The sequence below is a fragment of the Parambassis ranga genome, chromosome 4 (assembly GCF_900634625.1).
Source record: "Parambassis ranga chromosome 4, fParRan2.1, whole genome shotgun sequence".
Classification (NCBI taxonomy): domain Eukaryota; kingdom Metazoa; phylum Chordata; class Actinopteri; family Ambassidae; genus Parambassis; species Parambassis ranga.
In genome coordinates this window covers 10,751,349-10,887,076 of record NC_041025.1, presented here as the reverse complement: position 1 = coordinate 10,887,076, position 135,728 = coordinate 10,751,349, and the positions used below count along the sequence as shown (strand labels likewise).

At 42.3% G+C, this 135,728-nt stretch overlaps 1 protein-coding gene across 1 annotated transcript; it reads right to left on the bottom strand.

The window, feature by feature from the left end:
- Positions 1 to 69,363: 69,363 nt before the first annotated feature.
- On the bottom strand, positions 69,364 to 132,545 carry trabd2b (TraB domain containing 2B). Its single transcript, XM_028404777.1, has 8 exons — positions 132,319 to 132,545; positions 132,073 to 132,209; positions 129,213 to 129,782; positions 92,083 to 92,229; positions 87,026 to 87,200; positions 72,632 to 72,728; positions 70,238 to 70,504; positions 69,364 to 69,925 (listed from the first exon to the last, which is right to left on the bottom strand). Exons 2-8 carry the CDS (start codon positions 132,184 to 132,186, stop codon positions 69,691 to 69,693), a joined length of 1,605 nt encoding a protein of 534 aa, XP_028260578.1. The 5' UTR covers positions 132,187 to 132,209; positions 132,319 to 132,545; the 3' UTR covers positions 69,364 to 69,690.
- Positions 132,546 to 135,728: the final 3,183 nt, after the last annotated feature.

Below are 135,728 nucleotides of genomic sequence, written 5' to 3'. Positions count from 1 at the left end.
GGTAAATATTTTATTCTTTTAGGGCAAGTCCCAGACTATTATTATTATTATTATTATTATTAATAATAATAAATAATTAATTAATATTATTATTTAGTGAGGTTAACAGTACATGGCACCTGAGGATTAATTCAATCGTGTTGCTGCCTTGTCAATAAAAAGGTGATCGATGCACCTTCTCACTTCTGCGCTGTGAAGGACACGAGGACAGACAGCTGTGTGTGTGTGCGTGTGGGGGGGTTTAAGAGAGATGTCAAACGTCAGGCTGGTGAGGCTTCAAGGTCATACTCGTTAATTCCATGTGTAAAAAGTCAAATATAATATAATATAATATAATATAATATAATATAATATAATATAATATAATATAATATAATATAGGATGATGGGCTGTTGCCTGTTTATGTGCAGGTTAAATGTAAATGGTTAAAACCTCAGCGTCTTCACTGTCTGGATGAAGTCCAGGCCTGACTGCACACACAATTATAAAAACTGCTACTGCTCAGTTGAAATAAACTCTGGAGTGTGGTAATAATGAAAACAAACTATTATCATTTATTTGAGGGGGACGCGTACCCGCACACACACTTGACCACAAACTTCTCGTTATTTTGCAGACACACGCCGAGGCTCTTCCTTAATTTTGTACACTTTTTCATATAGGACCTACATCATATACCACACCCACCCTCCTTCTCTTTTGTGTGTGTGTGTGTGTCCGTGCGCTTGCAGGCGGCAGACGAGCTCCCTCCTCGCCCCCGCAGAGGAATGTTGGCTCGGAGCGCGTCTCCCCGGCCTGGAGGAGAGGCGGGCCGCGGCACTATATATCTGCACCGCCGCTATAAATCAGAGCCTCCCCTCGCAGCTCCCAGTCTCCCTCCAGCCTCCGTGTTTTTGCAACAGGCAGAGGAATCCTTCGCTTAATTAATTTAGAATGTGTAAATAAAGTGAGGACAGTGAACTCCCCATCATCTCTGGAAAGAAAATATTAACTTTGGAAAATCTTCGCCTGCCGGCTCTGACACACTAAACGAACACCTGCTGCAGAAAATAAAGCAAAGACAGGCGTGCGCGCGCACGCACGCACACACACACACACACACACACACACACACACACACACACGCACACACACACACACTATTGGGGAATGGATATTTTTATGGAGAAAATTAGTCTCAAAGTGGTCACAAACGCATATTCCAGATTATAAATACAAACATGTGCAATTGTTTAGTAATAAATGTAGTTATCTGAATCTATTTGCACAAAAAACAACCAATCCTACTTCACACATTTCAGCATCGAACTTTGCAAATCAGAACATTTGAATTCATATCTTTGTTTTCGCCTTGCCCTGATTCCGCAGACCAGGCTAAATGCGCACAGGAGGTTTTCACGCTCTCAAAGCCACACATATTCACGGTGCGTTTGGGTGCAGATGGAAAACTGGGAAATCTGGCATTTTAGTAGATGTGGAAGAACGCAAGCAGAGAAAATGTAGATGTAACTGTCCACGACTGTGCCTGATTCAAACTGACAACAGAAACAACCTGGACACGCCGACCTGGTGGATATGAGTGAATGTTCCAGTTTTATCGGTGAGTCAAAAGTGTGTTTTGCAAGTTGAGCTAGCCAGCCGCTAGCTAGCTAGCTAGTTGGCTAGCTGCTAGCTAAGTTGACAAACAGTCAACTATGGGTGATAGGATAGCGGAAGTATTTTATTACTGCAAATACATAATATTGCAAATATCTGAATGAACCTAATCTGTCATATTAAATGTGCCTTGTGGCAAAAGTTCTATTTTCTGTAGGCTATGTGTTTGTGTTAAAACACCGGTAAGTACAAAGCTAACTCTTGCAGTTCACCTATCAGGCTTCCAACAAATCAAATTAAACAACAAACAAACAGATAAACCAAAACAAAAACAGAGAGCATGTCAGGGGATCATATCAGCCTCACCTGTAACTGTTTCTTGCTCTCTGTCACAGACGCCACCACTTCACACAGTGTGCTAGTCCATGTTTTTGAGATGGTCAGGCCTCCACTGGCAACACTTGGCGAGGGCAGATATTTGAGGAAACATGTGTGTTCTAGGAGTAAGTCGAAGATGGAAGGCTAACAAGTTTAGTTTAGTTTGTATACATTTACAGGCAAACTCTATTAGCCACTCTGAAAAGCGTCAAACAGTGATGGTGCCGTCTAAATATGTTATATGTTATAGGTTGCGGAGTGAGAGTAACACAATTTCGATTCTCTGTATGTCCAGCACATATAGCAGATTTGACAATAAAGCTGACTCTGACTTTGACTAAAATAGCAATAGGGCTATAGCCTAATCCAATATATTGACAGTATATGGAAAAAATCCATGTGTTTTGGTTGCATTGCTACCATTTGCTAACATTAATGTGTAAACCTAGCTAAATGATGGAGTCGGCTAAGGTTATTTTATTATTTTAATATGGTTTAAGAGTTGCTCTTTTGCCCACCCAGTATGAATGAAGGTAAATGAATAGATGAATGAATCACAATACAACACAGGACTGCAACGTCATAACCACGGGGAAAGGCATGCTAAATTACCATCAGATGCCAATGTGATGTGTAAGCCTATTACAGATTGTCGCAGTCCTTCCAATTACCAAATTCTCACGTCTCTCGTTATGTATATCCATATTTTACCGAAGGGCTCATCCTTTGGCAAATGGAGGAAACTTAGCACGTCAGGCTAAGGCAGGCATTGTGGCACACAGAAGAAAAACTGTTAAAAAAACTGATAAAAATCTGCTGGTACCAACAATAAAAACCACTTGCCTTTGTAATAAAACCACCTCAAATAATTGTAGGAGACACGAGCAGTAGTGTTTAATAACATATTCAATCATATATTTTAATATTGTCCAAAGAGCAGCCTCATTGTAGCTGCTGTTTTGGACACGTCTGTGCCATCATTACGCACAGAGTGCGCAGAGCGAGGTGACTGTCGCTCTCTGTCTTGTCCTGACACCTTACCTGGCCTCTCTGCATCACCTGCACACGTGGATCATGTGGATTACAAAATCTTTGAAATAAAGACAGTGACGGTTTTCGAATAATCTTCTTATAGATCCTGATCACAACGCCGAACGAGTTCATCCTAAAAAAAACATTGACTCCTTTGGCTGTGCTTAGGCATTAAAACACAACTTAATCGTTAAAAACAGGACAAGGTTGGCTGTCTGCTAGCCATTACGATGTCATTATACCATTGTATGATGTCAATTAATAATACATATGTGTCTTTTAGTCTGACTACGTTGGAAACTGTCGCTGTGTTCATCATATTGGTGCGCAAAGGTGGGGTTTCTGCTGCATCTGCTTTGCCGGAATTGCCACACAAGGGGGTATCACAGATAAGTCAAATCATCTTAGCATGTAGGCTACACCAAACTTACACAATAAGCTACACATTAAGATCATGTCACAACACATGGGGCATGCCCTTGAGCACATTGACATCCATAAACAATAAAAGTCACTCCAATAACTCAGAAACTTTAAGTGAGTCACTAGTTTTCCGTTAGAAACAACCAGTATGGTGTGTTTGAATTTCTCTCCTTTGTTTTTTGTTCTCATCTGTTTGACCTTTCTGTAAAAACATTTGCTTTGTGACCCCAACACATAAGCTCATAGTGTCATGTGGTGCTGATATGAAATCAGAACAATTCAAATAGGCATACAATAATTCACTTATAGCCTATATCTACATTAAATTACTCTAAATGGTAACCTATAGCTGCCTTCTCAGTCCTTTGGTTGGACACAGTCTCACTGTCCTATCATTCCTTCTCCTGTGCTTAGCTGTACAGTAAAGGGCACAGTGCAGCACTTTCCCTGCAGTGCTTTGATAGAGAGGCGCAGCTGTTCTCTCACACAGTGTCATGCGGGCACTTTTACTGGCTTCTTCCATTTGACCTTTGATGGCAGTGCCTTCTACTCACAGCGAGGATCCACTGTGTTTAATGGCAATGCTCCAACCCAATTATTAAACCCCATAATTATTGATTTAGTTTTCTTTTATGTCAGTTTCTTATATGTTATCTTTTAATTTTAGGCCAAACAGAAAAAGGTGTTAACTGACAGGTTGTTATTGATTAAATTAAATTAGTCAGTGAGGCTCCATGTGGATGATGGTGCCAGTTCTCAATAAACCTTTGGCCCTTTTCATTTAATTGGCCTAAATTGCAATAAACACACTGTATTAAAACATGAACAGCAACTATACACATGCAGCTTTTTTTAAGTAAGGCTAATGTTATCAAATTAAAAATAGATGTTGCACACATGCAATCAATTTGTCTGCTTCTTAAACTATCAGAGACATTTCTGTTTGCCTAATGGTTTTTAAGAGCTTAATGATACTTCAATCGTGGGCGTTTAGTTAAACAAAAATCAGCTCTGGTCTGGAAAAAAAAAAATACCTGCAGCCTCCATATGTCCCATAAGAAAGGTGAAAATGAAACTTTGTTTAAGCTGACATCTAATCTTCGGCAGCGTGAAAGTGTGTTTTCGAAAAGTAGAGGGAAAACCTCGCGATAAAATTGAAGTTTACTATCCAGAGTGAAATGCGATCACACTGAGGTCGTGGGGCCAAACTTTTTAAGACTAATGTTTATTTAGAGAAGTGCGCGCTGTCTATGGGACTCCCCGTTCTCCCAGAATGCTGCTCTAATGTCTTTACCAGGCCTGAGCAGACCACCAGCAGGAGAACATGTAGCTCTGTGCAGGCTGCAGCCTCCTGTGGCCTTTTCAAACAGGACCACATTCACTACAAGTTACTGTGTGCAAGCCCTTAAGCTTAATATTAGCAAAGATCGTCTTTTACAGGAGCCATTTAAATAAACATCTGAAATGGATTGAGTCTGGAGTTGCTGTTTTTTCCCTTAAAATCTAAATAATAACATTGGATTGGGTACACTAATTTATTTTAAATCTTATTCTTTCAAAAACATTTTTAAATGCACTTTATAGAAAATTAAAATATCTTGGATTAATTGGAAGAAGTTTGATTATAAAGTGCAAAAAAATGCGGCGCATTTCTCCCCTGTGCATGGAGAGCAGCGGCAGCAGCAGCGTGTTTTCTTACAGTTTGTAAAATTGAATTAGATATGGTGGGGAATCTGACCTCTCGCCAGACCGGCATATTTTTCACCCCTCAGGTTTTAGTGTTGCTCGGGTATTTTTGTTTTCTCAGCTGGAACTGCCATTAGACATTGTGTCCGTGCCGTCCATTTCTATCTTTTACCATCTCTCCACGCTGACCCGCCGCCCCAGAGTCCCCCAACAACACCTAACTTTCTCCTCCTCTCCGCAGCTCAGCCACCAACGTTGATCTGAGAAGCAGCAAGCTGGACAACACTGCAAGACAGGGAGCCCTACAGACCACGAGCATGCGCACTGTGTGAGCAGTATACACATGTATACACAAAGGAAATGTAGACACAAGACCGTCTGTCAGGTGACAGCGCTAATCACATGGCACACACATGCTCTGAGGGCCGTTTAAAGTATGTAAACTTTAATTTTTTAAAGTTAATTGTGAAATTATGACGCCCTAATTTAAGCATTTATATAATTATTCAAGTAAAGTGAGGATGGTTTTGAAGTAGTTGAATACCTTTTATTTACCACCAATATAAACAGAGACTCTTTGCCTTGAAACTGCACTGCTTTTCAAAGTACTTGGCAGGTAGGCTGTTCCGATTCTCCTGGAAAACTTTTCTGTGGAAGTTTTCTTTGGATTTAGGCTTTATATGTATCTTCTGTCTCTTTATTTAATCCCAGACTCTTATGTTGAGATCAGGGCTCATGCAGGTCAGAGTATCTGTTGCAGGACTTAGTTAGTTCTGATGCTTCTGACTGAACTTGGGATAATGATGTTGTTTGGTTAATAAAAAGCCAAGAAAATTTGATTTTTGTGTCACTGTCTTTTGAAGAACACTGCATTCAGAGAACGGTGCTGTTACTCAAAAACATAAGGTGTTTTATCAAACTAAAATCTGCAGCTTGCCATTGCTTAGCAATCCTTTTTTTTCCTGCAGACTTGTTTAGTGCTGGAGTGGGTCTATGAAGATATCCAGCTTTCAAAGATGGATGCCTTTTCTGTGTGAGCTATTGGCTAAAAGTGGCTGCACAATTGCACACAATATAGGCCCATATGATTCTTCATCACACAAGAGCCATAAGGAGCCATAACATCAGTTACAGAGTCAGCATACTCAGGGAGCTGCTACTTCACTGGAGAGCCAGAGAGCACAGAGTGTCAAGTGATGGACAGATGTGGATTTAGAATATTCTGAGTTTAAAAATATTTTGCCTAAATATTTGCTCTTATTTTATCTTGAGCTTGTACACAACAAGGTTTATATTTTAGGACATTTACAGTTTTCATTTACAAGAAAAGACAATGCAGGATGTTTCTATAATCTCAATTGGCAGGAAATGTGCTTGGTCAAAATGTGTTTGGTCTGAGTGTATACACGCACAAAAGACTGACAAGAAATACACACACACACATTTCCCCTCTGATGTAAAGTCAGTGTATCAGAAGGTTTAAATTTATAATCTCTTTTCATATCAGCTCATGTTAGACTTGCTCAGCTTTTAGTGGTTAAGTGTAACCATGCTTACATACAGGTAGACAAAACATAATATGAGTCTTATGAAGGGCAGACTCTGCATATTCCCTCTACAAAGCCACACCACACATGTTGACTCAAACACATTTCCTGATCCTTATTTATCAAACAGGCTCTGAAAAGCTCCAGAGCGTGCATTGCCCTTCATTGGATTTCCATTTTAATTTCACTTCAGTCCAAAAATAATGCAATAAAAAGGCTGCAGGACTGTTGTGTGTTTTTGCACAAAGTCTTGAATTCAATTAGTACCGGTGTATAATATATGGAGTGTATTTTTACATCAGTGTGTGAAAGTGTGTGGCTGTGTGTGATTGCAACAGAGTTCAGAGGAAAAACCCAGGTTCAAAGGCGAGCCAAATGAAAAGGCCGAAGATGATGAGGCCACTCTGAGTCCCCTCGCAGAGGAGAAATGTCACACATAAAGAGGGGAAACCAGAGAAACAACAGCCTCCACAGTGAGAGGCTGATGCAGGGGTGAAGTAGCTTGAGATTGCACTCTAAGCAGAGGTAAAGGGGCATCTGATCACATGTGTGTGCATATGTGTGTGTGTGTGTGTGTGCACATTTGGATGGGGGAAGGTTAATGTTGTTCATGACTAGCAGAGTCATTTCAGGGCTAGAGGCGCGGCTGGATGATGGATTGGAAGCTGAAGGGGCGAGCAGATGGGTAAGTAGAGAAAGTGAGGTTAAGTGGCAGTTAGATGTTGCAGATCTAAGTAGATCAAGAGAGGGGCAGCGAGGGAGTCTGTGTGAGAGAGAAACAGAGAGAGAGAGAGAGCAGCATTAGACCAACTAAGCACAAACTATATCCCAGAAAATACCACCAAGATGTAATTGTTTGAATCAAAATACATACTGTACTTTATATATTTGACATAGGGGCTTGATGGAGTGGCGACTTTTTTGCTTCACATTTCTACTGATAGTGTTCATTAATTTCTTAGTGAAAGTGCATGACCAAGGTGAGGGTAGTAAGCATGTCATGGTCAAATGTTCCTTCTAATTGGCTGTCTGCAGACATAACAATAGTTTGTCTCTAATGTCAACAGCAAAATGAAATATATAATTAGACTGCAGTCAATAAATCAGGTGCTATTCTTGTTTGGATGGGTTAGTGGTGAAGTCTGATATAAACATTGACTTTAACCCGATGCAGCCTAGATTGCAGAAGCTGTTCTATAATATTTAAGTCCTTTGAGCATCACAAATGAAGACTACATGTTAAGTGAATACAAGCATAAATTTACTTTACAAACTGGACGTAGTATCAATCCAATATTTCAAAATATATTGTTAATGCAGACACTTCTCATTAAAGCACACTCAGAATGACAACACTATGGTTAATAGTTAAATATTCACAAAAACATCTGCAGTCACATTGATACAGCAACAGTGAAATTACTGAAATGTTATGCCAGTAATTTTAACCATGTATGGCATCTTAATTTTCAGAAAAGAAAAGAGAGAGAGGCAGGCCACAGCCAGGCGCCAACAAGGTTTGGGGAGGAGGGAGGAGGGGAGGAGTTGTGAGTGTTCATGTCTGTTTGTCTTCTGAGATATCGTGGGCTGGCTGGTTGGGACAGGCAGACCGGGTGGCAGTCCTGTCATGAGCCTGTCAGTGTGCTGTCACAGACCATTGTGACAGCGCGGGATTGATGAGGAGCAGCAACAGGAAGACCAAGAGCTGCTGGGAAATAGGAACAGGAAGGAGAACAAATGAGAAGCGGAAGGTGAGGAGGAAAAGAACTTAGGTTGCAGATGCTGGTCAGATGTAAGTAAAAAACTGGAGACTGGAGACACTTTGCACAACACTGAATCCAACTGAAGACTTGCATCAAAGATGTGGCCAAGCCACACATGACACACAAAGGCTGGGTCTCTGCCACACTTTGACATAATCATACAAACAGTGGGTATTTGGACTGAAACTCTTTGGGCTATATGTAATATCAGGAAACGCCAGGCTAATAAGAGTCAAGCACCCTTTTAACATGTATAGTGGAGGAGTGGAGGGTTCTCTCTGACTAATAAACAACAACAAAATGAGGGCTTGGGCCAAATCCTTGAAAAAAAATATAAAACTGAAAAATAAAGCTCTTTTGAAATCATGTAAATTATTACTCATTAGTGAAAGGGACCTTTAAACTTTCCAACAGTGATTTTATGGCAAACATTATCCATGGCAACTACTCAGGACCTCAACAGTTCAAACACAGTAACTTTCTCCCACATCCAGGGTGCTACTGCAACTCTTGGTCCAGCTACGGGTCTCCTAAAATCCCCCCAAAGTCCACCCACTTACAAGAAGCACTTCTGATTTCACCCACCTGCTACACCCAAAATGTTTAAACAAACAGTGTTTGCAAATAAAGTCTGGTCTTAACCTCTTTGCACCAAATCTGTTCTCCCCTTTTTATTCGTCTCCAATTATTCTAATCCTTCCATCCACTCTGATGTTTCCTCTCCTTTTTTCCATCCAAACAGCCGCTGAGGGATGTAACGGCTGATGTACAAAGGGTAATGGTCCTCCTCTTCCTCCCTGCACCCCTGCTTTCCTCTCCGTTTGCTCGGTGGCTTGCCCTCCCCTAATTCAATTCTACATGCTTTTCTTGGCTTGACCAGTTCCCGTCTACATTCAACTATTTTTTCCTCTTTGCCTGCTGCATTTCTTCCTTGAAGTCACTTATTCCTCATTATTTGTCTCTCTGTTAAATTCAAGCATTCCAAGTCTCTTTTCTCTCCCAGCTTTTAATATTCCTTGTTCCCAGTTGCTGTGCTGCCTCTGATTTGCAACCTCTGGATGTTCTCCATCTTGCGCTCCTTCACTGGGCCGCCTGCCTCCCTCAGAGGGAACAGCTTACTGGGGCTGACACAGGTCACGCCAGGGTGAGGGATATCACTTCACACCTATCTTCTTCCATCCCCTTCTAATTCCCCCTGTTATCTTTTTTCTTTCCTTTACAAGCTCTTATTCTCCTCTCTAGACATCTCTCTCTTTCCTTCATCTTTTCTTCAAGGAGCATAGTGAATTTTCTAAATATTTTCAATATAAGACCAAAGAATGTCATGAAAATGTAATTTAACTATGACAGCAATATCATTAGAAACAAAGTATTTAATATAACATCTCTCTCATATTTGCATAAGCGGAGCATATTTAAAACCCTGCAAATGTGTATCTATCTTGTGCCAATGCAGGAAGAATTAGGTCATAAAATCTAAGTGTAGGAGTGTGAGAGATTGTCTCCATGAAGGAGGAGCTGATGAAGTGAACACACAGAGAATAAAAGCACCACAAAGAGGAAGTGATGATGAGGACAGACTAAAAAGAGAAAAGAAAGAGATTAAGAGGGGGGAAACAAGAGAAAGTTGGTGTGTGTTCTTCTGGGGGGCAACTGAGGGGATCGTCTTCCCCCTTGGCCCCTCCCTGGCCCCAGCTAGAAGCCTCCAGGGGTCCCTGGGTTCCTGAGGAAAAACATCTCAGCCCCCATCACCCCTGAACCCAGTGCTGGGCTGTTTACCTTGGCCTGGCTGCCTGACAGCTTTACTGATGTTACATACAGGCACACAGGGACCCTGAGTCAGAGAGGGAGCAGGAGTACAAGGAGAGGAGGAGGAGGAGGATAGATGAGGACTGGAGGAGTGAAAAGGATGGAGGGCAAGTGACGAGGACAGAGGGTGTAAGGCTAGGGCATGGGATGAGGCAAATGGGAGAAGAGTAGAGGAGGTGAGAGAGAATGAGGTGTGAGGGAGCGAGAGTGTTAGCTTACTCTGATCTTAATCACTACAATCAGATCCATTTGGGGAGATCTCGAGTGGAGAGAGCTGTTCAGAGGGCAACAGAGTGCACACTGAGTACACACAGAGAAGAAATATTGCCGGGAAAAAGTCTGCATTAAAAACACAGGCATTCATTTTCATCAGTTTTCTAAGTTGATCGCTGTGTATATAAAGAAATATTTTGTTTTTAGGGTGATTGCTCAGACTAGTATGTGAGATTTAAAAAGCAAATGTGGAATGGAGCCTCAATATTTTGACAGGAGGTAACGTTACGCATTACACCCTGCTTCAGAAATGTATAGGCGCTTTCCATACTGTTAAGGAGAGAATGGGTCAGCGAGGGGGCTCCTGACCCTAACTATACAAATGTTAGCATAAGTATATCTACTTCAAATAAATAAATATGATCGATTTGGGAAAAAAGTTTTGCATCATGGAAACTCCTTTGTCCAGTCAACAATAACAAGAAAAAGGGTTATGATTAATGGAGGCTGGTTGTGAAATAGAGAGCTGAAATTGGTAAAAATTCAGTAGACATATCCCAGATGGCCAATTTCTTCACAGTCACTGAAAACACAAACCAACAAGGAAAAACACTCCTTCTGATTTGCATTCTTTTTTTCCACATTTTTGGACAAAACTTCCCCTCATACCTGGCAGTTTGTCTATTTGTAGGCGATTGTTTGTCGATTTCTGAGCCACAGTGCTGGGCTGGGCTGGACCACAGGGGTTTCTGCTATGGGGTGGGAGGTCTATGTTTTGTAGCTCGGAGCTCTAAGTTTTGTTTGTCTGTCCCGAGCAGCTGGACAAGCTGTAATAATACAAACAGGCCTTTGAACAGGCTGCTGTGTTGTGCTGCTCTGGCTTGGGTTTCATCCCACACACTTGCTCTCACAGTCATGACGGGCAGACTGGCAATAGCACATACACATAAATTCATGCCAAAAACACATGTTCACACACTCATGAATGCTCAGTGTGCACAGGCCCTATCAAAGATGCATTGATGATTGTTGATCACAACTCACTAAACTCCCACTGATCCTCTGCCCGTCGAACAGTGATTGATCATCCTAGCCATCACTCTGCCTGACGGCCTGTTTGTCTGTCCCCTGTGTTTGTTTGTTTGTTAGTTTGTTTGTGTGGACAGGCGGGTGGCTTGCTTGTTGTTTGTTTATGGCTGATCATTTGTCACAATAAATCATTAGGGAGGAACACACACACATGCACTTCTGAGCCCTTTGTATTGCTTCCCTAGTCTTTAGGCTTACACAAACACTACAGACTCATTGCGCTGTCACCCTCACACACTGGAAGCTGCAGCTCCCTCAGAGAGGGAGAAAAAGGGGGACATAGTTGAGTTCCATCCCAGTCTATTGCACTGATGGATGACTTCCTCTGTCGTTATGTAATGGAGTTCAGAGGTTCACCTGCCCTGACTGGGCCACTGGCCTCTGTGCACACACCAGGATATGAGAGGATAGGGATCATGCTTGTGGGTTGCCTGGTCACTTCTCTGGGGATCTACATCACAACCATAAGAGGATGAAGAAAAACAGGTAGTTGTGGTTGTCTTGCTTGTACAGTTCTATAAAATAAATGTAATTCTAATAATAACATTTCTTCACCTGGTTCTAGTTATTGTTCTGAGTGAGTATGACCACTGCAGTTAAAGGTAGCACAGTTACTTTAAGACAAATTTAATGTTTGCATAAATCAAGATATCAGCCCCATTATTCTAAAATAACATGCTCACCAAGCCATGCCAACCTAAGAGAAGAATAGCAGGACAATTCATTTCAAGAAATGTAATTAATTATGTTGGCACCATAATGAACAATGTTATGAGTTATGCTGTATATAAGAACACCTGTCCATCCCAGTCATGGACGCAGTGCTAACACCAGCCACACTATCATACTAATACTAATAATGATATTCTTCTAATGCTACATTTTAAGAAAAATAAGCTACAAATGAATGACAGTTCAAACTTTATTTAAAAGTGATCTGAATCTGAAGGTGATAGTGTTAGTGGTGTCAGTAAGAGCAGAGGTGGGACTCAGGTTGTGATCTGCTGGATTATCCAGACATGGGTTATACAGAGTTGAACATCTGGTTACAAAGACAGCAGAGCTAGAGTTTCTCATCTCTGACAGCAGAACAGCATGCCAGGAGAGAGACAGACTACAAGACAGGCAAATTATTCATATGCCGAAAAGGATGTCTAAAGGTCTAAGACTTAGGGCTGCTGGTAATGCTGGTAATTGTCAATCCCACTTCGAGTAAACATTCAAACATCTCAGAAGAGAAAGAGCCATATTTATTTTCTGATTACTTCTACCATTTCAGCACAACAAAATCCTGTCAGTTCATCAGAAAGAGGACTGAAGTGCAAATGTTCATAAATTTCTACTTGTATACTTGGTGGAGAACAGGGCCATCAATAATTGGGTAATGAGGTAAACAGAGCCATACTACCACTGTACTACAACATCTAATCTCTTTGTAGATTTATGAAAACCTGGAATGTGTTAATAAACTGAAAATGTTGGTGAGAGGATTACAAAATAGTGAACATGAATTAAAAAGGAAAGAAGGAAAAAAAAAGGTTACAAAAAGAGAAAGTGTGTCTCTGCCCTCTGCTCCTGACCTCCAGACCTTGGGGTGAGTTTGTTTCTTAGTGACCTCAACATCTAAACCATCATCCTCTTCCTGCAGTAACACACAGAAGACCAACAAGTACAGCTTTGAGCACAGAAACCCTTGTCAAAACAGGAGTACTCTATCATGCTGTTCGTTTGTCTACCTCTGTTTGTACTTCCTTATTTTTTTTGTTAAATTTATGTTGTGTGGAGATCCCTGTGTTGGTTCATGCATGGCAGGCCTTTTTGTATGGGTGTACATTGGCAAGTACTCGCTCCACATGAACTGCTGCATATGACACATTCAGTGTTTTTTTTTCTGTCTCACTCAGCCCTTTTTGTTTTTGCATGGCATGCTGGGATTTGTTGTTTTGTTTGGATTGCTACTCCTTAGCCGCAGTCTTCATTATGATGAAGGGGAACACTATTTGTGGTGAAAGGCAAAGGTCAGAGCTGTGTTTGTAATAGTCACACATGACTGGTCAGTCAGCTGTGGTTATGAAGACTGATGAGTCAGTAAAACTACTGCAATAACGTATGTTTTTGGAAGAAGGTAGCTTGATGTCAGTTTCTACTTATGTGATAAAGTGTAATAATGTTTCCATAATAATGTGAACATTATCCAACACTTGACATAACTGTAGTGAGGTACAACACCACTCACTGATTTGCACTGGAGCCAGGTTTAAAGCTCTGGGTTGTAGTATACAATAGGGTTGCTAACATTACTATGTTTTTTTTTTGTTCCTGGGGCCAGGAACTCAGGAGTCCTGGTTGCTGCCTTGACATCTGAGCTAGAGCTAATGAGAGAAACACATTACATGCATCATTTTGTTAACCTGGTATGTAATGTAACTGAAACCTTTAAACTTACCAAGTATATGAATAATATGACACTCTCCTGCGAGAGATCACAGACCCCACACTGACCGGGGAAGCTGCGTGGGTCCCCTGGTGAGAAAAAAAGCAACGCCATCAGTGATGCCGGAAGAACCTTTGGTTGCTGAAGGTTAGCCTCCCTTGCTGCCAGCTAGCATCAACAGCCACAGGACTGAAGGAGAAGTGTAAGTTTGACATTTCTTTCCCTTATGTGAGCTCTTCATTAATGTTTTAGGCCATGCTTAATGGTCAGGTATTTTCAGTGTTTCATATTGCGATGCTGGTTTGTGGGATTATTTGATAACTATCAAATGTGAATGTTTTGAGAAAATGTTTGCCTAATAAGAAAACAATGCAAACATACATTTAGAATATATAATAGTTGTCTTTATCATCTGTAGCCTATTCCATCAGCGCTACTTTGTAAATGTGATGTGACATCTGTGGATATGATTTTATGGATGGCTGAATGTTTGTGGTTGAGATTGTTGCCCAGTTTATGTTCATACTCTCAAATCTGTAGTAGACTTGGCCTTAGCGATAGCTTGATCTGATGACAGCCACCCTCCATCACATTTATTTGTTAAAGATTGGATTAAAAAGTAGAAAGCAAAAGTGTCACAAACACACACTCCTTTTGTTGGCCTCTACTTGCCCCACTGACCGCCCTTGCTGTTTGCATAGTGTTTGTCACGTTTGGGGTTACCATGTCTAATGCTGTGTAATAACATATGTGTTTCACATTAGAACATGGGGGATCCCCTTCATTGAGCAGGCAAGAAATCGGGAGATAGGGAGAAATATATAATAAGAAATGGACAGAAAGACATGAGAGAATAAGGAAAAGAGTAATTTCTAATGGTATGTTGATCATAGGCCTGACAGATGGGAATAAAATATAAAAATGTGTATGACTGAAGAGTGAGTGCACAGGTGACTTGGTGGGAGGCTACACAAACCACTGAAAACAAGGTAAAGTAGAACATTTGATAAAGCCCTGAGGTCTAGCATGGGCCAGGCTGAGTGCAGACGGGCAGTAGGGAGCAGTGGGGATCAGGCTTTAGAGGGAATATCAGGAGCAACACATCTGCAAAAGCCATTAAGAAGTGTGTATGTATGCGGCGTGACGGTGTGTTTTCTCTGCCAGGCTTGGCTTGGGCCTGCGCGGCAAAACTGGGATCGGGTTTCGCCAGTGTGCAGTGGGGGGCCGTCTCCAGTTGACGCGTGATGATTTAGTCAGGTGTGAGCGTGCACTTTCCAATTTGGAGGGAAATAAATTAGAAGTGATTTTTTATGAGGCCTCTGTCCCAGGCTGTCTCAGGGCTCTCTCCACCTCCCGCTGTGCACTGTCAGCCCAACTGATGTGTTTATAAAGAGTGCTGCAGTGGCCCATAAACACACACATACACACGTGTGCATCCAGACATGAGTAATGCAGACAATAGGATGCTTAAAAAACCCACGTGTGTGACTGTGCATGCATGGGAATAGGGAACAATTTTTCAAGCTGTATGCTAAAAGTTTTACCATGGACATTAGCAGCCCCAGTCTGCATTAAAAGTGGACTGAGAAGAAGAAGAAGAGAGACACAGGTCTGTCAGTAGTTGAATGCAGTGCAGACCAGGTCCAGGTAGAGAGGTTTGAGAAACATATTCAGGCTCCACTGGGGTCTAGAATCAGGAAAGTCAAATCCCAACTCACCCCTGACCTCTGTTTGGTTCCCCTGCTACTGCTCCCACATATGGCTCCAGCTGCCAGATACTAAATGACTGCCTGACTTGTCTTGTCTCCCTGACTTGTCTTCATGTCTGTTTATTTCTGTCTCTTTGACTGTCTGTTTTTGCGTACTGGGTGACTGTCTGATCTGACTGAATGTTGGCCTGCCAGACTGTGAATAAGTGTGTGTCTCTGTCAGCTCTTTTACTTGCTGCCCAAGGGTTAAATAAACAGCCCACCCTACATTTGTGGAACTATTTAAATTGCAGGTTATAGCTAACTATATATATATATATAAACATTGTTAAAGGTACTGGCTTTGTTCTAAATGTATTGTGAATATATTACAAATGATTAATATACTAGGTTCAATAAGTCAAAAACAGCTGTTCAGTGCATAGTCAAAAATGTCATTCCATACATAATTGCAGAAAATCTGTATCTGTACAAAATAGACATTGTGGTTGCTAAAATATAGATGTGAGCAGCTGTTGAAATTACATTGGATGCACCCAGTACATCTGTTACAAGTGTCCACAGCACTGAACTACAGCATGGAGGAGGAGGGTGAAGAGATAGGCAGCAGGACTTCCATCCGTAAACTACACAAAATATAGCAGAAAGTCTAAAAATGAATCCTGTTACAGAAAAGACAACATCAATGCAACACACATGCACATTTATATAATTGTTGAAAATGTTTCATGTATTTTTGTCTGTTGTCTGGATACTTTGAAGTTATGTCTTGCTCCCTCTAGAGGGATGCCCAGTACAGACTTTAAAAGAAAGAATTTCAATACCGGTTTGTGGCTGACTTTGAGTGTGCTTTATCATATCTTCTCTGCCCATAAACAGTATCTAAGGCAGGCACTTTGGGTTTGGCATTTCTTTCACTGTAGCCTGAAGAACAAAATCTCTTTGGCGAACCACAGCGAAGAAAACACAGACTGCCTCAGCCAGTACCTCAATTGCAAAACATCCAGTTTTTGAATGTCAAATTGGGGGCTATTTTGCCATGAGAGTGTTTGCACATTAATAGGCTAAACTGCATGATGCTGCAGTCTAAAAAGTGTTGAAGTAGAAAGCATGATAGTCTCTCTAAGATTTAAAAATGACCCAGTTAATAACTTTATTATTCTTTTTTTATCGCAGATTAGTTTGCTATTTAGAAAAGCAGTGTATTTTAGCATTCGTTGTGTGTTAGAAGGCAACAGCACTGATATAGTTATTTTGTCTTGCATTGGTTTCACGTGCTAATTTTATAGAAATAATTGTCAGGCGATGCTTGTAAAAGTTACAGTACAATTAATATGCGTTTGGTTTTCTATGCTTCAAAAGGATTGGTTATGCCATTTATAATACATCTAAGCATTTGTGAAAAGTTATAGTAATGTCTGTTTATTTTAGTGAAATCTGTCTTAGTAGCTTTGACATTTACAATGGGACTTTGAACAGGATGTCAGAATAATGCAGCCATCATCTTTAGCACAGTCGGTCTGAATTTGCCTAGCTCTCTCCTACACACAGCTGATGAACGAAGGCAATTGGGAACTTTTTACTGAGGGGGTCAAAGTCTCCTTCCTTTACGAGTTGTTACAACATGAATGGGAGCACTGAGAAAGGGAGGGAGGGAGGGAGGACCGAGGTAGGGAGGCAGAGAGGGAAAGGAAGTGAATGGTGTAGTTTTTCTCAGCTATAGCGCCTCAGAGCGAGGTGAGAGGTGGGGCCCCGGGGGCACCGGCTGGGTGGTCAACATGATCACAACCTATGTGTGTTTATGTGTGTGTTAATGGCTGTGTGTGCATATAAGAAAATCAGAAAAATAGAGTCTATATAGTATTCAGTAGGAATAATGAAAAAACATTTAATATATAAATATATAAACCTTTTAAATGTTTGATTCTTTTTTCTATTCTTGTTTTTCAATCACTTTTTCCTCCAGAGTGCAGCTTCTATTTTTGTGTCATTGTTATTCTACACAAAGCTTACACATGCACATTCTCTGAGGTTTTGCATTTTATGGGCTGCAGAATGAGGTGTAGACCAAAATGACTGCCCTAATCGAGTAGCCGCACAAGGCCTAAGACAACACACTGAAGTTTGCCAATTTAATTCATTCCTCTTGACCATAAAAATAAGTCAGGCTTAATTGAAAGGGCATACAGCAATGATAGCTCAAGTGGTTTACTTGTACTACTTGTGGTATACATGCTCTGGGTAAAAGAAGATGCTGTTAAAGAAGGAGTTTGGCATTCTGGGAAATTAAATAAATAAATATTTATTTTAGAAGGTCAGACTCCTTCTTCTTCTGGCTCGAAATGAAATCTTTTTAAATGTGATTTGATTGCTCAAAAATTTTGCATAGCTGTGCAAATAAAGCGTGAGATACAGAGTGGAGGAACTGTACTGTGGAGGTCTGTTATGCACACAAACCTCTCAAACCTGTGTTTCCAGGGTCTGTGTTATTGTAAAAGAATACCAACTAATCAGAGCAAGTTTTTGGTTGTCCCAAATGAAATCTAAACACACACCTACTACTCTGCTAGTTTACTTGCTACTTAGAATTCGATTCAGCAATGTATTCCTCATTTAATTGAGAATTTAAATACCAATGCAGGCATAAGGACCTTTCCTTATGCCTGCATTGGTATTTAAATTTGTAAAGATTAGGGCTCTCCCGATACAATTTTTTCACTCCCGATATTATACCGATATTGCAGCCATGAATATCGACCGATACCGATATTGAGCCGATATTCACTAAACACTAACTCAACACATATCATACATACTTTAATTGCAAATTTTGTAGAGAGGAATGTTAGAAAAGGCTTTATAAATTGTCAGAAGCAGTAGGTATGAGAAAGACTCATTTATTACCAATTTAATAAAATACAAAAGTAAAAAAAATAAGGGGCAAGCTCACTATGGTGAGAACAACGGAGAGCAGGGACACAAAACCAACAACAATATTGTTCACTGTCCAACTGCACAAACTCAAGAGTCCACACAGCTCCAGTTTTACTAACTGTGCCCAAAACAATGTGGTCATTGCTCTTAGTCTTAAACAAATAGGTGCTCGAACAAACCTCGAGGTGCTCAAGTAAGCGTTTAAACCCGAGATTATTCACCACAGACAGGGGCTGGTCATCGAGCACAATAAATTGGGATCTTTCCTGTTAAAGCTAATGCCTTTTGCTGTCCCGCGGGAGTTTGTCACGCTTTTGAAATGTTTCGCCCAGCGTTGGTTGTTTGAGGGAGGGAGAGGTTATTTGTTTTTTTCGCCTCGGTGATCTGAAACTCTTCATATTGTTTTTTGTGGTGCTGCTTCAAATGTGCGATGAGGTTGGTCGAATTAAACTTCCTTGCCTCTGTGCCTCCTCGGGAAATGTGAGCATGACAAGTTTTGCACGTAGCTGCAATGTCTTTGTCCGACTGTAAGGAAAGATACTGCCACACAGCCGACATGTCTTCTCCTTGCTACAGTCACACACGTACACACACTTGTGATCACGTGATCTCTATATGCTGGAGCCGGGCGCTTTTCTTCTTCAGTGGGCGGCAGCAACGGGTGCACTACCGCCAACTACTGTGATGGAGTGTGAAGCGTCACCTACTTTTATCAGAGCATTGATATCGGAGATTTTAGATGCCTTCCGATAAAATCCGATATTTGTTTTTTGGCTGATATCAGACCGATATCCGATATCAATATCGGATCGGGACAGCCCTAGTAAAGATACAAATACAAACATGTAAATGCAACAAATTCGACTAACTATAGATCCAAGATGTCATGACAGAAGACATAAGATTCTGGTGTCTTTGACAGAATATGCAGAGAGGAAACTGAATGCAACTTTTATTTACTAATGAAGCAAACAAGCAAGTTGCCAAGTTGTTGCAATGGGCCCTTACCATGACTTTATTCTGCATTTGTTGTTACATTTGCACAGACACACTTACAAAGGTTTGACTATTCAAACTATTCCTTTACCATGCAACATCTCCTTCCCTAAACTGAAAACTAGCTTTATGTTTGCATCTATCTTTTATATATGTATCCAGTTTCTCAGTCATGCTCACCCTCCAAACAGTCAGTTGTCAGTCATGCTGTATTACAGAGTATTCCTGCAGTCTGTTCTCTTTGGTTACTGCTTCTGCTATATGCAGCAATGTGGGCAGTTTGTAGCCACATTCAAGAACAGCTAGCTGTCATCAGACACTGCTAAACCTAAACACTAGCAGCCACAGACCCTTTTCCCTCTTACTGTATTACTACACTCCTATTGGTTTCCCACACCAACATTAAACAAACACACATGTTGCAGCTCCTTCGGTATTGCTCTCAGAAATATTTTGTCATATCTTCCCACCCAGCTCTGTCTCTCATACTGTCCACACCCCTCTTTGATCTCCCAATCCTTTTGTTTTACGTACTGTTGCTGTGTCAAAAGCACACATGGGAAGTAGACCTACATAGGTTAAACATTAAGTCAGAAGTGCAGCATTGTAAATTTATTAGGCTTTGATCCAGAGGGTTCATGTGTGACACACTCTGTTAGGGAAGAGAGAAATTCAAACCTGGCAGGAGTAAGGGTACGGATCAACAAGATCAAGCGATGTGGGGTGAGAACATTCATTTCAGATGGCCCCGGCCGTGACAGAATTGGTCCTGCATGCTGTTTTCCACCAAGCTTTGGTGTCATGTTCGCAGGTTCCATGTGTTGTAAAGTCAGAGTGGTTTTGGCACGGATGGTGACGCCAGCTCCTGTTCTGAGGGCAAACCCCATCCTGCCCAACACATGGTGGGCCATGGAGCAACGTAGAGCCAGGAGTAGGAGTGAGAGTGTTGACAATGCTGAAGCTGGAAACCTGACCCAGGCCTAACATTGAACACTCGGTCTGCTAATTTATGCTCCCTTTCACAAACATCAACCACCTTTGTAGACGCCTGTCTTTCTCTCTGTCACTCTTTCTCTGGCTTTTTTCTCACACCCTCTTTAATTTTATTTGTGTGTGCCTTTTGGCTCAGGTTTCCAGTTTTGATAGAAAATTATGCGTTCAGTCAGAGAAAAACATTCCTGTTGCCTCAAGCGGGTTTTTTTGTTGCTTTTATTTAGATTCTAAATCCTTTTTTAGACTACCTCTCTTGTACATTTTCTTTTTCTTTCCATCCTTCCTTGGTCACTGTCTTGCTTCGCTCAGCAGATTGTGCCCTCATAAAACTGCACAAATACTGTGTAACCTTATTGAGTCATAAAATCCGAGTGCCATAATATTTGTACATGGAAGCAAACGGCTTCATGTGGTGGCCAAATGTGTGTACTCCTCAGGCTGGTAACGTACACTCAAATTTCAGGTTTATTAGCTTTAATATTTGGTCGTCGTCATGTAGTAGATTGAGAGAAAATGACACAGATAGAAGAACAGATGGATGTGAGATGTGAGATTCCACTGAGAGGAAAGGGAAAGATGACTCCAGAGTCATCATTTTAAATGCTCCTCCTTGCTGTCCACACAGAATTATTCTCCCTCGGAAGGAAAGGAGACAGGTGGCTGCATGAATATGACATCCACAGAAATTTATGTAGCACACACACACTGTCAGACAAACTTAGAGTGTAGTGAAAGGGCAGCAGAAAAAAAAGAGCCAAAAGATAACCCCTGAGGTGGAGGACACTGAAGAACACAGTGTATACCATCTAGCTGTTCTGTCACTGACCCTCAGCTCAGACCTCCCTGCTGACACCTGCACATCAATGGCTTTTGATATCTGGTGTAGGTGGTGGTGATTACTGTTGTGTTGGATGAAATGGCTAGGATTTATGTTTACTGGCACTGTAAACAGCTGATAAGGGCTACAAAGCTTGGCATCTTATTCTGCAGTAGCACTAGATTGTTGTTGTATCCGTATCAAAATCTGATAAGGTGTGAAATATGACACTTATTGTCTGTATTGTGTGGCTAGGTGTATTTGTGTGTTTGTTTGCACTGATTTTTGTTACTTTATTTTGCTGAGAGTTTTATGTTGTAAAAATATAATAATAGTAGAGAAGGCAATGTAAAGAATTTATGGTGAAAGCAAAGAGCTGGGGCATTAGTTGATGTTTAATCAAAGAGACTGTTTCTTATACTCATGACTGCGAGATAAGCAAACATTGATTTACATTTTATTTTTGTACAATTAATCGGTTAACTTGATCAATTGTATATATCACAAGCTAGAACACTAATTGTGTTCTATAATGTATAGATAGATAGTTGTGTTCTAAAACAACCCTGCTCTCCTGTAGTACACCTGCTCTAGCTGTACACTTTCTAAGCTACAAAGATAAAAAATGTTGTACCCATGTAGTATCTAAAAAGCTGATATAAACACTTGAAGCCCTACATTATCTGACTGTACTTTTATGCTTTAGCGCACAAGTGGATAAAACATTAGTCATTAATGTGCACCAGCCCTCTCAAGTCCATACCCATAACAAAGCTGACCCCTGACATACTCCATCAACCTGTCCCTGCTTTTCTATTCTCACAGTCTTGTGTAACGTAAGCTGTTTGAAATTAACATAAATTAAAACACACAAAATTATTTCAAATTGTTGCCAGCCATTTTAAGCTGTTTTTTCTTGAAGCTAAAATGTATTTAAAACAAGGTCAACAGCTTTCTGTCAATAAGTGCTGGAAAAAAATCTAAACCACTGATTTAGACATTAGTGCCTCTATGAATCACTTATGAATCAGAACTTTGACCTTGAGCAAATGTGTGCACAAGAGACCTCTGGATCAAGCTCAAGTTTGCGTTGTGGATGGCACTGAGGGAAAGACGGAACGGCACAACGGTTTAAGATAATCTCTGAGATAGCTCTCTCATCTTACTGCCTCCTCTTCTGCCTAATGAGACGTCTTCCCTCGTATGTCTGAGGCTCTCATTTGATTAGCTAATAGGGCAGCGTTATACTTGCACTTGTGGCTAATGATTCGATGTCATGCATAAACACTCAGAGGCAGCCTGAGGACAAGCTAGTCGGATGTTTGGTTGATTGAAATTCAGCTTATGCAGTGATGATCTGGTATGTTTAGAAGCATATGACGGCCTTGCAAGAGATTAAATAACACTATTATTGTACCACTTGCGATAAGGTTCTTGTGTTGAGCTACACTTTAATGAAAAAAATGACATTATATGTACACAGTTATGTGCCACTGACAAAGAAAAAACTAAGGCTGAAGCACTGGCACATGCAAGGATCCCCCTGATATAACACATATTTTATGCTGGATGGCCAAATCAGAGCATAATGAGTGTGTTGCCTGACATTGTTAATCATGGGAAAAGCCTGATTTGGGCAGCAGGTTAGGCAGTGCAGCAGATCTTCACCAAGGAGTCTGGGAGTCCATTAACAGCAGCTGCTGCTGTGAGCAGATGCAATGATTTTCTAATTGTAATTTGCACACTTGCCACATTCGTTCATCATTACTTTCATGCATTTCTGCTAAAGTTTGCAGGCATGTGCAAAGATTCAACATTATGCAGTCTTATCCTCCCTTATTCAGACCTTTGGGAAAGTAAAAAATATAAAAAACCCTTCAAAATATCAAGCAGCCTTGACCTCTGGATTTTTGTGCTTTCCTTTGTGGCATCACACACACCCACCAAAGTACAGTTACAGAACAAGAACAACAGCTTATGGTGGAAGTAGGTTGGCAGGGGGAAGAACAGAGTTTTATTGCTCTGACTAAAATAAAACACAAGGACTTTGTGGTCCACAGTGCAGTTGGAAAGACAAATATTATTTTTTTTACAAGCAGGAGAAGTCTGGGGACAGACTGTATAAAACGCCTTAATGACTGAATGGCTAAAGTATTAAGTCTTGTAATGTGGGCTGTGGGGTCCTGACCTGGATGGGGGCAGAGAGGAACAGAGTCCTTCTTAGAGCAGTGTGATTGGATAAAATCTGCTAACATACACACTCTCCGATTGACACATATCAACGAGCGAATACAGTGACACTAAGTCTAATGATTGTGGGGCATTGTTCCTTCCTAGTAAAAGGCAGCACCTTTAGAAAGTAACCCACAGCAGAGACGTTATCATCACTGTGCAATCGATTACTTACAATAAATGACACTTACTGACAATAATCTTCCAGCAGATTAAAAAAGCTATGTTATTCACATTTTTTATTCACTATTTGTTTAAAGTATTATATATTATTTTAAAATATGATAGGTATTAAATGGAGACACGAATCACAGCAGAGAATAATTATCTTTATATAGTAAGGTAAACAAAAGTGGAGCTTTGAAGCACAGCCACTGTGGGGCACCATTAGGTCCTCTGAACCCATTACACATACAGTCAAGCCTGAGATTTCCTCTACCACTCAAACACTTTGAACTCAGTATGCTAATGTTGACATACCAGACCGTCAGCTCTTCGTCATAAGGCTCATTATCCGTCTGCTACCCTGTAAGATCATAGCCATCATTGCTCCAACAAAGCTGCCACGTCCATTCACAGTACTGCTCAGAATTTCAGGAAGGGCTTAGATTCCAGACGGGGTTTTCTCACGCATCCACCCAGGGGGGGCAATGGTGGGGTGGAAGGATGGATAGGTGGATGGGTGGTAGCAAGGGGGCAGATGAGCCTGCAGGCATTTCAGATATGCCAGGACTGTGAAATGTAAGCAGATACACAAATAAAGGAATTCAAATGTATGTATGAAAACAATCTCTGTCCGTCCCTCTCTCATACACTGCCTCGAACGTTTGCACCTTTTGAAGCCACAGGCGTGAGAGACCCACAGGTGGTTGTGGCAGACACACACACACACGCTCACAAAAATGAGCAAATGCAAATTGCATTGTCATATACCCTCAGATTTTATCAATTAGTCCAGACTGTGTTAGATGAAACACATACAATTTAAGCAATAAACTGTCACATGTGTCTGACATTTGAAAGACTGTCCCTGTTACACTTTGCTTGCAAATGCACAGCACTTAAGTGTGTGTAGTTTGTGTCATTGTGCGTGTGTGCATGTGTGTGTTTGTGCATGTCCCTCTTCTTTTCCAGCTGCAGCTCTCATGCTGGGGCCTCCTCCTGGTAGCCATTATGGGTGTGTGTGTGTGTGTGTGTATACATGCGTGTCTGGGTGGTCTAGTCCCGTCTCCCTCCACCTAATAGTTTTATACTGTTCTGCCCTGGCGGTGCCCGAGGGCAGGGAAGGTTGGGAGGAGGGTTGGGGAGGGTAAGGCAGGGTGGAGGGTATTGCAGGGGGTTTTGAGCGGCCCTGTTGAAAAGAGCAGACGACAGGCCTAATAAAGCTTCACAGGGTCTAGGCCCATCGCTCTCAGCACTTCCTCCTCGCTGCCCTCTCTGCTCCCTCCTGCCCCCTTGGTCCGCCAACCCCTCCCCACGAACACATGTGGTCCAACCCTAATGGGACCCAGCTGGACTCCCACCTTCCCACTCTTGGACTCCAACTCCAGCTCTCCACTTTTCCTTTCAATCTTCAGCCCCAGATGGCACTTCTTTAGCCAGGAGATTCACTGCTGTGGGATATGTATACACTTTTCTTTTTGTTTTCCTCCTTCTTTCTTTCTTCATTTTAAAAAGTTCCATTCATACGATTTTCAATACTTGTCTTGTCACAGTGATTCGTTCACTTCCTGTGTGGGACAACTGAATGATAAGGCTTAACTTAAGATTCCCCAGGTGAAGTGGTATGACTAAATGAGGAACAGCAAGGATGAGAGATGGAGTCTTGTTATGCAGCTGACCCTCACTGCTGCCTGGCATCTCTCTGTTACACCTCCCTACTTCCACCACCACCACCACCAGTCTTTCACACGTCAGACTCCCCACGGCTGTCGTAATCAGTGGTTCTCTGTGGTGAGTTAGCGTGGAGAAACATTTGTTCCCCAGACCTACTCTGTTACATCTCTCTGCAGTTACTGAGTGGGTATGTACAGTAAACAGGGCGCACCAATTGCCGTCCCTGAGATTTTATGGTTCCAAAGCAGAGCAAACAAACAAACTCTAGAATTTTACGCAACAGCCTGTGAAACATACTTACAGTGCTAGAGGGGACAAGTGCTGCCAAACCCACTCTGCTGTGATTCAAGCAAGTACACATCGAAGCATGCTGACATGAAAGTGCATGTGGATGAATTTGCGCACACATGTGTAACAGCCAGTGTTCCTTGCAACACATGACATTACAATTACACACAGAGATTAATGTTTCTTGTCATGCATGATTTCATCTTTGTGGTTGTACTAAAGTGTGCCTGGCAGCCTTTGTGAGTTTTTATAGATTGTTTTTGACAGTAAATATTTAAAAGTTCAGAAAGAATGGAGCAGTGACAGCACTGGATGTAATGTTCCTGTGGCTGCATTTAAATCTTGACAGGATGGCAAACAATACATTTTTAAAATACTTCCTCTTTTGCAGCAGTGCGTGCAGTATGAGCGGGACCATTATTGCAATCACACTGGCGACAGCCCATAGTGCACAGTTGCCATAACATCTTATCATTCCCTGACCATAACTAGATGTTCACACTGATGAGTAACTTAGCTCCTGCTGTGTGGTCCCTGTGTGGCCCCACACAGATGGTGTCATAGCGGTCCCCCCCCCCATGTTGGAGATGAGAAGGAGTTGGGTGCGGCAACACTGTGTTTGTGCTCTTGAATTCATTATCTCTGACCAAATCCATCCCTGTGATGAGAGCAGAGTGGTAGCAGAACAGGACAGGGAAGTCTTTCTTCCTGTTCTCATACACAATTCTTCTATTTTCATTCTTCCCTACTAGTGATTCCACATTTTGTGATTTAATGAATGCTATGCAGTACTTGAAAACAACATGAGTGTAGGTTTATTACTCTATCAAATATAACTACCACCCATCTACTATAGCTTTGAAAACATAATAGAAGCAGATGCTTAAATGTTGCTTAAAAAAGGGATTTAAAAAACAGATTAATCTGTTGACAGGATTTTAAAAATGCAACATCTGCTCTAGGTATCCACAGCCCCTTCTTTTACATATTGATTGTCAGTAGTAGGAAGGTAAATAATTTCAAAATAGCTGTCCATTGAGGTCTGTTTGCACATTTGGATCATGTTATTTTGGAAATTTTGTTGTGAGGGTTTCAGAGCAGAAGAACACATTTCAAAATAAACAGTGTGGTTCATTGTTGGAAAATAACAGAGGTCTATGGAGCAGTAGAGCAAGCTGTATTGGTCTACTGCTATGCAGACAATACTTATTAGCATCAAATCATTGTGGTTTTTGGTCTTTTTATAGGATTTCCTGAAGTCAAGAAAAATATAGTATATCACCAGAGTAATCCTTCGAGTCTCAAGGATACACACAATATGTTTAGGTGAGAAAATACTGTATATAAACACACTGTAGCTGTGTTTGTTTATAGAAAAAAAAATCCATCGGGTGTCTTTAATCACAAAGGAAAAGGTTAGTTCAGTTTAGGAGTTTAGTTTTAGTATCATCGCTTCCACAATGTCCTCGTCGCTTAGTCTGTCCACTATTCACTCAGTCGCTTAGTCTGGATGGTCGTCTTTTCTGTGGTGGCTTTCCAGGGGGATTGAAACCATGACACTCACCCTTTACATTCAGATGTCTACATGTTGTATAGCAGACCAGGCCCCAGAGTATGAGTGGCAGACGCCCAGGCTAAACAGGAAGGGACAAGAGACCGCCACCTGGGATTTAGAACACAGACCCACCTCCACAGACCCCCTCAGTGCGGATCACAGTTGCCATTGATTATTTAAATGAATATCACAAACATCACCATAGCCTAAACACCTGTAAGCAACCACACATTGGCCATAGCTCTGTAGGTACACATCAGTACCCAGCTGTCAATTATTTTGTGTTCACACCTGCAGTATTGAATTGATGTGTTGGTAAGTGTGTGTCTGGGCCTGTGTGTTGCAGTACTTGAAGGCAGACGCTATACTGTCCATACATGTGAGCTGTTCAGACAGAAAAATAAATACTGCTGGAGAAGGAGAGGAAAGCGAGTATGTTTGAAGTCAGGGAGCTGCAGAGTGCAGCTGAGAGACAGATGAATCATCTTGTTTCAGAAACCTGAACTCACCCTTGTTAAGGAGCAGTAATATGTGTTTGTGTGTGGCAGCAATAACATAGTTCCAAGACTTGGCTCTTTGTGTACACACATAAGCCAGTGTAACCCTACACACTTCTCTGATGATGTCAGATTAGCATTAAGCGTGAGTTTGCGCCTGTGTTTATATGAGTGTGTGTATTTAGTGTGGTGAACAAGATGTCTGGTATTGTTTTTTGGGTAGTAAGAGAAATGTAAACAGCGGAAGGTAGTGGCTAAGGGAGAGTGGAAGAGCAGCCGTTCCATGTGTGGTTTGTGTGTATGCATGTGTGTGTGGCGGAGGGGTAATGACATCAGCGGCTGGGCAGGTAGTGGGTGAAGGAGCTCTGGTCAGTGTGAAAGTCAAGTCTGTCATACAGTCATCGTCCGACTGCACGCCATGCTCACAACAGAGCACTCAGCCACTGGCACAGGCCTGAGGACTGGCTGACGGTGGTCTGCCAAAAGCTGTCAGCCTCATGGCAGCTTAAATGTTTCAGTGCAGAAGCCTGGGTTGAGAAAAGGAACAGTCACAGCAAATGTTGGCATTGGATTTCTACATTAAAAGGTTTCCATCTAAACCTCATGGCCACAGTGAAAGTAAATGGTGTGTGCTTTTCTATGGTAAATTGAACATTTTAAGGTTAATTTGAATGAAGTTGATTGGAATTCTCTTTTAAGTAGATTTTAAATGACTCTAATTCAATTTTTAGCAACCTTACTCACTAAAGGAAATAAAAGAAAAACAGAAATTAAGTTAATTAGGGAATCACTGCATTGAGCAAAAGCTTTATCTCTAGACTAGCAGCCCAACGTCTGGCTGTGTGCCAGCCTAGTGTGAGTGCTGCCAGTTCAAGCAGTGAGACAGTGTGCAGAAATGCCCACCTGTTTCCTTTCCTTCAGTTTTTTTATGTTCATTTATACTAGGCGCTGCTGTGATGAGTGCTCATTTTGCACAGCTATCAATTTTTTGGAATATAACTGTCATTTAAATCACAGCCCAGACAGTCAGTCATTTGTCTTCACTGCCACATTTATTTCCCAGAAACTTTTGCAGCCTCAGTCTGCTTGTGTAGCATTTGTAGGGGGGACCTAGAGCATCAGCCTAGGAGGTGTTGCTCTGCAGCTGAACTAGTACCCTGACCTCCCTGACTGTAGGCAAGTGTAAAGAATATTCCCAACAGGCATCAATGAAGTATCACTTTTACAGTAGTGTTCCATTAAGTATTTTGCTAAGGACCACCAGTGAGGTCTAAATACAGAAGAAATAGTGAAACTTTTCTCAGGCCAGAGCTCATTGGTTCTCCTTCCCCCTCCATCAGAGGAGGTTTTTCTTGTATTTTCTGTAGTCTGTCTTTGATCCCTCTCTCTCTTCTTTTCCGGCAATTCATTTTACCGGCTCAGACAAAGACTGTCCCTCCAACAAACGCAGCCGCTGCCTTTCAGGGCCAAGCGTCAGGCTGTTGAGGGAAAGAGACAACAGGAGAAGAGCAGGGAAGCAGTGAGGACATAGAGTAGAGGAGATGAGAGAGTGGAAGAAGAGAGGAGAGGTGAAGAGAGGAGAAGAGAGGAACACGCAGTTTCACCCACCCTGGAGGTCCCTAGCAGCCCCCTTCTCTTAGTACCCTACCTCCAGAAGGCCTTATTCAGAGACTCACCTAATGAACACTCCTGCCCTCATTCAGCCCCACAATGGAGCCCTCCACAGCCATTGAGCCCGCTCACAATGTAGAACATCGCCCCAATTAAACCCCAGAGACAATGAGCTGGGGTAGGTGAAGGGGTGGAGGTGTGTGTGTAATATGTGTGCGTATGAGGGGTCGAGCTGGGGGGTCAGCAGGGTAATGAACAGGCCCAACGTAGCGGATCTCTTCTGAGGTCCACTGAAGTGCTGTTGCCTCTGATGTACTATTTGGATCAGTAAGAAGCAATTAGGTGCCCATTGCCGGCACGTCCCAAACATTTGTCCTACACCAAGGACATCCTCAGTGTGTGTGTGTGTGTTTGTGTATGTGTTTGAAAAACATATAGCAAAGAAAAAGCAGTGATGGAGTCAGTTCAGGAAATTATATGTGGACTGTGACTTCACCAGACTGGCTTTAAAACCAAATTTCCAAGAAATAGGCATTTTACATTTTTGAAAGAAAAAAGCAGAATTGCGAAGACAGAATGGATGTGAAAAAATGAAGGAAATGTTCATTGTCAATGAAGGATGAAAGTAGAAGAAAATGACAAATGTGATGCTATACAGAAACGGACTGATAGATATAAATGTGTGTTTAAGGATACAATGAGGAAAAGAAACAAAGCACAAAACCACACACATAAAAATGCATTAATGTGTCTTGTGCAGAGGGGTCAACTGGCTTCCATAATATTGTATGTCTAATTATTGACATTGATGCTCAAAATACAGAGTCTGCAGAGACGTGACATTTGACTGAAGGAGAGGCAAGCAGGAAAGCCAACAAAGGCCAGAACAAAGGCAAGATCTGGGCCATGAGAATGCAGCTCAGTGCAGAGCCCACTCATGAATATGGCAGCTATGGTGACAGCAGTAAAGGTGTTAGTGTGTGTGTATATGTGTGTGAGATGCATGCATAGGCACTGTATCTCACTGCATGCATGTTTGCTTGCTTATGTGCAAATACCATTTGTCCCACAAGTGATGCATATCCTCACACATATATTGTGTCACACTGACAAGGACATGTATCACTATATCAAGCACACTGCTGTTAAGGCATGTATGTGTCTCTATCTGCACGTGTCACTTCCCAGAGGGCCTGAAAAGTCAATCAACCAGTCTGTCAGGGGAGCAGGATGCATATTCTGCCCAGGGATCAATAGTCTTCACCCCCGGGACTGTCGCTTAGTCAGTGGGGGCATTGCAAAGCTCCTTAAATCCCTCGTACTGCTCTGACAGCTGCCTGCAGGGGACATGTTTTAATGTGTGTATATGTGGGTCTGTGTGCCTGTATGTTGGTGAACATGTCCATTGAGACGGTGTTACTGTCATCTCTTTTTCTTGTCAAAATGTTGTATTTTTGTCTTTTTTTTTATACCTACCACATTCAATTTCTTTTGAATTTTACATTACAATCTAATTCAAGCACCAAACTTCATTCTCTACCACGTAGTTTTTGTTTTGTATGGGCTAGCTTCACTTTTCTGAGGATTTCATCTGCCCCAATTTACTTTCCCAGTGACCTCCCAACCCTGACCTATCAGTGCAGCGTTCCTTTCTTTATTGCCGAAAGCCATATTGTTTTCAAATGAAAAAGGACATAAATAGTTGCTAATATTCTAGAGTTTCACTTGAGTGGAACTGGGAGTTGTAGTAAATCAAAGGGCAAGAAGAGGAGTCTCAGCATTGCGTCCATCTGTGCTGTGTGTTTGAGCTGCTTTTTCTGTGTTTGAGTGTGTTTTTCTTTGACATGTCTCTGCTGAGTATGGGAGGGCATTCTCTACTTTTTTTTTAAATAAAATCTCAATCTCTGTTGTCCTCCTCGCTGCTGTTGCCACAGACCTCCTCTGCTCTTCCTCTCTGGTTCCTGTGGCCTCCCAGGGCTTCCTCTAGCCATCAAGAAATAGGACTGCCGAGGGACTTGGGCAGTGGTGGTGGGGGTGGAGGTCTGGAGGAGCAGGGTGGGTATCATGTTCTCTCTCTCTTTTTCTCTTACTACAGATTTATGGGGGCTCAGTCCTTCTCTAAATATTTGCCTTTCCCCCTGTACTGTGGGAGATTGATGGCCTTTGATGTAGGGGTGGTGGTGGTGGGGTGGTGCAGAGGCTCAGGGTGTTGCGATGGAGGACGGGAGGAGTGTATGGATACCTGGTTTAAGGCCACTGAGGAGTTTAAGAGTACTGTGGAACAGTGCTGTTGTGATGTGAGTCATTACACGTTGAGTTTACGAACTGCTACACATTGTGAGAAGAATCTTTGCTCTCTATTTCACTGTGTTGGGCTGATGCAAACATGTTTTATACATCTTACAGTCTGGTACATAATGAAACCAATGATCCGTTGATTTTAATGTAAATGTTTTGGAGTGATAGACCAAGGTCTGCCAATTACCTGTGCCGTTGAGGATTATGTTGGAAAATCCTGAGTAGAGCTGCTAATAATAATCCTACCCAGAGTCAATCATAAGTTAGAAAAACATCTGTTATGAAGCTAACTCTCAGTCTCTCCAAATCTCCTTTGTAAATAATTGGTTTCAGATTCCCAAATCTATTTCCAGATCCAGCAAATGTTGCATCATGTGGAGTTAAATTTGTCGTCTGTTTGCTTTTTGAATACTACCCTTGCTTTCACTCCCCCAACACTAATTGCACGCTCCCCACAGCAAAGGCCAACTTATCCCAGACAATGATGTTTATGTGTATGTAATTTTCGTGACTGCACAGCATAACAGCCGCGTTCTCTCTCTGTCTTGTTGTCTAATCAATTCAAATAAATCTTATATAGACTCACAGCCAAAGTAGCAACTGCACTGTGAAAGGAAATAATTGCTTTGGTTATTAGAGCTGAAAGGAACATAAACAAGTAATTTCAGCTATCATGGCAGTAGTGGTGACACAGACCTTCTTTTTCCTGATTGCCTTCCCTGTGCTGCACATCCCTTACTGCCACAACACACACATACACAAATCCTCCACCCACTCCACCCTGCACATCTCTTCTACTTTTCCCAGTTAACAACTGAGCTTAGTGTCAGGGGGTAAGTAATGGGGCCCTACCTCTGCACCCTGCTGAGGGGAAGAGTTTCCACCTCACACACACATGCAATTACACCCTGATTTTCACACGCACACACACACACACACACACACACACACAAACAAGATCATACATTTAGGCACAGATGAATACAATAAACGCATTCACACAACACAGAAAATACAGCATACTGCACATAAACATGCTTTTTCCCACTCACACGCTCATACACACACTGTTTACCTCTGGTTCCTATTTACCTCTCTCCTCCCTAGGCAGCCATTGCTCCAAAGCAGCGCAGTGTTAGTGACACAGAAGGGAAGGGGGAGGAACACAGAGGTCATTCGGATGACTAATGGCAGAATTCACAGGAAACTCCAGGAACATTCTTCCTCAAATTATGCTATTAGCTGCTTTGGGGAGCAGAGAGAGAATGAGGGAGACAGTGATGGAGGGAGGGGGGGCAGCCATGGATAATATGTGTGTGTGTAGTAGTAGAAGGGGAAAGGCCTTAAAACAACACAGAGAGAAGAGAAAGGAACTTGTAACCATTTGGCCTCCCGTTCTTTAGTGGAATGCAGTCCAGTGGCATTTACACGTTTGCAGTGATTTATTGGCACTGGCGTCCCCCCTCTGTCTCTGTCAATACAGACCGCTTAGAGCCAGGAAAAGGCCCTAAGCCCAAGGAGACAGTGGGCTTGAGCTATTCTCCCACTCCCCCTGCACCTGTTCCCTTGGCGGGGGAAATGAGAGCCTGTAATTATGTGTGAAAGGGGCTCCGCTGGATAGCCGGTGTGATAGTGTCAATCCCCTAATGTTATGTATTGAACTACATGATCCTATGAGCACGAGGGGGAGAGCTGTTTGAGGATTTGTCTCAATAACATGTCACACAGAGGCATTTATATGTTGGTTTCTGTGTGTTGGGTGTGTGTATGTGTGTGTGCAGTATTTTTGACATCTTCATAGTTTGCTGATACCATCCTTAAATGAAAACTAATAACTTGGACTAGAATTCTGTCTAAATGACTGTCCTACCAAGCTACGTATAACAATAAAGATTTATTCATAAACCAAACAAAAAACATAAACACATCACTATTGAAGTCATAGCTTATATTATTATTACCCTGGTTTAGGTCAAACAAAATGTATCATGTTCACTGTAGGCTGAGTCAAATCTCCATTGATGCTGATTTCAGCTCTGTTCTTTAATGGTTGCGGTTTATAATCGGTATTTGCCGCATCACTACAAGCAATACTTTTTTTTGCCTTGCATTTTCCATCCATCCATCTTCTATTAACCCCCTTGTCCCGCAGTGCAGGGTCATGGGGGGCTGGAGCCTATCCCAGCTAGCTTTGGGTGAGAGGCGGGGTACACCCTGGACGGGTCACCAGTCCATCGCAGGGCAAAACACCTATGGGCAATTTAGAGTGACCAATTAACCTAGCACGTCTTTAGAATGTGGGAGGAAGCCAGAGCACCCCAAGAGAACCCACGCAGGCGAGAAGACACAGGGAGACCATGCAAACTCCACACAGAAAGGCCCCAGTCAGAATCAAACAGGAACCTTCTTGCTGCGAGGCAACAGAGCTAACCACTGCACCACCGTGCCGCCGCCTTTGCATTTTGAAAATCTAAAATAAACTGTAGTTAATATACTGTATTTACCTTATTAATGTGGTGAATGTGGAGCAGCTATAAATGAAGTTATTAACTTAGGTTCAGGAACAAGGCCATCTCTTTACCTGATTACCTATATATACAGGTGCATCTGCTCCTCCTCTTTTGTCTCAGTATGCAAAACCCCAATGACCCTCCACCCCTTTGCGTCTCTCCTACTATCCTTCTCTACAGAAACTCTGTCGACCCCTCATCCTCTCACCCCCCTTGACCCTTCCTCACATACTCAATTTTCTGAAAAAAAGCTGTTAAATCCAAGTGGCGTGGTCTTTGAGATTAGATTCATTGGCTCTTTGGGCACATGGTCGTCTGTGAACAGGTATTGTGATCTCATATGTTTAGAAAGTATTCCTGGTCCATCAGGCCTCCAACTGTATTAATTATCAAAATCTGATTCATTTTTAAGTTGTTAGTTTTGGGAAATTTGGTATTATTAAACAGAAACAGAAGAGGAGCAGACCAAACTTTGTGGTCATCTGGTACATGTCCCAACCACAGGGAATGTCTTAACATTTGGATAAAATGTATAATAGACATCAAAACAACAAAAAAAAAACCATCTTATTTTAATTGTGTTTTATGTTCAAGTGTAATTGTAGAAACAAATGGTATATTGCCGTCAGCAATGCTACTTTAGATAATTTAATAATAGGTAAATCTTTGTGAAATTTAATGCTGTAATGCTGGTTTTAATCCTGGGTCAGATTTCCCTGCCTTGAGTGTGCCTTAAGTTGAAAATGACTGCAGTGGGAATAGAAGTCAGTTATTAAATACCAATTTCTGTCCTCCAGGTAGCAACCTCTATATTCAGTGGGCAGAAGAAAGTTGTTTTAACTAAATATGTTTTGATGTCTTTGCCTGGGAAAATAAAACTTTCCTCAGCTGCAGTGAAGGAGGCAAATAGGAGGAAAGGATAGAAGTGCATTTAAGGCCTGTCATGGCAGCCAATGGAGTGGGAAAAGTCTGCTCTCTCACTCATCCATGAGAGAGACAGGGTTATTTCAGTTTTGCCAGGAAATGTGTCTGTATTTTGTGTGTGTGTATGTGTGTGTCTTGACAGCAGTCAGCATATACAGGAAACCACAGAAAGCTAACATTTATCTCCATAAAATGAGGGAAAGGTTTTGCTCCACCTGCCTGATACAGAGAAAATCACAAAGCACAGCGGTCAGACAAAATAACCAATGATGTCTACAGCTACCACTGACTTTGTACACTGACTGTGTATGTGTGTGTGAGAGAGAGAGAAAAAGCGGAGCGACACGGTGTGAGTCATAGCAAGGCTGCAGGTGATTGGTCAGGAAGTGGTCATGTTATTATCTCTAATTGAGGGGTAATTGTGGAGCTGAGTTTACCGTACTATGTGTGTGTGTGAATGTGTATGTGTATCTTGCTATGTGTCTGTGTTTGTGTTTAGGTGTATGTAGAGTGGAAAATTACATCTAGAGTTTAGGCTTACTGTGATTAAAAACACAACAGTGTAAACACTGGGCTTTAGTGGGCAGCAGTGGGAATGGATGTTGGTGTATCCTCTGTGATAGTGTGCTGCTGGTGTCAGCCTGTAGACTGCGGTGAGAACAGACTTTATACATAGGCAGCCAAGTCACTACAGCAGCCAACTGTAACAGGTCTTTTTGCTAGATTAAAATTATTAGACCATGGACAGATTAACTAACATAGAAGCCACCCAGACTGAGTTTGTCACATATGTGAGAAACTTGTGCATTGCAGTCATTCCAGCTTTTACCTGAATACTTGGAAGTAGAAGGTCTGTTCATCCAAATTGTAAATTTTTGACCAACTGTGCAGGTTTACAAAGGCCATGTCTTCATAGACCATCTACTTTAATAGATGCAGACTCTGTATAAAGCTGTTTTTGTCTGCATAGTTCTTCTCCTCCTAAAAGCCAGCAGTTAGATTGAAGATTTAAGTCTCTTATGCTTGTAGCCTCACAACATGGGTCATCACCAGAGATGAGTAAGTGTTTTCCATGTGATATTTCTGTTATTTTATGCTATGCTTGTCCAACGGGTGTATGATAAATTGGATAATTGTTCTGAAGAGGTGTACAGCTGCTACTTGTGTAGTCTAATGCAATATAGTTCAATATGAATGCAATGTTAAGCACATAGCATTCTTCACTTTGGCTTCCTCATGACAGCTTGTGGTTGTTCTTAGCTTCTCATGTGCTGGAAAAGTTTTTGAGCACAGACCACTTCATTCTGCTTTCCCTCTGGTCAAACTGTTTTGTTGCAGACCTACATTTTTTTATATTGACTCTTATTTTGTATCTGCGGACTCATCATCACAAACACTTTTTCTTTACTCAGCTTTGGCAGAAAGAGCTTTCCTCACTGTTTGATTTCCCACCTCTCTCTCTCTCTCCTTGCCTTCCACTGGTTTGAACCCTCCAACCCTCCCTGCTGCCTGTTCTCACCTACTCTGTGCAGGGATCTAATTGAGGGCAATCATTCAGATAAAAAGCCCCCTATGATGCAGCAGAGTTACATGTGTGTGTGTGTGCCCGTTTTTGTATGTGTGTAGTTGTGTGATGGAGGGAAATCCTCAGCTTCTACCCCGCTCCAACCCCACCACCTTCTCTGCTCTCTCACTCTCTCCACCACCATTAAAATGCCATGCCGCTCTCTCGACCCATCTGCCCTACTATCCCCCAACAAGCTTTTTGTGTGGCACAGAAGAGGCACTGAGGCTGAGAGAGAGAGAGAGATGAGAAAGAAGCAGGCGAGCTTCTGTTGTTGACTGGTACCATTGTGTTGGACCTCTGGGAGCACCTCTTTAACATCAGGAGATTCAGGGTGCATCCAGAAGCACTCTATTAGTCCACCCTAACCACCCACCCCCATATCACACTGCCGTACACTTATTCCCACACATATTCATGTTTTTTCCTACTTTATTTGGTGATTTGCTGCCTTTTAAGCTCACTCCTTTTCAATAGAAATAGTGAGTTCAGTGCTGCATTCTAGACTTTTGAGAAGTGGTAGAGAAATCTTCTCAAAGCATACATTTGTCATGTTAACCTCTAATTCTGCAGCTCCTGCCATAATTAAAAATGACAAGGGGACCTACTTTTCAACAGGGAATAGATGCATGATGACCTAAAAAAATCTCATCTTGAAACACTAAAAACTTGCTACATCACTCAATTAATGACTGTAAAGCATTAGCTGTAAATATTACAGCTAAAATTCCACCTATTCCTAAAAGTCTTTTCTTTGGTGGAGTAAGAATGCAAATGCAAAAGAACATTTGACAAACAGGTTTTATTAGAGTTTGATTTGACCTGAATTAAAGCTTAATCTTGTTAGTGACAGACACCCACAAATGTCTGCTGCAATGACACTCTGCATGATAAAATATGCGTGATTGTGAAACCCTCCACATGAAGAGCACCCCGCTATCCCCTCTCCCTGTGTGTCTCTCTCCATTCACCCTGTAAGAGCCAACGATGGTGTCATTGTAGTGTGACTGGTGGTGTGACCTTACACAGCGATGGGGTGGGGGAGTGAGATGGGGTTGGGGGAGGCTCCGAGGGTAATAGGTTGAGACGGGCTGTTGTCGAGTGATCCAACCCCACTTGGCACCACTCTGCTCCCTATAGTGTCCGTATCCCAGGGTTCAGGGTTTGTCGACTTCCTCTGACGCTCCTTCTCAATTCACTTTCAATCATATTCAAGAAGTTTTGCTAGCATGAGATCATTACAACATCTCTCCCATTAGTTCTGCTGTGCCTGAATTCCACCAACAGAGCAACACCATTATACATTTCTGACTACATTAATAAACATTTCTTTGGAATTATTGTTATGAACAAGTATCAAAATGTGATCATCACTTGGTAGAACAATTTTAGGGTTAAATTCCACTTTTGCAGTGTAACCACTGTATTCAGAACATCTTTGTAATAGTTAGCAGCAATTAAAATAATTAAAATATCTATGTTGTATTAATTTTGCTTACATTTATAAACTGGCAATCTGTTGGTGTAGTTTTCATTGTTTGTGAAATTTCCTGGGAATTTCAATTTATTCCACTGTGACTGTAACTTTATCTTTTTTTATTATCAGATTAGTGTGCCGTTTAATTATGATGGTTTAAATATGATAGCAAGCTGCATTCAGGTACCTGCACCACCTGATACTACCAGTAATCAAGTCTCGTCAAACAGCTGTAACTGTCTGTCTCATTTCTTTAGCTTCCTTCTTGAAGTTTAGGGTCTCACAGGTATTGTGGCATTCCTGAAAAAAAAGTCTGCTGCTTTTGCCATAACTAAAGTTCAGAGTTCATTGTGTGACCTTGGACCCAGAAACGTTAGTCTTCCTTTACCCCATGAGACCTCGTTTTCAGATACTGTAAAGTTATCCCCATGGCGACTATTATTTTTACTTTATTTTGTCTGTGCCTCTTGTAAGTCATGTGCAAGTGAGGAATGCTGGTAGTGAGGAAAAGGGAAAATAAAAGGGAGGATCTGAGCTAAAAAGCCACTTTGGGATCCTTATTCTACATTTACTCACACTACAGTTGGCAAATATAAGAGCCACTAAGTAGAGCCGAATGAACATTCTGCTTTGGATGTAATGTGATTTGGAGCTTTGGCTCATAGGGTTGTTCTGTGGGTGGCTACTGTACTTGGTGTAATGCGGTTTTATGAGTGTGTGTGGTGGTGTTTGGCACTGTGGGCTGTTGAGCAATCCAGCCAGAAGACCCCTCTCCAGTATCAATTAAATTCACCAGCTCACTCCACTTGCGGCTGTCACCCAGGCTTACCGGCTCTTTGCTGCAACCGGCACAGTAGCAGAGAAAACATTAACATAAGTAAGCCCTCTACTGACAACTCTCTCCCTCTCTTTTTCTCTCTCCTCATATATTGCCCTCTTTTTTTGCATTCTCTCTTTACCTTTTTGTCTTTTGCCATCTCTCTGCATCGTCTGTCTCTCTATTCTTTTCTCTCTCTCTGTCTCTCCAGTAGGGAAAACATCATTGTCATGGAGAGAGGGATGACAACAATGAAGCGACTGCAAATCATGCTGATTGTTAGTGCTGGACCCGGTGGATGGGTAGAGGGCTAATGTAATTGTCCAGGTCCTTGTCCTGTTGATACAGGCTCTTCAGAAGGCGGGGTGATTTAGCTAAAAGCTATCTGTAGGCCAAGTAATTAGACACACCATTCAGGGTGGCATTAGCACGGGGCTGCTGCCACTGTGTCCCTCTCACTGTGTGTGAATGCAAGCACACAACATTCGCACACACACAAACACGTCTCACTAAGGTATTATCAGGCCACTCTGGGTGTTATTCAAACCATTAGCAGGGAGCACGATGTTCTGGGCTGGGAACAAGTGTGTGTAAATTTCTGTGTGTTTATATGTGAGAGAAAAAAATCACGTGTGTGTTGCTCTCTCTGCTTGTTGTGTTTACCATCATGTATCATCGCCATCGCCTGCTTCTGCCAGATGACACAGGCAGTCTAAGATCGAGTTGAGGTAGTGCAACACACTTGACTCCCCTAAAGCATCCTGTGTTCCCCATCTCCCACTATGACTCCATGCTCTCCCATTAAATCAATTAAACCAATCCAACACTCAGCTCAAAACAGACGGGGCAGAGTAGAGCAGGCACTGTGCCCCCCTGTTCAACGTGTACTTCAGTGGCATTCTAACCTAAAACCCGTGCAAATTGGACTGAAGTGTGTTGGATTGTTTAGCTATACTCACTCCTGGATAATACCTTCTGTAGAGGCCCGTTTACATTTGAGACCTTGAGATGAATAACAATATGTCCATTCTGATTTTTTTATTTTTTTTGGTTGTATGGTCAATCCACAGTGTTAGAACCATGGATGACAAAATATCACCTAAAACTCAGTGTTGAACTGAGACTGTACAGTATATAATCTGAATACCCACCAACAAATAAATGACTTTTGTTATCTTTGCTTCCAGATTATTAAGGGTATTTGTACATTTGTATGTATTTGATGAAAACCACAAGGTGATTTAGGGTATTTTTGGTTTCATTGTAACAATTCTTCAACAATTAAGTCTTGGATTGTGCACAGCTACTTGGCTGAAGGCTTCCCTTCCTCTGATAATGGAAAGGTTAAGGACTCTAGAACTACTGATGAACTGTGCTCCCCTACAAAACACTGGAGCTGTTTGTATAATTATGTACAATAACAGTGTTGCAGTCATTTTAAGCAAGACAGAGATTACTGCACTTTTGGCTTTTGTCAGGGAAGTCACACTGGACCGTGTATGAAAAGATAGTACAAGAAGCTTTAAACAGAGAAGGAAAGTACAAATTCTTGGAATTGGAATATTTAGACTTCATGTGACTTTATACTTGGATTCCACTACATTTTAAAATGTTATATTGTAAATTTGGAAAATTCATGAATCTATATATAAATTTAAAATAGTAAAAGAAATTAAATTACAAAGACTTATTTTATTTCCACGCTTGAACTGCCACATTAAATACAATTTGGTCATTGTTTTGTTCCATGTAAAATAACTATATGTATCTTCTTCCACATTTTAAAGGGGAAAGTAATACTTTCTTCATTTTGTATTTATTTAGTTATTTAGCTGCTTTTGTTACTTTGTTTTGGATTCAGATTTTTGTTAAAATCAGCTGACACTTTTACCAAAAGTTTAAATGTGTGAGAAGTAATGCTTTTTTTCTTTCTGTTTTTACTATCTTATTACTTTTATGCAATGAAATCCATAGCCAAATCTAAAGAAATATTTTGCACTGATGTCACCGTGTTGAGACGTCAACTATAAAGACTTTGGCATATTTGGGTGTCTCAGGTGTCAAAAGACCATGAAACAGTGACAGTTTCTTTGTAATTCAAACTGCCATAAAAAAAAGACTGGTAGCATTGCTGTTGCATTAGCTTTACCCAGCAAGGATGGCTTGAGGGAGGTTTGTGTTTAAGTAACGCAAGTGGAAAGCACTAAAACACCCTCCTAAAAAAATCATTCCCTTTCTCTTTATTTTCCACCATTCACCCTTCACTCCCCACCGCTCCTCCTGCTCTGCTCCCTCTTTATAGGGACACCGGACTCCCCGACAGTTTGTTTTAAATTTGACCGTGCAGATGTTTCTGTGGGTGACTGACTTTTATAGTTAAGAAAAGATTATATCAGCTTTCCCTAAGATTGTGTTACTGTATTTAAAATGACTGCAGAGTAAAAAATGGGGGTTGCCGGGGAGTAGAGGGAGAGGATTTGTGAAGTGGGGAAGGGAGGGGACATGAAGGAGTTTGTAGGTCTCTAAATCCTGGGTCTCCTCGACCTCAACAGCACCAACTGGACAGGGAGTTGTTGGGGAGCAAGGAGGATGGAGGAAGAAGAGGGGGGAAATGGTGGAGATCAGTGGAAGGAGGTTAGAGTTCACAGCAGTCAGGTTTGGCTTACTGCATTAGACACAGATTCTTTCTAATTTCAAACAACAACACCAGCGTCAAATTTGAGGATATTGGTTTTTGATAGGCAGCTGGAGCAAAGCACACGGGCGGGGGGAGAAAGACAGAGGAGGGTTTTTTTCCATTATAGGCCACTGGTTATCCTGTTAAACATTTATATATTCCCTAACACTTTGTGCGATAGTTCAGCTAACTAGTAGAAATTAAACTACAAATTACCCAGGCATTATTAGAGAAACACACAAGATTTAGGAGATGAGGATTTCCAGCGTGTCTTGCTACAGTGAAGCCCAAAAAACAAAAAAAGACAGGACTCAATAATTAGGGACAGACCAAACAAGAGTTAAAGGATATAAAGTGGACCTGGATATCATTTATCTGTAAACCTTTACATCAGACATGCTTTTCCTTCCGTATCTATGTCAAGATGAGTTGATTAGGTAATTTATTCACATAGTAAAAAAGGGCAAAACCCATAAGCAGCAACTTCTAATGTTCCCTTACAAAAACATTCAGAATAACAACAGTAACTATAATTGAAAGATTAAAGCAGTGGAAGGCAGCCACTGAGTCTGGCTCACGCAGTAGGCCTTAGAAATTTTAATGAGAGATGAAGAAGTGATGTGCAGGTTTTCTTCACAGGTTCGGCTTGTTTGTTTAACAAGGAGCTCAGATTACATTCATTAAACCATGGGCTTCTGCTCCACTGTAAGACTGTAATGCATACGTTATCAGACTGCATGGCAGGAACCATTTTACACTTAACTCTGTGTCCTGTCTGACTGCCAGACGGATGCACTGCCTGGCTGACTCCCTGCATTTCGGTCAACTCATTATCGGATGAGCCCGGCTGATGACTGAAAGATCAAAAGCGGGACTTGAATCTTACTCAGAGCAAAAATAAAATGTTATATCTAGGCTTAATGAATGAGCAGCACACGATGAGTAACACAGGAAACAATACTTCTCCAATGACAATTCAGGAGTAGTACTGGCTGGGGTTAATTACAGTTAAAGTTAATTGTGCATCAGTTCCAGTTGTGGTTCTGGTGCATGTAGCAGCATCAAAATGACTCTGAACATTGGACCTATACTTACTTGCTGTATGAGAGGAAATTGGGCTTAGCGGTTGTAATTTTCTTGCTGCGGTGGGCCACCAGTGCTGCTAAGCAAATGCATAGGAAATGCTGAAGGACAGGCCAATGACTGCATAGACTGTGGTGGACTTGCTGGCTCCCCGACTGACCTGCTGTCTGACTAATCCATGCTGCTGAATCACCACTACCTCCCTTCTTGCTGCTTGTGAGGTATTATGATAAAAAGTGTGGATTACTTCACTGTGCTTGACATAAGATATGAACACAGGGGCTGTGTGACAGAGTCATAGGTGCAGCTGGAGGTATTTGATATGATACCTATGTCTAAAATACACAGGCTGTGTGAAATTAGAGCCAGCCACACTATCTGATTTTTTTGTGTAAATGAGATAATTTGCACATCATGCACATTTTTTTAAATAGAACTTCATTGTGCCTATATTGTGATTGTGATTGTGATTATTCATTTGGCTGTAGTGTAGCTTACGGTGGTTATTTAGCAACCTGGAATGCAACTTTATTGTCACTATACTAAGAACCGGGTTAACAGTGAAATGAAAGTACAAAGTCCATGACATTTAGGGCCATAAAACCTCTGTAGAATAAAACCAACCACAGTCAAGGTACTGGAGAGTGAGCAGGTGCTGACTGCAGATCATAGGTGTCACTTTTAATAAGATGATGGTTTTTGACAATAAAGGAAACAAGTCACTCTTTACTATTTCTTCTTACTCACCCCCATCCCCTGAGCCCCCAATAAGAACCATAAAAAGGTCAAGCTGTAGTTGCTTTTAATGTTAGTAGAACTTACCAGATGATTTCTTTCCTCGTGTTACTCAAAAACTGAACTCCTTTGTCTTATGCCTGTATCTAACCTGGCAGTATATAAAAGACAGGGTTGAATCAGGAGCAACAGTGTTCCTCCTCAGCCAGAACCACCAAAGTAACAATACCAAAAGTATTATGCAGGAGTTAGTTGTGCCACCATCTCTTCAGTTCTTCCTGTCTTTGGCTACTTCTGCAGGAAGCACAGATTGGTAGGCAATCTTTTGCAGTAATGTACATGTAGAACCCAACATGATTGTCTTGAAATAGATGAAAGGGCATGGCTGCCTTGAACTTTGAGTGGCTTCCATCTTTTTATCATCTCCTGTTCTGTTCGCCCCTCCAGGCTACTCACAGATGAAGAAGATGGCAGGGGAGACAAAGAGCCTGTACCTCCACCATCTTGCCTTCCCTTTGTAGCGCACTCTCCATCGCTGTTAGTCACACATGATTATGCCCTGTCAACGGCCAACCAAGTGTTGCTATTTGCCTGTAATAGCACGACAATCAGTGTCAATCTGTGCTAGGCTTCAAATGTTGTTCACACTGTGGGTGCTTTGACTATGTGTTTTACATATAGTTAGCATACACAGATTTTGCCATGTCTACCTTCTGTTGAGGCTGAGGCTTCAAGTGTATGTGAAGATGCGCTTTACAGTGTGTATACACTGTTAGTAACAATGCATTTTCTTTATTTAAATATCCACTTGTAACAATGCTGTAGCTGACATCTAAAGGATAAACTGTTGACTGTTTACACTTCTCATATCAGTCATGCTTCATTGGTGGGTATGCTGCTTTAAATTGTTTTCATGATCAACACTATAGATGAGATTGAGATGAGGGTTATGACAGAATGGACTGAAGAGGGAGAACACAAAAGATGCAGTGAAGAATCAATGTTCATCTCTCTCACATGTTTCATGCTTCACCTTTCATCTATGGAAATGTATGGAGTGTAATTGTAATGTGGACCTTGACCATTAAAATCTCTCAAGTGCGGCGGTAGATACAGGCTAGGCAGTAATAACTACGGGTTCACTGTGCTGATGACGGGGAGGGAATTAATTTACCATGGAGAAAAACAAATTAAGGCTCTACTCAGCCCAGCGCACTGTCACACAATAGCATATATAAATATTTTATCTTGGGCGATCCAGGTTAGCAAAGGTTTAGTACATCTCCATTTACACAAAGGCCCGCTTTCCACGCTGTGGCCCCCGCTCCCCTCTTAGCTCTCCTCCTGATGAGTGCCTACACTGCCCTCTCCTTCACCTCCCTGTCTTCCCTCCTTTCACTTTGCTCACCACCTTGCTCAAGCAAACTCCCACTGTCTCTTGTCTGCTCTTTTCCTCCATCTCGTCCAGTTGTTAAATACAAAAATGCAAATATTCATCCACGCACGGCTCCAATGTCTTAATCTCCTCTGACACAGATGTATCACTTGTTGACAGACAGTGTAGAGTATACCGTGAAAAACGAGATTCAGCTGACACAGTTGAAAATGCCACAATGATTTATAGAGCTGTGTATAAATCAAGCTTTGGGCTGCGCTGTATTAGAGAAGCAACTTACTTTCCTATTTAAAAATGGGGCTCTGATCCTGTTGGGTGTTTTGGATTGCTATAAATTTGCCCTGGCAAAAAATGTGGGGTTTGTTATTTTAGTTTCTATTTCACTTGCTTTCCAGCTGAACAATAAAAAATAAGAACGTGTCATACTATATTATAGGAAATAGAATAATATTGTAAAATGGCTTTCCACAGCATTGGACCTCACTTCACTTTTGCTCCTTGTAAAGGAATACCTTGATTTATAGGTCTCCTGAATGTGTTTTCTAGCCCACAGCTGGATATAGTACTTATCATATTAATAATAACTGTTTTGTTTATCTTTCAATGGCAGTTCGTTTCTTGTTATATCAGTAAATGCTGGCAGTCTCACCAGTCCAGGGTGTTTGTCTTGCATTTTGCCTTGTGCAGGGACATATGGATGAAGTGATGTTTGACAGTGTTAGCCTATCTTTGTACATAACAAATCTTTACACTCTGTGACCAGTGGTTGAGGGTTTTCATTTTATTGCTGCATTGAAGGACATATTGGAAAATGTTTTTTGCATTCAAAGCTTTATATATTTTTTTCACCTAATGTGGTCTTAATTAACCACAAAAGTAAAAAGCTGCTTTCACCTGTAATTACAATTGGATGATCTATTACAATCATTCACATCAGCCATTTTTATGCATTTATTTTTTAATACAGTGTGAATAATATTTTTAATGCAGGACATTGTAGCCTAATTGAGTAGGTCTGAGGTAAAGGATTTTAATATTTTCATCATGATACATATTTTTGAGTTTGTTTTGAGTTTTATGAGTGTGTGTATTGAGTTGTTGTTGTTGTTGTTGTGAACAAAATGAGGCTATTAGGAGCCACAGCAAGCCAGTAATGACTGTGGTGCAGAGGGAGTGCGTGAGGGCAGGCTGACATCCGGTGTGAAAAACAGCACGTGCCCCTGCTCTGTGTCCCGCCTTGCAGTGATGAGGCTCGTGCTCTAATGAGAGGGATTTAATGGATTTATAGTGGTGAAGGATTCCTGCGGGTCCGTAAGCTCTTGGCTTGGCCGACTAGAAACATCTGTAATAATTGGTGAGATGCCTCTACATTAACACGATTGAAAAGAGAGAGCTACTCTCGACTGTTTTCCCACGGCCATGATGAAAACAGGTAGCTCAGGCCAACACAGATGCTGCGCAGTGAGAGAAGGAATGGGAGAGTAGCATATTTTTTATTTTAAAGATTCATAATGAAGTACATTCTCTAAAGTTTTATAAGAAAGAAAAGTAGAATGTAAATGGTAGCATAAATATAAATCTGCTGTTTTTCTGGTTAATATTTATACTTAAGGTTTCATAGAAATAAGATTAGAAATTTATGTAATTGATATTATAGAATATGTGGCAAAGATGTAGAGACACAATAAGACAGTCAGGCCTCCTAATAAACACATTTGCTTTAGCCTTATCATTTCATCCAATTAAGCTTTGCATTTAGGAGCACAATTTAGGGATATGGTCGCCTATAATTCTTGCTTTACAATTTCTAAAATAATCTGCTTATACCAGCTGTCACAGAGTCAGGGTGTCCTCTTCTTTGGTAATCAATAAGCCTAGTCTCCTAATTTATTGTTAATATGTCCATTGATCAACTGTCCTCTGGGAGTGGATGGAGAAATGACCCTTGGGTCTTGTAAATACAATCTAAATGTCTCTAAATATGTCCTGATATGTTTAGATATTATTGTCCCAATTACATAATTTAGCTGCTATTTAAACTTATTTTTTATCAATGACAATAAAAAAGAACGGAACAATATTTGATTTGTGTGTCCACATATCAGCATTTAGATCAAATCTAATCTAAATATCCTGCCTCAAAAGCCTAATTTGATTTTTATCAAAATGAATCAAATCAAAATGAAAGCACTGCTCACAAAAGCATGTGCACTCACTGAGTTAACAAGTTAAATTCTCCTCTCCCTCCCAGCTCGCCACTCGCAGGAAAGAGGAGAATTTTAGAACAAAAGAAACATTTAGTGTCTGCTTGTTTATTCCTGTGCTCGCTCTGTATTTATTCTCTCCTGTCACTCATCTTTTTTTCCCCTTCTCTCTCTCTCCACCCCGCTCTCCCCTGCGGCTTTCTCTCACACACAGCCAGTGTGATGGCGCAGCAGCGGAGAGAGAAAGATCTGGGTGACCATCTGAAACCAATTATGGCGGCGCTGCAGCCACCCAGAAACTCAGTGACGGATGGGGATCTTGTATTTATAGCTGGGGTAATTGGCAACACTCAGACACGCACACACATAACACACACAACAACACGAGGAAGTACAAAGAAATGGACACTTTTAAATGTATACACAGTTAGTGTAGGTGCACATTGTGTTTACACTCAAGAATAGACATCACACACACACGCGGAGATCGACACACACGCACAGGCCTCACAGGCAGCAGAAAAGGTGCACACTCCCTCAGTACATGCAGCTCACCGTCAAACTGACGCATCCTTGTATGAATCAAAGACTGTTGTCATGGGAAGACAAATAAGGATGGCTGGAGAGTCATGTTTGTGTTTTCCACGGTCTAATCAGAGCTGATGTTTACAGCAGGTCCTGCAGTCAGGACAGAGGTTGTACATCTCAGCTATCTGTCTCAGCCTGTCAGCGCGTCAAACCTGCATGTGAAAACATATACAAAACACATCTGCCTCTTGTTAGGCGCCATAAATGGCTGCCATGTGGTCTGCTGATAAATAGTCCAGTCTATTTATTGGAGCACAACAAATTGGCTACAAACACTGACAAGGAATCGAAGAACTATAAATATTGCTACGTGATGAAATTTTTAAACGTGCTGCAGGTATTTTACGAGGGTCCCACTCCTTTTACTTTTTTATGTAGTTGAAGGCATTTCTTTTGACTGCTTTCTTCTTTCACACACCGCCTTGTTAAATAGGTGGGGGCGACAATGGCACTCTCACACTGAGCAGGTCCAGCGTTGACTGTGAATGGAAGGCTTGGCCGCACTAAGCCCTGCAGATCTTCCACTTGAGAATGATAAAGAGCCCTGTTACACCCGAACTCACAGAGAGACGCAACCAGAAATTCCTGAATGAATCGGCAACAGACAAGCCCTAAACCCCGTGTAATTACATATTTGGAGTTTATCAGGGTTTATGCGAAAATGCACAAGTTTCCCTTCCCTGGTGGTCCTTAAACACATCCATATGTCCAGCATGTTTCCATTTCTGCTCCTCCCTCTGCTCTCTCTGTCTGTCTCTCTGTCTCTCTCTGTCTCTCTCTCTCTGTCTCTCTCTCTCTGTTTCTCTCTCTCTCTCTCTCTCTCTCCTATTCTCGTCCCCTGTTCTTTACTTTCCACCTCCCATGAATAATGGCTGTGGTGTTCAGATGGATGATATGACCCACTGGAGTGGTGTTTTTCTATTGTTAAGTTGTTGTTGACTCTCTAGACTCACAGTGTGACAGATCCAGTTTGGTGTTTTGGAGTGCGTTGAGGCCATCAGCACTGGGCCAAAGCTCTTGGTGGAACTGTGTGCAAACATAGGAAGCCACAGCCTGTCCACATCGCACAGACTGGAACACACACACAATTCTGGGGAGGCCTTCTATCGTGTGTGGGCCACTTTTTTTCATTTCTTTTCCTCCCTGCCTGACTCTCTCACTCTCCTCTCTCTCTGCTTCTCCCTGCTTGAGAAAACTGATCTGTCTTAAAACACGTGCTAAATATTACCATATTTACATTTTCGTGTTTCAAGAAGGCAGCAAAGTAGGAGTGTGTGGTGTGGATGTTCTTTTTTTGCAGTGGAAAGGTCTCAGTCTGGGGTTAGGTACTGTTTGAAACTTTAAACCTTTTTCATGCTTATTTGTTTTATGATTCTGCAGGGCACTGTGTTTACACAGAGGGTGCAACATCTGGATTAGATAATTTGTTGAGAATTAACCAAGCACGAATGCTTATCAGCCTCATCTGATTACATTTGTTTGATGTTTGGTGCTTTTTTTCACCATTCATTATTTTTCATCCGGCTCACTGGTATTCAGTTTTTGCTGCACATTTTTGTAAATTTTCTCATACAAGCGGAGCTAAACACTGTGCATTACCCTCACTGCTAATCATATGCAGCCGCAGGCGCTCTGTGTGCAGTAACATCGCTCCTGTTACTGCAGTGTGGGCTGTTCCATAATAGGTTATCTTTTTATATATATATATATATATATATATATATATATATATATATATATATATATATATATATATATATATATATATATATATATCTGTATAGTGTTTGACTTTCCAGTGATGCAAGAAGCTAGTGAGGTGGACATGTCAGCAGCAAGTGCTGTCATGGATATGTTAGGTTACATTAACAGATTACATCCTCAGCCGTCCTTTACAGAGTAACGTACACCTTGAGGATCATTATAAATAGGACATAAAGCATCTGCAAAAGCAGCTTGTTTGCCTTCTGATAATAATCCTTCTGATCTGTCTCATTTTAGAATGGTATATCTATCCTTCATATATCCTTCATATGTGTCATGTCATGTCATGTTTTTTCTGCCAGCCGTGTTAGATATGATAAGTTTTCAATTCCTTTCCTAGATATAGAATATATATAAGTATATATATAAGTATAATAATATATATGTAGTTTTTTGTGGAACTTCTGATGTTGACTTTATCCTTTAGTTTTACTGACAGCTGCAAACATGCGTTCAGTATTGGTATATGAATCCCACTGTAAATATGTATCTGTCAATGATCTAGGTGATGTTTACACAGTTATATGATTGAGTTAAATATAATTGTGGAAAGACACATACTTTGCTCAGACAACCTAACTTGCATGGTGTATGATGTCCACCATTCCAGCTGCAACAGCTGCAGTTACTTACACTATTGGTATATTCACAGTGCACTGTGTGTTGCTACACTTGTGTGTGAGTGCATCTTATGGACTCAAAATGCCAAGAATAAGTAGAGTGTTATTTGAGATACAATGCAAGTTATATATTGGGCCACCTAGTCCTGATGTCACATCTACAGTAAATGTTCGCAAAGACATGAACTTACTGGGACACAGACAGATGTTCCACTTCCAGCAGATAAATATGAAGTCAGACTTGCAAACAAAACTGAAAAAAGTTTCTCAACAGTAAGCCAATGAACACATGATATAACATTTATTTCTGTCTCTAATTCACGCTACTGACTAAAACACCCCCCTCAGCCTCTGTTGGGCTTTATCTCCATTCTACAATCCATTACAAAGCAGCCCGCTGTCCCCTGGGGGATCTGCCCTGTTCCCTCTAATCTGGCCGAGCTGCTGTGATTCCATCACTCCTCCTGTTGAGCCACACAGAAAGATTAGTCAGCCTCTACATACAACAGATGTGTCCAACACTTGATTTGTGTGTGTTTTATTGACTCTGGCCATCTGTTAATACAGTTGCTGGTTTCTTCTCTTGTGTTTGTTGATGCACACAGACAGGGGAGCCGAGTGCCAGAAGAAACATTCAGCGAGAGGAGAGATTACAGATACAGAGAGTAAGACGGAGAGAGAGAGTGGAGTTGGATGTGGGAGAGTAATATTTCTTAAAAGGCGGCTGGTTTAAATATTAACCTGTGACCTGCTGTATTCTCGACCTGTTGTATTCTTCTTGTATATAGAACAGAACAGATTTATCCTTGCTTATGGTTAGCATCGATTCACGGATAGCTCATGAGCAGTACTAGTTGATGAATGAGTCTCAGATGGCGAGTGCTTTCACAAAAAGAGCTTAAATTCCTTCACTAGGAGGAAAGTGAAAGATAGCTTCAGATATCTGAAATTCCTCATGGTACCATTCCTCAGATTCTCTCTCAGTTCTGAAGGTGCACAAGGAGCAGTTGCTGTCAGCATTCCTTGGACTGTACATATGTGTGCATGTATATGCTTTGCATTGCAGGAATTTTTGCCCCCTGCAAAAGGATGATAATGTGTAACAGTTGCAGTCACTTGTGTTGGGCTGTTGTCTCAGGTTTTCGTGGACATTCCACCCGACTCCTTGTCTTCCTCCTTTCTGTGTCACTCCTCTTCAGAGTCTTTACTCCCATGGTGTCTTTTTCCCCCTCCTTCTGTCTCACATAACACTTGTACGAATACCTTGGAAGCCAGAGAGCTTATGAAAACTTTTGCCTCACATTAATTATCCTCTGTCTTACTAAAATGCCTAAAATGTGAGATAGATTACATCTTAAAGCTTAACCTGCTCACTCAGCATGAACTGCATCATTTAGTTTCCACAATCTCTAACAATATTTTCGCTCTGATCTGTTTCATCTGTCCTTTACTCACTGGCTGACTCCTTTCCCTGCATTCCTTATAGCCATCTCTGCTGAAGCTGCCTGTTGTGAATGGAAAGTTAAGATTAGTCTGCTTTTAGCTGCCTCACTCTGTACGACAGCAGTGATTCTTGCCACTCTCTCTCTGCCGTGTCATGATGATGTGATTCCTTGACTTAGGCGTCCCTCAGCCAGTTGAAACCCCAGAACTCTGTGTGAACCTGCAGAAAGGGAGGTGGCGTCCAGCCTGGGTAAACATGGAGTGAAGGGGAGCCAGGGATACAGCCTTTTGGTCCTAAATGTGGAGGAAAAACGTCCAATAACTTGGCCTGTGGGGAGTGAGCAGGGCCAAGGTGCTAACCCTTACACATGCTCTCTGGGAGCAGGTATAGGAGTTAGATGACAGCTGCTCTGGGGGGGTATATGGGTAACATAGACAGAATTTGGGTCTAAGTCTTGCAAACAGGAAATCATTTTCCCCTGTGCAAAGCAGCAAAATAAATTCAAGTTTAAGTCAATCTTCTGAGTAGATTTTCTTGAAAATGAAAGTGGAAAACAACCATAAAATTACCATCCTGACCTAAGAGGAAGTGAGCGAGGATTTAGTGCGTGTTATCATTTAATTAATTGCAGCTTTGAATTACATGTTCAACTGCATGAACTTAAAGCAAATTGACCTCAATTCTACAAGGGAGACATTTAAGCTTTACGTGGACATGCACTGCTACTTATATATCCGCTCTGCATCCTGTATGTTCAGCCCTCAGAAGGATGGATATCACCTTTTATGCTTTTTACCTTATTGACTTTCTATTCCCCTTCAGCTTTGACTGTCTAAGATTTAAGTACAGTTCATACGAGCAGCATGAGCTTCATGGGGGAAAAAAAATCACACACAGAGAGAACACTGTATTCACACAGTAGTTGTGTCTATGTGAGGCAGCCAGACTGGGTCAGATAGTCGTCAGAAATAGTTCTCATTGCATATTTTAACTTGTATGAAGTGCCACGTGGGTGGAATTTGCTACCTTATAATAACTTAGATGCTTTACTGCTTTTAAAAACGTCCTCATGTTTGTCTTAATGTCTTAGCACTAATTTATAATCACACTTTTACAACCAGGCTAATGAAAGTGGTGGTGGAATTTTGGAGATGAATGAAACGCAATGTAAATGTTTATGTATATGCACCCTCCTCCCCTCTTGTTACTAAGTGTGTAAAATCTCCCAGTTTGAGGGACCAGCCCTTAATTATGCATTGCTTTAAATGGGTGTGTTGTACAGAATATATAGAGACTATTTTTTGTACCAGGCTGTAAATGTGTTTATTTGTTTCATATATTTGGGCTTCATCCAAAACAAGGTGTGACCACAAACTCCACGGTGAAAGTCCAGTTGTAGATTTAATAATTAACAATTAAGTGTGTTGTATATAGTCTGTTGTATATAGTCTGTTGTATATGTAAGTGGACATGTTTGTACATGCAGTCAGGGAACCATGTAGTATCAATTTTACACTGCTTCAGCAATATCTTATTCATGCATTTGTGGAATGAGCCTCTAAATTCTACGTCAGAACTGGCTCATGACTTAATACATCTGTGTTTTATTTTCTGAGATCTTTAACTACACAGTGACACACATAAAATATGCTGAAGTCATCTCTTGCCGCAGTGGCAAACCTTCCTCTTTGTCATTGTGTTTTTGGGGAATAAAACCCATTAGCCCTGTGGCCACCTGCTCCCTGTCCCACCCCTGTGCTTCATCGCATCACCCGGGAAGCAGTTACAGCTTTAATTGGTACTTAATTAGTTAATTGACCCCAGCATTGTAAGAAATAGGGGTAACAGGGTTACAGGGGTTTTGGGGGTGCAGGTGAGTGTGGAGAGGATTGGCCCAAGGTGCTTCCTGTGTCACATCACCAGTGGAGGTAACCATCAACCCCTTTGAAGTGGGACACAAACACTGGAAACACTTTCATCGGGCCGATGTGTCATCACAGCCGGGTCCCATGTATATGTATGGGACTGTCTGAAAATATACAAAGTCCAATTTGCCTGGGACAGGCCAGCCTCAGGATAATGAGTCACATGTGATGTGTATCTGATATGCAGCCTGAGTCATCACCAGATGTTTCAACAGGATTACTTCCAGTTCTGGAGAAGAACGGTGGATTTTCAAAGAGAAACCAACAACTCTCCATCAAGAAAAACAAAAGACGTATATAAACACTGAGCAAAACATAAGAGTTTATACAAATTCTGTACTGGAATGCAGTGCCTCTGGAAGGCAGACCAAAGTGTTCCTTGTGTGTATAATTGGGGGTACACATGCCAAATGAGAGGAGTTTTGAGGTCAAGTACAGAAAAGGAAGTAACTTGGGCACCAGGCCTTCAGATAAAAGCTTACAGGTGGAAGAGTGTACAGTCTTACATGTGTAAGCAAGCTGTGCAGCCTGTTTGTTCTGGTGTCTGTTTGTATGTGGAAAATACAGCTCCCAGCACATAATGTGTTTGTTCATTGCTCTGGATAACATTCCTTGTCTGAGTCACTCTGCAATAACACATATGAACCTGTGTGAATTTGTGAAACCTCTTGCAAACCTCACAGCACACACACACGGAAACAGGTTTGAGGTTTGAAGCCTCTTGTATCACAGATCACATGCATATGCAGAAATAATATACAGTTTTGTGAGCTGCTCATACAACTACATTTTCCTTTGAGGTTAATTGTATTTTTGAGAAAAAGGTGGGAGGCCTGATCTGCGTGTGTGAATCTGTGTGTGAGTTCCTGCATTTGCCCCCGTTTGGCCATGTGTGCATCAGAGAGGGACGCCCAGCAGGCAGTGTTGTTGTAGGTGAGGGTGAGGAGCCCCCTGATGGGCAGCTGTGGCAGAGAGGCCAGCTTTGATCAAAGGCCCAAGAAGAGGAGGAGGAGGGAGGGGAGAGCAGTGGGCCTTCTAGGAGAGAGAGGAGCTGAAGCAGGGCTTCAGAATGAGGCAAACCTGGATGATGGTGTCCTTAAGCCCATGGTGGGACCCTTCAAGAGTAAAGAAAAAACACCTGCTTCTCTGCTACTGCACTGGGTTTAACACTGGAACTTTCTCTCTTTGGCAGAGGTGTTGTATTTGAAAACGTGTCATATTGATGAGAGATTGTGGTGCCAGAAGTCTTCTAAATTCTTTTTGAACTAATTTCCTTCTGTAACATTTGGAGAACCTCTGAGAAGATGCCAAATCTGACTCTGCATTAGATTTCCTTCTCTGATAAGATGAAAAAGTGGGTGCGGTGAGCTGCGGAGTGTTTTAAATAATTGAATAATGTATTTATTCAATAGGCTCTGGGCTGCGTATTGATTGTCGACAGATTGAGTTACCGGAGAATCTGTGGGAAGTCTCAGAAGGAGACGACCTAACCAAGGGCATGTGTGCAAGGAGCCGTGTGGCCAGACAAATGTATTCAGACAAAATGCATGTCGCTTAGGTCATTCAGGCTTTTGCCTTGAGGGAGACGCATTTAATGTAGGGCCTCTGTTCTTTAAAATAAGACACTGCCGCTCTGACCTCATTGCTTTTCTGGGCTTCCGTTTAAAAATATTGTAACACATTTTACACACAAAATATTTCACTAAAAACCAATGTGAATATTTAACTGTAACTATTGGTCTTTACTGTCTGTGCGTATTTATTGCATGTTTCAAAGCTCAGGAGCTGACAAAATTGTATTTAAAAATAAAATAAACTCATGAAAGTCTTCTTTGAAACACGAGGTCCTGCAGTCTTAAAGCTGGCCAGCTTTCTCTGCCAAGCACAACTACAAACATCCCTCCAAAGCTCGGCTTCGTCGACCTTGACGCACTCTGAGAGAAAATTAAATTTGACAAAATAAATTAATACCAGCGCGCCACTTCGACAGCCTGCATGTAACCCATCCTGTCGAATGTAAAACACTTGTATTTGCCCTTTTATATGTATTTAATAATTTAACTGCCTATTAAGACTAATAATAATAATAATAATAATGATAATAATAATCGGTGGTGGTTCTTGTTTTTTTTTAACAGACTCTTTGGGCTATATGTAAGTGTTTAAATTACATTAAATTTTAACAAAGGCAATTAATTCAAATAAATATAATATTAATGTAATCTTTTACAATGTTCTTATATGAGTGATGTCTGTAAATACAAAGCAGCCTCAGTGACCGTATGAAATGGGGAACATGTGTTCCAGCTTGAACTGCTTGATGCAGCTTCCACGCCGTTGTGCGCGCACTACAATGATGGAGAATTATTTTCTTAACCCCTTCATTCACCTGCATAATGGCGTTTCTCTGTGTTATAATGAATGACGTTTAAATAAGGATAAAGACGGATTAGGGAAGAATTTAAAAAAAAAAAAAAAAAAGAGAGAGAGAGAGAGAGAGAATCAGTCCGGCCTCTGCTGGACCTTGAAAATGGGTGTTAAATGTAGTCAGATCCGCCTTTGTTGGCAGGAGACAGGCTGAATGCGGGAGTGAAGTTATGATGAGTGGGGGCCGCTGCCTGAATCGGCTGTAATTTAGCTACCTTATACTCGTCCACTCGTGTCATTAGTGTATCAGAGTAATGACTGGATGGTTGCTAGACACTGACTTATATTAAACATGTCATTTAGAATGAAATGAGTCCAACTCAAACAAAACTAATCGAAGTTCCTTTGTAGTAGAATTAAATCTTCTTTAGGAACTTTTTTTTTATTTAATTATTTTTTTCAATTATTTTTAAATGAATGCGTGACTGCACGGTTTAAGATGTAAGAAATATATTTCCAGGATTCTTCTTCACTGATGCTAAAACGGACACGGGACTTCCGTTATAATTATGGCTGTGTTGATCTCCATAGAGAAAGCATGACTTGTCGGGCCACAAGCCCGAGCCTGCTGCTCCGCATGCAATGGGGGAGACGCTGGCCCTGCGCAGAGCTGTTTAGTGTGGTTTCCGAGGAGTACCGATGCCATATGCGCTGCCTGTCCTGCATGATGCATGTGCGCCTTGTGGGGTACACTAAAAAAGAAAAACAACAATTAGACATGAGTGTGTGTGTCCAAACAAACGAATCAAAGGCCCCGTTGTGTTTGTGGGAAGATGACTGGCGGGGGAGAGATATTCCCCCCGTCTCCCTTTCTATCTGGGCTGACCCCGCGTTTGAGTCCTGCAGAGCGAGGCCGAGACACACAGATGGGCTGTAGTCTCTCTTTCATTAGTCCCACTTCACTTCATATGGATTCAGTTTGGTCGTATTCATCTCAACTCAGCAATCTAAATATCATATAAAATCTATCTAACCTGTCTGTCCATCTGTCTGTCTGACTGTCTGTCCATCTGACTGTCTGTCCATCTGTCTATCTGTCTATCTGTCTATCTGTCTGTCTGTCTGTCTATCTAGATTAAAGCAGTTTTAAAGCAGTCATACAAACATCTCTGTCTCCGTCCCACAACAAACAGTCGGTCAGTCCACGCCTGTCCCAGACAAGCAAAAATACAGCGTTGTTTCCTGCAGACACGTGAGGATGTGGTTGCACTCCATCAAACATAATAACAGGACCCAAAACAACTGTCATGCTTAAGTCATATTATCCAAAAACAATATGACGTGTGGTGATTTACTCATCCCCACACTGGAAACGAATTTAAAGAATTTATAGCAAAATCATTTAGGCTATAATCGACGTACAATGACCACATTTTTATTGTAAATGTGTAAATATTAGCCTGTTTTTAAATGTTATAAGCAGCTGGACATTAAACATATCATTTTCTTCTTCTTCTGTGATTTAAATTAGAGTTCTATTTATTTTTATTAGTTTCAGGATAAAATCGGTTCCAGGCTCTCGGTTAGCTGTAACACGGTCATTGATTTGCAGTTATGCCGCAGTAATAAACACGCGTTTTCACAAACTTGCACTTTCAACGTGTGAAATCTCACCACAGCTTGTGTGGGCCTGCAGCGGTAAAAAAAAAAAAAAAACTTCTGTCCGTTTAGCAGCGCAATACCGACACCAAACTGAGCCACCACAGCCATGATGGTTTCAGTCCCTCCCAACCTCCCAGGCTGCACAGAGAAGGTATAGAGCTCCAGAAGTGCAGCGAGTCTGAATAGACCGGGGGCCAACAAAGCGGTGAAACCGTGGGGCCCCGGGCCGTGCAGAGTCTGTGTTTGCAAGTCCCCGGTGGTTAAGACGAGGCGCGGTGCACGCATGGAGCTGGGGATGGGGTTGGAGTTGGGGGGCTCTCTCACTGCATTAGGCAGTAATAGGTTTGGGATGACCTAAACGATTTGTTGACTGGGACAATAAATCTGTTGTGTGTTTCTTGGCATGCTGAGGGGAGGATTACAAGTTGTCACACAAAGGAATGCAAATTGCAAGCCAAACTCTCCGAGAGGCCTGTGGAGTAGCCAGCTATTTAGAGCATTTGTGCAGATCTGTGCTTCTCTCTCTCACTATTTTATGTTTCTCTATTAGTCCTAATAACTGTGAAGGGCCTGAGAGTAGCCACTGTATTCATCTCAAATCAATGGCTTTCCCGCACCAGGCCCTATAGACCTTCACATTTGCATTCTATCCTGTGAGATGACCAGCAGGACAATTGGCTTTAAGTCTCTTTCAGGCGGCCAAATGGAAATCTTGAATCCTAAATGACATTTTTCTCCTGGTCCCTTTCGAAAATCCACTCCACATGATTATTTTCTCCACAAAGTTTTTTGGCACTGGTTGAACCCTGAAGAGGGTTACATATATTGGTCTATAAATAGGTCGTGGCATTATTTTCTTAGGATAAAATCAGTTGGTTGCGGTGTAACCTATTAGATTATTCTAAAGTCCTGTTATTTAATATGCAGCGTGAAGTGGACAAAATGTTAGAATATCCTGACTCCCAGCGTTAAAACAGTCCTACATGAGTTCTTCATTGTTCAGTCTCTGTATGCAGGGCGCAGGTGTATCAATGACGGCTGCATTCCACTTAGGTGCAGCGTTTGCGCATGCTGGTTCACTTTCATCACTTACTGGTGCACTCAATGGAACCGAGTCACCTGTAATTCCACCTGTGCAATTCAAAATGTCTGCTAAAGGTTTATTTTGTTCAGAGGAATTGCAGAGCAGAGGGGGTGTCTTCATTCACACCTCCTCCTAGCGACTGCAAGGTGAAGTACAGGAGGAGCCGCTTCCTAAATTCTGATAATAGAAAAGCCAAGCAGCAGCACAGCTGCACTCGCAGATCAAACCACTGAGCAGCGACCTGTTTTCAGCGGGACAGTACCGGGGTCGCTGTTCAATGGTTTGATCTGCGAGTGATAACCCCTTTTTGTCGCAGTGTCCGCCACTAAACCGGACTGTGGTCGGTGTGCCAACTTTCTGTCAGACGGCAAATGCCTGAGGTCGGGAAGATGGAACCTCAGGACACGGATCAACACGGAGATAGCGGAATCATCGCTTTTAAATCTCAGCAGTAGTCAGTCTTACATACCGCTACTGGAGCAGAGAGAATTTACAGATGGCAGAGGCTGCCGGCTCAAATTACTGCCCAGTTTTAAACGATCATCCCGACGCAGATTAATCCCATAATTCGAAAGGGATTGCACTTTAAATGTTAGTCCCGTTCATGTCGTTATTGCACGACTTTTTTATTGCACTACTGCAAATGGCACAGCAAGCCAATCCAATAACACAATCCACATTTTAAAATCAGCAGACAGGCTGGAGTGCTAACAATATTATTATAAAAAATAATAAGAAGTAAAAAAACGATCTTTATCAGCATATAAAAACAACAGTGCAGTGATTCGTGGCAGGCTAATTATCATTCAGACTACTCATAGTTGCAGTGCTCAGATATCCACATTTGCATACATTAGTTTGTTTAAAATAATTAGTAAGCACTATAATCTGTAAAAATACAATTAAAAATAACTAAATAAAATACCTTCTCTCCATGTGTGCACGGCTTAATATAATAATCCATGTGAATAATGTTTATATTATTTCTTAAAGTGGTGAGCTTCAGACACTGATTTCTGTGAGCTGTGATGATTTGATGGTTGATAAATAACTGTGGGTCAGTTTCATGTTTTGACTAAAAGGAGGATTGTTTTAATTGGCAAACAATCTGGAAAATGTGCACACAGATTATTAATACACACCACACTAAAGAAACAATACTCCTCATAGGTCACAATGCACTGTTTGCATTAATTCATGCATGTGCCCACAGTTACCAAACTTCTCCCCTGCTCCTTTACACTGGTAAGCAGAGATAGTTTAATTAAAGAACAACATTATCTTAGGGCAGTAGCACTCCTTGCAGTGAGGAGTGCCCTGTTTTTCAGTGCTGTGTCAGGAAGCTGAGTACACCAGCCTGCTTCAGCCTACTGCTCTCCCAATAGCTTTTAATGGTGTGATTGTAAAACATCTTGTCACATGAGAGAGTTACAATGATGTTTTACTGCCCCCAGCTTTCAAAGATGAGCCATAATATTGCCCCCTGTAACTTTTAAGACACGCTAAGTGTGTACAAAGACTTGCATAACGCCAAGGTCCATTATTTTCAAATGCTCATTTTAAGATAGAGCATGTGTGTTTTGATGTGGATCATAAAATAGGTACTAAAACAAGGCCACAGATACAAACGTACATGCTGCACATATACGACTGAACACACTGACCAGCATGCATTTGTGCATCCTTGAGTCATCCTTGAATTTTACTTATGAAGTTGCCAAAATGTACGATTTGTACACCTTCTATCTGTTCCATTTTCTTGCTGTTGCTAATGAGTACTGGTGTTTGAATGCTGGCCAGGTGAAGTCCAGTCATCCACATGATATCTGAGGCCAGTGGTGAGGGCGGGCTGTTTAAACAATTTCTTTCCCCTAATCAACACGATCATAACCCCAGCAGAACAAAGGCCTGAATATCCATTTCCAAGGAAAAGGGTGAGTGCCCTCTCCATGCCCCCCTCACCCTCTTCGCCCCTCTGTCTACTGTACTCGTTACCCTGGTAACCCCATGGGCAGAATGCAGATCAGGGGGACCAACGAAGCGGCCCCTTGTCTCCCCTCACAATTCACCCTGATGATGACTAACACTTTTGTTCATAGAGAGGGCAGGTGGGAGTTACAATACGCTTCAAATCATTGCCCACCCGAGATCTCCCCTTTACTCTTCCTCTCTAACCCTTCCAGCCTCCATTTCCTGTCTTTCTTTGTCTATCATCTTGTCTGTTTCTTTAACTCTGTTTTTTTTATTTCACACAATCTGCTATTTTTATTTTTTCGTCCATCCTTTCACTCAGCGAGTCCCTCACAGCTCGCTCAAAGCAGACATTGCGGTGGTTTGCAAGAGGTCAGTGTTATCTAAACAGACCCATTGGGCTATTTGCTATAGCACCCTCCATCAGGCAGGAAGCTCTGAGGAATCAGCCCATCACTTCAATCAGCCACGACAGCATACAATGAATTTATAATGGCTGGAGCTGGATGAGCTATGAAATCAGATGAAAACAGAGAGAAAGAGAGAGAGAGGAAGAGAGAGGTTGGGGAGGACAAGAGAGCAAAAAGATGGAGTGTAAGAGAGGGCGAAGGGAAGAGCCAGAGGAGGGTTCAGTTTTGGTCTGTGTCAATGACCACTATGTGTGGGAGTGTGTTGTTTGTTTATGGTCTGAAACAAACAAGTGATTGTTGAGGAGTGAGGAGATGAACTGTGACTTTGTTTGACAGTAAACTGTAGTGTGTGTGTGAGAGGGAGGTTACCATTCATGTAGTAGTGTACAGTAGATGTATATGTTTGTAAGTATACAATACAAATCAGTAGAACCTACAAGCAGCAGCTCACGTGCATTTTTTCTTCAGGTGTGTGCACATAAACATATTTATTGGCCTGTGTGCAAAGAAGTAATCTTATCACTGTTCAGAGGGTAAGTACATGTGACAGTAGATATATACAAACTCTTGATCAGTATCTTGATAGATTGTGAGATAATGACTCTTCAGGCAATTGCATTGATATGTATGTTTTCTTGGATGGTGTGCAGACAGCTTGGCTAAGAGCCATCATATACAACTAATAGTCCAAGTGCTGACCATCTTCAGCTTGGACTGACTCCACTGCAGCCGGTCCCTCCCCACACACAGCACAGCCTCTGACCTTTGACCACATTAACTGGTGCAGTCAGACTCATCTCTCAGTCTTCTCTTATCACCTGGAATCAAACATTAAAAGAGGGAGGGAGACAGAGTTACTCATAAAGTCGGAAAAATATGGGCACAGAAAAGGGAGCGAGATAGATAAAGACAATGATAGGTACTGAGAAGAAATTAAAATAACTCAGAAGTGAAAAGCAAAAAGGGAAGTGGGCAGAAGAATGAGGACTAAAGCTGCATCAGACACCAAAAAGAGAAGAAACAAAGCACTGCCTTATGCACGTCGTTTCCTCTCTTTCCAAGTTTGGCGTCTAAAACAAGCAGGGCGGAGTTCAGTTGTAGGCAAACAGGCCGTTTTACGAGTACTATTCTGCAATTACCTGTTACCTTGACTGTCGTGGTTTTAAGAGCCGCTTGGCCTTGGAGTTACCTGGATACACCTGGAGGAGAGCGATAAAAGGAGCCCGGGGTGTTAGAGACACAGGGTGGGAATGAGCGCCTATCTGAGTAGCCACAGTCTGCACCCGAAACTCCATCTGTCTGTCTGTCTGGGAGATGACTGTTGGCGCCCACACACACCCTTCCTATCTGTCTGTCTGTCTGCCCGTATGTCTGTTGTGCTCCAACAAAGCCAACTTGTCTCTGTAGTTTCATCAGCTGGGCCTATATATGTTGCTCATCTACCACTGAATGCACACACAGCTGAAGATTTCAGGCAGGTGGTTTGCTGATAGTGATGGGTAGGAAAATATTTGATGTCCCCATCCTGGTCGTTTAACATTCTCACCCCATGCTCTGACCTTAAAGACTGTGCATGCATGCATACAGCGTGCATGACTTTCTGTGTGTGTGTGTATTTTTTGTGTATGGCTGAGTGTTTGTTCGCTTGGCTTTTAGCCCCAGTTAGCTGGTCAGACCCCCACAAGCCTATTCAGACACACATCCACACACAAAGACGCACCGTCCTATTAGCAGGACTTATCAGAGCCCATTTGACCTCCACCTTCTCCCTGACCTCTAGCTCCATCCCTTGGGAGAGCCAGTCAGCAAGGCGAAAGTGTGTGAGTGAATGGGGAAGAGGATGGGGGGCTGCTGCACCGTCTGAATGTGAGCAAACACTGATGGTCAAACACACGCAGCCTCCTCCACCCCTTGTGTTCTATCCTCCACTGCCTGCTTCCCTCTTCAGATACATGCATTGTGTTAGGGCACCTCACCTGTTTTAACTCTAAATATTAAAATTTCTGAATAATATAATGCAAATTTTAATTTAACTGCAAGTTAAAGAAAATCTATATATTCATCCAAATACTGAGACATTTCTAAACACCCCTAACAATATTTTAAAAATTCAGATTTAAAAAAATAAAATAAAAAAGAACTTTTAGTCTTAGCCCAGCAAACTAGTGTGCCGAAGGTTTAACTACACCATCTTCTCAACCTCATCCGACCCTGTCATTTCAAGAATTACTGGCAATCAACCTGTTCTGGCTTTTATGATTTTTGTATTTTGTCATACTGTTCTTCCTTACTTCCTCCATCACATCAGTGTTTTTCTATCGTGTACGTACTAAATTTGCCAAGTTCCCTCATGGAATACCTTTTTTTGGATCCACTGAGAGACCAAACCCTAATTGTCCCACATTACAGAGACTGCCAAATTTATCATCCATCTAAAATCTGCCACTGTCACTGGCCCTGCACAGTCATACACCATCCAAAAAAAGTCATTATATCAAGCTGTGGTTCTCCTCTTGTAAATTTAAGGCTTTTGGAGTTCAACTGGAAAATTCAGACATATTGCTCAAATTTCTATTGTGTAAACTTTAAACATAATACTTTCCTTTAAATCTCTTACCTCCTTTCAATCGAGGTACCAGTTTTTCCACTAGCCAGACTTCTGAGCTGTTTGATTGAGCCAAGTTGTGGGGCTGTGTAGTGTTACAGTCCACATTGGGTGAATTTAAATCAGGAGAAATATCTGCTGCTGCAAAGAAAAGGGTCTAAGTTAGAGCAGCATGAGTGCACTCTCTTATAAGATCCTTTTTTTCGCACTCTCCTTTCCTGTTGTTTCCTGCAGACAGTGTCTTCTGTTGAAAGGGAACAATAGGGTTCTTAATCAGCGGACCTTTCCCCCTCGCCTGTTCCTGGGTCAACTGATGGCCCACACTGCTTTGTAGCGAGTGAACAGCATAAAATATATGTTTATGAAAAGGAGAATTAATCACAGTGGGTATCTTTGGATAAAGTCATATTTGTTTTTTATACCCTTTCTCCAGCTCTGTCTAGGAGGGCTTTCATGTGGCTGTAATTACCATATTTCATTAGTGTGTGGAGTGTCACCGCTGGAGCATCAAAGCGGTTGGCTCTTCGTATGTGCGGCAACCACTGCCAGAGAAGTACACAACTATCTGTTTTTTTCCCAGAATAAATTCGCCCTCGCCTGTTTTTGAGTGCACTCTCTCCCTCAAGCTGCTGTCGATATCAAAGAGAACCCATTCCGCATGTGAAGTGCCCCTTGTGCAGAATAATAAAGCAGTGCATCATGGCAAAAAACTGTGAAACACAACACTCTCACCACCATCCCTTCAATGCATACACAAGGACAGGCACGCACATATACACATAGACGTACAAACACATGGTATTCCTCTCTCTTTTGTACCTACTTTACTCTCCTTGGTACACATTTCAACTCCTTCTACCTCTGCACTTAAAAACAAACTATTTTGTCTTACCCCGTGTTGCATTACAGGAGTAACAGTGCAACATTTTTGTTTCCTTCTAACACAAAAAGCATGACATTTTCATAGATTTAAATCTAAAAGTAAATAACCTTTATTATTTTAAACAAATATGGCAAACTTTACTTTTGGTTCATTGAGTGCTTATAGGGGCTAATTTTTATTTTTTTGCAGTTTTGCCATTGTTTACTTTTTAGGCCTGTCAGTCGTGATTCAGTGAAAGTCATATATCGATGTATCACTATTATTTTTAAAGAATAATAGATTCTAAATAACACTGAAAATATTTTGACTGCATTTTGACAGTCATTCAGTCATTCTTTAATTTACACAGTGATGATAAACAAACAAAACACCTTTTCCTATAAACAGATATCTTCACTAGATGCCGTCTTGCCTTGAAGACTTGCACCTGACCTGTGTTAAGGCACTACAAGGCCACAGGGCTCAATCCTACGGCTCAAAGCCACACATCTTCAAGGGGGCCCAGACAATAGGAGTGAATAATGTCTCAACCAGCACAAACACAGATGAACTGTGAGTTATAGCAGAGCCCTCCAAACAACACCGCTTTTCCTCCACTATCAGCAGGATTATCTAAAGGGAGAAGTGCTATCTGCCCTTTGGGTTTAAACACACTTTTGTTTCTCCAAAGCTTTATGGCATGCCCTCAGCTAGACAGACAATCAAAGCACCAGGCAGCTATTACCACACAGGACACATAAATACAGATGTGTTGTGTTAAAAAGATGACGTTTTATGAACTTCCTTCAGCAGTAACTGCACAGAACCACCATGTGTTGCTACAATAGACCAGATCAAGTGTAAGAACTATCATCTGTTGACTGGATGTGTGAAGACAAACTCCTGCAGTTGCTGTGATCGGTGTGTAATGCTGTAACTCAGCAATCACAGCACCTGAAATGCTTTTAACAGCTGCAGCTGATCGATGTTCTCCTTTGCTTCACTGACTTTCACACTTTATTAGGTATATTGATCAAAGATAAGGCTACAACACTTGTGTCTTCATTATGCAATTGTGCATTTTTCCTTAGCAGTTACTGCACAGCATGTGTGCATTGACACGGAAAAGGAGAACATAGTGCTTCTGTCAAACACCTTGGACAGATGAACAAATCATCCCTTATATTTTTTTTCTCTGTATTTTCAGTAAGTTGACACTGTACACCTTAATGTCTGCTTAGACAAACACCACAGTTTGATTCTTAATCTTTTTACCAGGGGTGATTTTTAACAGCTTCCTGGTCCCCTTTGAGTCAAGTCAATGGGTCTGAAGCCTGATCCACTGCAGGCTTCGTCAGGCCCTCTAAGCCTTAACCTTGGAGCCCCCCTCTTCCCACCTCCGTACAAGGTCCAGGCCAACAGGGAAGGAGATGGGGAGGGAGGGGAGGTGGGTCTGAGGGTGCCTGAGGTGTGTGGAGAAACCAGGGACCTGCCACATTATATGCTTTAACATGACTGGCAAATCCAGCACGGTTAAACAAACTTAACCTTCATTTGTGAAACGGTGCGAATCAAAGGGCAAAAAACGACTTGTGCAAGTAATTACCACCGGGGGAGAGCAACAGGGCCAAGGAAGGATGGAAGAGAGGTGGGAGGGGTGGTGGCGGTGGGGGTAGGGTTGTCGGTCTCAGAGAGAGCTATAGGCGTTAACAGGTTGAATGGAAGGAAATGGGAATCATTTAAGGTGAGGGGCATTTTTAATGAGTTTGCTCAGAAATTGATTTTCCACTGTAATCTTTTATTTATATGCGGCTGCCGGCGTGTCCCCGGCAGAGTGAGGGTCAGCCCTCAGAGCACCCTGTCAAGGCCCCCCACTCCCTCAAACAACACCCCAAAGCCCAGGGAAAATGGTATTCTAGCTAAGGCAAATATTGTCCTGTCTTGGCTTAAGGGGCGAAAAGGCTGTTTGTTCTAAAAAACCTGCTCCTCTCCTTTTTTCTGCTTCACTGTTCAAAAGATTACTGGGAAAAGCTTTTAGTACTTCAAGTGTAAAATCAAAATTGAAACAAATGTTCTCTGTAATTTTTGACAGTGCCTGTATTGTTGATTTAATATTCATTGGAAGCATTGAATTCATATTAAATTAAGTAGCATCATAGGCCACCAGCTTTAATGAAATTAAATTTAGCATCTTCTAAATATAAAGCTACGTATTTGGTTCATTTTACTCTATACTTAAGTTTTGATACTTTGTAAACAAAACAGAAAAAAAAACCTGTTATATGTAATATATTTATTTTCTTTACGTGCATACATTTATATGTTGTAGTGATAATAGCTTAGGCAAACACCCTAAGTGTACAGTAAGCAATCAAACCTTACAACATCTGTTATTTTGAAAATGCTTATTAATATGTAAACTAAATTTACAGAATTTATTTTTTCTTAATTAAGGAAGTAGTAAAGGTGGGACAAAATAAACTCATTTATTTTTAATTTCATAAGTAATTTGCTGTCATAACCCGGACAGGATATGATAAATAAATCTGTATTCCTATATTGTAGTTAAAAAAAACTGCATAAAATAAGATACATTTTATCATATTTGTATTTGGTTTTGGGTATGTTTTTTGCAACTCTGAATCATAATATAGTGTTCACAAGGTTAAAAAAAAGTCAACAATTTAGTCTAAATTTACAGCTGATGTCATGCATAAATGTGCTAATTCCTGACATAGTGTCCAAGAAGCAGTGGCTACTTGTCCCTGTATGTCTTCACTCTCAGGCTGGTTATGAGGCCTTTCAGCAGGTTTTTTTCTGCAGCTCTTCTTGCAGTTTATAGGAGGTGAAATTATTATGTGACTCTAGTGCCACTTAGTGGTAGAAAACTAGTAGTGTAAACTACAGCAATACAGTGCAGCCATTCAGAGCCGTGGATTTTTAGTACCACACAGCCATTTATATACGACATTTATTATCCTTGTAGCAGATGAATATTTTGTTTTGTCCTACTCAACCCCACTCAAGTATTTTTCAAATGAACAGTCAGAAAATAGTTAATATATGTGTGGCGAGGATTCATCTTTGACCTTCCTTGACTAGTCTCTATATATCTATATCTAATAATTGTGACTGCTGCTTTCAATTGGAGCTGATGGTTGTGTAGTTGTAACTTACAGGGACACCTAATGGAAAGAAGCATTGATAATCAAATATGTTCACTATTCTTTTTTTGACAGTGTGATAAGTGTAAAGTGTCACATAACTTTTATTAAAAATCTTTATCAGAGAGCAGTCAACAGAGATCCACCACCTCCCACTGACATAATAATAATAATAATAATTAATAATAATTGAAACCTTTATTAGTCCCACAATGGGGAAATTGCTCAAGGCAGCCCAGCAAAGAGTGCCATACACCAGTGAGTACACTGGAGGCTATGCAGGTAAAGTGTCTTGCCCAAGGACACACACCAGTGACTAGGGAGGAATTGGGATCAAACCACCAACCTTCCGGTTACGGGACAACCCTGCTATACCGCTGCGCCACTGCTGCCCATAATAACCATTAGATGTAATTTAATACAACAGTTTGAATAGTTTCAAATTTCATCATATCACAGTAACATAGCTTGATGGACTTTTATCTGTTTACTCTTAATGTAAGTGTGTGTGGCCTTTTTATTAGTAGCTAATGACTTATTATTATTATTATGTCTTATTCTTTGTATCCTTAACTTTCTGAATGCTTGTTTTTTGTCTATAGGCTTATGAATGGCATGACCAGAATTTTGAAATAAATCTAGCATTACTGACACAGAGCAGATTCCGGTGAACATTGAACAATAAGCATACCGCAGCCACTCCTTTGAATGTATATATATTATATATGTAATATATATATAATATATTTTCAGTGTGTTGTGTTCAGTGGGTCTCTCAGGTGCTGCACATTGCTCTAATTACAGTTACTCACTAGGGGCCATTTTAGAGAAATACTGTTGCAGATGCTACCCCTGTGTTGTAATCATGTTAACCGAAGTTAGGCTATGGTCCAACTCTAACTAACGGGCTGTAAGGAAATCAAACATTGTCATTTTTATCTGTAGTCTCTCACCTAGCAGTGACTGCCACCAATGCTTTTTCTAATCTCACAAAGCAAAGGCTTTGTAAAGGAATCTGCTACATAGAACTCTCAATGAGTCTGTTTCACCTGTTAACATTTCAAAGTTATTATGCTGTATTAATCCACGCATTCCCCTGCTCCCAGGTAGATGACCCCACAATGCTGGCTTCAATGTCCAACCTGTCTGTGAGCAGTCTGATGTACTTCCACATACTGAGGGTGGGTTCAATTTACTCTGGTTTTATTATTTTTAACCAGCAGAGGGCAGACTGTGACTGCCTGTTAAAAAGTTGCAAGCTTATGCCTTAAGTACCTGTGATTTGAAGTTAATATAATACGTGTATATACATGTCACTGCTCAGTTTTTTCTGACATTTTGATAAAGCAGCAAAATATATTTGATCTGTTGAACCAAAAATGTACATACAAACCAAACAGGCAGCATCTCTATCTCTCCCTGAAGTTTAGATCAAATAAGAAAAGAAAGAATTTGATGCACCTCATCATTTTTCAAAGTTTATTATTTGTCCATTTATCTTCAAAAAAGCAAGAAAATATACTCTTTTCTTCCAGAAATAATAAATATACAATATTTCTTTATGAACAAAATGCACAATTTACAAAGTGGCAACAGGGTGCTCCACCTCATGCAGTACTGTATGTATCTATGTAATTTATCACAGAATTACAACCATCATTAGTATGTTCTATTCTTAATATTAAGGTCAAACGTATTTTCCTATACAGTATTACAGTTTTCATTAGGTAGAAGTCTCCATCTCTTATAATTACAGTTCTTCATTGTCCTATGTGTTTGTTATTCTGTCATAATACAGTATGAGGTTTGGACTGCAGCCCAGTCTATTTAACATCTGTGTCATAGTTAACAGCTTATTCCACACTTTTTGAGACATGGTGCGTTTTTTCGAAGCTTGGTGTTTGGATCAGCTGGAGCCGACCTCTCTTTGTGTGTGGAGCACGACAGCGGGACTGTTCCGCCTAAGGAGATCTTATCCGGATTGAGTCTGGATGTGCTGATGGTCACTCCTTGTTTGTGTTTATCAGGTACATTCCACTGCTCTGGTATGGACGCAGTAGTGTCTTAAGTGTCAGGCTTTGAGATAATGCTGTCTTGTCGTCAGGAGGTGAACAGCACATGTGATAACAGCCAGGCTAAAATACATGACAGTGTGAGTGTGCTGTGAACTAAAGCCGGCTGGGCTGAGCTGGAGATAAAAGGAGCGGAGGAAGGTGAACTTGGGTGTCGCTCTGTCACGTAGCTCTCTATCCGTCTTTGTTGCTCTTGATGGGTCAGTGGAGGCTCCACTGTCACATAGCCATTGATTATCCTCATATTAGGCGATGGTGTAGTGCTGGAGGAGGAAGTACACAACCATTGAGTGTGTGAATGACAGTTAAAAACACTAAAAAATAATTTTACAGAAGAGCCCACCAACAAAATGCAATTTTTGTAATGGTGACACCATCCTGATAAATGTAGTGATTAATATAGTGTAATCTATGTACTAATGTACCCTAAATTAGAAACAATTACTGAGTTAAAGTGTACACACGGATGTCTTTACTATGTCCCAGTATTGTCTTGTTAAAGGTTAAATCTGTGTTGTGTGACTTCACATGTATAAAAATCAGTCACAGTGAGCTGGACATAATAGATATCTCACCCATCCCCGATGCGAACCCACAGGTCACTGAAGAGACGGGGCCTCCCGTGGCCTCGGTGAACCTTGCGAGGCCTTTTGTGCCGTCCAAACTCCTCTAGCTGGCTCAGGCTGTCGGGGAGCAACATGTGAGGCAGCTCTTCCTCCCCGAGGCCAGGCATGTTGCCTGGTTCTTCCAGCTCTAACTCCACCTGTGGACTGGTCATCCAGCTTGTGGGAGATACTGTGCTTGTGTCCATGCTTTCCTTGCTGGACTCTTCTGTTTTACTCCTGTAGCAGGCAGAGACAGGACAGAATGTGCAAAGGGTTAATACTCTTTTTTTTTTTTACAAGAGAAATCAAAGGTATGTTGGTAAGTTTCACTAAAATATTTTCCCTAAATGAAAAATTAGCTTTCCCTGCGTTTTTATGCTCTTTCCTGAGACTTCAAACTTGCTGCCAGCAAATGTTATTGTGGTTTCTGACCACTCAGTCACTTTCCACTTACAACCCCTTACTTCAATCAAGGACATGAACACCACAAGGGATGCTATTAACGCTGTCCTGAATGGCTGAAATACCCAGCAGACAGCATTAGAGGAAGCTGTAACTTGTGGCCATACTTTGTGCTTCGCAACTGACATCTGTCCAAAAAAGACCACCCAGAATCCCTGGCCTTTCCTTGAAAACCTTTGCCACGCTTCTCTTTATTCCACCCATTACTCATACTTTCTCCCTTCTTGTTCTTTTCATGTCAGGTTGGCTCACATGTAACTCTGTGTTTCAAGGTAGAACTTCAAGAACATGTTCCACACATCATTTAAACTGACTCAAGCTGCGCAAAAAATAGAAAAATACAATAGCAGAATTTCCTATGCTGATTTTAAACTTTGATATGACTAAATTATACAAGTTACAATAATAATACGACAGACTGTAAAATGGATTTTGGTCACAAGTACTCATAATTAGTCTTGTGTCTCCTTTCATCGTAAATTTGATGCTCTGCACTTCTGTTTTACAAGCTACAACTCTCCCCATCATCCAGGTCCTGATGGCTTGGTCAGTGTGATGATAGCTCCGGGCTTGCGGTCAAGCTACTGTGGAGCCAAAAAACCCAGCTCTGGTCTGCTCAGTCTGTCAGTCATATAATCGCTCTCAAAGACATTTTGCCAATCGGTTCAAAACACTCCAGGTCTGAGGCTAACAGCTGTCATAAACACCTCTCCTGCAGCCATGTTGTGGTGTGTTTTTTTTCCTCGCCTGTCACATCACCTTATATCAGGGAGTGTCTGCTTACATGCAAGTGTGTGGTCGTGTGTGCAGCATACACACATAGTGTTTTGTGACCACATTAAGTCAGTCCACTTGTCAGCTTTTTAAACCATGAACCACTGGCTGAAGCCCACAGCTCTGCAAACAGGGTGGAGGGAGATAGCAGGGCTACATTTACGGCTGTAATTTGCAGTAAGAAGTTTGTAAAAGCCCCAGCTGGATGGATCAGGATGTTTTTACTGTTATAAAAAGTTTCTTCTTGTTGTGCCTTGTTTTTCCATTTTCACTAAGATTCAAGTGGCTGTTGTTGTTATTTAATGGGCCCATGGATCAAGCCCCAGTGTGAGAGCGGGGCTGCACTGTGCCAAGGATTGCAGCGAGCACACACACAGATGCTAACAGTGATTGTACACGGTTTCCGTGAGGAAACACTGATGCCAAGTTTCTTGCACCTTGGCATTGTGCGTCATTCCACTCACCCTACATGCTTATGTGTATGTATGTGTTTGTGTGTTGTGGTTAGAACAGGCAGAACCACTGGCAGATTGCCTTTGGCAGCCACAGTGGAGAGAGGAGGGAGGAGGAAGGTGAGGGAGTTGATGAGGTATCAAAGGATTCCTGCATAGCTGAGGTTTATTTGTTACAGAACCCAATTTGGACCAAATCTGCAATTCACTTCAATAAATCTACTCTATCTCTGAGGGTAAATGCCTCAACTCAAGAGAGAATTAGACGGATGTGGACTGGCTAAGTTGTGCGGGGGCACAGATGTAAATACATGTGGACATGTTTCTGCATGCCTGCCAAAAACGATGAGTGCGCAGATGCTGTGTTTCACAATCCATATTACCATAACATTATCAGTGTGATGCTACATAATCACACTCTCCTTGTCTTTTTCCATTTATTATCTTGTCAGGTTAGCAGACTCTCAAGGTTTTATTTCAAAGTGCAGCTTGTGACTGATTACCTGCATAAAATGGGAGTCATGCAGTTTAATAGGATAGCATATAAACCCTCTGAAACAGATATGTTTTTGGTCAACTCCAGGCTCCATGATGTCAATCAGTCAGATAAGGTATAATCCAAGAAACCTTTGTACTAATTAAGCAGCTAAATTATGTGTCAGTCTTCTCTGCTTACTCTGTCACTGCCTCTTGATGATCCGATGGCGTGTGGACGATCTCGTAGCCCTCCTGCCTCAAGATGTCCAGCACACTGTGGTTCCCCAAGAAGTGACCTGACAGTTGACGAAAAGCAAAAGTTATGTTAAGCAATAGGACACTCAGTGAAATGCAGTTTGTCTTCATGCTGACTATAAAATATAGGCTGGAATATGCTTAATGCAAAAACAGAAATTCTGCAAGGAGGCTGTTTTCAGTAAATTGTGCTGCTTGTATAAGTACATGTGGGAGCTGAGGGAGGAATCTGCAGTTTTACAACTACACTGACTACACTTGTGTTTATTAACCATCAAACTAAATCGTAAGAAATTAATTGCGCTGTAAGAGTAGTAATAATTAATGTCTGTTACCCTGTAACCCTAACCCTATAATAATTTGTTATATAAGTTAGCAATCATACCCAACCAACTGAACAATGGCCTAGCCAGCCAGCTACTTAAGAGAGCCAGCCTTGGGATCCAGTGATCACAGTTGTCCAACTGGTCGCTAACGGTCTGCACAAACTGAGTTTCCTGAATTGAGCCAGGTCTGTGTGAGAACAAAGATGGAGCAGTCTCAAAACTCCTGCCACATACTCTGTTTGGATTGGATGTAATCCAGTTGGTTTTTACAACCCACTGGCTATGGCCTTGTTACAGATCATGTAGCTTATCGAGCAGATCGTCAGTTGGATGTTGGATTACTTCAAAGCTAAATTACAGTTAAAGCTGAAGTAAAGTAAAATGTGCATTAGAGTGCCTGTCTGCCTGGACAGGACTGCATGTTGGAGGCTCTAGAGGTCTGGCTGGATACCCTTGTCAGCCAGTGGTGCTGGTTAGTGTGCTAACTTTAATCTGTATCTCTGCAGCACTGTGCACTCTGGTATACCATTATAGTTCATTGCCTATATTCTGTTGATATTTTTTGTTAATTTGTAAATGTTATGAACTGCTGCGGTGAACTATAGCTGAACTATGTATTTGTTAAAAGTTCGATGAGCAGTTTCAGTGCAGACAGTAGAGGATGTGTGAGATAACAGCAGCTGTTGCTCTTTATCTACTGGGCTCACTTGTTGCTCTGTAATGACTTTATAATGTCGGCACTCAACCTCATGCCTACTTTCCATCCCTCTCTCACTTTCCTACACCTTGTATATGATTCCCTCAGTCTAACATCAAACATGCAGGCCCCGGCCTCTCACTGATGAAAGCTTTTTTTATATATATTTCTCCTATTAGATTATAATCCTGCACGTCACTCATCCCAGCTATAAACTGTAACGTAGCCTGACATCACCCTCACTAACACACAGGCCCAAACAGAGGAATTCATATTTGTGCTCATACATATCAAAATTCCTGCACACATGCAGGAATTCACACATTCATACACCTCGATTCTCTCCCTGTGGCTTATTAACAACACGTTGACAAAATTCAGGACTCTTACTTGCTTTTTATCAGAGCCCTCTGCTCCCACTCAGCCCCTCACCCCCTGCCAATTTTATCATTACAATGTTCCTGATCATTCCTGAAAGTCAAAGAAAGAGGCACGTGGTGTTACACTTTCTTGGCAGCTAAGTTCAAAGGCAGCACTGGGATAGGCTGCGGAGTGAGAGGAGGCTTCTAACAACAGTGTCGGCGAGATCAGATAGGATTACACAGAGGGCTGAGTGTGAGTTTTTGTCTGGGTGAAGGTGGGCGTGTATATTTGTGTGTGTGTGTGTGTTCACGCTCTTATTCTAGTTATACTCATACAGACTAAATATTCTCATAAGGTAATTAGTGAAGACATTTTGTCATGTTGTTCTGAAAAATGCTCAACATTTGAAAAGTGTACAAGTAATTCAATCATAACTTGAATATATAGGGCTGTAGTCTTTTGGATTGTTAGTCTTTCAGTCAGTCCAACATTTGGGTTTGGACTTATGTTAAGGGGTGGAACGGTTCACCAAATCCATGGTTCGGTTCGTATCACGGTTCTGCGGTCACGATTTTCAGTTCGGTTTGTTTTTTTCTACTTTGAACACTCTGGAAATACCAGATGAGCATAAAATACACAGTCTATTTATCCAACATTCAACATATTTAAGAATCAGTTCAGTGTTTCCCCATCATTATATTATTATGTCAAGTCAATTTCACTTCTTTTTAATTTCTACATAGCACCAGATCACAACAGAAGCCATTTAAGAAAACCTTTCCTATAGAGCAGGTCTACACCTTGTTCTTTTATTAAACAAACTAAACAGCTCATGTTATTTATCTTTCTTTTTCTCTGCGTTGTTGGGCGTTTACAATTTACCACTGCTGTCTGCGCAAAGAGGCACGATATGCGTACACACACAGAGACACAGACAAACACAGACACACAAACGGTATGCTAGTTGGATAACCTGAACTTTATGACTACGCTAGGCTAAGCTAACAGTACTGATGCCTGTGTTTTTGTTTTATTTTTTACATTGAAATATGCTATTTACATTCCGCTCTGTAAACCATGACGGGACCAGCGGCAGCTTTGAGCACGATTGGACGCAGAGTGCTGTGGGTCTCTCTGCTCTGCTGCAGCTGAACCTGCTGCGTGAAGCTACAGAGAGACTGACTGGCTGTGAGTGTGTTGATGCGGGGGAGGAGCTCACAGCCGCTGCTTGTCGAGGACAGTAGCCTGACTGCAGAATGATTTCACATCAGTCTCCAAATGTCACCAGAGAGAGTCACTAGTTGCTTTTCATTAAAGTTTGGAAAGCTGCGAAATGTAGCGAGAGAGACGCCAAGTTGGCAACACTCGTCTATATGCTGTGGTAAAAACGCCTCCCTGCATTACTTGATGCGCATGTCCAGAACCGAACAAAACACGCGCCCCGAACCGAAACACGTGTACCGAACGGTTCGGATTTTTTTCCTGAACCGTCCCACCCCTAATATATATACAACACAACTACTGCTTTTACTATTTACATTTTGCTTGTTATTTTATGGCATTAAATGAGAGGGTTAAGGAGTCAGGTGATCCTTCATCACGACAACAAAACAAGTAAAAACAACACAGCTGTGGTAAAAACAAGCCGCTCTAACGTCCTACACATACACCCATAGATGATACCATTTAACATCTCCATAAAAGTTCTAGGATCAAGTGAATCAAACTCGAATTTCCAGACAGTTCTGTGTCTCACTGTACACTATGCCATCCCCTCAACGAACCAAAAGAAAGGAGAAAAGGCAAAAAAGCTTTTTTTTTTTTTTTTTTTTACATTTTTCTGCTGTAACACTTGGTTAAAATATCTCAACAGCCATTGGGTGGATTATCAATACTACGGCTATATTTATATTATAAATCCAACCACACAAAAGACTGCTTACTATTGCGAGTAACTTTTCTTGCCTCTCCTCTTCTCTGACATTCTTCTGTCTTTCATCCCTTTCTCCTAACCAGATGTCAGCTCATTCAGTGACAGTGCGCTGACAGATTCAACCTCCCTCATATCTGTGTCAAGCAGCTATTTCATTAATTTCTCCAGAGAAGAGCGCGTCCTGTGTGTTCGCCTGGTGTGAGGTCAAGCTGACTGTTTCATGTGTTGGCTTCATTTCCTCTGCTCTGCCATCATTCATAATGCACACAGACAGAGCAGTGTGTGTACCACATGTGAGTGTGTGTTTGTTTGTTTGTATGATAAGATTGTAGTTTTCCTTCACAGCTGGCTGGCATCCACATGACACACCTGCTGTAAATCTGACCTTCTTCAAACATTCAATTTTCTGAGGAGTCGTTCAATGTGTACTACATTTGTTGTTACCAGGATCTCAAACGTGCACACACTCCATAAACAACCTACTGTATACACAAACAAACAGGCAAGCAATGCAAACACTTTTGTCTGGGACTTCAGGCTAAAAGAGACACACAAACAAGCTGCCATTCTCAGGGTGAAAACCACCACTTCTTAAATGTTGGTTACTTTCATGTTTGAACTTAAATTGCGGGATTGCACGGTTCTCCATGAGTTGGCACAATTTGTCAAACAAACAAAAATGTTTTTTCCGAGTTCCTCAGTATCTGGTATTTTGGAAAAAGTTTGTTCTCAGGCTTTTCATCTGACAACAGTGGCATATGTATTGTTTGTTTCTGAGTTGATTTGTGGTTCATCCATGTGTGTGGGTGAATGACCGGGTACAGAGATAATAGCTCTTTCCATACAGATGAAATGTGTGTGTAGGAGGCTGAACTGATGTGTTTGTTTGTGGAGTATCCAGACGGTAAACAGTGTGGTGCTTCTGAAGAAAGGAGCAGCCCCAACAAATGGCTCCATTAGCCAAGACGTAATGAGAGGTCAGCTGACTCCTAATCGCTCCCCTGCTGCATGCAGCGCTTGTAGGCTGACTGCCCAGGTAGTACACTGTAAAAAATGTTGCAGGCAGGACTGTGGCCTCAGTTTATGGGGCATTTGATGCTACCTCATATTAAAAGAAATAACTATTTCACACAGTGGATATTTTGATTTATAATAATATAACTTTTAAAATACTATTAAACAACTGCTTGTCAGACTTTTGTCCTTCTACATCTTACAAACAGCAGTGTGTAATTGAACTCACATTTTAGATGCATATGTGTTAACAGCTCAACCAAATGGTAAATTTTCCCTCTAAACATTTCAATATGTTCTATTTTAATAAATGTTTAAATGATCCAACAGCTCATTAGAAACTGAAAACAGATTTGTGTATCAGAACTTTTTTTCTTCCTTCCTCTCCCATTAATCATCTGATGACATCTCACATTTATCTGCTGTCTTAGTATATAAAGTAGTTCAAGCCAGCTCCACCTGCGAAGCTACAACAGCAACACGCTGCAATAATGCTTTACTATAAACAGTCTCATGTCATACACATGTAACATTAGTCAAAGCAACAAAATTTTGCTGCTAATTAAAATATATCTAATACTTCCTTCGCTGATACAGTGAATTAAATACATTTTTTTTCAAAAACTTCCTTCACATTCACAAAAAACTTTAGCAGAAACTTAGGAAAGAGAACCCCAATTTGATTCTTTTGTTTTCCTATGTCTTCTTATAGCTGCCTCGCCACCATCTGCACACTGTTTGATTACTTGCAGCTGCAAGCAGTTCCTCTTTTTCCATGATTAACATTTTTATGGTTATGTTTAGGCACTCAGATCTCTCGGTTAAGATCGTGGTCTTGGTTAAATATTGAAAAAGTCCAAAGTGACTTGAGCATGAGACAGGACATGTTTACTTTATTAACTTTTAACCAACCACAACCTTTCTCCCTAATCAAAGGGAGTTTCCTGCCCAAATCTATGTATGTACATGCATGCGAACCAGCCTCCTCCTCACATCTTCTTTCGCATGTAAAAGAGGAAGTTATCCCAGCAGAAATTGCATTTTCCTTTAAATTTATGTTGTGTGTAAAAACGTATTTTAAAGAAACCGCATGCTGTGCAAAATAGTGATCCAACAGCATACTCGTCTTGCGAGGTTTTTAGGTCTGCTGACTTTTTTGAGTCTTTAACTTTATTTTTTTCCTGTGTGAAACTAATGCATAAAACCTGCTTATCATTAATATAAGCTTCTGTCTTCATCATCATTTTCAACACAGTGTTTAATCTGCCAAGTGATCTGTGGCTCTGGCCAAGACTGAGACACAAACAACGTAACTTGTGGTAATGTGGCTTCAAACCACTTACAACCACTTTCACATATCACCAACCCCCCTTTCCCTGCCAGTCTGCTGTCATCACACTAATAAAGCAGATATGCTTTAGATATTTTCTTTGTTTAAAAAGCAGATTCAGTTTGAACCACAACTTTTTGCAGTGTGTATGACTCCACTTTCAGGGTGTTTCCCTCCTGTGGCTCCTCCTGAGAAGAGAGTTAATGATCCAGTTACTCTGTTTAATAAGGTTTCCATCCTGATTTCCACTTACAGTAGTATCTTAATGTACTCCACTTCTACCTCTGCCTGTCTTTGCTTACTGAAGCCTCCCCTTTGGCTTTGGCCTATCTCTTTATCTGTCTGGCTTTCCAGACGTAATCATGTCCTTTTAAAGAATCTTTGCTCGTCTGGGTGTTGCTGCCGGTCTATACTCTATTTGTTTGTCTTTGGTTGCTCTCATTCTCTCAAGTTTGTGAATGTTTTAGTCTGTCTCTCTTGTTGCCACCCATGCTCCATTGCAGCCATGTCAGCACATCTTTACTCATGGGCTCCATTCCCCCCCTTTCTTGATCCCAGGATCAAGCCTCGCCAAGCATCTCTCAATGCCTGGCTCCTCGATTCAAACCCAACATGCCTCTGGACATTGGTCAAAGTGCAAAGAGCAGATAGTATTAGAGCAGGAAGAGAAGAGAGAATGGAAACACAGTGAGCCGTTTGAGCAATTCAGATGGATCCAAGAATGAAGAAAACACAAAACACACAGGAAGAGAATTATGTTATTTTTCAGTTTTTGCACAAACAAATGTGTTTGCAATTACATTGTGTAAACACTGCTTAACTGATATGCACCAGTGGTATAAAAAAAATCCCTCATGGCTTACGAGCAGACCACCTCATATGAAAATTGCATAAGCCGCACAAAGAAGGACAGAAAACAAGAGAGAGCAGAGCAGAAATAGACAACGGGAGAGTGGTTTGAGGAACAAAACAGGAGGAACGGGTAGAGGATAGATGGAGAACTGGATCAGAGAGAATAGACGCTGACGTGCATCCCAACCAGAATGTGTTCTGGGTAGCGTTGCTACATGATGGTCCAAACAAACACAAGCTGTTGCCTCTGAGACATTCAAACAACAGATGAAAGAAAGATGAGGGAAGAGAGAGAATACAGGAGACAAAGCCCGAACAGAAAATCATTATTTTATAGTTGACTGACATGGGCGTTTTTGTCTTTAGTCTTGTTTGGAGTGTAAGTGCAGACAGAGATGATGGAGGGAAAATTCCATCTCATCTCCACATGTTCATGAATGTGTGTGTACGTAGGTGTTAAATGGGTGACAGATTAAGGGAAAAACATGTAAGGTGCTGGACCACCATGAATCAACATAACTGCTTCATTGCCCTTTTGCACATATTCTATAGGTCTCCTAGGGCTGCTGGAGTCATGAATATTTTACCTACTCTGGTGTTTTGTGCCATGTCTCAAATCATGATCAGTCCGTAGATGTGTTCACTGACATTTCTGGCAACATGCAGTGCACTTTTGGGAATCTTCACACATTTCACTGCCACATAGTGTATCCAAAGTGAGACACAACTTTTTTAACCTGTTCAGGCATGCTTTTGCACTATAGTATCATCATTCACATAAAATCCTCCAGCAGGCTTGTTTTTAAAGCTAATCTGTGCGTTTGGATACAGTGTCAACATTAGATTACAGCAGTTTAAAACTTTTAGTAGTGTAGCAACTGTTGCTAAGTTGGGATGGAGTTTAGCGAAGAGTCATTTGGCTTGAAATCTGCTACTTGCAAAAACAAACTACATCACGTATTAATTAATATGATTGTCATTACTGTCTGTTTTTGCATGCTCATGAATATTTTGCACCTGTTTGTGTTAAAAGGGAACGTCTCTTCCTGACCTATCCTGCATAAGACTACCACACTTTCCTTAAACAACACATGAGTAATGCAACAAAGATTTTAATAAGCCTAGCATCCCTGCGCCTTGCTGTGCACTTCCATTTACAGTTTAACAGCACAGGGATCCCTCTATAAATCACACAGCAGCCTTTGGATTAACAGAGCAGAGCTGGAGAAACAACTACCTGCGGCGCTTTGAGAATAGTTGAACCATTGCCTTAAAAACAGAGTGCTGCTTCCCCTTGACGTGTAAATCTGAAATGGTAAATTCCACTGTTTGACCCAGCTCTGAGTTTCTAGACTGAGACATAATGGCAGCGTGGAGTCTCTCACCCATTCTTCATTTTGTATAATGACTTCACTTCCTATGCATGCAGTAAGACCTCTTTATGTCTCCCTACACCACACTGAGGTGTGATGACTGACAGCTGTTGACAGGGCTGTTCATGCCCAGGTTCTGGTTGACGTTCTGGTCAGATACAGAGATCAAGAGAGAGCCTAGGGGATCGGATCCAGGGGCCGACCGCTGCATGCGGTGGGCCTGACACTGGGCCATGTTAGAAAGGCTGGAGGGAGGGCTCAGTGGTTCACTGTTAGAAGCTTTAAAGTGATTCCCCACGTTTAAATATTTAGACTGTGTGAGCTTGCTGCTGCAGTTTTTAAAGCTCTCCTGGTGGGCAGTAGAAGGGGAACAGGAGCGTAGGGAGGAAGTAGTGGCAAACACAAAGCCAGAGTAAAGCTAAAAACATTAGGTGAAAATTGCCCCTATTTACTTGTTTTGTTTCCAGGCAGCTGGTTTTTAATATTTCTCCATAGAAGAAGCCGTGGCACCCTCGGAGCCCTTTCTCATGGTGGTCTGTATCTCTTTCATCTCACCATAGACTCATTTCCTCTCATCCAGTCATCAGTTAAAATTGCTGTTTCACTTAGTCTTAGGCAGGCAGAAAATAATCCCAGATTTCCTTTTATTACAAATGCTTATGTGCGTGTCATGTTGTTTATGTATTTTAAATGAGTGTGAGTTGGTGTTTGTGTGAGTGCTGCTAGTGTACATTACACAGACATGCTGCCCAGCAGGAATTGACTGAAACATAAAAGTAAGTGTGCAGGTATGTAACTGCATATGTGAGTGTGTTATTGTCTGTAAGGACCATGTTTCAGATCAGCTGTTGCTGTGAACCCGAAGGCCGGCTGGTTTTCATTCTTACCTTTTAATCATGATCTGACTTACACCTGGGATGGGCAGCAGGTGAATGTAGTTAACTACTAAACGGGAAAACATGCAGCACCATGGGAAGAAGTGGCCCACAGAGTTTCTGCTGTGTGCATCTAGACGAGATGAAATGCTCAAAAGATCAAAGCATTTAAGACCGAAGCATCCGTGTGTTTATGAAATGTAGCATTAAACTTACTGGCTCTCAATAGGCAGTGAGATGTTCTTTCAGTTGCTAATGAACTGTGTAATCTTTGAACAAGCTAATGAGCTGTACTGATTTAATTATAGCAAGGAATCCAACCAGTGCAGCTAAGAGTTACCATAAGATGTTTTTCACGCAAACTCACAAAGTTACATTCCTGAAAATTTACAAGACGATATAACCTTACATGGGTACCACAACAGAGCCAATCCTGCCCCTACAGAAATGAAAGGCATTTATTAACTGTTTAAGTCATATGGGGCAGAATTTTTAATTTGTTTCTAATTTGATTTCAGCAGATGTTTAGAAACATTAAGGTAGTCTGAGGACACAGTGTTGGGTTATATTAGAGAAAATGTGACGTATGCACATAGAACATAAAGGAAATGAGTAAAAGGATTACACAACATGCCTACATTTCATTTGGTCTTTTGCTAGTAGCCTTTATAGCAGGAAGGGGTGGAGGTTGTTCCAGCCTTGAGGAACATGTAGTGGACACTTAGGACATGTTACAAAACAACTTCTGGGGAAAACTGCACTGTTTTTAAAAATACATTTAAATGTGTGCTCAGCCTAGACTGTCACAAGGAAGACACTAATAATATCTTTTTTTCCCTTCTCCTATTTTCATCCGATCAGCACAACACACACACATACGCTAGCTGCAAATACATGGCATCTCCATCAAGTCATTAAATGTTCTTGCACTATGTGAGGGAACATAGATAGACGGCAGCAAGAGGTGGTGCCAGATGAAAGCGGAGGAGTTTCAGACAGAGGGACTGGCAGACAAGACACAAAGAGACAGATTGAATGACTATAGGTTACAGACACTATACACTATACACACTAATAGACAGATGAGGAAAAAGGCTGAAAAAAAACAGATATGTGCTGAGAAGGGAAGAGCACAGAGACAAAGTGACATGCACGCCACGCAGGCTCTCTCCCTCAGTCATCACTTCAACACCACAACACCACAAGTGACTGCAAAACACATGGGTCCACTCTGCCTGCACAATGGGCTATTATAGGCCTGCACAGCAGAGCATATGCACAAAAATCAACTTTCTGCAAACAGAACCAAAGTGGCTCAGACTTCAAAACAAACAGAACGACATGTGTATTTTTGACAGTAACTACTCTTTTTGCCGATAAATATCTGCAGATCGTATGACTTTGTGTCGCAGACATACACAGAGACACGTGTAAGTGTGTATGTGTGTGAAGTAGTGTCTAGGCCGTGGCAGCGTCAGGAAATTCCAGGGGATGTTTTCAATAAGAACGGGCAGCGGCAGCCAGGGAACTGGCAAATGAAAACCTGCTGAAGCACACCACAGAGCTCCAACAACACACTGCCTACCCTCACAGCACTCCTCAGCACAAATGATAACTTTTCCTGTACTCGTGGGTATGTTTTTTTGTTTGCGTGTGACTGAAAAAGAGGGCGACATGGGATGCATTTTGATGAGTGAGTGATGTAAAAAAGCTCATTGAGGTTTGTGTCTGTTTACAATAGCAACAGAACAAGTGTCCAGTGTGTGTGTGTGACATGTTGGCGTACATGCTTTTCCTTTACTGCTATCATCTGGTGTTGCTGTGTCATTTTGTCCAAGGGGGAAACTGTGATGCATTCACTTGGCCTCAAGAAGAACGCTACGTCATGTTACAGTGGGTGCCTATGATTGGTCCCCATTACATAATACTGATAGTAATAGTGAACAGCAGTGACCACAGTTGTGTACAGGAACAGGATGAGAGACTATGAGGACACAGGGGGGAGTAAGACGGGGGAACATGATGGAAAAGCTTAGTAGAATTGCTTGATAAAGATCAGTTCAGTGAGTCTTTCTTCGGCCAAAAATAAATGACCTTTCTTCTCATTTTCAGCCTTAAAGGGACAGTTCTGCCAAACAATCAAATACATTTTCCTCCTATTTATGTATTCTAGATTCTAGATTGGCTGCCAATAAAATATACTGCTATAATAGGTTATCCAGGCTATCCAGTCCGGTAGCCCTACAATAAATTCATCAATATACAAAAATGCAGTTACCCAACTAAAGTGTGAATTACTGATCATAATATGTGTGACTTTGCACTGATGACCATCAATATCTTGAAATCTTGGCCCTACAGTCAGCTCCAGTGAGACAGTAAGACTCTTTTATACTGCCTTCGATAATTCAATTATGCTTGCTGGAGCTCTTTTCCTTCTGAAATTTGTATTAATAACCTGTTGGTAGGAGTGAAGAAAATAAAGAATGTCTGTTACAACATGTGCTTGCAGATGTGTGTGCAGGATGGATGAAAATGCTCTTGCAAGTGCAAAACCCTACATTAAGTACATATGTTACAGGAAAGTGTAGGTTTACAGTGAATGAAAGGGGGGGTGGTCTGGGAAATAAGGTGCTGAGCTGAGCAGAGATGGATTTCCTGCCTGAACCACTTTATACGCACGTCGTATAGTTTAATTACCCCGTGAAAAAAAACCTGGATCGACTATGACATCGGTAACTGTAGAAGGCCTTGACCTGAAAGCTGACCCGGTTCTGTCCCGACAGTCCTGTTTTCTCTCAGCTCTCTGGACATAGTTCATCCAAAGTTGCAAGAGGGAGTATTAATATTTAGCTGCTAAAAAACAGAAATGCAGTGATAAATACCAAAACAGCCACTTGACACAAATAGACACAAACAGAATGGTTTTAGTAACAAACACATCATGGGTCTGTCAGATACAGCGCCGGGATCCAAAACATCTCTAGTCCCACATTATGATTATTCCATTTCATAATCCACAAGCACAAGCTATGAAGCCCACTGCCTGCTGTTACACACTCACGTCATGTTAATGTGATTTTTGAGATCTGACCATAAAGATTGGATTTTATGTGATCACATTATTGTACGCCCACATTTGGCTTTCAAATGACTGTAATTCATCTCCCTGGGCTGTATTTAGTTAAAGAAATGTCTGGATAATCTTAACCCTCACACCACCTACCCTCTTTATTTTCCTTCATTACTCTAAATACTGAATACTCTGTGGTTCAGTTATAGATTAAAGCAGAACTTCCCTCACAGAGAAGCCCGCCCCCCCTTGCAAGAGGAAGGTCTGAAATTCCTGAAGAAAAACATGAGCACAGGCAGATTTCTGGGAGTCCAGGCCATCACTTAATACATTCTGGCATCACTGAATGATAAAATTTCATGGCTGGTTACAGCCAGTGGGAAACTGGGACCAACAGGGACAGTTACAGGACCGTAAAGACATGAGTCAAGGTCCTGAGCACAGAAACAAGACATGAGAAAGCTTGGTGATTAGTGCACAAGAGAGATTTTATTGAGGCTGATTTATTAAGCTTTTCGTCTTAGTTCTTATGAGTCCATGCCAGCGGCACCCACAACCGGAGGCGTTATATTGTTTCCATTTGTGCGTGCTACATCCGCCTGCTCATCAAAATTACTCTCAGTGCTTTCTTTTTATGATTTGGATTGTGATATTAAAGATACGTTAATTGGATTATATAAAAATAAAAATGATGACACAACCCTGCTTGAAAGTGTTCATCACATGTTCAATCAATCTGGACAGAAACAGATGTAAACCTGGTTAGCAGAGAGGTGAAGCTGTATTCCAATACTGTTTTCCATACATACATAGCTTTTATTACCTTTAGTGTACAAAATTGCTCCTGCTGTTATTGTTATTTGATCAGAGATATTCTGTAAAAGATTAACTGCAGGCAACAGTTCTAAAAATCTTTAACATATTGTAGTTACTCTGTATTTCTATTGTAACGTTTTTAGTTTTTGCAATCCCAATCCCACTAACCAGCGCATAATCAGCTGCTGCTGTAGTAAATCAGACACTAATTACATGCAGATTGTGAAGACAAAATTCAACGGACATGCAGCACGAATTTTCCCTTCTCTTTTTACGTACATAGACCTGACCCTCAGTGCTTTGCTGTACATTCCCCCTAAAATCTTTACTTGTGAGTTTAGATGTGGGTAAATGTGCTTGTTTTTGCATTCACATATATGTGGACCAGTACAGTATACATATGCAAGAATGACTCTTAAGTATATATACACACACACATGTGTGTGTGTGTGTGTGCACACAGCAGGCGGACCAATGGTTTCTATCACTTCACACTAGCTGTCAAGTTTGTCACACACAAGGCTGCAACCTGCAGGTGACCCGACACACATGTTCACCTCACGTCCACAGAGGTGGACACACTGTAAAGCTGCCTCACTGAAGGACCAACCTGGAAAACATGATGCTGCATTACAACTCAATTTAACAGTCTTATTAAGCCAAACGTGAAAAATCTGTTCTCTTATGCCGCCTAAGTGAATTTAAGGCCAAATCTTGTTTGAATTGAGGCAGTGAGGGGTGACTAATGTTGTGTTCTGCATGCCATCATTTTACTTCTTTCTGCTTGGAAATTTGCTGAAAAAAATGACTGATACACAGTTAAATGTTTATTATTATAAGATGAGCATACTGTTTTGTTAGAAAGTGAATGTAAATGCCATTCTTTTTGTACACCAGATATTTAAGTGTATTTCAACAGATTCATTCCTCTATCATACACAAGCATGTATTCTAACTCCAGCTAACTCCAACAGGGACCCTGTCCAAACAACACAACGAGCAATGAGAGCAGCAATGCTCAAAGGAAGAAGCCAGGCATTCTGCATTAATCATACACTGTGGCACACACACTTGCATGCACTCACACACACCCTAGAGGCAGTACCACCCTTTTTCAGATGCACAAACACAGACACACAGCCGTACAGTAAACAGACACCCACCCACCACCTGTTTTTGTGGGCAAACACGATTACATGTGCGCATATGTTGATACACACTCACACACACTTCCCTCAGGACACACTGCACCATTCAGGAAACATTAGCAGCATTAGCCAGGAATGCTAATTGAAACAAACAGCTCATGGTTTCTTCATTTCTGAGGTGGGAGCTGGCTGTAATTGAGACTTCTGTGCATGTGTGTGTATGTGTGTGTGTGCAAAGACAAAGCTTTAGCATGCCAGATATCTGGGAACCATTGTACACGATTATTGTCCTGCTTTTTCTCCAGTATAACTTTCAAAGATGAAAAAAGAGCAAATTTGCTCACCATAAACATACATTAGCACTGACACAATCAATGTTCCAGAACCAAGTAAACCTGATCTCTCTTACTCTGCACAATTAAATGTAAACACAATCTCAGCTCTGATAACAATGAATTTGGAACAATTTGGCATGTTGGATGCTCAGACATCATGTAAACAGCAGGTCAAATGCCAGCTGACGCCCTGTTTTCCTTACCTGCACCAAAAGCAAAAAAGAAGGTCTGGTTGGGATTCCTCTGCAGCAGGGCAGACACACGTCGAGCCATACGCTCGTTGCGTTTGTAGATGAGCTCCTGGCGGAAGTAGCTGTCGATCTGCTGGGCCGTCATACGGTCATGTGCCGGTAGAGAGCTGTTGATGAAGTGAGGAAGCTGAAAGAAAGAAAAAGCCTTTGAAACAGGTATGAATCATCTAAATCATACGTCAGACCTAAACACACAAAAAAAATAAAAATAAAAATTGAACTAAAGCTGAGGGTTGAATGCACATGTGAGAGTGACACCCGGCAGTGTCAGTCAGTGTTTCTGAGGTGACAGCTTGACAGAAAATCACCAATTTAACACTCTGCTCTGCAGGATGGCTTTTAAATGAAATGCATCAATAAATAAAGCAGAGGGAAGAAAAAGATGTCAGCACTGTGTGTTTGTGTGTGGTTGAGTGTGTATTTACATGAATATGTTAGGTGTTTATACACTGTATGAGTGTGCTTGACCATGTGCTTATATCTACTAAGTGTGAGTGTGTTTAATTGCTTTGTGAATTATGAGGAGACAGACAGACGGAGGCAGGCCATGGCTCTGTTCCACTTTTGGCTGCACCATTTAGTTCAGCAGGCTGTTCATCTGTGAAGATGAGCAAAGTCAGCAGTGGAGTAGCAGAAGTTTGGCATTAGGGTCCGAGCTGTCCAACAGATACAGCTGTAAACCTGCCTTTGGCACTTCTTTATCACTGGACGTGTGTTTGATTTTTTTTGTTTCTGGCTTTCTTTGTTTGATAAATTGGCAATGAAATATGAAAAGCATTTGGTCAGTTCCCTCGGAGGATGCATAGCACGCTGCTTTCTGCCACTAATGAAGACGTCTTTTCTTTAGGCCTCATTGTGGTGGAAATTCTTTTCCATGTGTTGTAATGGATTTTACCTCAGTCATTGTGTTCCATGTTATCTGAAGATCCACTGTGCAGATTACCATGGAATTTGAGTTCCATGGTAATCATCATTCTGCTCTCCCTGGGTTGTCATTAAGGACATAATTGTAAGTCTTTAGTACACTCTACTTTAAGGGGACAAAGACAGGGTATGTAACGGTCAGAGAATTTTGAAGTAGTCTGTAAATATGTAAAATGATGGATCAGTTTAATTTGGAATGAAGTCATTAGTAATGAACTTAGTAATGACCTTAACCTACATGTTTTGGTAGTATGAAATTATTAAATTGTAAGAAATTATAACTTGTGAGCCATTAATTAATTGTTAATTGTACAACACTGGTCACTGTGTCTGTCTTCCCCAGTCAGTAAGAGTGAATTGATGGAGTGGTTGAAGAAAAAAAACGTTGTGATTCCACACCCCGGGTGCTGAGTGCACATATGCAGATGTGTTTAATCTGGAATGGTATTTAAGTGTGACAAGTTGATACAACATCGGAACAGCTGCAAATGGAGCACAATCTTTAGTTTGTGTGTGTGGATTTATCGTAACACATGTGAACAAGGTGCTCTGCAGCATCCACCCAGAATCTGTATCTGACACATTTGCTCTCACTCCCTTGGCAGTCTGTTTCACATAACAGCTGAATGTTTCTTTTTCACACCTATACTGGACATTTATTTCTTTCATTTGTGATGTGTGTTATGCACATTCACAATGAAAAATCCATAAATCCATATTTTATACAAGATCAAGTCTGGTTGTATATTTGTTCTGCTGCCACTAAAACCCTCCCAAAGCATTTTTGCATGTCCTACAGAGCAATATCTCCAAGAAAGAGAATTCATTTCTCTTCAAAATAAAGGCATACTACTATGTACTTTAACTGTCACTATACATTTTTACTCATTATTATTAGCATGTTGGTGATGTCAGGCTTCAGTCAAATTGAAACTACTATATACATAGTCTTTTTGCACTGTGAAAGATTAACTATACATGGATGAATGTGGAAGGATTAAGTTGAACAGAGAGCAGGGTGAAGAGGGACTTCATCATAGTTCTGATGAGTGAGGATAGCGTGAGTGTTTCATGATGAGGAGAAAAAAAGAGGGTAAGGTCAAGGTGGGAGTGTAGTGGCAAATGCAGATAAGTTATCACAGGAAAGACCATTAGCTGCTCTCTATCCCAACCTGCAGAGGAAATGTAAAATGACAGCGAGATATTTCCTCCCTTCCCCACCACTGCTCTGCACTCACTTTCTCAGTCGATCTGTCCTGTGTCCTGCCAGCAATTTACTCCTTCCCTTTTTGCTGATTTCTGTTTTCCCTTTTGTTCTTTTCAATTAGTCCTTTCTTTCTTTCTTTCTTTCTTTCTTTCTTTCTTTCTTTCTTTCTTTCTTTCTTTCTTTCTTTCTTTCTTTCTTTCTTTCTTTCTTTCTTTCTCCCCCCCCCCTTTCTCTTTAAATTCATCAGGTACAAGTTCACCCTCTAAATAGATGCTATGACACAGTAGGCATACTCTTTTTATACTGACTCTGTTTGTTTCTCCATCTTAAAGCAGAGCAGTCCTGTTAAAATTGGCTGAGACTCTTTACCAAAGCAATATTAGTATTCACCTCCACCAATTAAATAGTTTGTCCACCAAACTATAAGTTAAATCTAAAAACATACAAAATCTGTTAAACAGCAAGTGAACATTTTTATCTAAGATTCATAGATGCACAGATTTCATTGTTCCATTCCAAAACACATATGAAATATAATAACATATTAATTTAATTAAAATAACCATCACTCCTTTATGATAACCGCACTTCCTCTTTTTACCATCAGTTCCTGTTTTTCTTCTGTCTCACATGGACTTGGTTTTCCCGATGGGCCCAGTTGAATGTTACATTAACCTCTTCAGCACTGTTCTCTTGGCTTGTGGTCTGGGGCCCATCATCGGCCCCTCGCTAATATGATGAGGACTGAGCTGGTAGAAAGCATCAGGGGTGTCGGAGGCGTCCGGATTAAGTCCGATCTATCAAAAAACACCTGCTCTTTTACAGCCCTGTGAGTTCACTTTCACACACATACTAAAACCTGCTATAGATCGCCAGGCTATAGAAGCGGGCTCTGGAGTCAGGTGTCTGATAACTGTGGCATGTGTTGTGGGAAATGTTAATATGTGTTATTATGACATGAGGAGTGGGGTCACACTTGTATGTTTGAAAGTGCTCATGCTGTAGATAACTGTCGCAGCAACTGCAGGTGAAACTGACTAACAAACTCTTCATCCCCCTTAGCGAGAGAAAGATGGATAAAGTGGAAGATAGATGGCGAAAAGAAGCATTGTGAGTTTGCAACGGTACGCTGTGCATAGTTTGTGTGTCTCCTCTGCAAATGATGTGGAATCTGTGCAGTGGAGCGATGACTTGAGGTTACATGGTGTGTTTGGTTTAATGGGACTTAAGGATCAGTGATGGAGGTTGACACAGCATAATGAACTTATGAGGAGGGCTTTTGAGTAAATCTGCTTCTGAGGGTAGGGATATAGTGAGACCTGATGCATGTGGTGCTTACTGTGTTCACTAAAGGGGGCAGAGGCTATGTTAGGAAGCACAACGTTGGAGGAGGTGAGATGGTTTATTTAGAGTCCAGAGCTATTAAAGTGTCAGACTATCAAGTAACCTGAAGTTGAGAAGGATTAATATGGCAATGTGCAGATTTGTGGAATCGATGTGCCATCCTAACAGCCTGAGGTGATGATAGCATAATGACACAGACATAGGGGCCAGAGCTTTACCAACTCAAATCAAGGGTCTGACAGATTTGGTAATTTTGAACACAGTTACAGATGTTTTTTGAAAAATATAAGTAGCTGGTATTTTGAGTGAATGTTTCTCTGCATCAGTCTGCACACAATTCACACAAAATGGCATCGATCCCTGTATTCTAATCTCTACAGAGAAAAAACACATTTTGCACTTTCAGCCCCTTAGAGTAAAAAAAAAACAGGAAGTACATTATTTTACACAGTCTCTGCGCCGGGTGATTTCTGACATTTAAATTCTTATAATATTCTCATAAAGACTACAGTCTGATCATAGCATGTCCTCTGAGTTCCCTGACACAATGTTTATGTGTGTAAACATGGTTTTATGACTGAAAGAGAACCTGAAAGCCTTCATCATCACTTGGCAGCGATAGCAGTTTTTTTTCATCCAGTCAGGAGAACAGTGAACATAAACATAGCGTACAGAGACTGACGTATGATTCATCTCCTTTGAATACACCTGAACGGAGTATTAAGGAGACGAGTGAGGGAAGGCGGACACATTATTTTATTTTAGTGAAGAAGTATGTACGTATGTTTGTATGCATTCTGTATTTAAGTATCAGGACACATCTAGTCTTGTGAAACAAACTATCTGGTGCTGCAGGATGTTACCTCAGGAAACAAATATGTGTTAATAGCCAGAAAAAAGTCTGATTAGTAATTGGACAGTGTTCTACATGTTCCAGCTGAGGCATCTGGTTGTCTGTAACCTAACATGTCATGCTGTGCAGGATAAATCAACACAGACTGCTGTCGCCCTCCTGAAATTGTGATTTAAACTGACATCATAACAAGTGGTCTTTGCACCTTATCATTTGTATTCCAAACTTATTGAAACCTTCCCAGAAGTCTGGAAACAAAATATCAGTGTGTGCAGATTATTTTCATCCAGCACCTGCAAGAAATTTGTGGATGCCTGGTGATGAATGTGAGGATGATTGCTCTTTTGTTCCTGACACCCTGTGAGCCATAATCAGGATGATATGAGTGGGATCACAAGCCTGACAGTAATTTAATATGTGACATCTTTGGGCTTCACAAATGTGGAAAAAAATGTTGTTGGGAGCATAAACACAGCAAGACCTTTCCAACACATTGCTGTTGGACTGTGCACAGCTCTGTAAGTGGTAAAATATGGGAGATAAACCCATACATTTTGTGTGTTTTGGCAAAGTGTAGTAATGGCTTTTTATATTGTGCTGTGCAGGTGGTTCATTTTATTTTCTCTTGTGTTTTTCTAAAGCTCATGTGACGCTAAGTTAACTCTGCCTTTGCTAACCAACCTGTGAGGTGTCATGGTTGAAGATGATGGAGCTGAGGTCACCGCAGTTGTAGTGTGTAATGAGGTCCTCTGTGGTGTAGGAGCCTTGCAGGCTGCCTGCTCGAACACCCTCATGCTGCAGCAGCGTTTGGTTCAAAGCAAACAGCACCTGCAGAGAGAGAGAGAGAGAGACAGGAAGGCTGCTGTTACTTTCTGCATCCACAAATTCACTTCTCTGTGCTCTGAGAGAGGAATTTACCACAAAGGGTGAGAAACTGTGCAAGCACAGTCAGTGTTCTTTAAAAAATCCAATGTGACCTTAATACACAATGAAGGCGTTATGTTAGAGACATTCTTTTGCAGCGTTTTCATTTCTTTCAGGATATTTTCATACACTTTCCATACTGCCTGACTACAGGTAAAAGCAGACCACAAAAGACATGGCAACACTCCACTGACTTTCTCCTGAAGGGAAAAGGCGAGAACAGAGGAAGAAAGAGAGAGAGTGAGAGACCCTTTAAAAATAACCCTTCTTTCTCTTTCACCAGTACCAGAGTGCCATAAATTTACAGCGCCCATTAAAATCAAAAGTAAACCCTCTTTAGAGAGAATTTATAGCGTGCAGCCGCCAGCCAGCCTCAGAACTCCGCAGCTGTCCTAAACACCAGGGGTTAACCTCCCTACTCCCGCCTTCTACAATCCCACGCTATTTCTGACTGGCCTGGCAACCGAGGCCGAGCTGTCAATCACTATTAAGCCCTTTTACAGGAACCAGAGGTGTGTGAAGGAGAAAGTGTCTTTTCTTTTTATATTGAACTGAAACATATTGACATAGTTCTATGTTGCATTCAGTAGTCTCAGCTGGTTTGATTAATACGCAGGTCTCAGTTCATCATATGTTCAGACTACACCAGACTGATCCGTGTCTATGATCATAATTACCAAGAAACCTGACTATAGTGCTTTGGAAAAATACTGCAGGGAGAACGTCAGCATCCAGGCTCGGATGATTTGTGGAGGAGCTTTAGGCCGATACAGCTGCACTACTGATTGAGGCCGATGTCAAAAGTCTGGGTCGTAATTCACACAATTAAGTTATGTTTTCGAAATCATAAATGCCCATATTGTGCACATTGGATGTTTAAACTCCAGGTAACCTTTACGCTGGGATAATCACAACCAAGCTCCATAAGCTCAACCTTGTGACTCTCTCTCTCTCTCTCTCTCTCTCTCTCTCTTTCTGAGGTCATTGTGTTTGCGGCCTCCTTTTTGCCTTAGTCTGCTTTTTTGTATTGCAAAAAGACAGCTGATGAACTAACAGCATATTTAACTCTCTCATTATCTCCCCTTTCTCATCCTTACTTTCCTCTCCTGCTATTTCTTTGCTTTCACTTCAGAAGAGACTTCATCCTCCTCTCATTTGTCTGCCAGGACCAGATCTCTACCCCTCCCTCCTGCTGCACTTTAGAGAGCTGAAGCTGATCTTATTTGTTGTTTTCATGTGGCCTGCAATATTTTCCCACTGTGCTCAAAACGGAGGGTTACTTGCGTAATCCCTGGTTCTTTGATAACAGAGTGAGGTGTTTCACTATGGGAAAACGCCTTGGGTGTGATCAACTACGGAAGCTCCAATGACATCACGTCTGTCTGTGACAGACCGGTCGAGCCGTACTCGGGGCCCCGCCCCCCTCTATTAACACGGCTGACCAACCCCTCCTACTCATTCTAAGCAGATTTCTTCCCGTGTCCTGCAAGGAGGGAAGTGTTGGTGAAACACCTCACTCTGTTATCAAAGAACCAGGGATTACGCAAGTAACCCTCCGTTCTTTTTCTAACTTCGTTCGGTGTTTCACTATGGGAGATATAGCCCACTCCCGAATTGCATCTGCTCCCTGACGCCGTGACCCTCGACGACTAAAGAGAGACTTTCACCGCAGATCAGTAACACCTGCCTCCAGCACAGCCTGAGACAGTGACTGATGCACAACATTAAGCCTATAAAACCGCACAAACGTGTGAGGGGTTGCCCAACTTGCCGCTGTGCAAATATCCTGAACCGACACTCCCCTGAATAGGGCCCATGATGAGGCCATGCTTCTGGTAGAGTGGGCTCGCACTCCCAAAGGAGGCTGAGAACCCTTACACCTGTAAGCAACCGAAATGGCCTCTACAATCCAGTGTGACAGCCTTTGGCGGGACAATGGCTTACCCTTATGAGGAGTGGCCCAGGAAACAAACAACTGATTGGTTCTCCTAAACCCAGCTGTTCTGTCAACATACACCCCCAGAGCCCGTACGGGGCACAGGGTGTGAAGTCGCTTGTCCTCCTCGGAAGAGAATGGAGGAGGATGAAAAGCCAATAATTCCAAAGTTGGACATCTGTAAGAAGACTCCATTACTTTAGGCACAAAAGCCGGGTTAGGCCGTAGGCAAACCTTAGCCCGCCCCGGGGCCAATTGCAGACAAGAGGGATGGACTGACAAAGCCTGTAAGTCACTCACCCTCTTTGCAGTGGTCAGTGCCAGAAGCAACGCAGTTTTAATTGAAAGAAATTTCAATCCCACCACCTCAATAGGCTCAAAAGGGTGGTTTGAAAGGGCATCCAGTACCAGCAACAAATCCCACAAAGGCACCAGTGGCCTGGACACTGGGAGTTTGCGGCGGGCCCCCTTCATAAAGCGACACACCAAAGGGTGTTGCCCTGCTGACTTATCACCAAACCCCACATGACAAGCCGAAATAGCTGCCAAATAAACCTTAATTGTGGAGAAAGCTTTTCCTTTATCCAACAAGTCCTGCAGAAAACATAGCACCTCCACCACTGAACACTGAAAGGGGACAGTGCCCCTATCCTGGCACCATTTTTCAAAAATCTGCCACTTGCCACTGTAAAGTGCGCGGGTGGAGGAGGCTCTAGCATTCTGAATAGTGTCAATGACCTCAGGAGGCAGACCTGCCGCATTCAAGTTCCACCTCTCACTGGCCAAGCCCACAGAGACACCTGTTCTGGATGAGGGTGATAAATCTCTCCCCGAGCCTGGGAAAGAAGATCCCTGCGTACGGGGAGTGGCCATGGCTCGTCTGCCAGAAGCTGAATTATCTCTGCTATCCAATGTTTGGACGGCCACCGCGGGGCCACCAAAATTAGAGACAGCCCCTGCTCCCGCACTCTGGCCAGCGTTGGAGAAATCAGGCTGAGAGGCGGAAAAGCATACAACAGAACATTCGGCCAGGGGTGGGCCAGAGCGTCCACACCTAGTGGCGCGCTTGCGTCTGACAGGGAGAAGAACAGCCGGCACTGAGTGTTTTCCTGAGAGGCGAAGAGATCTACGTCTGCCTGGCCGTATCTCTGCCAAATCTGTGCCACCACCTGCGGGTGGAGCCCCCATTCCCCGTACAGAGGGTTCCCCCTGGACAATAGGTCTGCTCCCCTGTTCAGAATCCTTGCTACATGGGTCGCTCTGAGGGACAGGAGCCGGGCACTGCTCCACATAATCAACCTCTGAGCCAACCTGTGCAGCTGCAGAGAGCGAGTGCCTCCCTGGCGGTTGATATAAGCCACCACAGTGGAGTTGTCTGTCTTCACCAACACATGATGACCATACAGGTGAGGCAGAAAATGTCTGAGTGCCAAAAACACTGCATGCATCTCTAGCATATTTATGTGGAGTCGCGCCATCCACCGAGACCACACACCGTTGGCCGTCATGCCCAACAGTGTCGCGCCCCACCCTGAAAGAGAAGCGTCCGTTGTCATGGTTACCCTGGACGAGACCGCCCCCAAAGGTACACCCGACGTCAGCATTGGCGGGTCTCTCCACGGCCGGAGAGCCGAAATGCACCGCGCCGTTATCTTGACTCTGCGGTTCAGATGGCGCTGAGAGCAGAGATGCAGAGATGCCACCCATCGCTGAAAATCTCTCATCATGAGCAGCCCCAACCGTACCACAGATATCACTGACGCCATGAGTCCGAGAAGACGGAGGCATAACCTGAATGCCACCACTTTCCCCAATCGAAAAAGAGCAAGACATTGTCTGAACGCCGTTTCCCTCGTCCCTGACAGCCTGACGCGACAAGAGAGGGAATTTATGTTGAGCCCCAAATACTCTGTACATTGAGACGGCTCCAAGCGACTCTTTACCTCGTTTATCAACACTGCAACAGAGTCTTTGATCACCTGCTCCCGTGAGTGAGAGCATATGAGATAGTCGTCTATGTATGAAAATATTCTGATGCCGCTGTTCCTTAATGGAAACAGCGCCGCTTCCACACACTTGCTGAATACCCTCGGAGCCAAAGAAAGGCCGAATGGGATTGTCTGAAACTCGTAGGCCGCCCCTTGATAAGCAAACCTGAGAAATTTTCTGTGTGGTGGATAAATGGCAATGTGAAAATATGCGTCCGCTAGATCGATCGTCACAAACCAGTCGTTTGGACGGATCGAGCGGCACAGAGCTTTGTGTGTTAGCATCCTGAACGTGTACTTTCGTAAGTGACTGTTCAAAACACGGAGGTCCAAAATGGGCCGCAGGGATGAACCTCCCTTCTTTGGAATGAGGAAATATCGGGAATAAAAACCCTGATGCATTTCCCCGTTTGGAACTCGTGCGATTGCGTGTTTGTTTAATAAAGACACAATCTCTCCTTCCAGGACCTGAGCTGACGCTCCGCCCGCCACAGAGGCTAACACGCCGTTGAATTTGGGTGGTTTCACAGCAAACTGTAGCCTGTAACCCCTGGCAACTGTTGACAACACCCAAGGGTGAACTGCGCATGCGTGCCACCGGTCCACCCGCCATGCCAGTGGACCCCTGTCGTCGCCCTTGGATGACGTCATCTCTCCGTGTCGGAGAGCGCTGCTCCCAGCCAGAGGAGTCTGAGCTCCCCCTACTGGGAACGGCGGGCCAAGGCAACGTTCCATTTTGATTATTTTTGTGTTTTTTATTTTGTGGGGGCATTCTGTCCTCGGCACCTTGCCTGGATACAGAAATGCATTCTTTATTTTTTCTTTTCCCCTTAAAAAAGAAACAAGGTGCTGAGAAGTGTTTGGTGGCACTACCAGAGACCTTGGAAACATGCAGCCTTGTGTGAGTGCTTGGTGACACTGTGCAGGCTGCGCCCAAGTCTTCTCTCCCTGGAACTGTGAGGAGAGAGACTGAGGGAGGGCTCCTGGAGAACAGGGAACAACCGGAGCCTCCAAACTTGGAACCAAAGGGCTGCCTCCCTCCCTCCTTCTTTTTGAGGGAGGGGGGGGGGATTGTGGGGACTGTGCTAGGTGGCACGCTTCTTCTTCCCTTCCCCGGGGTGGGAAGACGGTCTATTCCTAGCAGCCACTGCTGCAAAGGAATGTTTACCCCATGGCCTTGAGTTATCCCCCTTAGGCTGGTGGCCTGTCCGCTGAGCTGGCCGGGGCTGCTGTGCTCTAGGGCCGCTGTGTTTTGCTCTCACTGCCGTAGCTGCAAAGCCAGCACTGGGAGGCTGTGATGGACGTGGCTGGGGTTTACGTGGTAAGCAGAGGTCGAAGGCTTCTCCCTCCTGCTTCCTGCGAGTGCTCGTCTCCCTCATCTTCTCCAGAGCTGGGCCAAAGAGACCCTTGGTGGGGTCGTACGCTGCATCCATGATCTCAGCTTTCTGAGAATCACTCAAGCCAGACAAATTCAGCCATAGGGCTCTCTCACCTGTGACTGCTAGCCCCATGACACGGCCACATCCCTGCACTGCTCCCCTGGAGGAGCGTAGGAGAAGATCATTCACCACACAGATCTCATCCCAGAGGAGAGGGTTGGGAGCCTGTGAATCCAGCTGACGGCCCATCTCCTCCAGTATCTCAGCCTGATAAGCTGACAGCAGTGTGACAGCATTGAGGGAGCACACTGACTGAGCTGCATATTTGTACATCCTCTGGTAAATAGACGCGGTTAGGCGATCTGATTTACTAGGCAGAGAGATACTGGAAGAAGCTGAGACTGATCGGCGATTGGGATGGAGGTGGAATGCCACTGAAGGCTCCACCGCCGGGGGTTCGGCCAGCCCCAGCTCACCCATCCCATGGATCTCCAGCTTAGAACAGCCCCTGGTTGGGAGTTTGCTCCTGAAGGGACTGGGCCAGTAACGCTTCATCTCCTTCATACAGGCAGGCACTGCTGGTAAGAGCTGTTTGGGTGAGGGCTGGGCTGGCGGGAGCCTCTTACCATCGTACAGGTCCCGCTCCGTTCCCTCAGCACCCTGGGCTGCAGGCCATGGAATTCCCAGCTTGGCTGCAGCCCGTTTGCAGACTTCATATAAGTCGCTGTCCATTGGTGGAACAACCTCAGTAGCACTAGATGGTCTAGACTGTTGAGGTGGAAAAGAAGAGTCCTCCTCCTCTTCTTCCTCCATGTCCACCATGTCGAGGAGGTCAGAGTTAGCGTCACACTCTGCGTCCTCATCTCCCAGCTCCCCGTGATCAAAATCCTCGAACAGCGGGGGCATAACTGGGGATTCGGTGTCCATCAAGTCCGCCCAGCTCTTAGAAGCTCGCGCCTGATGGACGTCGGGCGTGGGAGTGGCTGCTGCCAGGCAGGGATCCTGACTGTTAGCTACAGCTACTCTTAATCTCCTTTCCAAAATTTTCTCCGGCAATGAAGCACAATGGGAGCAAGATTGCGGGTCAGCTAGCGCAGCCTGGGCGTGTTTAGGGCCCATGCACGCTATGCACATCGGGTGAGGGTCCCTGCCCGAGATGGTTGGCACCGCATGATGCGGGACACGGGCGGGAAGCAGCCTCTTTAGCCTTCGGCTCCGACCCTTTGGCGGGGGTGACGGCCGTAGACATTCTAGTGGAAAGGGAGATAGGCCACAAGTTATTGGACTAGACTCGTCACAACACGTTAGTCTGGAACCACACCAATGCTAGCAGCGAGGCTAAACCCTGCTATTAGCAGATGTAAGAGCTAGCTCGTCGTGACACGTTAGCTTCACTCGGGTAACCAGTACAGGTAACAACCTAATGCTACCCAACTAGCACCAATTAAGCTCGCCTTGACGCGTTAGCTTTAGCTACACAGAACAAGCTAGCTAGCAATTACACTAGTCAACCACGGGAACAGCTCGCCCTGACGCGGACACTGTTCCTACTGTGCAGCTATCCGAAATACTTCTCACGAAGTACTTACTCAGCACAATCCGGACTAGGTTGGAAACTGCGTTCGGCAACGTACTCCTTGACGGGACGCTTGTGAACTGTTAAGCAGCTAGCCCCTAGCCTGGAACGCGCTGAGGGAGCAAGTAGTTTCTCACGTGGAAGAAAGCGAGAATGAGTAGGAGGGGTTGGTCGGCCGTGTTAATAGAGGGGGGCGGGGCCCCGAGTACGGCTCGACCGGTCTGTCACAGACAGACGTGATGTCATTGGAGCTTCCGTAGTTGATCACGCCCCAAGGCGTTTTCCCATAGTGAAACACCGAACGAAGTTAGAAAAAGAACCACTCTGTCGCTGCCAGCACCACATAAACCAGGAATAGGTCTCAATCAAACTAATCCTCAATATGACATTTGTGCATTTCTCAGTACCAGACTCACACCAGGAGCCCCGCTGGTGGCTTAGTAATGACAATATAGCTCATTTTATTTTCTGTTTCCGTCTGACGTGATATTCTTCAGTCACTCGAAACTCTAGGTAATTTCGAGGTGTGATGCCAGGTGCCAGGCCCAGAGAGGCTTAAGCTGCCTGCTGGTTAACTAGCAGACTAGCTAACTTTGCTGCTGTGAAAGCTGATTTTCTGCCAGGAGTTGCCACTGCCCCAGGTCCCTGACCCACAGGGCTCTCTGCCATGTCTCAAGAGTTTTTTTCCAAGAGAAACACCAGAGCCAGCCCTGGGTAGACTCATTGGTCAGGAGCTGGCAGAGCACGCACACCTGCCAGGATTTTGTAAAGCAGCCAGCTTCCAGTAGTTTCATTTAACATGGCAAACTGCTTCAGTCACAACAGACAGGGTGAGTGCCTGGTTGGCTGTGTTGTTAAGGGAGTTGTTATTTCAATATTGTCCGTCTCCTGGGGAAAGAACATCCCTGCTGCTGTAACCATGGTGTCGGAGTTTGTCCTGGACTGAATGAGAGAGAACGTCAATCACTGCAGGGGAGGCAAAGAGGGGGAGAAGGGGGAGGAAAAATGCAAACATTCCCTGTGTGTGTGTGCTGAATGTAATATGCATACACGTGAATGTGAGTGTGTGTGTGTGTGTGTGTGTGCAGACACACGTGTTGACTGACAGAGTGGGTGTTCTCATGCTGAAGTAGTCTACTTATTCTGACAGACTGACTCTTTTACAGCCAGGCCCTTTTCAAAGTAACGAACATTGACTCTGTTCACCACATAGTTTACTACTGCAGGTCTCAGTTCACTCTCCTTTTTTTTCTCATACATCTAATACATGCGTGAGAAACTCCCATTGTAATTACATAAAAGCTTTATAAGAACAAAGCTGGAAGGAGCAGGGCACATGAATGGTCTTGGAACCTGCAATCTGAGTGCAACACTCCAAAAATTCATTAGTGAGCATTGGAATGAAAACAGAAAGAAGGGGTTGGGCAGGAATAGGAGCGACATAAAATATAGAATCAGAGAGATCTTTTAACTTTCGGAAAATGTCATTTATCAACACATGCATACGTCACAGCAATTGACCTTGAAGTGCATTAAATCCTGGCTGCTAGGTAGCAGTAGTGTTAGCTTGTTTGAAGGTTTTACAGGTCTGAAGTATGTAATGAGTAGGTGCCGATGACAAGATGCTGGAACTGAGAGAGCACACTCTCCCTACATCACTTCCCTATTAAACCTCCTTAAACCTGAATCAAAGAATGAGAGTGATGGATGGCGCTAAAGAGCTGCTGGGCAACAGAAGGAAGTGTCAAACCGTGGAGGCCAAACACTGGCAACAAAGGGAAAATCTGATACACAGGAATATGATTCATTTAAAGCTGCACAAGTCTCTATTAAATAAAAAACACATTTTGACAACAGCAATTATACACAGGTAAAAAACAAACTGTCACACAGTTCATCCTGTCTGGTTGACTAACATTTTTTTCTCCTTCATGTCACTTTCCCCAGGACACCCTTTAAATACTTAACCTATTACTGACTTTTCCCCACTTTCTCCTTGATAAAACAATGAAACACTATTTCTGCAAACCAATAGAGAATGAAAAAGAACAAAGGACGGGAGGAGAAAGAGCACAAAGACAGAGACAAGAGAACAAAAGCCAGAGACTTGAAAGTGTGAAAACAAATAACACAAATGAAGCCTTGTTCTCCGTGTGAAGCATGTGTTGTACATATGGAGGTAATTCTTCTCCATTAGTGGAGGGGAGAGTTATTATGGGTTTAATCTGTACAGCATAGAATGGGTACTGTATACAGTCAGGTGCACCACAGTCACCCAGCATCAGGACGTTTGAGTTTTTCTCCATCATCTACTATGTTTCTCTCAGTTTTATTAGGCCTGTTTTTGCCTGTACTCTCCAGGAAAGTGGCTTTCTGAAAAGTCAAAGACATCTTTATTTCTTATGCAGATGTGTTTCATCAAGTAAAAAAAAAAAATCTGGAAAATAATTGAACAGCAGAACATTTATTTCTTCTTTTCTATCTCAGTCCTGGCCACCAGTTTGGAAACCAAAACCTTATTTGACAGCTTTTAGGGAGTAAAAAAGAAACACCATCAAACATGCTGGGTATGGCCACAACTGTCTCTTGACTATCATATTGTCTTCAGCTTGTCCTCACAAAACATTATATAAAGTAAATATTTCCAATTAACTAAAGTACTTGCCAGGTGATTTGATGAAGCCTTTTTCTTGTATTGGCTATCAGCAGGTAATTCCATCAATTACATTGGTTCTTGCTGCTTTCTCTGTTGTGACTTTGTGGCTGGTTGGCCTAAATTTCTGTGTTTCAAACACATTGCTTGAAGCCTATGGTTTGTTGTGTGATCATGTGGTATCACTGTTAGCTTATTTTAGCAAATCCTTATTCAACTTTTAAGCCATTCTAAAACTTGAAGTCTTCATATTTAAGCTCCAGTTATCAGCTTGGACCAAGCTCTCATATGAGCTACCTTTGCAGCACCTTTAAATTCAGACAGAATGCCAAACAAAGTGGGAATTCAGCCTTTCTCTCTGACTTTATCTCTGGCCATTTAATCAACCCCTGATAAAGAAAACAGCCCAAACAGTTTCAGGGTGGTTCGTTCCATTCGACCGCTCCCATCTCCCTGAGAGCTGCTTGTGTTTCATTGCCTGAGAAAGAGAAGAGCTAGACCCCTGACCCAGGACACACACTGCTGGGTTCCTCTGGGCCGGACCGGCTTCCCCTGCGGGCTTCAGCTACAGACTACAAGAGGGGATTGGGTTCACCGCACCCTGGGGTGACTGAAGGGAAGGAGGTAGGGAGTTGAAATAACATCCAGGGCAACCCAAGAATAGGAAAAGTGCGCTATCTCATCCCTGTTACCCATAGAGTAGCCCCTCAAAAAGGGTGGATACCAGTGTGTGCAATTGTACGTCCCCCTTAATGGCCACAGTAGAGAACCATAAAAGAATCCATAAAAACCACCATTTGTGTGCATTTTCCTTTAACCTGCACTATCTCAGTATGACGTCATGCTTGAATGTGCACATAGCGGTGGTGAGGCTGTTTTTAAAGCCTGCTGTTGTCTGATCTTTTACTCTTCACAAGCTCTGAAAAGCACCTTGAATACATTAGGGTAGAAAGATGGTGTCACACAAGACCACATCAAAGTTGTCCAGACAGGCTCATGTGATAGCTTTAGTGTTGTCTCTACACACTCAAAGGTCTTTAAATGCAACATTAGAGCCTAAAATGGCTCAAATGTGACCTCTAACGTCAGAGCATTGCCAAAATAGTTTTACAACCCTTTGGCACCTTTCTGCGTGTATCGTTTGCTTACTTGAAGGTAAGCAGGACTTTCAACTCATCACATCTGGCATGAGCTGCAGCATTGCTTTCTTCCAAATCTTTATCCCATTTAATGCCTACCATACACACACAAACACTTGAAAACACATATACAACCACCCATAAGTACAGATGCTAATAATTACATGCAGCACTTTACTCCCAGAGCAATACCTGTATGTGAAATCACAACACAGCACCACTCCTTTTATTCTTCTTTTGTCTCTTTCTTTCTCTCCCCACTTCCACTCCTTCTTCTATCCTTCTCCTCTGTCTCACTAAGTCCCTCGCCGTGCCTGCTCTACCTCCTGTCTCAGCCTAGGAAATCCAGGGATTACCAGAAGGACAATCCCAGTGGCAGAGGCCTGCTGCTCCCAGCTTCCTAAGAAAGCCCTCCTTTCTTTCCCTTCCTTCTTCCTTCCGTCCTGTTTTATTTCCCCTCTGTGGCAGGAGGTGAGGATCTAATGGTGGCAGATACCCCTCCCTCTTAGTTTGGTTTGGTAAAAACCCACCCACTCTTTTTGATCACATCCTCCCACTCCCTCTCCATTGCTGTCTTCCTTATGGTCCCTTTTCTCCACTTGTTTATCTTCTTCTTCCCAATAAAACCAGACCTATAGGCACCAGTAAACACACACTTATACTATATACACCCCTGCAGCCCCAAGAGCCTCCTGTCTCCCCTCTTATAAGGGTACGGGGAGGGGTGTCGCCTGCACACTTGTCCACAAATAAACCCTGCTGTTTGACTTGGCAGGACTGCTGCTGCGCCAGTCATCCCAGCTTTCCTGCCTCCCTAGAAAACAGAGAAAATAATAAAAATGTATCACTTGATCTGGAGACAGCTGGTTCCTCGCCATGAATGCCCACTAGCAAGTAGTGCAAAGTGTGAAAGAGCGGTGGAAAATTACAGAGGGAAATTGTGCTAATTTTTGTTTTCTTTCAACATCAATGACTCACAGCTCCTGAACAGAAAGTCTGTGTGCAAGTATTGAAGACAACAGAGAAACACAAACCAACATCACAGGAGAGGTTAAGAAGAATCACAAATTCATGTGTAACTTCATTGGTTTTGCTGATGACTCAGTTTCAGTGCAAAATGTGATGATGCTCTCTGTGAGTCCTCACAAGTAAATGTAAACTGTAACTGGATTATTTGTCAGGGGCAAGGTAGTAATTCAATTCTGTGAGATTAAAATACATTTCAAACAAATTTAACATTGCTGGGCTTGGAGCCTTAGTGTTTAAAATGAAGTTATAGCTAATTATTGGTATTTTGCAGCCTATACTCTCATTTGAATCACTTTCAACATCACTGTAGGCAAGCACCTTCTGTATGTTCATAAGGTGCCCAACAAACCAGCAGTGCCTTTTATGAAGTCTACAAAACACCTTAGAAAGGTCAGATTTTATTCAAATATATGGAATTAATGTAATGAATTATTGTACGTGAGAGATTCTTTTCTTCACAAGTCTTAGCATAGTGAGCTACTTTGATTGAAAAGAATGTCCCTAAAAGCAAATGTAATGATCTCACCCACCATTCCATCCATCACGTTTTGATAAAACTAAGAAATAAAAGTAAACTTGCTAAGATGTACACTATCAGCTCACTCTAACCTTATCTGAAACTCAGTCCAACCCCAACATCACGGCCTCCACTAATCCTAACACATTTCACATTTTTTCCAAGGGAAAAACTCTCATTGAATTCCAGCGGATTTATCCAGCTCCCATTATGAAGTGTGATGCTATGCAAACCAGATGAGCTGGGTCTTCTCCACAGCATGAGAAAGGAGCAGGCAGAAACAGCGTGTGTGTTTAAAATATGTCCCCCCGGCCTCTAACCGAGTCCGACCACTCTCTCTTATCTCCTCTGGTCTGCTTTGGTTGGGATAATGGCTTTAGACAGAATAATTCCCAAAGAATGATTTGTCCTTTGCGAAGTCCACATTTGAGTGCTGGCTGAAACATGAGAGCAGCACATAATCGGCTGCATGAACATAAAACGCGTAATGGAGGAAACACTGCATCCAAACAGCAAGTGTCTGAACAGCTCATATAGGAACAGGTCCAGGTGACTGAATGCAGTCCAGGAGAGGAATCCTTGCAGTGTGTGTGTGCATGTGAGCCTTCAGTCATCCACATCGCTGTGATGATATTCAAATGATGTTATGCCAAGTTGTGTCAAACTCTCCTTTCTTTAAATAAATCACTGTTTCATTTCAGGTTCCTGCATGAACCTCAGCAGGCATCTATGATGGAATTGTTCTTGTTTGCACTATTTGACAGGCAGATTGGATTTCCCCTGAAGAATAGTGGTCACTTTAGGCTTTAATGCAGCAGACCACAGCTATAAAAAAAAAGATGTGTTTTCCTATATGATTGAGAGGGCTGTATGTGTGTGAGTTTGCATGTGTGTTTGAAGAGTGGGTCAGCAGATGAGCAGAAGGAAGAGAGAGGAAAATAAGCAAGAAAGATGAAATAAAGTTAAAAGACAGAGAAAACTGAGAAAAGAGACGCAGCAGGAGGCATCACGTAAAAAAATCTGTACAAGACAAAAAAAAAAAAAACAGACCAAGGCCAGATGTTTACAGTTAACCAGGAGAGGTACAGAGAAGAAGAGAGGAGGGAGCAGACCTATTGCCTATCTCCTCTTCCTTTTCACTGTCTCATAGATCTGGAGCACAGCTGGCCAGTCCTGTCCTCCACCTTCTCCTTCCTTCATCCTCCCAAAGCCCCTCCATCCTCAGAACTGTCCTCATCCCTCCAACCACAACTCACTTCCCTTCATCTCCCATCCATTCTCAAACCCTCAATCACCAGCCTTCCTCCACTTCCCCACCCAGGTTATGTGCTTGCAGTGACAAATCTCTAGATTATACAGTCCAGTCCTTCATCTCTTTCCCACTCATCTTTCTTTTTCTCTCTTTTCTTTCATTTGATGGCGGCTCTGCTTCCACCACTGTCACTGATCTCTGTTTATTTAGCTTTAATGTCCTTCCTCCTTCCTGTGCCCCACATTAAACACACTTGCTTTGTCTAAAGAAGCATGCACTTGTAACTCAATGCTTGGGTGCATATGTCCACACATGTGGACACTGTGTGTTTGTGTTTCTGTATGCGTCTGTCTTCACTGCAGAGTTTATCCAAACTGCACAGTGCCCTGTCTGTCTAATAGACTGGAGCAGCAGTATTAGAAGTAAGTGGATCAAACCTCTCTTCTCCTCCAGTCACGCCTCTATTAGACTCAATGCTGAAGCTAACGCGGTGTAATCCCACACAAGCTCACTATTTCACGGCAAATCAGCAGGAGAAATGTTCGATTTCATGCAAGTGCATTGAGCCTGTGGAAAAACAGAGGGAGACAGAGTAAGAGTAATGTAAACGTTTCAGGCCCAAAAGAGACACAGACTGTGACCTACCAAAGTATGTGTGTGTGAGTAAGTGCTAAATAAGAGTGAGGGTCAAACTGTGCAATCATTTCTAAACCTCCTGTCAGCACATCCATGAGGAATTCCAAATCATGTCCCCAGTGAGAGTAAGCTGGCGTAGATAAAGTGTGGATAGACACCCACAAACACCTTCCTAACTCTTGCCAACAGAGGTTTGCCAGTGCTTAACAATCATGGGATCAACAGAAAGATTTCTGATCTGTTTGACAGACAAAGAGCGTGTTTTCAGAGTTGGAAAATCTATTGGCTGCATCTTTTCTTACCCCGATCTGTCTGAAAATGCTTTTATTGTTTGTCTTTGTGTATGAATAAGTCTTTAAATTCCATAGAGAGACCTGCCCATAGCAAGTTCTTAGCCTCGGAAGAAGAGGAAAGCACCTTCTAGACTATCCAGGTTGTTTTTTTTTTCTATGGTTGGCTTGTAATCTGGCCTGCTACCCAGTCAGTGGAGAGGCTACATTCAGGAATCAGATGCGATTTTTCTTCAGAGGTGCAGAGTGTGTGAACCCTACTGACTACATCCTGGCAATGTGGCTTAATACTCAAATGTTCTCAAATGTCTTGGCTTTAAGGTTATGCTTCAAAACCACTACCTAACAAAAGTGTGACAAACAACAATCAATTCAGATATTAATATAGCAAACATACATGCACGAGCATTTTAATTGCTTTGTATGTGAACAAAAAGTTTTTATGTGCAAGATTCGCTGGTAATATCCTGGTACAGCTAAACATCTCTTAATACACTTTCACACTACATGACGCATACAAACACAAAACCCATCTAACCTCAAACAGGCTTTTAAATGGCAGCCTGCAGCTCTCGCAGAGGAGTGAAAACTCTGCTCGTAATGGGACCAAACTTAAGAAGAAACATAAAAAGGATTGAAGTAGGTGTGCAAAACTGAAAATGAGGTGGGAGCATAGAGGTTCCCGATGTACAGCAGCAGGGTGCAGATGAATACAACAGCTGTACTGTGTAATTTAGAACCAGGCTTACAGGGTTTGTAAGGTGCGTATATTGGTCATGTCTGCTTGGGTCCAATTGATAAGAAGATGAATATTATAACTGAATTAAGTAGGCTATCAAGCATTGCACAGAAATTATAGTTGTGTCACTACGAGCAGTGTATTTGATTAGTTAGCTTTCCCTCTGAAATAATTAAAAATGTCAGAAAGTAGTTTTAAGAGTTGGCCTCCTGGCAATCAGCCAGGAGGCTTCCAAAGTGCTACTCTTAATTACTTAAGTTAAGAAGTTTTAGCGTTTCCATACTGCCATTAATTAACAGGCTCTGTTCATACTGACAGCCAAATCAGACATCGGGCCTGTGCTGAAAATTGGACTGGAGAAGAATAAATCATTTTTACGAGGAGCCCATAAATGAGTCTGCCTGGATCATCAGAGCAACTGATCAGTGTTGGAGGAAAGAGAGTTGGCGAAAACATGCGTTTGTATAAGTGTTTATGTGTGTTTGTGTGAGAGACACAGAGAAAATAGAGACAGAGGAAAATGTATTTGTGTTTGGAAAGAGGCAGGGCTGAGAATGAAACCTGGAAGCCAACATGGAGACCAAACAAAACAGACAAACAAACAGAAAGAAAAAATTCACAGAACTGAGTGGGAGGCAGTGAAGACGGAGAGAGAGAGACCAATGATAGGATATGAGAATTGACTCCGCTGTGCTGCCAGTGGTTTGGAGGTGGAAGGCAGAGTCTGGACGGCATGTGGTGGAGGGGTTAGATTAATGCCGGTCATAGATTAGTAGCTCTTCCTTTAGCTGGCCTTGACTAGGAGAGGTGCTGGCTGTCACATCAGAGGCCGGGCATTTAACTGCCCTCATAAGACTCTCATTATTTCATAAATCTGCAGTTTAGGCACTCAGCTCTGTTGATTTGACCCTCTGCCAGGGCTTAGGGAATGTTTTTACAATCTCCTTAATTTATTTACAACCTTGATTCATTTCTATGCGTGTACGTGTCTGTGTAGGTGGGTGGGGTGTGGGAGCGAAAAACATGAGAGACTAGTAATAGAGGAAGGTGACTGAGCTCATCAGCCCACTTCTGCTGGCTTGTTTGTGCCACTGGAGCTCTAACGTGATAATTCCTGCACCCTACCAACAGGGAATTAGGTTTTATACACATGGTGCACATATGAAATTTATCATTGAAGTATCTGCAACACATATTTCAAGTACCAATTTTATTTTTGTTCTGTCACATTCCTGGCTGTTCCTTTATCTCTGTAGTGTCTTTGTTATCAGGAGTCTGAATCCTCTTGCTGTTAAACCACAGTTTGCTTAACAGCTCCATATGCCATACTCAAAAGCACCCATATATATATACACACATATATAAACATATACTTGAGTTTTACTATACCTAAATGCATGCTTATTTTGCTTAGCTAGACATCCTCACATCCACAAATGCACGTACACACAACACTTGCTTTCTGTCTATATTCATCCATCCTGCAACCACCCAGAGCTCTCAACCTTGTAGCCTCCCAGAGAAAGTGCTTCGTATGAAGAAATCCAATATGATTAAGACTATGATTGCTGTCTCTAATAGTTTTAGCACCCATACCCTCTATTAAGGAAAACATTGGGTTTGGACCACAGCTCACACAGGCTTCTGACAGAGGATCAGCGTGTGCGAAAAGCCTATAATTCACTGTTGGACTGAGTGTGTGCGCAGTAGGTGTGAGCTGTACATACACAGGCACATGAATCTTTCTATTTCCCCTGCATCGCTCTCTCTCTCTGTATTTGGAACACTAGATGTGTGTTGGTGTGTGTGTGTGTGTGTTTCCACAGCCCACAGTGGCTCAACAGCAGATTTGGTCAGCCAACCTGAGAGTTTGTGGTCACCCCAACCAACACATCGCAGGTTTGTGGCTTTAAATGGGCCGCAAATCACTGGAGAGGCCACACCGATAGAGAGGAATGTTGAAGCAGACGGGAGGAGTGCTGGATAAACAAGATTACAACTACTGCAGTTTATCTTCACTAAAGGGCAGAGAATAAAAACCTTGGAAGAAACGGCCTGTTGCAGAGCACAACGATGTATAATAATCATTTATACTCTTTCTTTTTTCCTCAGCCTGTTACTACTGGCAAGGTTTCCTTTTTATATTTAGACATATTCACAGTATACACAGAGTAACAGATAAACTTTTGCTATGGTAAACCTCATTCTCAAAGCAGAACCACTATGTTGGTTCAATCTTTTTACTGTTAAGTCCATACTGTCACATGTTTAAGCTTGTGAATGCACATACTGTAAAATCTGTGGCTAGTTATTTTCGATCATAACTTACTGCATAGTTGATGATGATGATGATTGTAGCAGAATGACCTTGTACGAATGCTCTGATGTAAACCTTCACCTCTTGCAAGAGACATCATCAGTGTGCGATAACAGCTTTTTTCTGTGTTATTGTTATTGTATTCTCTTTGATACAGTGTGAGGAACTACTATAAAGACTGACAAACCCTCTGAGTGATGTTGAAGCTCAGACTGAAAAAGGGCATTCGGTAAGTTCTTATCCACATACATATGCATAACCTTAATGCAGTTTAAATAGGTTTCCATGTACAATTGTCTCCAACATGGAAGTCATCTAGACACTAAAACCATTTTCTGCACATGTTTCTTTAACTTTGACCTCTATGAGAATTGGAACACTTTTGGAGCCAGGCTCATGTAGCCATTTGAGGAACTTTTTGGCACTTCTGCATTGACTTCATTTTGCAGCCCCAAAGGTTTGCCCTTGGCAGCTATGCCTTTTCCATCCTTATGGACACCTCTATCAAAAGGCTGCTTGGCAATATTACAAACATTTAAGCTGACCAAAACTGCCTGTTGATGGGGAAAAAATAATGCTGTTGGAAATGCTGCTGGTTGAAGGAACAGTAGCTCACCTGGGGGGGTTCATGCACCCTGAACTATTGCTGAGTCCTTAAATCAGCATCCTGGGGTGGATTCCTCTTTGCTGCTTGCTTGTTTTTCCCCCTTCCTATCTATGTCAGCCTGTCACTGTCAAATAATAAATGCAAAAACATTTATCTTAAAACAATTGCCTCAGTGACCAGACCGATACTTTACATGAGTACATCATGTTAAGTTTTAAATAAAATCATAAAACTGAAGCTTGCGTGTTGCAGGAAACATTTGAAAATTTGATGATGCACAGACACAGAGCAGTGTTTGGACAGAGACGACTAAACATGTGCAGCTACAACACACTTTTTAGTAGGACAGCACACACACACACACACATATTATGGTACTTTTTTGTGACCCTGGTCTAACCTTAACGTTATCTCCCTCCTGATCTTCCGCTAAGACTGCAGGCCAACTGTCTGCCTGAACTGGAGCCACAGACACACAAACAAACAGTCTCAAACTCATATACACACCTCAGCTTAATGGGCTCAGTCTCACCACAGAGAAAATAATTTCCTATCCAAGCTGCTGTGAGGTGTTTATTTAGTCTTTATTGTTAAGTGTTGATATGCACCCCCTCTTACAATGTCTGGTGTAAACCTGATCTTTGTGCATTATTATTTATTTGTATGTAGGCTACTTGTGTTTTCCTGGTTCCATCAGTTAAACGCACAAGAGTCTATTTTCCACACCGAGCTCCCAGTTCTCACCTCACCACACTCCCTGCTGGGCCAAAGCCTATCTTAATTAACACTAGGGATTTTACTAGATGACTGTTGGTTTAGTAGCAGCAACACATCGGCTTTGACAGTAATGAAGTGCTGAAGAGTGTGTTAACAGAAATGTCACACAAACACATCCAAGCACAGCGTTATTGATTCGAGGTTCGGTGACAATATCTGTCAAAGTAAGCTGAGGAGAAATCGAGCCACATGAAGCAGTGCGTCAGAGTCTGTGGCACTGCTTCATGTGTTTATGTGTTCTCCTGCATGCATGAATGTGTGCCAGTGACCCAATAGTTAGTGTGGTTACGGGTGAGTAGCCGTGGTTTCAATGGCTCCACACACACGCATGTACACACGGGTTTGTCGACAGATGCTTTACACAGTTCAGGGTTACAACACAAGACTGGAAAAGAATAATTGTACTCTGCAGCTCCCGTAAATAAATACCTCGTCCACCACAACCATTGTTGTGACAATACCATAAAGGAAGTAACGCACAATTAAACACACACACAAGTATAAACATACATGCAGTCACAAACACATGCTGGAGCCAAAAATGTTTTTTTAAAAGCCACACACTGAGGTTTACCTTTAGAACAACAGGACTGGCTTGAGAATGTGCACCCCTACAAAATAAAACCCTCCCTCTCCTTTCTCTTGTCCTCGGGTAGTCTCCACTTTATTTCCTTTTACCCCCACCCCACCACCCCCGGACTCCCTGCTCTCTCACTCTCTCTGTCCACATCACCCTCCCCCCACGCCCAACAACACCCCCACCTGGTTCATTTCAGGCCAGGCTGGCAGTGGCCATGGCAACACTCCAGGAAGGTGGGTGAGTCAACAGAGAGCCACAGAGGCCCTTCTCTCAACCTCGGTCTCTGGGGAGGAGATGGTAAAGTGAGGGGACCTCAACCCCCTCAATGAGGCAGAGAAGAGAGGAGAAAGATTGAGAAAATAATACAGGAAGAAAAGGAAGAAAAATAAGGTCCTTTATCCCAGCAGCAAACACTCCAACAAATGTGAGTCATTTTAGGTTGGATGCCAGTTATGTTACCTAGCTTTTAGAAGTTGGTAATGAAAAAACTTTTTAAAGTAACATGGAAGAAAATATTAAAATCATCTTTGCAGGTGAAAAACAAAACAAGATGGATTTTATGATAGGGCATTTTGGAGTTTAGATAACTTATTCTTTGTTAGGGTCCAACCAAATTCATGGTGTTTACTTAAAGAAATAAGCAGACTTTAGGTGACATATAGTTGACATTTGCCTGTTTATTGCTAATTTAACATGTGCAATGATAGTTAATGAAGAATGTGATGTTTGCCTTCTCATGATTGTTGCCACAAATATCTAAATAAATCATTTTGTTTAGATATGCAGGAGTTGATATCAGTTTGATTTGTCATGTTTGAGCTACAGAGAACACTTTGAACACTTGCAATAGGAGGATCTGCTTCCTATGTAGAAATGAGGGGCTCATTCTACAATAGAAAGATCTGAAAATATAGTTTCACAGATGCATCTTTATGTTCTACATGCTGCAGTACAGCGGATTACAGGCATGATGTAGATACTATAGTGGTCTTATTTTATAGGTAATGTGTCTCTTTGAGTGAGTTCATGAGCAACAACTTAGAATGAAGGTGAAGACAGGTCCAGATGAGTAAATGAGAGAGGAGAAGAGGGAGATAAAATGCTTTGCTGTTTGGCTACGGTGCACTGTAACTGTGGGTGTGATGGTTTTCATCAGTTCACACTCAGGCTGTGTTTCCTTGACTGCTGCCAAAATGGTGGACGAGGTGTGTGTGTGTAAGTGTGTATCATCATCTGCACTGTCAGTGTCAGAAGTCAGAGTCTGTAACAACGCAGACACACACATGCATAAATAGAGCGGATTCCTGGGATGGGTGACACAGACACATGTTTATCATGAGGGGATTGGTTGGATTGCTTTCATCTGAAAATGGCTGACTGTTTCCCTCGCTCCCAGCCTGACCCCTCAGCTGTCTTTATCTTCCTCTTGCTTTATGTCAGTCTCTCTCTCACTTTTTTGTATAGCAATCTCTCTCTCTTAGTATTTTAAGCACTTTCTCGTTGTTGGTGTCTAACGCTGACCCCCAAGCCTCCATCTGACTTAACACCCATTGTGCTCTTCTTCATGTCTTTCATTCCTCCTCGCTCTCTGATCCATCTGCTTTTCATCTGAGCCCAAATAGACGAAAGCTGGTGGTTAAATGATGCAGTTAAGTGGGGTGGGAGGGAGGGAGGGGCACTTATCTTACATGTCCAATCAAATTCCTAAATATTATTATTGCTGACTGATTGATGCATGTGGAAAGTGTGCATGTGCAGTTTAACACTCATCCTCCTGCATGTTTATGTGGGTGCATTCCTGCATGCATGCACGAAAAGTGAGTTATTAAGCTGCACCCTGGATGTTTGCCTTCTCATAATAAATGCACACAGATATTTGGCACGCTCAGACACCAGCCCCCAACCCTTAACATGCACACACACACAGAGTAGCTTTCAGTGCGATGAGCTGTCAGTCCCTGTTAGGCTTGGCATTCTCGTTAGCACGCAGTTTAGATCCCCTTTCAGAGGAGCTGAACTCGGGACCTTTTCCCCTCAGCACTCCCAGAGACCGCCAGAAGCCAACACAGGCAGGAAAGCAGCAAACATGAAGGAAAAAAGGACAGACAGGAAGTGAAAGCCAAGGACCTTTCATGATATCAGTTTGTGTTTAATCATTTGTTGAAATGTCTTCCACGCTGAGTGAGTTTTACAATTCACAGAGAAAGTTCCTAAACAGTTTCAAAGCCCACCTCCACTTTTGTTTCGAATAATTGTGTCTTCATCTAAACCGCTAGAAGAACACCCTCAGGTATATCAAAAGGCCAGCTGCAGAAGAGAAGAAATGAAGCTTACCAAAGCACATTTACCTTATGAATAATGTTACCTTAAAGTTTCAATTACATTCCTTCTAAATGAGCCCCCAAAGAGCCCACTGCTGATTAAAAGGAATTTATTTGTGTTTCTCTGGGAGACAAAGTGGAATAGATTTGCTTTTTACAAGAGCCAGATCAGCAGGTCCACCTGGGTGGGCAGTGGTACCCCAGAAAAGCTGAGCCCAAACCAGACATCCTTCAAAATGATTTCATCCACAATCCCTGGTGCACTGATGACTGCAACCGATCCAAGATAAGCATCTGATTTGTGAGAAAATTAAAGGGAAACACCCACCATCCCACATATGTGCCTACTTTTCTTTTTTTTCCCCCAAACTTGGCGTCTTCCCAACCACCATCAGCACCATCCCAGGTTAGACCAAGTGAAGATGGATCAAATTCCTGTGACATCTTAGACATAAATCAGACCTCACTTTCTGAATCTTTCTGTGATTATGTTGTAGGTGTCTGTGAGATGTGAGGAGGAGCAGTTTGGATGGCACGTTTGATGCCACAAAAAAAACCCAGTAAGGCCCACTAACATCTGGTTTTTGTCTGCTATGGGAACCAGATCTTTCTTCCAGGTCAAATGACTGCAATAGTCACTAATGTCTTAATCAGCAGCATAGTAAACATGACACTTTGGTGGACACTCAAAATGTTCCCCCTTTTGCGGTGCATGTCTGTCAGTAAATTCAGCGAGTCTTTCCCATCTCAGACACAAATTCCATCTATCTCCATTCAGCCAGCGTCAACTGAAGTAAAATATATTTTAGGAATTAACCACCATAACATAGTCTCTGGCCTCCCTTCTCCTTATACTGGTTACAGGGGGAAAAAAGACTTTACTGCTGGCAAAGATAATGGAGTCTGACACCTTTTCTGAGCAGGTTTACCTGTGTTTAAAAAATGAGTCTATCCACTACGGTAATTTATTTTAGCATTAAAAGGTTATTGGTTTCCGGGTTGGTCTCTTGTGAGGACTTCTTCAAAGTGATGAATTCTCCACTTGAGGTCTCCTCTAAAAGATCCTAATAAATTAGTGATTTCATTTCCAAGCTGTGGGGATGTTTCATGTCGATGCGTAGAAAATCTGCTTCAGCAAATGTCAGATTTTACTCCTGACCGCATGCTAGTGACAGAGACAGGAAACACTTAAGGAATGCAAGCATAAGTCTGAAAAAATAAACATAACATTATGTAAAAACTGTTATCAGGAGAACCTTTAGAAGATAAGCAGAAATTTCATACAGTGAAAGTCAGCAGGCAGATCAGAGAAACCGCAGAAGTCTTTGTTTCATTCTCTGTCAAAATAATCTATCGCTTGTTAAGTAATCAGTTTGTTCTCCTCTAGAAGCACCTCCTGTATCTATTTATTTTAATCTCTTTCACCTCCTCGTCATTCTCATATTCTCTTTTCATGGTTTCCAAGGAGGCTTCCAGCTTTTGTTTGAGTCAGGGGCCATTTTATGTAAACAGCAGTCGAGTTGATCTAACAGAGTGAAGTTTATGACTTGACCAGTTCTTAGATCAGAAGTCCTCCTTTGATAAACAAGATCAAATGGATCCCGGCTCTCTCTACATTTGGACTAAATGCTTTTCATTACCTACACAGAGGCCAATGAAACGATATACAGGATCCTTTCTTGTTTCAGTAACCTCATTTATTTGAAACCTTTTGGACAATCAGCAGTACTGAGTACTTTGCTGCCTTGGCAATGCAAGACTAACAATTTCACTGACACAACATGCAAATTACAGTCGTATGATGACCTAGCACATAATTTTTTACTATAATAAATCATCAGCCAAGGTCCAATGTTACATCTTTTTTTAATAAATACAATCTAATTTTGTTATAATGAAACCTGCAGTGACTCACTGCCATCCCTCTTTTGGATCAATATACAGTGAGATATCAAATGAGCACTGAATTCACCAAAAAATAGTTCTGAAGACAAAACAGTGGAAGTAATTTTGTGATCATTACTCTCCTCCGCTTTCCCCTCAGTCTTACTGGGTTTCAAAGTTAATGTGCTGCATGATTTTTTTTGTCTTGCTGTAGGAAAATTAGCGCTGGAATCATGATCAAGGCCAAGACCAGCTCAAACAAAAGTCAAGTCCAAGTCCAGACAAAGACTTCTGACCACTGCCTCAACATGGTGCAAATTTGTCAGACTGTTATTGATAGCATGTCGAGCGTTGTATTATACTTGTATTGGACAGCATTTCTCAACAGCACATCAATCCAATTTGAGGGAGTGTATAATCAGTAGCCAGCTGGACAGTCATCTATAGATAGTAGAGCAATAAAGGCAATTACCCCTGTGATTTCCACATAATTGAGACTTCATTTATGTCAGTCTCAGGCAAAATAACAAGACCTCAAGAAAAATACTGAGACATGACCAAGATAAATGAGGTTGGAGTCAGAGAGAACGCCACAACATTAAAAATGTGATCACTAATAGCACGAAACCCAGATTGTACTTGCCGCTGTATGGAGCCTGCAGCGTCGGCTGCAGCAGTGGTCAGCTGGGACCTCTTGTCCAAACATTGTCGTCACTCTCATCCCTTCTTCATCCCGCCCATCCTTCACTGTATCCCTTCATCCATCCTCCCATCCCACTAAATACCCCGGCTGTTAGCAGGCATTAAAAAGCCATTTGCACCACTCTGAAGTGCTTGGATTGGCCGTCACCACAGCTGACTACAGAGGCTTTGAGGGGCCCTGGCCTCTCTCTCTCTCTCTCTGTCTCTCTCTGACTTGCTTTCTCTGTGTCTCTCATGCACTCTCCCCTTTGCATTTTGGCAAGCCGGTAAAATAGACTTGTGTTTCCATTCCAATACTCACTAGCTCTCTGTGAGCTTTTCACAAAAATCTAGGTTTTGGCTGTCAACAATGGCACGCATGCCTGCACTGTATGTCTGTCAGGCTTCTGTCAGCTGCTCCAGGCATTGACACTATTACCTGAGAGAATCTACAGCAGAAAAATCTATCAAAAACACAGGATTTGCATGCCGATCCAGAACATGGTTTGGCACACACTGGGACTAGTCCATATTTTTCATATTATCAGATAGTGTGAAGTTTCACACTGACAAGACGCTGAGAACCTCATCCGCCCAGAAATGGGTAGTAAAACCTGGTCCAACCAGGACAGATGTCAACCACATTCTGCAGCAAACTATAAAGACACAGCCAGACAAAACCAAGTTCCCCTTTGAAAAATGTACACAATTTGAGACCACACGTTTAGTTTAACATATAAAATATTGTCTGATATTAAAAACATCTCATTCAGTTTAACATCTAATATACAGACTACACAGATGCTGAGGTTCAGGAGGTTCAGTTTGATAAAAAGGTGTGGGCACACATAAAGTCCTGGCCAAAGATTGTGTTGAACTTTGACCTTTTTCTTGTTCGTTTTCAGTTCAAGTAAACATGGATTAATTTGGTTTTATGTAGTTAAGTCAGTTCAGTCACCCCCCCCCCCCCCCCCCCCCCACACACACACACACACACATACACACACACCTTCTGTCTTTTAGACACCTGCAGAATCAAAGGGGACTTTTCAGCCATGAAAGAGAATGGTTAGGGATTTTCAGGACAAAATACGATTGCCACCCACATTGGGTGGTATATTAGGAATGGTGTTCCTAGCCGAAGGCGGGTGGTTTGGCACAGAGTTGACAGGGGCATCAGAAACTAATAACTGCATGTGCTTACACACAGGCTTCCCTCAGCCAAGTTAAACTCAGAAGTGAATGGGCTGGTACAGTATGTCCATGAGATTTCTCTGTAGCTCCTATTCTTCTTGACACTCTTAGATTGTCTGTGTCCACAGCACAGCTTCAGGAATTCTCACTAGTGCAGCATCATTCTGTTCCTGTTGTCAAGTTTAGCTGGGAGCACAGTTTAGTTTAGCTTATGGGACCATTTTCTTCAATGTTCATTTGTAAGTGGTTCCCATAGGCCTCTTAAAAGAATAGTTTACCATGTTGGAAAATACACTAGTTATTAATCATTAAGCACACTTTCACATCTGCTTGTTTTAAGTTAAGACTTTTAGCTAAGTTAAGCAGAAAGACTGAACTGTTTTTACCCCATTAAATGACATCAGTAGGGCCTTGCACTACCTACCAGCTGGTTTTGTAGGTGCACACCTATTCATTAGTAATGGGAGAAATAACTGATGAGTAACACACTTTTTACATTTGCAATGTAGCGTGTTTGGGTGGGAAACTAACTATAAATATATAATAGATTCATGTATAGGACTGTCATTGGCCCATCATTTGTTTTCTGGTTGTACATTTTCATCGTTTCTGCCAGCATAATGTAGGTGTCTTAATGTAGCTGTAATACCAACTCATAGCTACAAGAAATCATTGCCTATCATCATCATACACCTAATTACAAGTGATACCAGCTATTCAATGAGCTGATGATGTATCACCTTTTTCTCTGCTTGTTACCTGACTATAATCTAACAGTGGCAACAAGTTGTCAGGAAGTTTCACAGCCTAGAAATGTTCTGACACCTAAACCCTACACATTGTTTCTGTCACTTTTTGCTGTAGGATTTTCAAATTTATATTCTTCATGCTTGCTATGTAACTCCTCAAATCTGCCATACAGTAAAAAGGATAAAAGATGATGTGTATTCCAAACTTGCTTTGAGAGGTTTACCAGGCTGATCCCACAATGAGCTTCTGTTCAGTGTGCGCAGTGATGCAGTATAGCCAGACTTTTAACTCAGAGCATGATTTGTATCCTCAAGTGTCCCCAGACCACACTGAACCACTGGAATATGTGAGTAGAGTGCACACATAATTTAATTTAGTGAATGCAAATGAAGCATTGAAAATCTGTGTACGGATGGATGTCTAATGTCTGGATGAATTGAATATACATGTGGAGCTGTGCATAAACACAGCTCTGGAGCTCTACACATTCCCTGAACGCCCACGACAACAAATTTGTCTGTGACAAAGTCAACTGCCCCACCTGCTCACCATTAATATAAGCTTTACTCCATCAAACCATTTCCCACACAATCCCACATCTGTGATTCACACAACACACACATTCACCTCTGCAGCCCCTCAGGCTGACATGTTTCCCTGCTAATCTGTTTGCACAACTCTGGTGTGACCACAGGCCAATTACACATCGTCACATGACGCACACCCACAAGACAGAATGAGGAAGAAAAATAAGAGAAGAGCCACCCACTGAGAGCCCCTTTTTCTCACCCTTGTTTTTGTCCCGTTGGACCCTGTCATCCCATGCTCCCTCTCCCCAGGGCTCTCGTCATCCCATCCCCTCCACCTTCAGCTCTCCTACTCAGTTTGTGGCTGTAATTACAGCTGCCCATCATTCGGGCTCTCCCTAAACAACAGCACCCCTCAGAGACCACAGTATTGCTAAGTAAATTTGATTTTTCATCTCATTTACGTTCCATAAACTTTGCCATATGTTTGATATTATATTTAAACTGTTCCAGTGAACGCCAAGAGAGTGTATGCTCTGGGAAAGGTAGAAGAACTGTGTTAAGGAAAAAAGCTGCACTTGGTGAATGACAGGTGAAATTGACCGTGATGTGAGAGAACACGAGGGGAAATAACGGAAAACCAAAAAGAGAGAAGAGAGAGAAACTTCACAGCAGCATCCTGTTTTTTTTATTGTTGTCTTTTATTTTGGCACAGGGGAAACTGTCGAGTGGAGAACGTGAAAGCCTTCCTGCATTAATGTTGTTTTTTCTCTCTCCAGTACCACCAAATTGAACAATTTTATTTTCCCTCTTCTCTCTTTCCGGTCTTGCCTGAGTGCCACGGGGTCTGTTCTGCTTCTTTGCTTCTTCTCGTCCCTGTTCTTCCACTTCTTTTTTATAACCCCCTTTCTTCTTTCTTTTCTTTTTTCTTCTTTCTCTCGTGGTAGGGATTGACCAGGTCACATGTCAACAGCAGGGCAGCCAACTTTATCTTTATTTTTTTTATTTGTTTTATGCACCAAATGGACAGGAATTTTCCCAACAGAACAGACAGAACAAAGGCCAAGGAGTTCAGCAGTTCATGTTAGTTCACTTATAATCACTATCCCGTTGTGGTATATGTACCTTGTAGTGTAAAAGAAAATAGAAATAATCCCCATCCATTCATGTATTCACTAAACCACTTATCTTGTTAAAACCAAATTTGGGAAGGCTAATTGACTCAGGCCTGTGTCGTTACAAGGAACTGAAAATGTCATGTTCAACTGCAGTGCAAAGGGGGGTTAGAGACAGGGCTACTGGGCCTTAGCCAAAGGAATAGGGTCATCCAGAGGGCAAGTGCAAGGGCACTCCCTCAGTCAGTCCAGCTCAGAGGGGTTTCTGGGAACTTTAATTTCAAAGGTGAAACAGAGGCCTAAATGCACAAATGCCTGAAATCCCCTGAACTGCTGAGGGTAAACAAATGCATTGATCAGGGGCTGAAGGATTGTGGTGAGGGTTCCAATAACACAAGGCCTCATGTTAATCCAGGTGATCAGCTGCTGGTCCGTTTTTGAATATAGGCTTCAACAGCGCAGTCTCCACTCTAGCACGGTGTGGAGCTTTTGAAAAACAGCCAAAGAGTGTTTGTTAAGGACAGACTCAACAGATCCTTTCTGTTGTGTGTTTCTGGAAGAAGTTTGGCTGCAGTGCAGGGCTGGTGATGGGAGGAAGGGAGTTTGTACAGAGGGTAACGTTTTTCAAATTAGTGACTAAGCTCAGTTAGACCTGTGAAGCTCTGTGTTTGTGCTTTCACTTATCTCTGAAGTAATCTATCCCTGCAAAATTGTTTGTACTGGTAGAGGAGCATCTTGTTAATGGTGCTGGAGCTTGTCTCCTGTCTCCATGTCTCTGTTCATTGCTGTCTTGTCTTGCTTTCCCCTGGCTGCCTGCCTGTCTTTATGACTGTCTGCCTCTCCTATTGCCTGTCTAAGAGTTTACTCACTCACCCTTAGCACTCCCCCACCTATCTGCTTCCCCTTTTTGCTTCAGCTAAAAGATACTCTTTAATGGAAAAGGTGTGCAAATGCTCTAAAATAAAGTTTACGAGTGGAGCCTTGTTTCAAGAGCTTTAACTGGCAGTTTTCACATCAGTCACAGAGACATGCTCAGTTTATGGCAAAGAAAAAAAAAACTTCTGATGAAGAAAAAAAAAAGTCTATACGCATCTGGCTCACCTGTGGCTAAGCAGGAGACCAGGAGTGTTCATTAAGTTTAAGCAAGTTTTCAGGTTATTAGTATGCCCCATTTTTGGACTGCAGGGTGAATCCGAATTTAGTGATTAAAGGGCCACAAATCAGGAATTCCTAAGCTAATTATTACAAAATGTAATGTATGTAATAGGTGAGGGCATTCTGAATCCAGAACATCAAAGGTCAATTTTTCTGACCTTCCTAGTCATACTTATTCACTGTGAGAAAGTTCTCTTTGTGAAATGGGTCTTGGATCTTTCTCCTTCGCAGCTATTTCCACACTATCATACCAATCATAACCATTTATCTGAAATTGGGCGGGCTTTATGTCAGGACTTGCTGCTTGCCACATTCAGTATTTGCAGAATTGCTAATAACACCTTGCGTTTTTCAAGGTTTTACAGCAGAACTGACAACTGGCTGTGGCTGTGGCTCAGAGGGTGATGGTTTGATGTCCTGCCATGGCTGCATGCTGATGTGTCCTTGGGCAAGACACTTAACCCTAACTTGCTCCCTGTGGTTGAGTCATTACTGTGTGAATGTTTGTGTGCTTGTGTGCACAAAAGGGTAAATGTGAAGTAGTGTAAAGGACTGTAAGTAGGTTGTAAAGTGCTATGTAGATACAGACCATTTACCTTCTTCACTGTTCACCATTTTGGATGTCTTTGTGTGTATGACAGGCCAGTTTAGTGAATATGCACAGTTTACCAAAAAATGTTTATGCTCCTCTAACTGGATAAATACACATAAAAAGCCTTACTAAAACTTTATTATTTAACTTGCAGGGTAAACAGTGGGAGACTGAAAATGAGCTTGAACGTGTATTTTGTTTTTGGAAAGGGGGGCAAAGAAAGAAGAAGAAGAATACCTTTTATTGTCACTATACACAAGTACAATGAGATTAAAGCGTCATCCAGTTTCAGTGCAAAAAACAAGCAATATAAAAGTTATTAAAAATATATATAAAAAGAAATTAAGAAAAAATATTTACAATATAAACATAGAAGTTAGTGCACAGTCGTGAGAATGAAAGGTTAAAGGTGCAGAGGCAGGGTGTAAGCATAGCTGAAGTACTCCACTGGGTTGTGTATAATGGGGAAAGGGCAGCAAGGGCAGACAAGAAGCATGGGTCACATTAAAACTGGGTTCAGTGAAAGGGCTCTGCTAATGCTACATAATCCCAAACAAGTCTGGATCACACTACACACATACACACAGTTGTTCTCCGTTGCCACCTATTCATGATCGTTGGCCAGCAATGTGTGAGAGGTGTGAGAGGCTTGTGTGGCTGATGTCACAGGCAGACCGGAAAGTGGGTTCATCTCAGACCACCAAGAGTCCAGCATGGAAAGTTGCATACCTGACATAGTGGCAATCTTTTTTCCATGTTCACCCACATTGGCTAGAACTGATATGCCACACCGTCTGGTTAGATAAATGTTAGGTACTGGTGTTTACCTTTGCACATTCATTTCATAATGATCAGTATCTCTACATTTCCCTATTTAGCCAGGTCTATTTATCAGTAAAATCCTTGATACACCTCTCTTAATGACAAGCAACTAAGTCTATGATGGATGAAGGATTTCCGTCCATTAGGAGTAAAAGACATAAACAATGTCATGTCATCAAATCAAAAGGACTGCAGAGAGAATCGGGTGGATAAAAAGGCCAAGATTTTGTATAAAAATCACCAAACACAGTCTGATATAATAATGTGTGTCTCCAACATTAATTTTAGCAGCAGGCACATGCTGGTCCTTGAGTCTAGTATGCTTAACCTGCTTCAACAAAGGTTATAAAACAGCGACATCCTAAAAGACAACAACATTCCAGAGGGGCCAACTGGGTCTCTGAGGAAATCAGTCACTCACATTCCTGTCTTTGATCAATCAGCCTCTGGCCCAGACAGGCTGAGTTTAACCTCAGCTGTCTTGGAAACTATACCTGCCCTCACCATCGCATAGAAGACAACCTCCATTCCCCCCCAGTTTACTGCTGCTTCTTTCTTTGTGATATCTAAGAGAAATGTATTGTGTTTCCGTAAGGCTACCTGCCTGCAAGGAGACATGCTTTACCTGTGCTCCATTTATTGCATTTTCCACTGTTAGGATGACAAAATAATTATACAGCAGCTGACTACAGTTCTAGGTGCGTGCTTAGCAGCGCTGGTCCTCAGTGAAGAGAACAGTGAGTGAAGTCGAATCCACAGAGTGACGTTAGTTCATGACAATTTAAGCAGAAAGGAACGCTCATTTTCTGCATCGAAGGGAGAATGTGGGCGCAGGAGTAAGGGAAGGATCTGGCACAATGAACACTAAAGTATGGAAGAGCACTTCGCCCGGCACGCTTTACTCACTACCTCAGCGACACTGTGCTCAGTGACAATGTGGTGGAGTCATTACCTCAGGTCTCTCAGGTACTGAGAGTGAGAGGGGGCGTGACCTCTGCTGGATTCACAGACACTGCTGAGAGTTTATAGACACGTGCACAGAGTTTTACAGGCTTCTTGTTTTGCCTGTAGTTGATTTTTCACTGTTGATTATTAACGTTTGTTAAGGTGCAAATCTTACCGTAAGTAAATGAACTCTGGCCGTACGTATGAAATGTTCTTACTTTATAGATACTTGGTTGGGCAGCTTTTTAAGAGTTAATAAGTGCTTTTTAGATGAAAGAAGAGACCGCTGAAAAAGTGACAAAAAGTGATGTATGTTAAACGTAACAAATTTACCATTGAAGTTCCAAACAAAAGGCAAGTGGACTGCTATTAGTTTCAGCATATGTGTTCCTAGGAAAAGGGGGAAGCAGGGATAGTGACTTTTGCAAAGCCAAGTTAACGGCAATTTTTTGGTCTCTTTTAAACTGTACCATAAATTCCACAGGAATTCAGGAAGTCAGTTCTGTAAATCAAGAAAGTAGCAGTGTGTCATAAAGATCATTCAGGTATTTAAATTTTTATGCATGATGTCTATAATTTATTTTCAGCCTCAAATTTATCTTTAAAATTGAAAATGTAAAATATGGTAAACAGAAAATGTCTTTGTCTCTCCTTGTGCCTCCCGTTATATTGCAGGATAAGTAATGAGCAGTTTTTGTATTATTTTCTAGGGAAAAAAACAAACTCTATAATACCATAAGGATTATATGCTAAATAAATTTTCTGTAATTGTTAGCCAGAGACTGGTGTATACAGTAGCTGTTCAAGATATATGATAAACACTGAATATGATTTACAGGGACTGTAAATCTACTCCCAGCTATTAAATCACATTGAAGAAACATTTTCCCCTCACAACTGCTTGCACAAAATTGAGCAAAAGAATTGAGATTTATTCTGTTGTCAAGTGCACAGTGCCACTGTTTTCTGCCTCAGTGCCTCTCTCCATCCCACCGTCAGCCTGCACAGTTCTGGCCAGCGCATAATTGTCTAAGTGCTTCTGGATGGCAGCGGGCTATTTGGTCATTAAGGGGCCTATTAAGTCATTAGTGCAACAGTGGGACTGCCGTCTGCTTGCCGACAGGACCAGATGATCGGCCTGATACGTGTTGCCTTGCAGTTTTCCACATATTTGTGCAGGTAATTATAGCTTAGATGTGAAACACCCTCAGATGTCACGCTTAAAGAGGGAATACACGTCGCCAGCACACTTTAAAGGTAATCTCCTCCTCCCCCCTGGCCTCCTCCCCCTCTCCCACCTCTTTTTCCACTCGGTGTGTGCATGTGTTGATGTGTATGTGTGCAGATGAGCAATAGGTTAGCAATGAGACAGCCAGAGCCTCGGGACATGTCAGAGAGAAAGATAGGGAGCGAGAAGAGGGGAACAGAGATCCAAAAGGAGTGAGGAGGTCAGAGGAAACAAGAGCAGAGTGTAGACACAGAATTGCTTTTTCCATCAGTCAGAGTCTGTGGCCAACACATCCCTTCAAACCCAAACTTACACGCCTGTCACTGAATGTAAATATTTGGATATGGCTAAGGTTGGATGTTACTTAATTCCTCCCTTTAAAGATGTGCTGTTTAGGTGAACTCAATCCAAAGAACACAAAGCAAAGTATTCTGCATGATTTGATATGACGCATGAGAATCTTATTTTGATTTCATTTCTGCTGTTACTCTTAGCAACCCTTGCCCAGACCTTCACTACTCTGGGCTCCGAGCATTATATTAACTGCTCGCCATAAATGCTCATCAAGTAACTGCCATGCACAGCCAGAAAACTCTGAATGTGCACAGTTAAAGGCATTCCCCCTGGATACACTGTATTTTACTTTTACTTTTTTATTGTTTTTAAATCCATTTCAAATTACTGATATGTATCTTAGGGCCATATATTTTAGTAGGTTCAGTCGGAATCGGAAAACCAAGCACAAATCAAATTGAATATCATATAAAGTACAAGTGACTTATGGGAAACACAGACTGTGTGAATGTGAATACAGTGAATGTGAATGTGTCTGGCCCAGACACTGTCACTTTATGACCATGGTATGTAAACTCAGCAGTTCCTATTCTAACACCATGTATTTTTCATGATATGTATTCATGCATATATTGGAAAATCTGAATGTCATCACACATGCACATTTTCTTGCCATGAAGAAATGCATTGTTGTGTTATTTTGGCCACAACTCCTGGCCTGAAAGTGCCCCACTGTGACCGCAGCATGTGTGAGGCTGCAGCGTCAGCACAGCAGAAAGCCTCAGTCTGCACGAGCAGAGCGATGGTACAGGAGCTGCACTGATTGAAATAGACACATCAGACTGTCACTGAAGCTGTAAACAGGCCACCTCCTCACTGGAAGGAGAATGGTGTCTTGCTGAGTGGAAACTGGATTCTGTCACCCACCAGACTCTCATCCTCTAAAACCTGTACTCTGACACCGCTCTGGAACCCTGAGGTGACAACACTTGTCTCTACCACTCCACACTAGCCATGGTTTTCTCTTAAATTGTAACACAAAGGAGTCAATGGAAACTTAACCTGGTCAAAGGTTGAGCTAGGAACTCCATCAGTCTGGGCGCTGCCTGCTCAGCAGTGCCCAGACTGACCCCAGCAGACTGGCAGTCTCCTTACCGCTCTACTGCATGTGGCCCCGCCACCACCTCCCACTGTGACCCATGACCCCTGCCCAGGAGAAAGGCGCCACCGATATGATGTAATTTCTCCTCGTCATGGGCCAGTGGCCCCGGCTGCAATGTGACCTTGGGAAAAATAAATATGGGTGTTTATTTGGTGGGAATGAGGGAGGCGCTTAGGCTGGAGCCGCCCTCATGATTTCCCAACAGCAGCTTTGCAGTAGAGACATTTCATCATCATGTTCCTATGATGAGTATCTAGAGGTGGATACGCCATTATGGTCTGGAAGCAGTGCATCATCTGTATCGTGGTGATGCTGCGGCACCTTCCATCTACTATAATAAGCTAACTTGCTAAGTCATGGTAAACTTTTCAATGTTCTGTTGAGGGAGAAAAAGGCACAGAAAAGAATAGAGCTTCCTGCACCTATGGATATGCAGCCTGAAGTTTCTGCAAAGCTTTCTTCAACCTTTTTCCACTCTCAAAGCATTTGATACTAGCTGACCCACCCAGCTGTCAGCCTCCATCGGCCTTCAAAAACATTGGAGAAAAACCATGCACCACGACCTACCTTTGTTTCCACACCCACTCAAAGAAATATCCACACCTCTCTATGATCTAAAGACACCATAGGGAGGCCTCAGACAGACACAGGACCTGTTTGACCCTAATGGCATCTTGCTGTCCCTCCCACACTACCACCAATGTTCCACTTAATTCACATCCAAAGAAGATGATGTATTTGCTGAACCTCTCTCTGGTGCAAAAACCAACTTCCTCTAAGGTCATGGGTCACCTAAAAACAGTGCCTTAAAAGTACCTGTCTCCCCGCGGTCCTACCATTGGGACCAGGTGCTTATGAAAAACCTGCAGTGTGACAGGTGATAAATTACCAGCTATCACGCTACTTAGAGTCTCTCAGTGACGTCAGACTTACAGGATATTATGAGCAGCCACTTTTTATTGGGAACAAATAATACATAGGTCAGCAAGATTTTGGACCCTTTCCCAAATCTGATCTCTTTTTGCTCATGTTTCAGATTAGCGTTAGCGGTGAGACGCTGCACATCCGTCTCCCTGCATTTTCAACACTCTTTCTATTCCCCAGTCAGGCTCTATATCTCTGCCTTTCCTTTTCTCTGGCGTTTCGCTTCTCTTTCTTCTGCTCCTCACCCACACATTTTCTCTTTGACTCTCAGTCTATCCATCCGTCTGACCTCATCCTTGTTACAGTCAAGCGTAGAGGGATCCAATCAACCATAGTGTTCAGATTATATCACAAATTATTATAATTGAGAATAATGGTTTCCATGTCAGTTTCAGTTCGGCTCTAAATTGTTCTCGTATATATCTGGAAACAAAGAGGGGGGGTTGGAAGCTCCGAAATCTGGTGCTCGTACACAGATTGGGGGAAATTCAACTTATTCATGATTTGACTGGATTTTAATGGCAGTGAAACTCTTATCTGAATCTGAACACCTGTCTTGTAAAACTTTTACTGGCTGTCATAAATTCGGTGCATTCTGCCTTTTCACGGAAGAAAAGTTTTCAATGTTGAATCAAAGATCTCCAGAAAGGCTGTTTACTAAAATTGGACTAGTGCTCCTACTCAACCATGTTAGGATGTAATTTAAAACAGTGTTGTTTTTAGAGGCGGTGCCTGCCACACTAAATGCAGAGCAACAGTTAGACTAAGATTACAGACAGGAGAAATCAACGCCTTAGGATAATAAAAAGTCCAAACCCCTGCAAAGCCCTCCAAAGGTATTAACTCTTGTGCTCTTCATTACTCTGAAACACAGAATGCTGTGCTGAGCTTATTTCTAGGGGCAGTAAAGCTCTCCGGCATGTGCAGGGCATGCAGTGCGACTTTGACAGCGTAGTTAGGAGGTGCTGATGAAAGAGGAGAGGCTGGAAGCCCGCTGCCTCTCAAATTAGCTCCGGAGCCCTCCGTCCTGTCACATGGAGGCTTTGGCCCTCGCAGATTCTGTTGCACTGAAGTTTTGCACACCTGCAGCTGGCCTTCATGTGTGGCGTGCTGTACATGCATAGCACATGTGTGTGATTGTTAGTACGCGTGGTTACTCTTTCCCTTCTGATTGTAGATCAAATGTTGCATTAGGACACGAGATACATCAGAGCATCTTGCTGTCGAGGCTCATCACATCAGTTTTACACTACCTCCCGCTCCACCCTCCATCTTAAGTGACCTCTGACAGACTAATTCTTTAAATAGACTCACGCTCTCTTCTTTTCTTCTTCATCATACCAGAAATTAAAGATGGATATACTCCCCATGTTTTGCTCATCAAGTAATTAGGTTGTTTCACTCTTTCAGTCTCCTGTTTCAGTATGAGTCCAGGAGTACCACAGAGATCCAGACAGACAGTCTGCCTTGATGAAAGAGAGAACTCTCCACTCTTCTCACCTTCTTTAATGTGTTTGGCCTGTGCATTGCTCAGCCTGACACCCATGCTGCAGCTTCAGCTGTTGAGAGTGTTTGTTTTGTGAGGTAGAGGGACATCCATAACCGTAAAGCTGTCTCCAGCAGACAGGTTCCCATCCCTTCTTTTTCCTTATATTGTCTTCTCCCACATTCTCTGTTTCTTTCAGAGAAATATCTGTACATACTCTTAACTTTTACTGTGGAATATAAAGAACAAACTGCTTGTCTTTGGAACTCCTGGATAAAGAATTCTCACACTTTGCTCATTTCCCCTCCAGGCCTGTGTTGGCCTTGTATTTTCTCCAGCTATTCCAGCTGTGCACACACTTGGGAATCAAATGAAAAAAAAAAGTTCCTTACCTGAGAAAAGTTGAGCCCATTCAGCGGGTGACACTGCTCTTCCACTCGCTCCACTGCCCCTGTTGTCTTTCCCATCCGCTCAGCCTCTTGAGCCAAGAACAGGTCCAGCACCGGAGTCCCTCTGGACCTGACATCCCATTCTGTGAGTGAGTTGACCATCAGCATCACCCACACGGGCCTCTTTCTCTCCCAGTTCCCCGCAATAGCATTGAAAAGGTAATCAGCATAGAGGCCGCGGCCTCGCTGGTCAGCAGTCATCCAGTACGGCATCATGTGCTTGACGTAGTCTAGGTGGCGTTTGAGGCGGCGGTACAAGTCTCGAGGTAGCAGGGTCTGCAGGTTCTCTCCGTGTGGGAGCAGCTGGCAGCTGGTCAGTTTGGAGATGGTCAGTGGGTCAGTTAGGTCCAGCTCAAAGAAAACATTGTTGCTGTTGTGGAACGCCTGCTTGGAACTATTGGGGATGAAGTCCCAGACTCGAGTATAGGGCACGTGGATAGTACCAAATAAGTAAGACGGTGGGTGAGGAGGAGCACGCTTTATTCTCCACAGGAAAGAGTTAATGTCACTTTGCTGAGGAAAGAAGAGAGAGGAAAAAATGAAATATGTACCACATTTTTGAGAAAGAAATTGCAACAGAAATAGCAGAACCATCATGTCAGAGTAATTCCACTTTCCTTTAATTCAAGCTGACACATTTTTTTCTCTATTGTGGTTTACTAGCTCGTAGGCGCAGGTCAACAAGTTAAAGATTGAAATATTGAGATGACGGCAGGGGAAGTATGAAGTGTAGTCAGCTCGGGGCTTCGCTGTGAGGGCTTACTGCTGTGGTGCAGGCAGGGAGTTTATAGAGGGGCCTTCTGGGCTGTAAACAGACCCCTGTGTATTGTTGAGGTGCATACCTCGGGTTGCCAAAGCCTCTTTCGGCCTGGGAAGCATTTTCAAGGCTGCAGTGCAAATATACTACTCTGGAGCTCATAAAAGCTCAAACCTGAAAGAACCCTGCTCTCCACTCTGACCTCACTCTGATACTTTTGTTGGTGAATGTTTGGACACCAGGCGTGAAGATGTGATGCTGACAGCCTTCTATATGCTTTATATTACAGGAAGTGTTTGTCTATTGTGGTTATCTTTATAGAAAACAATGTCAGGATGGAAATTAGATAATCACAGTCATTCTAAATGAACACGAGGCTCTATTACATTTAAAATATGGTTCTTGTTAAAGAGCTCTGTAATGTGCTGTGCATGTGCTGGCATTATTCAAATATGAAAAAAAGAATTAGGTTTTATAAACAATATTAAACTTCTGGCTTCTGAGATACAGTGTAATCAGGCATTTGAGGGATGAAACCCATTACTGTAAAATAAAGTTATTCTTAGAAAATGTTTACTTCTTAAATTTAATCAAGATTTAATGAGGCTGCGCTCCAGTTATTTTGCACACTGCCAACCCTGTCTTTGTCATTTGAACGTTTCACATTGAAGCCAAAAGTCGTCCTGTAGGATGTTCTCTTATCATCATAATTAATTGCCATAAACATTCAGTAATTTCTGGCACCGTCCTCCACTAGGCAAAATAAATCAAAAGTGATGTATTTAATTTCGGAGCAGCAAAGACTTTGATGCACTGAGATGTTTCAATTTCTTTCTAAGTTCCTAACTCAATTTTCACATTGGCCCACCCATCACCACACTCTCTAGCAGGAAAGGTTTGGCATTAGTGCATCATATTTTTTTACGCATAGAGAATTTTCGCATGTGCAGCACTTTATCCTTCGAATATGAGTTCAGGCCTGCAGACACACACGGAGATTTTTCGACGTGGAAAGTGTGGTCGTGGTTGTCTATTAGAGAGTGAGATCCCCTCTGCGCTGACTTTTCTGCAGAGCCTTGACGCGCAGGACTCATTTTTATGAGTCAATTACTCTTAACAGAAAACAGAGACCACCGTACTGACGCATTACACATCACATGGAGCGCGATGCCTTCAGTGATCTCTGTCAACTCACTGATACTGATACGGTATCCGCACACATATAAGTACACAGTGTGTGACACAATGAAACAAAAGCGCGTTATCTCCAATCGCCTCTTTAATGATAACAGTAAAGTGCGCAAAGTGTTATTTTAGCATATTTTAAAAATGCTTCTGAGGTCATGTGATTTCTTTACTGAGTATTTTCATTAACACTCTCGAGGCCGGCAGACGGACGGACAGGCGCACTGGCTGAGCTGCGGTCCCTGTGCTGCTGTAACTTCCCTCTGTGTGCGCTGAAGCCACATCCATAATTTTACTAATATGCCCGATAAGTGCTTTTAATAGGCCATGTGTTGTGCTGAAACACGATCACTTCTGAAAGGTCAATGAAACTTTTCCAAATGAAGTCAAGTCATCCGTGGGTGTTCCCCACTGGCGTTTGTCACATAAACAGCCATGAGGTTGGCGAGGTTACAGTTTCTCTGGGCAACCTCTCTTATTTCTAAGGCCATAGCTTTACTTACAGCTGCCGCAATTAATACAATATTATTATTATTATTATTATTGTTATTGTTATTATCAGTTTTACGCAGGTTCTGTGTATAGTTATAATCTAATATTTCATAATAAAAGCGTATTTCCATGAAGGTTAGCGCTTTTGACCTTAATAGACAAACAGGGTTTAATGCGCCCACAACCTTCAAAGCCCGCTTTATAATTACTGCGCCCTCCTGATCATTTTATTACACTTTATAAACAAAAAATTACCACATATCACGAGCGTGTTGGATATTTTTAAATGTGTTTCTCAGTTATGTAGCCACATCTTAAAACTTTACGCAAATTCCCACACGCTTCTGGAAGGTGTCCAGCACGACTCACCGACTTTGGTGCGTCGCACTGCCTCGGTCTGCCCGCTCGCTCTGCGCTCCAGGGTGCCACATTGTGCAGGAGAGCGCTCAGGAAGACCCAGCTGAATCCCGGCAGGAGGACCATCGCGTGTCTCAGGTGACAGGACACTAGTGACAGACAGACAGCTCTCAGAAAGACGTTTATCTCTCTCTCCTTCTCGGTCCTCTCTTCTCGCTGCCTATTCCACCGTCTCCTTTGAAGTTCCAAAAAAGTTACCGGTGGCCTCTGGGCTCACATGTGCAGCTCGGCTGGAGGACCATTCCGCCTCTTCGCCATTCCCGACGCGCTCCGCTTCTTAGTTAAACTTGTTGACAACTTTTCCTGCCTTCCTCCAACTCGGTGAGGAGTCCTGAAGAAGGAGCTTAAAAACTCTTTGGAGAGTTTGCGCTCCGCTGTGGGTTTGGAGCGTCTTGACTAAAGGAGAGGGAGGTGGGACGATCTGAGTGTACCCCCACCCTACTCCTATACACTGCACACACACCAGCTTCTTTTAGGAGGAGGGAGCGCAGGTTCAGAGAGGGATGACAGGTTTGCGTGAGTAAAGTCACACGAAGCAGACTCACAAATAGAGGGGAACAGATCTTACAGACGTCCTGTAGTTTGAGTCATATAGTTTTATATCATAGTTAGTCTCTGCTGATAATGAAACTAATTAAGTTTTATTATTCGGCTGAAGAACTTGATGTGTTTATTTTATATTCTGTTACTGCAGGTGGTTGTATTTGTGAAACTCGTGGCAGCCTTACTGCATGGGGGTTGAGCTCACCAGTCTCTGTTGACTGGATTTTTGTGTATATATCTAAGCAGATACGTGCTGTGTGATATATATACTTAATGATTGAGCTACAGCAGGATTGGATGTGTACCTCTTGTATTATAAGGGAAGCTGTCACCAGGAAAACAGGACTTGAGGACAGGTGGTAATCAGTGCTGGCAGCACAGAGGTTTGTTTTGTTTTGTTTTCAGCAGAGTCATTTCAAAGATGTAAATGAACAATATATCAAAAGTTGTCATATGCTTCCTCTTCAGCAGGATTACATCTGTCTCTGTTCCTCTGTGTTTGACAAGCAATACATTTGAATGGGGGTTTTTGAGTCAGTTAGCCTCGGATCTTATCTTGATTAATGGTCACAAATAAACAAGTCGAAGTAAAGACAACTGTGCAAAGTGTTTTATTTATTTTCAGTCCAGCGCTCGTCTTAGGCTGTGTTAGTCATGATGTGGAGCGGGCGGACGTTGAGAGAAAGTGGCCCCCCTCTCTCTCTCTGTGCAGGTCGCAATGTCAACGCTCCACTACTCTCCTGTGACCTCAGTTATTGTCCAAGTGGCAGACAGTGTGACAGAGTCAAGTAGTGGAAATTTATCATGGGGACCCCTCAAACAAGTGGCACCGGGCCCCTCCCTGCAGGCCTGTGGCAGACAGACCTCAGACAAGCGACTCTTTGTCCTCAGCCGTGTTCTCCCCTCCTCTCCACTCCTCTTCTCACCACTCTGTGCTCACTTCTGTTTTGTGGGCAGCTCTGTTAGCGGCTGACTGTCCCTCTGCACTCTTATTGTATTTTCCATACAGATGAGGCAGATTGGCCGTTTGTGCTGAGAGTCTTTGATCAGCTTGTCTTTTAACAAAGTCTCACGTTGTAAAACTGTGACACTTCTGCCCTTTGACTCCTCACTCTGACTACTTTTTACTGAGCACCATTCATCAAGATTTGAGAATGTGAAAGGTCAATATTTCTTCTTCTGTTTCATGTTTGAATTCACTTGAATGCAGCCCCAGATGTTTCTGATGCATGAAGAAACATATGAATGAATAACACCGCAGAACCATTTTGATCAAATCTAATCTCTATATCCTTATCACTCTGTTGCTGCCCTCTTGCTCTCAGACAGGTGTGGGATTTCAGTTAGCAGTTTCATCTGCTCTAATATGGCCACCTGTGGACTCAAGTACCTGCTTTAACCACACCTTGCAGAAGGCTTCTCTTTGAAGGAGGTTTTCACATTCTTGGCTGGTTTGAAGAGGGGGCTTATGTGCGGCTGGCTGCAGGAGATTCCTGGAATGGGGCCAGCGCTTACAGCATGGTGCACATATAGCCAGGGACGAAAGAAGACTTTAAAGTTAATGTTCTGTTAGCAGATTGCAGAAAACGCTGCACATCTGGGCAGGCATTAGGAGTTAGAGAGCGGGAGGGAGGAGAGGAAGAAAAATAAAAATAAAGAAAAATCCACACAAGATATTTTTCAAATGCATATCAGCAGTCCAGTGTTAACCCTTGGTTTTCATATGTTTGCCTGAATATGCCACACAGGGACAGATACAGATTGCACACAGTGAGGGAGGGAGTGAAGAAATGAAGTGAAGAGCCTGTCTGTGGCCCTGGAGCTCTGTAGATCCTGTGTATACTTGTCCTTGTGGCTCCGTGGCGGATTCTCTGTCTGATGCTGTGCAGAAATCCAGCCGCAAAACCCCAATATTAAGTCACTGCCTCTGTCTCAGCATCATTACATCTCTCCTGGTATGTAATGCTAGAGGTACTTCTTATTTTACAAATGCTATATACCACATGAAAGGAAACTATCCCAATGCATCCACAGAGGAGTGTAACTGAAGCTGTTTATTATGTACACAGGGACCCCTAGTGGTATGAAGAGGAAGTAACACACGGTGTGGACAAAGGTAACCAGGACAGAGTGAGATCGTCGACCCGAGGGCAGAAAGATTGTGCTTCAAAGATATTGTGAGTATGATGGATATGAAGGAGTGGTTCATGTAGCTTCAGGCAGCCAAACATCAGAGACTGACTGTCAGACTGACAGCAAAGGCCACGCTGAGCACACACACACACACACACACACACACACACACACACACACACACACACACACACACACTTACTCGCTCTCTCTGTGTTGTCTCTGTAGCTGGACTACACAGACACACACACACATCTACCTCCATCCATCTCATGCTCAGGCTCCAATATCCTCTGTCCTGCTTTGAAGATGTCAAGGAATAATATTGACTGAGTCTCTGGTGAAATGTTATTGTGGTTTTCCTTTCCGGATGTCCTGGGAAAGGTGGGGGTGAAGGGGGAGGATGGGAGGCGGTAGAGAAGAAGGACAATGTAATGATCAAAGAATGCCAAAGGGGGGGGGGGGGGGGGGGGGGTCCAAAACATCTGTTTAAGCCAGGTTAAACAGGTAGCAATAACTAGGAGTAAAGCAAATCATCTTTGCCATCTTCTGAGACATGCACTGATGTAAATGTGTTTAGTGGCAGCATGCCTTTGTAAGTTGTTTTTCTCCAGTCGGTGCAGTGATGTCTCCTGTGGCACGTTAACACACGCAGTGGATGGCTATCTGTCTATCTTCATCATCCAGAAAGAGCAAAAGCAGGAGGGGAAAGATGAGAGGAAGAGATAAAATGACAGGGGTCACAGTCAGGGTTGTTTTTCTAGAAGCAGTGTCTTGTATTAATTTTTTTTTTAAACATCTGTCATTGTTTTGGGATGAAGTAGGAAAAGTGGGGCATGGGTCTGAGTTAATGATTCCCATTTACAGAAATTCAGTTTTGTCAGATCATAGGCTGTTTAATTAAGAGGTGACGGGACACCAGGAATTAGCTG

What these genes read in the sequence shown, in the direction of transcription:
- trabd2b (XM_028404777.1), bottom strand. Translation starts at nt 132,186, where the DNA reads ATGGTCCTCCTGCCGGGATTCAGCTGGGTCTTCCTGAGCGCTCTCCTG. An exon ending in ATGGGCTCAACTTTTCTCAG is followed by an intron (nt 92,230 to 129,212) that starts GTAAGGAACTTT and finishes CTCTCTCTGCAG; the next exon opens with GTGCTGTTTGCTTTGAACCA. An exon ending in TGGGTTCGCATCGGGGATGG is followed by an intron (nt 69,926 to 70,237) that starts GTGAGATATCTA and finishes TTCCTCCTCCAG; the next exon opens with CACTACACCATCGCCTAATA.